General features: G+C 43.0%; 9 protein-coding genes across 9 annotated transcripts; 5 read left to right on the top strand and 4 right to left on the bottom strand.

The window, feature by feature from the left end:
* Window positions 1-3627: 3627 nt before the first annotated feature.
* Window positions 3628-7023, bottom strand: LOC142974802 (ecdysone oxidase-like). Its single transcript, XM_076117327.1, has 4 exons — window positions 6970-7023; window positions 5932-6055; window positions 5506-5639; window positions 3628-5183 (listed from the first exon to the last, which is right to left on the bottom strand). The coding sequence occupies exons 2-4, from the start codon at window positions 6047-6049 to the stop codon at window positions 3699-3701; spliced, it is 1737 nt and encodes a 578-aa protein (XP_075973442.1). The 5' UTR covers window positions 6050-6055; window positions 6970-7023; the 3' UTR covers window positions 3628-3698.
* A 15182-nt stretch (window positions 7024-22205) lies between these two features.
* LOC142974952 (ecdysone oxidase-like) lies at window positions 22206-25808 on the top strand. Its single transcript, XM_076117532.1, has 4 exons — window positions 22206-22336; window positions 22855-22975; window positions 23295-23428; window positions 23734-25808. The coding sequence occupies exons 2-4, from the start codon at window positions 22861-22863 to the stop codon at window positions 25246-25248; spliced, it is 1764 nt and encodes a 587-aa protein (XP_075973647.1). The 5' UTR covers window positions 22206-22336; window positions 22855-22860; the 3' UTR covers window positions 25249-25808.
* A 1680-nt stretch (window positions 25809-27488) lies between these two features.
* LOC142974621 (ecdysone oxidase-like) lies at window positions 27489-38229 on the top strand. The gene is made up of 4 exons (XM_076117065.1): window positions 27489-27611; window positions 27939-28060; window positions 36222-36352; window positions 36681-38229. Exons 2-4 carry the CDS (start codon window positions 27949-27951, stop codon window positions 38220-38222), a joined length of 1785 nt encoding a protein of 594 aa, XP_075973180.1. The 5' UTR covers window positions 27489-27611; window positions 27939-27948; the 3' UTR covers window positions 38223-38229.
* A 17720-nt stretch (window positions 38230-55949) lies between these two features.
* LOC142975007 (ecdysone oxidase-like) lies at window positions 55950-58790 on the top strand. The gene is made up of 4 exons (XM_076117617.1): window positions 55950-55970; window positions 56271-56395; window positions 56832-56965; window positions 57227-58790. The coding sequence occupies exons 2-4, from the start codon at window positions 56278-56280 to the stop codon at window positions 58745-58747; spliced, it is 1773 nt and encodes a 590-aa protein (XP_075973732.1). The 5' UTR covers window positions 55950-55970; window positions 56271-56277; the 3' UTR covers window positions 58748-58790.
* A 2596-nt stretch (window positions 58791-61386) lies between these two features.
* LOC142974984 (ecdysone oxidase-like) lies at window positions 61387-64773 on the bottom strand. The gene is made up of 4 exons (XM_076117584.1): window positions 64708-64773; window positions 64086-64208; window positions 63457-63587; window positions 61387-62997 (listed from the first exon to the last, which is right to left on the bottom strand). Exons 2-4 carry the CDS (start codon window positions 64195-64197, stop codon window positions 61435-61437), a joined length of 1806 nt encoding a protein of 601 aa, XP_075973699.1. The 5' UTR covers window positions 64198-64208; window positions 64708-64773; the 3' UTR covers window positions 61387-61434.
* Window positions 64774-66220: 1447 nt separating this feature from the next.
* LOC142974696 (ecdysone oxidase-like) lies at window positions 66221-69025 on the bottom strand. The gene is made up of 3 exons (XM_076117163.1): window positions 68898-69025; window positions 67990-68123; window positions 66221-67723 (listed from the first exon to the last, which is right to left on the bottom strand). The coding sequence occupies exons 1-3, from the start codon at window positions 69013-69015 to the stop codon at window positions 66230-66232; spliced, it is 1746 nt and encodes a 581-aa protein (XP_075973278.1). The 5' UTR covers window positions 69016-69025; the 3' UTR covers window positions 66221-66229.
* A 3268-nt stretch (window positions 69026-72293) lies between these two features.
* Window positions 72294-76570, top strand: LOC142975012 (ecdysone oxidase-like). Its single transcript, XM_076117634.1, has 4 exons — window positions 72294-72436; window positions 72707-72852; window positions 74458-74591; window positions 74975-76570. The coding sequence occupies exons 2-4, from the start codon at window positions 72741-72743 to the stop codon at window positions 76466-76468; spliced, it is 1740 nt and encodes a 579-aa protein (XP_075973749.1). The 5' UTR covers window positions 72294-72436; window positions 72707-72740; the 3' UTR covers window positions 76469-76570.
* Window positions 76571-78449: 1879 nt separating this feature from the next.
* Window positions 78450-81467, top strand: LOC142974867 (ecdysone oxidase-like). The gene is made up of 3 exons (XM_076117438.1): window positions 78450-78561; window positions 79379-79512; window positions 79970-81467. Exons 1-3 carry the CDS (start codon window positions 78450-78452, stop codon window positions 81461-81463), a joined length of 1740 nt encoding a protein of 579 aa, XP_075973553.1. The 3' UTR covers window positions 81464-81467.
* A 183-nt stretch (window positions 81468-81650) lies between these two features.
* Window positions 81651-84696, bottom strand: LOC142974571 (ecdysone oxidase-like). Its single transcript, XM_076116986.1, has 4 exons — window positions 84602-84696; window positions 84158-84276; window positions 83492-83625; window positions 81651-83260 (listed from the first exon to the last, which is right to left on the bottom strand). The coding sequence occupies exons 2-4, from the start codon at window positions 84267-84269 to the stop codon at window positions 81767-81769; spliced, it is 1740 nt and encodes a 579-aa protein (XP_075973101.1). The 5' UTR covers window positions 84270-84276; window positions 84602-84696; the 3' UTR covers window positions 81651-81766.
* Between the last annotated feature and the right edge of the window lie 57111 nt (window positions 84697-141807).

Genomic DNA, 141807 nt, shown 5'->3' with positions numbered 1-141807 from the left:
CAAGCCTTTTTGCTAAGTTGTGCGACTATATTTACGTATGACAATGTATTCTGTTGATGTAATTAGGTTATTTATTTCAAAATACGTGTTTATGTTTAATCTGTATTGAGGTACCTTTTGTTTGTTGTATATTTGGATACTATAAAAACTGGCCAAGTACGGGTTGGACTACCGCACCAAGGGTTCCGCATCATATTTTTTATAAACAGAAAAAAACTACTATTATTTGTTATGTATATTAATCGAACACTCGAACAATAATCTTACAATCTAAATCTTCATCAACCAAAAATTGAACATTTGTGGACGGACAAAAAAAAATCACCAATCGGCTAGTGGAATTCCAATAGCCGGCCGGGAACATGTTCCCGAGGCTAGCCACATTTCGTGGAATAGCCGCGACGCCGCACTGAAATGTGGAGCAAAGCCACCCGTCAATTCTCTGGACCAATTAAAACTTGTGACTGACGTGATGTTATACCTAACTACGAATGTGTTTTAAATTATGAGTGGGAATTTCGCTGAGTATTTGAGGATTGGCCACATTATTTTATCTATTTTTTTATCTGTGTTTTTTTAACAAATTTTGTTTTGAAGTTATTTGGAAATAATTAACACCAGCTGTCCTGTATAACGAGATGTATGGATGTGAATGTGTCAAAGGAAGTTTGTAAGGAGACTGGTAAGACTGCTTCCGTGGCGCAGCGGTTTAGGTCGCCAAGCCGATATCACTGCGTCGGGAGGTCGTGGGTTCGATTCCTTCACGGAATAATTATTTGTGCGATCCACAAAAAAAAGTATCGGGTCTGATTGTCTTTTAAAAAGTGAGAAACGGGAAATTAGACTGCCGAGTGGTTGGTACCTTAACCACACAAATGGTTGACAGTTCATACCCGAGGCCACTCACCAATGACTTTTTGAAGTTATGTGTGTATTAGAAACAGGATTATCACTTGTTTTAAAACATCGAGATGCAGCCTTGTATGCCTGAGAGTTCAGCCCGAAAGGGCTATTAGCTGATAAGTATATGAAACACACACTAATTATTCTTGCTTTGGTACTTTTAATACGCAAAAGATATATATTTTGTATTTCATTTATCATTGACTGTGGTCATAAGCCTTCCAAACACGACAAACACAAACTGCAGCTCTCAATCTCAAGGTGATAATCCATCCATTTACAAACCTCACCAAACTTCCTTAACCTCAACTTTCAAGAGACAATTCTCTCAAAGCTATACAAATAGCTTACTTAACCTAAACCGGGTATACTTAACCGGGTATATCCGGGTATTATATTTATTCATGGGTTACGTTAATCTTTCCTATGAGATGAGGCGAGCATGCATCATTTTGAGACCGGATAAACCGGCGTGGATGTGGTTAAGTTTATCCGGTTGGTTGGGGTGTCAGTTGTCGCTGAAATTTTTACTTATTTTATTAATTATATTATTTATACCTATCAGTTTTTCTATCAACTAAATGATGCATTTTTTTCAAAAATCATCGTTTTAATTGCAGAATTAGGGTGCGAATACGAGATACGCTGCGGGGATCGGTTAGTAAATAAATAATACGAAATTTATTTCTATCTTACGCTTTATAAACTAAACGGCTAATTTATGAATGCCGTGGCAGAAAAAATATCAGTTTTACGTTAGCGAAACCCCAAGGAAAGCCAACATACCTCCCATTTGTTAAAACTCGCTTTCACTGTGACCACACCTTTATGATACCTTAACAAAATAAGTTGATAAGTTGCTCGCGAAACCTAATATTGGCTAAAACACGCTGACGTCGTTACTACGCCATGAAATATTATGATGGCTTCAGCAACAAAAGGTCATTGACCGACAGGAATAAAGTAGTAGAAGTATTTTAATTTTTTTAACCCATTACTGTCCCACTGCTGGCCAAGGGTCTCCTCCCAAACGAGGGAGGGGTTAGGCCAAAGCCAAGGACTTAAGAGTCCACCACGCTGGTCAAGTGCGGGTTAGGGACTATGCATGCTCTCAAAAAATGCATTAAATAAATTTTAGGCATGCAGGGTTTTATTACGACCTTTTCCTTCACTGTGAAGTTAAGTTCGAAAAATCATTGGTGTGTTGCCTCGGGTTCAAACCGGCGAATACTTGCTAGGGAGGTGCTACCTTATACCACTCGGCTATCACTGCTTTCAAAATATCTAAAGAATATTATGCGTCAATCAATTGAGTTTCATTCCGTAGACCAATATGTGTAAAATGAGATTCATGCATGATCTCAAAGTGAAAGAGTAATGGAAGTCCCGTTGAGCCTTATTTGATGTTTTATGTGAATTTTATTCATTGAAATTAACTGGGAAAGGAAACTCTTTTGAAACAGGTGTTATGGAATGTACATTAACAATTTCGTAGGGTAGTTACGTAAGGGAGTATTGTTTAGATTTGATAGCTGTATACTAAAACTAATCTCAATTTTTAAGAAAATTTTAAACTTCTGTCGCTCCCTTAGATAGATTTAAAGATACTGAAAGTGAAAAAAAAGAATATGATTGAATTTTTCGGATTTTTTTTAATGCATATCTCATACGCGACTATGTCAATTTTTAAAGATTTATAAAATGATATGAAAGGCAGTGAAAATGACTTAAATAAAATTCTAATTTAAATATTAATGACGATACGATGGTCAGTTTCCATTTACAGGTACAGACGGCATGTAAGTGTAAAATGTGTAAAACACATTTTTAAATCGTTTACTTACATACATTGTAGAGTTCGTTTGTTTGTTTAGTTGAACGCGCTAATCTTAGGAACTATTGGTGCGAATTCAAAAAATATTTTATTGTTGGATTTATTTAAGAAGGCTATAGGCTATATAACATCACGCTACAACCAAAAAAGAGCAGAGTAACAGTAAAAAATGTTACAAAAACGCGAAAAATTTTGACTCATTCTCTCTTATGTTACGCAAGCGAAGTCGCGCGGGTCAGCTAGTTAGTATATATTCTTGTGCTGTTGACCCTACATCAGTCCCATCAGCCTGTTCCTATACCACGAAATTCCCGCGGTTTGGGACGTTAAGTGCTCGTTAGGCCGACCCTTAACGACCGTGGACATTATTGCCAGAGAAATGATTTGTTATACTGACCAAATTAAAATAAAACACAGTTATTTTGTGAAAGGGACGTTATTGAGTATTGTCATTACAACAAATTCTTGCTTTAATTTAAGATTTCAACATTTTGTGCGCAAATAAGGTAAACACATATCTAAGAGATTTCATCTTTTATATATATAGCGTATGTGGGGTAACTAGTTCTTCCGTCGCATATAATATAATAATGATTTTTTTGAACAACTGTCTTCTAAATATTTTGTAACCGGTTTCAAAAAAGAAAAGGTTCTGGCCTGACTTAAACGACTATAATTGTTTAAAATTTATTTCCGTTATATTTTGCTAATTAATTCATTTATAGGTCGAAATGCTCAATTACATGGTAATTATTTTACCAATTATAAATTAGTTAAAACGTCAAATAAAAAGGGTATTTTTCCAAACCAATCCCAACTCGCACTTGGCCAGCGTGGTAGATTCAAGGCGATTTGACCCTTGCCCAACATATTTAAAAAAAACAACAAAATCGTAACAAACAAATCTTTAATTTAATATTACAAACAAACCTCAAATCACATTTTGCTAAATTATTTACCATCACAGTTTATGCTCTTCCTTAATAAAATCAGCAGCTTTTTCACCAATCATGACTATAGTGGCCGCTGGAGGCGCTCTTACTATCGTGGGCATGACACTTCCATCAGCTACCCTCAAGCCTTTCACTCCATGGACCTCCAGCCGACCGTTTAACACTGTACCCATAGGACAAGAGCTGGTAAAATGACTAATACTCTGAGACACACACTTTGCATAACACTTCCAATACTCATCACTGTCATACTCTTGCTCCTTACAATACATAGGAATAGAATCAGTAACTTTAGCATTCACACTCTTATAATAACTTGTATTGATAACCCTATTCACATCTTTGATAGATTTTACCAAGCTATCCACATCTTCATCGCTAGAAAAATGTCCAGTGAAAATTACCGGAGAATCTTCGGGCTTGTTACTTCTCAATTCCACTTTTCCTCTAGATTTTGGGGCTATGTTTACTATTTGGTTGAAAACTCCAGTCTTGCCTTTGACATCTTTGTTCATTTTGTCACAAATCTCATGTTTGAAACGTAAAGCGTAGCTGCAGTATGTCGTCAGAGCCCTTTCTCCTACAACGAAATTCAACGTGCCATAGTCAGGATAATCTTGGCTTTTGTCAAACGCTATAAAACTCCTAAATGTAGTGGTAGGGAATTCATGAGGATTGTTCAAAGGTTTGTCGAACTTTTCAAAGTCATGCATTACTACGACACCTACATGATCTTGTAAGTTTTCCCCTACTGGCAGGTCTGATACGACTTCTATTCCTTTACTAGTCAGGTGGTCTTTCGGCCCAATGCCTGACAACATCAAAAGTTTAGGAGTATTGAAAACTCCAGCTGATACAATAACCTCTTTGATTGCTTTAAATTTAATATTCTTTCCATCTTCTGTGCGAGCTTCAACGCCGGTAGCTTTGCCACCTTCAATGATGACTTTAGTTACCATAGTCTTTTTCAAAAGAAACAAGTTGGGACGGTCTTTTACTGGAGTTAGGAAAGCCGTAGCCGAACTCTGCCTTTGTCCGTTTGATATCAATGTAAGATAGCTTGAGTAACCAAGTGGGTGCTCTGGATTAAAATCGACAACAGATTCATAGCCTAGTTCGTTGAAAGCTTGTAAATAATTATCTATACCGCTGTTTTCTTTAGTTACTCCCATGTAACCGTCAACGCCGTGGTATTTTCTGTTCGGTGAGTGTATAATTTCTGGTACTTCAAGTCGTTCGCTCTTCATGAAGTAAGGAAGAACATTTTCCCACTTCCACGTATCGTCTTTAGTTACTTCAGCCCAGTGGTTGTAGTCTTTGGGATAGCCCCTAGCGTAGCCGAAGTAGTTCAAGGAACTGGATCCTCCAAGCATTCTGCCGAGACTCATCTCGAAGAAAGGGTTTTGATGGCATTGTTCTGATTTGTGGTCGTCTACTGATGTGTAGTTCCAATCGTGGCGGGATCTTTTCATGAATATTAGGCCTCCAGGTAACTATAAAAGGTATTTCGATTAAAACCAGGCCAGTGCGACGCGTAATTTAGCAATAGTAGTGGTAATAGTTTGATATGCATAAAGGAGCTAGATAGTTTTCTACTAAAAGAGTAATTCTAAAGTTTTGACATTGCATTTTAGGAAGAATTGCTGATTACGTTTTTAAATTACTTAAGAAAAGACGAGGTTTTCAATTGGTTAAAATTTTTGAAGTTATAATCTTACTACGCATATTTGACTTTGACTTATATTTTATCCCGTAGAATATTGACGTTTCTTAAGTTATTAACTAGTCAACGACATTTTTACTTAAGACACTTACATCAGATTCAAAAGGAGCATCATCCCCGGCTTCGATTAGCAGAACTTTGGTCTTGGGATTCTCTGTCAGTCTGTTAGCCACCACACATCCCGCGGTGCCAGCTCCCACGATGATAAAGTCGAAACTATCACCGTCTGGAATTAGAAACTTAGTTATTTTAACCGTTCCTGCAATAGTTCATATACCATTTTTAAGATCCTACTGTTATTACAAATGTACTCGAATTTTAGGCTTTTGGTAAAATTTTCTAAGCCTAGAAACATCATTTTTTACTCATAACCGTTTAACAAATATGATTTGGTATATGTTTTTAAATTTCAGGCACGTGAGAACATTTTATTCGGGCTTTTAAAGTGTAATATCTATTCAACTACTTTTTTATTCAGGTTTTAAGTCCAGCCTAGAAGTGTTGGAGTTACAAGTTACCATTAATATTCGCTTGTTCTGGATACAGGTAGGCAGTAAACTGCATCAGAGACAGCATAGTGAAGGTTGGCTGAAGTGCCTGGATCCCAGCAAACGCTGCCACCGATTCCGAATACATTTTGAACTGGGAAGTTAAGGAATAGATATATTATAATAAATTATAATAAATTTAACCCATTACTGTCCCACTGCTGGGCAAGGGTCTCCTCCCGTAATGAGGGAGGGGTTAGGCCTTAAGTCCACCACGCTGGCCAAGTGCGGGTTGGGGACATTGCATGCCCTCAATAAATGTATTAAACAAATTTTTAGGCATGCAAGGTTTCCTCACGATGTTTTCCTTCACCGTTAGAGCATGTGATAATTATTTCTAATACACACATAACTTCGAAAAGTCATTGGTGTGTTGCCTCGGATTCGAACCTGCGACCACTGGCGTGGGAGGTGTCAACTTATACCACTCGGCTATCACTGCTCTATAGATATATTAGGTTGGGGAAAAAGTATTTATGCATTATAGTATGTATGAACTTGTAATAAAATCTCTTTGGCTTCAAGAATTACAAATGAGTACACGGTTCATTAGGTTTCTTGCAGTAAGCTCGTGAGGTACCCAGATATCGAGCTTTTTTCTGTAGAGAAAAGATTTTATTACAAGTTCATACATACTATAAGAACAGGAATATAAGCCCCTCGTTGTTTAAGCACTTCACAAAATTATTTTTTTATTATTCACAATAATAATATCATCAGCGTAGCCTTTCTTCCAACTATGTTGGAGTCGGCTTCCAGTCTCACCGGTTGCAGCTGGATTCTGATTACTGGTAACGACTCTCAAAGATCTTTGACAAATGACTTTCGGGACCCACAACTTGACATGTATTCCAAAACAAGGAGGAACTTAGAATGTTTAATACGGTCACCCATCCACAGAAAAAACCCCGGCTAGTGTAGCTTAACCGCAAAGATTGATCCGCGCGGCTGTTGTAACTTATTTTCTTAACTATTTATAAAAATAAACATATTTAAATTAATAATTACCTGTGAACACTACTTAACGTAAACAAATTACTTTAATAACTGCTTATTAAAATGATGAAACAAAACATATTTATATACCTCACAGAAATGTCAGTTTGTACGTAAACAAATTTCCCACGGTGTAATAATTTAGTTTTTTGTTAGACAATAACAACTAACGCACGAAAAACAGGCTGTATTATGCATATGCATACTAATATGAATGTATGAATGACTATGTCTGTCTGTCTGTCTGTTACTTTACACTTGAACCATTTTACTTATAATTCATCGTATGGTTGGTTGTCAATCTAGTGTCAAAGTAATTCAAATCGCTCAAAGGTGTTAGGCATTAGGCATTAACGACTGTTATAATTATTAATAACAACCGGGACTGATTTAATGAACCCTCCGAAGCACGAATACAAATGTGGCCACCCATCTATGAAATGTCCGCACTTATTATGCTTAACCCACTGATTGTTTACCGACGAGTAATTGTAACTAGCTATGAGCGCCAGAAATCATTACTTACAGATTTTGATAAAATGTAGAATGGGAAATACCTGAAAAATTGCTACTAAGACTACCATTTTCAGTAGCTGCTTTTAAGCTACTGAAATAGGGGATAAATTAGCTCTGTCGATGTAGATAAAATTTTCTATGTTATTAGGTACCCAATTAAGAGGAGCTCGTGGCTTAGTTTACAATAGCCGCACGGATCGATCTCTGAGGTTAAGTTACGCTTGCCGAGGTTGTTACGTGGATGGGTGACCATCTTATACATATCGAGTTCCTCCGTGTTTCGGAAGGCACGTTAAATTGTGGGTCCCGGCTGTCATTTTCGAAGATCTTTGACAGTCGTTAACAGTAGTCAGAAGCTTTATAGTCTGACAACCAGTCTTACCGAAGGGTATCGTGTTATCCCATGTAACTGGGTTGTGGAGGTCAGATAGGCAGTCGCTCCATGTAAAACACTGGTACTCAGCTGCATCCGGTGAGACTGGAAGCCGACTCCAACATATATTAGGTACCCAATTAAATCGACTAAAATCACATTTAGTAGGTACAGTCAAAAGGGCATTTTTACTTTGTCATGGTAACTTAACCTATACATTATTTAATTACAAATATGTTTAGGTTTAGTGATAAAATGGTTAAGTAGAACCAAGACTTTAATTAAAAAATATGACTTATGTGAAATTATACATTTACCAAATCTAAATACTAGTAAAAATATTTATATTTCTTGGTTGGTAAAGTTAACATGGCAAAGTAAAGATGCCGCAAGTGACGGTACCTACTTTAATTAGTCCAGCTGATTTGATTATTTAAAAAAGAGGAAAAGTCAGTATCAATAGTTTGTATACTTTGAAAAATTTAATCTATCTAAAAAAGTTAGTTAGAAACTATAAATAATAATAATTTTAAACTGCATTTTTTTTACGAATTTGCGTAAATTTCGTTTTTACCTATTTATATTATTGTGGTGATGTTATCTATTTATTTAATTTAAATATAATCGAGAAATAAATAAAAGCCATTTGCAGTGTGAAGGTTTTTTTGTGACTGTAATATTTTGGCCCGACAGGTTGCTAACTCCCAAAAGGATCGAATTGGAATGCAACCGAGTTAAGTTCGAGCGAATGTCAAATACTATAGCGTTAAGAAAAGCTTTCCTGTTTCACTCGAAATTAATGACATTAGCCTTTTTTTACCCACTACTGTCCAAATGCTGTGCAAAGGTCTCAACGAAGGACTGCCAGCGTGGTGGATTCAAGGCCTAAGAGTCCACACTGACTTTGCATTCAAGATTTCTGTTTGACTTGACCGACCTCAGCAGCAAAAGCCTGCGGGTCACTAACGTTCTAAATATACAACACAATAATTATTATGTCGTTGGATTATAGTAAATCAGTTGTTATATAACAAACATATATGGATAGGCAGAGACCAACGAGAAAGAACGCCACCTGGTATGATCCTTACAAATTTCCCTTGCCATATTCATATCCGTACATCTTGTCATACAGGACAATATAAATATTTTTGTATGAATATAAGTCCCGTAATCATCAGCCTAACCTTTTCTTCCAACTGTGTTGGATTCGGCTTCCAGTGTCACCAAATGCAGCTGGATACCAGTGTTTTACATGGAGCGATATCTATCTGACCTCCACAACCCACTCACCTGGGTAATAACGATACCCTTCGGTAAGAGTGGTGTCATACTTTCAAGCTTCTGACTACTGTTAACGACTGTCAAAAATATTTGAAGATGACAGCCGGGACCCACAATTTAACGTGCCTTCCGAAACATGGAGAAACTCAATATATAATATAAGATGGTCACCTATCCCCAGAACAAACTAGGCAAGTGTAGCTTAACCTTAGAGATCGATCCGCGCGGCTGTTGTTAACTAAGCCACGAGTTTAAGTCTCGTTATATAAAAATAAATTTAACCCATTAATGTCCCACTGCTGGGCAAGGGTCTCCCCCCGTAATGAGGGAGGGGTTAAGCCTTGAGTCCACCACGCTGGCCAAGTGCGGGTTGGGGACTTTGCATGCCCTCAATAAATGTATTTAACAAATTTTAGGCATGCAAGGTTTCCTCACGATGTTTTCCTTCACCGATAAAGCATGTGATAATTATTTCTAATACACACATAACTTCAAAAAGTCATTGCCTCATTGGTGTGTTGCCTCGGGTTCGAACCTGCGACCACTTGCGTGGGAGGTACCAACTTATACCACTCGGCTATCACCGCATGAATATAAGTAAGTAAGTAAGTACCCAAGTACAAATATATTATCTTGTATCCACGTATCTCAAGATTATTCCATACATCCTTGACAGTTTCTGCTTAGAGCATCGACGTACGAACTAATTGAGTAGCCGATGTAGGTCACAGGTTTCAGAGAACATTTCCTGAAGACAATGTACCGTCGTGTATGATGCTATACTGCAATCAGTATTGTTGTGACTCGAAGAGCCTTGTTACATTGGCTAATATTCTGAGGATATATTCTGGCAACTTGTTAGTCATTTCTGCGATGAATACAAAGATTAGCTGACCCGCGCTACTTCGCTTGCGTCACATAAGAGAGAATGGATCATTTTTTTCCCGTATTTGTAGCATTGTGCATACAAGTGTGGAATTCGAATATTTTTCAACCTAACGTTCGAAATACATTTGAAATAAAATAATTTATTGTTGCTATTTGTTATTAATTTAATTTGTGTTTAAACAAAAACTCACGAAAGCTGTACTCGTAAAGCATTTCGATAAAAATCTGAATATTATTATTTTTAAGTGTTATTCATAAACAACAACAAAAAAGCTAATTAAAACACATCTTCAAATAGACATTGTTTCGTTTGTAAAAATAATGTGATAATAAATAATAATGTAATGTTATATTAGGATTTAAGGATTAAAACCTAATAATATAAACATTAAACGGCTCCGTCTAGTTGCGCTCACATTCTGTAAACTATCCGTGGATTAAGCAAACCTTGGCGCGGTCATTCTATAGATGGGTGACCGCATTGTGGTATTTTAACTTGACGTCTCTTGACGTGCTTCGGAGGGCATGTCAAAAGTAGGTCTCGGTGGTCGTCAATTACGATAAAAGTCGTTAAGCCACGTCAAGAGGCCTTCGGGCGGCTTGAACAACTTTGACACTAGGTTGTCCACTAACCATACGATAAGAAGAAGCCCTTGATTTAAGTTCTTGATAGGTTTTTTTTTAAATAGCACCCATTACTTAATACCGCTTTATTTGGATGCTTCATGCTGAATTTCATTAGTTCAGTGGTTAACAAAGCCACGCAAATTAGCGAAAAGTAATAAATACGGATATTTCAAAGCGTATTTTCAGATTCCCTTATATCCTGTACAACGAAAGTTAAAAGTAAAAATCCCTACAGCCCAAAATCACTGAACTAAAAATTGAATACCACAAAATTTCCAGTCAAATCTGGATTTTTCAGCTCCATTTTACATCTGAAAAGTGTCCATTATGGCCTATTTTAAGCCTCATAAGCATTTTCCGCCTTTCGAAACCGCTGTATAAAGGCCCAACTGCACGGAACGAAAAAAGGCTCTTTTTAATGTCCACTGTTCAAAGAAGATAGGATAATGGGAACACGTTAATGTTGGAAAATGTCTACATTAGAAAGAGCTTTTTTCGGTTTAATAGTATTATTAGTTAGTTTTACTTTGGAGTCTAGATTTTTATGGACTTCTTTATTACAGTCCTTTTCCCAATTTTAATAAATTATTCGTTGAGGCTTTTGCACGCAATTTTATTCATCTTTCCCCAAAAATGGTTCAGTATTTCGTTTTCAGTTTTGAACGTCCCCGTGGCATAGTGGTAAAGGTAGCCAAGCCGCGTCGCGGGTTCGATTCCCACACGAGACAATTAATTATTTCTGTACATACCACAAATAGTTGTTTCAGGTCTTTGTATTCGTTGTTTGTATATTTGTTAAAGTCCCCGCGACACAAAAGTAATTCTTAGCCTGGGGGTAGTCTTTTCAAAAACATACAAGCATCATAATATTAGAAGAATATCCTTATAAAATTACTACTCCCATACACTTTTTGAAGTTATCTTTCGGAGACGCCATGCCACCTCGATATAGCAAGGGTAAGGGTAGGTGATGTGGCCACAATACCAGCACAAACAAAACCTATTAGTCAGTTTGTCTGTAGATATGAGTCGAGCTTCATCTGTTACTGTAGCATTCATTGCATTGAAGATAGAGATTGTACGTGAGCGAAGACAGTGTCATGTCTGTGTCAATCTGAAGTGGCAGGCAGCATTGCGATATTCGCCTTAGTGAATTGCTTACTAAACACGATTGGACGCTATTATATTGCTAGCTAGTCGAATAGCAGAGTCATCTCTGCTCGCAAACATATTAGTTTTTTTTATTAAAAAAACATCGCGATGAAACCTTGGATGCCTGAGAGGTCTTTAGAATAGCTCCTGAAAGCTAAAAATTGTTACACACATTTCTTGAGGCTGTACTAAAGTTCCCATCCCGCACTTGGCCAGCGTGGTGGACTCAAGTGGTTACCCCTCCCTCGTTCAGGAGGAGACCCTTGCCCAGTAGCGGGACATCAATGGGTTATAAAAGAAACTTTTAAAGTTATCATTGATATCCTAAATAATATTTATCAATACGTCATACATGTTGCCAAAGTTATCTTCATAATAAAGATTCTACGGTGCTTTATTGTACAATATTCCTTATTATATTACAATCTGAAACAAAACGTCTGGATAACGTTACACAAAAACACAGTTGACATTATTATGTCAAGTTAGCGAGAAAAGTTTGAGCATAATTTGTTGACAATTACATTGCCTGCTTACATTGTTTAAGTAATTTTAGTTGCAAAATAAACTACGTAATGTATTGTTTTTAGTCGTATGTTTCGCATAATTATTAATTATGTTACAGTGTGACTGTTTTGTTGACAATTTATATTTACTTACCGACGGCCCCAAAGAAAATATGTATGAATGAAGCATAGGAACGTTGTAGGAATCATACTAGCTAGAAGAGTCTCTGTACTCCTTTGGGAAACGTCGTGATCTTTTACGTTATAATTTATATGAAATTTTTACAACTAGACCGTAAGCAATTATTTGTGTATCACACAATACGCCAGATGGGGATAGGGCCTACTATGTAACGTAATAACCAACCATTAAAATAAAACCATTGTTACTACATCTTGACTGCAAAAGAGACTTTATTCCTCGACCGACTGCGCAGTCGGCCGTCAACCGTGCAGTTTTCGAAAGATGCATATTCTTTGCTAACTACACATACTTCTAACACAATAACCGAAATATTTCCTACACGACAAAGGTGTGAATTGTTTAGCGGAAACCCTTTTGTATTATATATTCAAGAACTCGGGATACAAGCTCCATTATCGCTTCTTACTTCTAAGCGACAATTTTTTGTGTACTACACAAATATTTGTGTTGGATGGGAATCGAACCTGCGCCGTAGTGTAGTACTGACGTGGAAAGTTTCAGTCATGATCACTACAACACTAAAAATAGAGACTTAAATCGTCAATCAACTGAGCAGTCCATTCTCAACCGTGCAGTCTAAAGATAGAGCTTAGTTTGCTTACTACACATATTCCTAACACAATGACCGAAATATTTCGTACACGACAAAGGTGTGAATTGTTTAGCGGAAACCCTTTTGTATTATGTACTTAAGAACTCGGGATACAGGCTCCATTGTCGCTTCTTATCGCTTGGCGACATTCAAGGAGGTTCGCTATGTATTTTCTTATAGGAAGGTACATATTTGGTGGATCTTACTACTTTTTGTATAAAGTCAACGTGTGTAAATAATCTATTTTGAGTTAGGAAAGAGTTTACAGTTTAGTATAATTTTAGTTTTTGGTACACAAAAATAACTCACACAATATTCTGTTTGTTTCAAGCATAATTACACTGTCTCTCTGGTTTACCTGGCAAAGCTCGTCCCCCCCCCCCCCCCTATAACTCCCGAATAGCAGGCTTAGCGTCATGTATGTCATGTTAGTAGCTAACAAAAAAAAATCGATCTTCTTTCTAGTATCCAAGTTTGTGTCATTATATTTTAGGAATTTTCAATTACTGTTAGATAATTTTGTCTTAAACCTATAAAGTTTGTAAACCCTCTCCTATCAGAAAACAATGATTGTTCAATTAAAAATCAAATTATCGTACAATGGCGTCTATTTCGAAGCTCGTGGGTAGTCGATACGAAATTGTCGCTTAAACGAATAGGTGTCGCACCTGCGCTCCGGTTAGATCTGTGGTTTAATGTGCTAGATACACTGGGGACTTTAAATAAATAGCCTAAAAATGTAGCAGAATATATTTCGCGATTGTTGGTGATGTTTCATTTAATGTCACCATGTGATAACGGTGTCAATTTCTTTTATCAATATTCCGTAACAATATAATTATACTTTACTAGCTTTTGCCCGCCACTTCGTCCTCATGGTTTGTGACTAAGGACAGAATTTTCATCCAAACTTTCATCCCCTATCAAATATCAACTAGAGCGTAGGGCATAAATTATAGGTCGTTACAGACGTGCTCATAATAAAAAAAAAGGAACGTGACAATGTGTAAGTGCAAGCAAGAGTTGACGCTAAAATGACGTGAAATACAGAAACCTAAAATACTGGCTATATAAACCCACCCTTTCAGAAATACAGGCCTTCTGAACAAGCGACATATTATCCAACGAAACTCTCAAAATAAATTAAACGCTAAATCACACAAGTACGAAACCAAAGTAAAATAATGTTTCTCTCACTACACCTCGTGCTTAAACTAAACAACTTAGCAATCCAAATATAACTTAAATGTATCCACAATTAATTATAAATTCAACCGCTTGCTTCTAACAATTTATAGCTATTGTTTTAGATTTAAGGTTTTAGTACACAGTTCTAGGTGACACTCATCACCGCACTCGTCATCATCGTCATCACCAGTTGCAGAAGTCTTCCTTCGGTAACGCCTGTTAAGTTTTATAAAAGAGAATGACTCATAAATTTCCCCGTTTTTATAACATATTTTACTGGTACTCTGCTACTTTTGGTCATAGCGTGATGTTATATAGCATTTAGCCTTCCTCAATAAATAGGCTATCCAACAGTAAAAAAAATACAATTCGCACCAGTAGTTTCTGAGATCAGCGCGTTCAACCAAACAATCAAATAAACAAACTACAATTTTATAATATTAGTCTATACTAATAAAATTGTTATTAATGTTTTGAAACTCTCGCGACTAGATCACATAATATTATAATGCAACGGGTCTTAAACGCGATTAAAAATTAAAGATTAAGACACCTTATTTGTTACTAGCTGTTACCCGCGACTTCGTCCGCCACCTTAATTTTCCTATTATGCGTCATTTTCCCGGGTTAAAAAGTAGCCTATGTCCTTTCTCGGGTATCAAAGTATCTCCATACCAAATTTCATGCGAATCGGTTCTGTAGTTTAGGCGTAATTGAGTAACAGACAGACAGACAGACAGACAGAGTTACTTTCGCATTTATAATATTAGTATGGATAGATTATTAGGTTATAATTCGTTAACGTATCTGTGTACTGCGAGCCCTAAACTGTAGATTTAGTGGGTACATTCTATATAATTGATAGTTTTCGTCGGTTTAAGATCTGTGATAATTTTCATAAGATTTATGAAGGGTTGGATTAAATATGATACTTTTGAGAGTTAGTTACGACGAGCGTTTTGTTTATTTATATTTATTTGAGTTATTTATTTAGATAGAAAGATGGAATTATTGGTGTAAACTGCATTGATTTATGGCAGTGCCCAGATGGTCTATTTTGTTAGAGTATCGATTTTTCTTTTATCATTTTGCATTTGGAATTGAAAAAATCTTTTTTTTGTCACGTAGTTTTTATGATGTATTAAGTGCCTGAGCTAGTGTAAGCGACTTCCAATGAGATTTAAGTTTTTCATCATAATTTAGATACATAATACTAAAATACACAACGGGTTATATGCGCGGTTAATATTTTAGAGATCAATTCCTTATTTACTGCCCGAAGCCCGATCTTCGATCTTAATACTCATCAATAAGATATCCGATTCTCAATAATAATTTCCTGGTTATTATAAAGTCAACAACAGTATGATTGCCTCATAACATATGGGGTCTATAATGTTTAAAACTATTTACATGGGTGCAACAAGCATCAAGTTAAATCCAACAGAAATTGGAAAACTTCAATAACAATTTGACAATGACTGCCTCCGTGGCGCAGTGGTTTAGGTCGCCACGCCGATACCACTGCGTCGGGAGGTCGTGGGTTCGTGGAACAATTATTAAAATTTGTGTGATTTACAAATAATTGTTTCGGGTCTGGTTGTACTTTGTGTCCGTTGTTTGTATGTTTGTATAAGTCCCCGTGACACAAGAGCAATTCTAAGTGCGGGAAATGTAAAAAAAAAAAATTGCTCAACTCGGGAATCGATCCAACAGACACGTGTAGTACAGACAGATTTACGATAACGTAACTAATTCACCAAACGTGGTTACAGAATAAATATTAGTCACATTTCGATGTTCAATTCGTATGCAACAGCAACATCCAATCAGAGCTATTTGTTTTTTTATCGGACATACATCGACGCACTTTGCGGTCGAAATTGTATATCGTAAAAAATATAGTTTGCCCGTTCTAAAATATGGAATTCAAAAATATCTTTGATATTGCTTATAGGCACCCATAGCCAGTTGCGCTCACCTGTCGGTAAACCAACGGTTAAGCAAAACTTAGCGCGGTGATTCCATAGATGGGTGAACGCATAGTGGTATTTGAACTCCTCGTCTCCGTGGTAAAAAGTCGGTCGCGGTTGTTGTCAGTGAAGATAACAGTCGTTATGACACGTCAAAAGCCTTCGAGCAGCTTGAACAACTTTGACAACAAATAAATAAACAAAAATATGATCGAAAATTAATAAGATACAGCTGAAAATCTGTGCTGTACCTAAAACAGCGTCCACTGAGCTGTACCTCGATTCTCTACCACTATCGACTACCGACAACCGGCTAGCTATCGAATTTTGACATTTAGAATGTACTGCCAAAATGTTTCCTACGACACCTGTCAGAGGCGCTGATCAGATTTTCATACATTTCTCGATGATACGTCGGTCGTCGGTAGTCGATAGTAATAGAGAATTGAGCTACTGTGACCCGTTGTTGCATATAATATGAAACGGCTAGTTACTTAGTTCATACTGTTCGATTTTTTTATGTGTAACAAAAAATATGGTTTAAATAATTATAATCAGCCCAGTCCAAATGCAATGTTTTTGCTACGATTATAAGTTAATTATTTTAATTACGGTAAAACCTTGAGGTCAATCAACTTTTGACTGACGGGTTTTGTTTTAGTGTATTTTGTTTATGTTTTTCTCAAAAACATCTGTCTCGTTTTTGTACAAGGTTTTTGAAAGATCGGTATCTATTGCAGTAAATGCAAATTGCTACTAATATTTGTATTATAAATGCAACAAGCTATAATATTATAATGCAACGGGTCTTATACGCGATTGAAAATTTGAAGGTTAGGATACCTTATTTGCTGCTCGACGTTTCGATCGAATTATTTTTCAATCGCGTATAAGACCCGTTGTATGTGTAATAGTCGCGAGAGTTTAAAAACGTTAAATGCAACAAGCTGTCTTTCAAACAGCTAAATATGAGCAAACATTTTATTTCCTTACTTTTTCAGAAAATTTGCCTCTAAGAAGCAAAAACGGATTCAAAAGTTTGACCATTAGTGCGGTTCTCTACAGTCGGTAGTATAAAACTGTAACGAGAGTTTGACATTTAAAATACTGCAAAAATAGTTCCCACGATGCTCGCTGGAGGCGCTGATCGGATTTCATACAAAATTTATACCTGGCCGGTAAATATTGCCCAAACAAACGTGCCGAAATGAATATGTGTGTAGCAAGCCTTACTGTTCGTTCTAAGTAGTGTAACTTAGGGTTGGGCCACATCTGGCAGCACGGAATCGCCTTTTTCCGTCGCCCTTTCTCTTTCTGTAGCTTAGAACTGCCATTTGCTAGCCCGAGACAGAAAGCATAATGTGATAGCACGCGGCGAAATCCTCGAGGCGATCAGCATCACGGACAAAATGCAATGGTCGGCAGGAAGACTCCGGAATGCGACAGTGCGCGTTCGCATGCCGCAGCATACTGCAGCACGTGGTAGCTGCCCGATGTGGTTCAACCCTTAGAGAGAAGTCGCTGATTTCAATGAGTTTCAAAGTATACTGTTTCAATAAATCGCAGTAGATTTTTACTTCCGTTTCTACATTGCTTCGTTAGGATTCCACAGTTCCTTACATTATGGCCGCCATTACAAATACAAATTGGGTACAGTCAGCAAGAAAAGATTAATGCAAACGCATAAAAATATTGCACAATTGGGAGTTTGCACACTGCTACTTATGTCTTATTATTTGCCACCTTGATCCTAATTCACAACACTTTCTTTTTAAAGTGTGCGTCGTTTTGACTGCCTCTCAATTTGCTTTATTTCAACAGTTCATGAAGGAATAAAAACTCATTTAAGAACAGTTTAAGATGAGTATATTTTTATCGCTTTTAAACACCCGTGAAATAATAATAAACATAACACGCGGTGTTTTAAAGTTTTTAATGTTGCCGACTGTACCTAAACTTCTTGAAAGGCAAAGCTAGTAAGATTTTTCTCTCGAAGACAATTTTAGTTGAAAATTTGCAGCGTATCATTTGTCTTGCCTTTCGTAGAGCGTCCGGTGTTCTATTATGATGTATGGACGTAGATGAGGCGAGGATAATGCATAGAGACTGTGGTATAATTTAAGCGCAGAAACTTCGCTTGATGCCATAATTTGAGAACAATATAAAGGTATGACAAGCTTTGTGGCGCAGTGGTTTAGGTCTCCACACCAATACCATTGCGTCGGAAGGTCGTGTGTTTGATTCCCACACCAAAAAAATATTTGCGCGATCCACAAATAATTGTTTCGCGTCTGGTTGTACTTTGTGTTTGTTGTTCGTATGTTTGTATGTTTGTAAAAGTCCCCGCGACACACGAGTAATTCTTATTACGCGAGTTGTTCTATTAAAAAAAAGATAAGAATTTATCTAGGTTTTGATTATTGAAAGCAAACGAGCTACGTGCCTGTTTCATTTTGGGGTTGAATTCAATATACATAGTTTCTGAAAAAAGAAGCATAATTATGTTTGAATGTGAACCTTCAATTATCTCCATGCCACATTTCATGAAAATTGGTTCAGTAACTAAGCATTCTAGGCATACCATTATACAGACAAACTCTTTTTCAAATATAAGTATGAATGTAATTATTCTCAAAAAAAAAAACAGAAAAAGTATTTAAAAAAATCTGGAAAACAAGTTGCATGATTTAACACTTGCTTTTATGCCAAATGCGACATGTGTAAAACATTAAATCAGACTCATACCATATATCAAAGAGTCCAAAAAACATTTGCATTTATTCCCAAATTAATTCTTCCCGAAATTCGGGAGCACATACATCAAAAATATTCCCCTTTTCACGTCAAATAACAATCAATTAAAAGCGGACGGTAGGAAATAAAATGTCGCTTCGATTTTGTGAACTGGCACGGTTTTGCGGGGTTGTTGCGAAAAGAATAAAGGGAAATTAATTATATATCACCTACCAGCCTAGCCTTTCTTCCAACTACATAGTAATATGTATTATGTTGGAGTCGGCTTCCAGTCTCACCGGATGCAGCTGGATAACAGTATTTTACATGCAGCGACGGCCTATTGGACCTCCACAACCTAGCTAAATACCTGGGTTATATAACACGATACCCTTCGGTAGGACTGGTTGTCAGACTTTCTAGCTTCTGACGACTCTTAACGACTGTCAAAGTACTTTAAAATGACAGCCGAAATGAAATAGATTGACAAAATCAGTATATTTTGGAACGGGTATTTTTTCTTGCGATAAACAATTTGTGAAATAATTTTAATATTTTTGACGCTAAATCTGAATTGATGCTGAAACAAAGAAAAATAATTAAATCACAGGCAAGTAACGTTCAATTGAAAATGAAATAAATGGAAAATATTTTTGTCTAATTTACTAGATTGCCATATTAACGATAAACAATACTTTACAATGAAATGAAGTCCATCGTGAATAAAAATCACTAGGAATTAGCAACGAAAATGCCTAAAATATACTCTACAACATACTCTACTAAAATCACTTTCTTATTCCATATAACTATGAATTTTCTCATCAGTTTCATAGCTTTCAGTATCAAACTGTCTCAACAGGGACCTGAAAATTTATCACTAAGTTGGTCAACAGCAATTTTTCTAAATTATCAACAAATTGGAAAAGTTTGGAGCTCGCGGCAACCCAATGTTATTTTTTCATGAAAAATTCTCCATCATTTTGGGCAGTTTATTTAATCGAGAGTGTTTTAGCCGAAGTAGTGCCGATTTATTCATATTATAATCAAATCAGTTCCATCTTTTCAAACTCAGATTTTTTTTTTCAAATTTGAATTCAAAAAATGATAACTTTAGCTAACACTGTCACCGGTAAAATAATACCGTAATAATTGCCGAAATTAATTACTTATCTAAGTTTCGACGGAAAGAACTAGAATAAATTATATTATAGGCGTGTATCAGCCAAGTAGGTATGTAATTTTATAAAGAACGAGTCGACTCACGCAACTTCTCTTGCGTCGCATGAGATAATGGGTCATAATTGTCCCCGTTTTTGTAACATTTTTCGTTGCTTCTTCGCTCCTAATGGCCGTATCGTGATGTTATATAGCCTAAAGCTTACCTGGATAAATGGTCTATTCAATTCGAACCAGTAGCTCTTGAGATTAGCGCGTTCAAACAAACAAACTCTTCAGCTTTATATATGTACTAGCTAACCCGCGCAGCTCCGCTCAGGCTTTCTTGTTTTTATTTAATACCGCGCAATTTCAAATTTATTCACCTTTTACACCTTCTCTGGACTTCCACAAATAATTTAAGACAGTTGGTAGTTTTTCCTCACTTGAAGAAGTCTCTTGGTAGTTTTTCCTCTCTTGAAGACGTCTCATGGTAGTTTTTCCTCTCATGAAGGCGTGATGAAGACGTCTCATGGTAGCTTTTCCTCTCATGAAGACGTCTCTTGGTAGATTTTCCTCACTTAAAGACGTCTCTTGGCAGGTTTTACATACAATTTTCAAACTACAAGACAATTACTCAAAATGTAACAGTACAACTTGATAGCGCGAGCATAGAACCAACCAATCATGTTAAATTCTTAGGTTTTACTGTAAACAACTATTGCAATTGGAAAGCCCATATAAATAATGTATGTACAAAAATAAATCCGTACTAATATTATAAATGCGAAAGTAAAGTAATAAGAGAGAATGGGTGAAATTTTTCCCCGTTTTTGTGACATTAATTACTGGTACTATGCTCGTTTTAGTCGTAGCGTGATGATATATAGCCTATGTCCTTTCTCGGGTATTAAAATATCTCCATACCAAATTTCATGCAAATTGGTTCAGTAGTTTAGGCGTGATTGAGTAGCAGACAGACAGACAGAGTAACTTTCGCATTTATAATATTAGTATGGATAATATCAAAATAGATATTAATTGTAGGTCAGGTTACATTCCAAATGAGTTACTCGATTAGCCAAAAAGTTAAGTCTTCTTTGCACCCACTGTATATAAAAAATATAAATTTTATTCTGTATTTCATATGATATATTCAAAAAAAAAAACCTGTTTTACATAACTAAACTGGTTAGGAATTCTAATATCACTTTATTCACAATGTTAATTGTATTTTTCAAGATTACCTTTAACTTTAAAATGTATTTTAAATAGAGGATAACTCTTTAATCGCGTTTAAGAAAATAAAGTTTATTTTTATGTTTCAAAAAACGATATCTATGTTATGTGTGTAAGCCAGTTTGTGACCACGCCCATAGCAGTATTAAAAATACATAGAAGGGCTCAATCATATCGTATAATAAGTAGTAAAAATGGAATTTAAAACGAGGACATTTGTTGTATTCGACAAAATAACATTAAATTAAATATAATGACAAACATTTTTTTTTATTCATGACGGTTCTTAATAACTATACAGATATAAATATATTTAGACAACTCCCCCACGTTTATTTGATTCCAAACTAAGCAAAGCTTGTGCTATATTGACAACCGGACTCTGAACAGATACTCGTGCTCATAAGATAGTTCATCTAGAGCACCCGTTCGAATAGCACATTGACGAAAAACACAAGCCTAGTCCACAAGTCCTAGTCTAGACGGACTTCCTCGTGGTCATCACACAAATACTTGTCCCGGATGGGATTCAAACCCGCCACACGCGGCGCCATAGTTATTGCGGGGAGATGACGACGTTAACCACTGCGCCAAACGTGCATATATCTCCTATTCAAACTCATTTTAATCGGTTCAGCCGTTAAAAAGTTTTCTATCAAGGCAGACGGACAAACGTATTTTTTCTTTTGAAAACTTCATAGACCGGTTCAATGTTGAATATTTAATGATATTAGGCTAAGTGTTGAAACGCGGGTGCTCGTTTAAAAGTAGTTTTATCTCAATTGTCACTCTATTTAGTTATTCTCGTGTATAAATATCACTTCATAACTAAATTCTTTTTTAGTTTTGGTGTTAACACAATATTAAGTAGACGGAGTAGAAGTTAGAGGTACTTATATAACAGCAATTTTAAATAAGGGTTGCAGACAGGCGTCGGGCCTATTAGTGAGTTATACATTATTTTGATTTTTTTGTCATTTAATCTAGAGCCCTTGTTTATTTTTCAATAGATGAGCCAAATTTGACGAGATTGTGCTTAATATTTTTTGAGTTTTAGGGGTAAAAATTGCCCTTCAAAAATTTCATGTAAATTAATTCATAAATAACAACACACGGTGCTTATTTAAGATAGGTGACCAATTGATAGTGGTTTGAAAAACATCTTCCTAGAAAAATTGGGAGACTCTTCTCACAAAAGTGTTTAAAGAGACAGCGTAGTGTTCGTTTTCATTATTGAATCCTTAGTTGAATACTGAAATGCTATTTGATTTTAAATGGTTTGCAGTCCAGTACATATAACCATATTATACGTAATATATTTAGTTTAATATGGTTATTAGGTTTAGTTTTGAGAGTTTTGCAATTATTTATTAACCGAGAAATTTCTCGATATCTACGCGATAATCGACAGTGGACTTTTCTAAAGTGAGTTTTTTCAGGATAACCTATATCATTGCTTTCAGTACAAGATGGACGCAGCTTCAGCTGTCGCTTCTATTACTTACGTGCAAAATGCGCTGACAGTCATGAATATGGCTTTGCACATCACAGGGTATATGTGGCTGCCAGGAGCTTGTGTTGAAGGTAAGTGACTCACTTGTGAGGATAATTTTAGGACGACTATGATGATGATGATGTCCTCAAGAAAAATAACTGACAATTCACCCACAATATCTGTTGAAAATAATACTGCGTATTCTCAGCCAAAAGATTAATCGTTTTATTACATTTTTGTGGTCCACCCACTAGTGAATGAAGTCTTTCTTAACGTTCTAGCTCCGGGCAATCTCTGAAAATTTTTTAAAAAGGAAATTTAGAAAATAATTTTTGTCCCACCTCGGGATTTTGTTACTATGTCTGTTTGATGTATACAGCCATCTTTTTAATATTAACTTCTCTTCAGATAAAGCTGAATATGACTACATAGTGATCGGCGGTGGGACATCAGGAGCAATAATAGCTCGGAGGCTTGCTGAGAACAAAAAACTTAGAATTCTGCTGATTGAGGCCGGCGGAGATCCTCCCTTGGAATCTGTTGTGAGTAAACCAAACAATATTACATGTTTTTATTTATAGAGCCAACTCTCGCACTAAGGATTGCTTTTGTGTCACGGGGATTTTTACAAACATACAGACAATAGATACAAAGTACAACTAGATCCGAAACTATTATTTGTGGAGGGCACAAATAATAATTGTTTCGTGTGGGAATTGAACCCACGACCTCCCAACGCAATGGTAGCGGCGTGGTGACCTTAACCATTGCGCCACGGAGGCAGTCAACATTCTACATTCAAGTGAATATAGCTCTTATACTAATATACTTACGGTTGATGTTACAGCTTCCCGGTCTATCTAGTTACGTCCACAAGTCTAAATTTGTTTATAACTTCACGTCAGAGGACGATGGTTACACCATGCAGTGTCATCAAGGCAATAACTTCTCATTGTCCTTGGGAAAAATGCTTGGAGGTACGAGTAGTTCTAACTACATGTCTTATGAAAGAGGTAACGAGATAGACTATAAACGATGGGCAAAAGCTGCGAAGGACTCTTCATGGCAATGGTCCAAGGTTCTCAAGTACCTTAAAAAGACAGAAAATTTAGAAGATGACGCCATTAAAAATTCTCGGTTTAGAAGGTTTCACGGTTATAAAGGCCCTTTGATCGTGACGAGGGAAAACCGATCTGAGATTAATGATTATCTCAATGCGTTCGCAGAAGTCGGTAACAGAGTAGTGCTGGACTTGACTGGGAATGTTACAATAGGGTATACGAAACCTTTGCATACTGTAGGAGCTTCGAAACGGCAAAGTACGGCAGCTGCTTTCCTAGCTCTACCAACACGAGAAGTAAAAAATCTAGACATTTTTAAACATACGGAAGTAACGAAGATTCTATTCAGAAATAAAACTGCTATTGGCGTTAAAGCAGTCACTAAGGATAAGAAAACTATAACACTTAAAGCGAAAAGAGAAGTCATTTTATGTGCTGGAGCTATCAATTCCCCGAAAATACTGATGTTGTCAGGCATAGGTCCGAAGAAACATCTTGAAAGTAAAAACGTTACTGTGTTGTCTGATTTACCAGTCGGTTCCAATTACCATGATCACGATGGAGTTATAGTTATTTATAGAATTAGTAAAATAGAAACAAGCTGCAAGCCTACGCGACCAAGAGATCTTCATACATTTCGTCACCCATTCTTGATTGGGTATGTGGCTATTAATAAATCTAGCACTTACCCAGACTACGTAACTACTAGTTACGTATATCCAAATGATAATGAAGGTAAAAATATTCTAAGGAGTTGTGCGTTCACCCTAGGTTTAGATTACGAAATCTGCGAAAATTTACAAAAAGAAACCAAAGGATACAAATTGTTATTTTCTTTTATCAAAACATCGCAGCCGGAGTCCCGAGGCAAACTGCTATTGAGGAGTACGAATCCAAAAGACCAGCCTATTATCATGCCTGGGACGTTGTCGAATAAATCTGACATCAAAAAGTACAGAGAGGCTGTAAAACACTTCATGAAAGTTGGAAAGTCGAAGTTCTTTAAAGAACAAGAAGCAAAAATGATAGATCCTTTGAGATCAAAATGTGGAAAATATGAGTACGGTAGTGACGAATACTGGGATTGCTATTCCTTATGTCTTATAAGACCAAGTGGTTTTGTCTGTGGGACTTGTGCTATGGGATCCGTGGTTGATGCGAAATTAAGGGTCAAAGGAGTAAAAGGTCTGCGGGTAGCTGATGCCAGTGTAATACCAACTATACCTGTATCAGGTACATCTGCACCAACTATGATGATAGGAGAGAAAGCTGTTGATTTGATTCGCGAAGATATGAAATGATTCATACTAATAAAAAACACGGGAATGCTATTAAAACGGACATAACGAACTATACTTATATTATTAAGAGAGTATGAGAATTTTGCACGTTTGTATGAAGGGGAATAATTTGATGATGCAAGACTTGCTTAAAAATTGTATCGCTGTGTAAAACCCGTACTTAAGTACCTGGTCATTAAAGCTTGCTAAACTCACTCGGTTTGACATAAGCCGGGCGGCTAAACCCAATAAGTGTAGATAAACCCGATCGGAAGAAGCTGACAAGTGAGTCGAGTCGGTTTTGTTGTTTGATAAATATTGCCGAACCGAATATGTGTGTGTAGCAAGCCTAACAAAATTTTATGTATTTTATTGTAATAACTATGTACCTACGTACAAAATATTTATAGCTAACCCGATCAAAGCCGCAAAGCAAAAAACCTATCACTGGATCACACAAATATTTATTTCAAATTGGATTGGACCAATGACACCTGTTGCAAAACCACTGACGTGGCGGCCACCTAAACTTATTTATTGGATTTTCAAATTATAAAAATAAATGTTATTTCAGAATGTGAGCCATTTGTATTCGTTTTTATATCACCTTTTTATGTTAAAGCTGCTTCTGGTGTAGTTGTAATTTGCCGTACCCAAGGAAAAAAAGAAATAATCGAATAATAAAATATTCTCTCTCTTATATTGAATTTATTTCTACTAAAAGCACTTCTTTCTTTTAATAATTAAGGTATTATTAATTTAAAAAATAAATACAGAAAAACATATTTAAGATTTAATTATAAAGCTTAGAACAGCAGCAGCAATATGTGGCTGAAAAAATACCAAAAATTCTAAGAATGATAATCAAAAATTTGTCTAGTTTTTGTCAAGTAGACATAAATTAGCTCTTTAGTAGCTAGGGGGCTGATTATTTTTTAACGAAATCTATTACATTATGGGAGGAGACCCTTGCCCAACGGTGGTACATAAATGGGTTAAATTTATATATTTACTAGCTGACCCGCGCAACTTCGCTTGCGTCCAATAAGAGAGAATGGGTGAAATTTTTCCCCGTTTTTGTAACATTCATTTCTGGTACTATGCTCTTTACGGTCGTAGCGTGATGATATATAGCCTATGTCCTTTCTCGGGTATCAAAATATCTCCATACCGAATTTCATGCGAATTGGTTCAGTAGTTTAGGCGTGATTGAGTAGCAGACAGACAGACAGACAGAGTTACTTTCGCATTTATAATATTAGTATCGATTGATGAAACTCAGGCATTTCGTACAGCTTCTGCCGCAGATCCACTAGGGAATATAAATCGCATCTCCCAAACTTTTCTACATTCAAATTGCTTGCAAATCTTCAGCTGGACAATGTTGGCACTCTTCCAGAAACGTTAAAACGCAATAACTCCAACCTGTTTCGTAGTCCGTGTCGCTGGCGTGCTGGATAGTAAAAACTTTACTAGAATTCATGCGCACGCCTACAGGTTTATTTACGGGAAACGCCTTACTTTGTTATGCATTTTAGGCCTTAATTTCTGAATGTAATTTATATTTCTTTCCCCTACTTAGTTGAGGTAGATGTCTACCTCTAATTTAATAAGAAACTTGACTGGCATTCAAATATTTTGGTACAGCTATGACCAATCAAGTTTAGACGAGGAGAGCAGGTGTAAAGCCATATAGAAAAATAGCAAATTCCATTATCTTTTGAAAAAACAACTTAGTTGACCTTAATTATACCTTTTTTAAAATTTTGTAATTACAGTGTGTAAATAAATTGTGTTTTAAATTCATTTCAACTTGAGATATTTTTTACGAACTTATAAAGTACAGATAAACAACACACATAATGCTTCAGCATGCAGGACCAGCGCCTCTCGCGGACGTCGTAGAAACTATTTTCGCAGTAAATTTTAAATGTCAATCTCTCGATACTCCACGGTTCCAATTGTACAGAATCGTGATACTGTAGCTCGATTCTTTACTACTATCGACTACCGACAACCGGCCTGTTATCGAGAAATTTTGTATGAAAATCTGATCAGCGCCTCTAACGGGCGTCGTATGAACTATTTTGGCAGTACATTCTAAATGTCAAACTCTCGATACTCGACCGTACAGATTATATAGAATTGCAGAACTGCGTTATTTGTTTTTTTATCGGTTATTTTAATTTAAACTTTTAAAATAATCCCCTGTATAACTATTAAAGATAAAACTATTTTACATTTGGAAAGTTATGAATAAAACATTTTTGTTAATCGCCAGACGTATTGTTTCAGTTGATAATACATTCATTTGACTAAGAGGTGTTTATCTTCATTTTCTATTAGAATAGTCTTTATCATCCAGTGCTAAATGGTTTTGTAAAGTAAGTTTAAATTTAAAATGGAGTCGTGATGACAAATTATCGTGGACGTTGATGTCTTCCGTGGTGGCGAATTTAAAAACGGTAGTTGACTACCAGTCAAAACAGCTATAGAATTTAAAAATATTGAAGTCAGTGTCTTATGTTGGTTGGTATTAAATGAGTGCCAAATGTTTTTGTTTACAATAATTACAATTTCAACATTATTTACAAAAAAAAAAATCCACAGCGGAACCATTTTGGATGAACCTTTTAAGAGTACAAATTTAATATTTTTTGTGTATGTATGTTGTACGTTAAACCTTCATTTCAAATTGCTGTTAATTTCAGTTCTTCAGCCATGGACGCGGCAGCCATTGTATCTCAGATCCAAGCGCAGCAGGATTCCTTCAAGGTCCTCACTATGATGATGCTGATAGACTACCTGTTCCCTAAACAACCGAAACTGAAGGGTAAAAACTGTTTATATAACACTAGCTGACTTTGTTTGCGTCACATAAGAGAGAATGGGTAAATTTTTTCCCCGTTTTATCATTTTTTACTGGGACTCTGCTCTTATTGGTCGTAGCGTGATGACATATAACCTGTAGCCTTCCTCGATAAATGGGCTATCTAACACTAAAAGAATTTTTCAAATCGGACCCGTAGTTCCTGAGATCAGCGCGTTTAAACAAACAAACAAACAAACTCTTCAGTTTTATAATATTAGTAAAGATACTACGTGTAGCTCTTGTATTGATTTTATGATATGATTGAATACTGGGTGGAGCAGTATTTTGCTGAAAGTAGTAGCATTATATGTTTTATGTTTGTCTTAATGCAAAATTGACTGAAAACTAGTCATTTGGTTACTTAACTCACAGATCGTTTACCGTGGGCACAATCGGCTATGAGCGCCTCATTTGTGCTATAGTAACCAAATAAGCAAACAGGCTCTGAACAGATACTCATGGACATGCAATATTACACAAATGTTTGTCCCAGGGGAATTCGAATTCACCACACGCGGCGCTACGGTTATTGCAGCAAGCAATACTCCTGCAGGACTAACCCCTGGTTTCTCAGTACATTTAGCGGTAGTTTATCTATTCAATAGCGTTTTTTTTGTATGAGTTTTAACACTATTGAATAGATAAACTGCCCATAAATGTACCTCAGAAACAGGGTGTAGGTAAAGTAAAATATATATATATGTACCTTTTTTTTAAAGGAAATAGTGTTAAAGTAATAAATATCGGTAGCTTTGGTGATAATTAGAGGTGTTCTACATTAATGAAATAACCACTTTCATATGGGCGTATAGGCTAAGAATCACCTTGAACCCTACGAAGGGACAAATTCTGTGCTAACTCTTATTCAATTTCTAACATCAATCAATACTAAACGGAACGTGGCAGTAAAAGTTGAAAGAACCTCATAAATAATAATGTGATCTACGTTCTACCGTTTGTCTTGTCGTCAGCTTTTTATTGCGATCCTACAGTGTAATGTGCGTCGAACCATAATTTCATTTGTATGGGACACTAGCTTAAACTGTGGCTTTGTCCTGGTACATCATTTTACATTTTTGAATTTGTATGACTGGAAAAGGGTTTTTTTGGCATAAAATTTCACCAGGAATCGTATTATAATTTCGAATAGTAAAAATAAATTGTCTAGTTATAAAATTTCACTTGCCCAAACAGTGAAGGAAAACATCGTTATGAAACCTTGCATGCCTAAAATTTGTTTAATCTACTATATAAAAATAAGTCGGGTTTTCCTTCCTGACGCTATAACTCCAGAACGCACGAACCGATTTCCACGGTTTTGGATTCGTTGGAAAGGTCTCGAGCTCCGCGAGGTTTATAGCAAAGAAAATTCAGGAAAAAATTCAACAGAAAGGCGAAAAAACAGAGAAAATCATTTCTCTGATACATAGCATGTACTACATACTAATATTTGTATCGTATTTCTTTTAATATTTTTATTTGACAGCTACTCATTGTAGATGGTGCCGGTGCGTGATATATTGTTTGACAGAGAATTTCATGTGAAAAAACGGTATTGTGTTCAAAAAAGTAAAAAATATAAGTTATTCGTTTCCTAACATTTTAATTGGAAACCAACAAATCAATTACGTGTATTGTGCAGATTTTTATTCGATTTCAACAGCAGGCATTTTGTCTTTAAGGTGGTAAGTTAAACTGTGTAAATTATGTGGATCGTGCATTTGAGGTTAAATTCACTACTCTGTCCATAGTCCAAAATGCCTAGAGGACGACGTGCGAACATCGGCCGCCGCACAAGACATGCAAGCCAGCAACAAGTGTATTCACAGAACTTAAGCGAAGTAAGACAAAATATAATAAGAGAAAATGCCCGATTAAGACAGCGCGTGAGCACACGAAGATCATTGGCATCATACAATCGCTTGGCATTCCAATATGATCCCACTGCGAACTACAGTAATGATGAAAATTTAGATATTGGACCAATGACGACTGTATGCCGATATTGTAATGCGTTAAAGTTTAAAAGAGAAACGGCTGGATTGTGTTGCGCAAGTGGAAAAGTCAAACTGGATCCATTACTTACACCACCACAGCCACTGAAACAATTGTTCGATGGAAGTGATCACGATTCCTACCATTTTCTTCAACACATCCTTGAATACAATAACTGCTTTCGCATGACTTCCTTTGGAGCTAATATCATTCGAGAAGGCGGCTTTATGCCGACTTGCAAGGTAAAAGATACAACACACAGAACCAATCACTCACACTAACAAAATGAATTGCAACAATAAAAACTACATATACACCAAACACTACACCATCACACGATCAGAAGTTACACCGTATTCTTCAACAAATGATTGTTTGCAATTACAGATACAAGGACAAATATATCATTTGCATGGTTCAATGGTGCCATCACCGGATGAGCCGCATCAATTTCTGCAAATATATTTTATTTCGTCGATGGTGGATCAGCTGAATGTGCGTTGCAATATACAGGGAACACAACAGTTAAAGAGACGAATTATAGAACAGTTGCAAGCATTTTTTCACGCTAATAACGCTGTGGTTAATATGTTCAAAACAGCATTGGAACAAATGCCATCGGATACGCACAAATTTGTCATAAGAGCGGATTGTACCCCAACAGGTGAACACGTGCGAAGATTCAATGCACCCACCGTTAATGATGTTGCTGCAATTATTGTTGGCGATCCAACTAAATCGCGAGACATTGTCGTTCAGCGAAGAAGCAATATCATGCATCGTGTAAACGAGACACATCGTTTGTACGATGCGTTACAATATCCAATCATTTATTGGCAAGGGCAAGACGGATACGACATCACGTTGAAGATGGTCGATCCAATTACAGGTAAAATATTCACACACTAATTATATTGCTATTATTGGTTTCTATTAACAATTCATTTAATTTTGCATTTTCAGGTGTATCAACGAATAAAAATCTAAGCGCAATGAATTACTATGCGTATCGTTTGATGATTCGTACACATGAGGAGAATGTCATTCTGAAGTGCCGTCGGCTATTCCAGCAATTCGCTGTCGACATGTATGTCAAAGTCGAGACCGAACGTTTAGCGTTCATCCGATACAATCAGGCAAAGCTACGATCTGAGGACTATATACACTTGCGTGATGCTATTCATTCAGATGGCGATGTTCAGAATGTTGGACGTCTGACGATTCTTCCATCATCATATATCGGAAGCCCACGCCACATGCACGAATACGCTTAAGACGCTATGACGTACGTGCGAAATTATGGAACTCCGGATTTGTTTATTACGTTCACTTGCAATCCGAAGTGGATGGAAATTGAACGTGAGATGGAACCGGGACAAAAACCGCAAGATCGCCATGACATAATCGCCAGAGTATTTCAGCAAAAACTCAAGGTTATGATGGATGTGCTTACTAAGTATCGAGTTTTTGGTGACACACGTTGTTATATGTACTCGGTGGAATGGCAGAAGCGTGGACTACCGCATGCTCATATCCTAATTTGGTTGCTGAACAAATTACATTCAAATGAAGTGGATGACATCATATCAGCTGAAATTCCTGATCCAGTCACTGATCCCCATCTACACGACATTGTGACGACGCAGATGGTGCATGGACCGTGCGGTGCTTTGAATCCATTATCGCCTTGCATGGCTGATGGAAAGTGCACAAAACGATATCCGCGACCGTTAGTTGCTGAAACAGTCACAGGGCACGATGGATATCCAGTTTATCGTCGGCGTTCAAAAGAAGATAATGGTCGAACTATTAAAGTCAAAGTTCAAAATCAAGAGATTGAGATCGGAAATGAATTCATTGTACCATATTGCCCGCTGCTATCACGAATTTTCGAAACACATGCAAACGTTGAGAGTTGTCATTCGGCCAAATCAATCAAATATTTGTGCAAGTACGTCACAAAAGGCAGCGACATGGCTGTGTTTGGTATTGCGTCGGAAAATGCGAATGACGAAATCAGCAACTTCCAAATGGGCAGATACGTCAGTACTAATGAAGCACTGTGGCGATTATTGTCATTTCAAATTCATGAAAGATATCCCACAGTTGTACATTTAGCAGTGCATTTGGAAAATGGCCAAAGAGTTTACTTCACTGAGGCTAATGCCGCACAACGAGCTGAGAGACCACCATCGACAACATTGACTAGCTTCTTTTCAATGTGTGAAACAGATCCATTCGCAGCGACGCTGATGTACGTTGAAATGCCCAAGTATTACACTTGGAATCAATCAACAAAGAAATTCCAACGTCGCAAACAAGGCACCCCAGTTCCAGATTGGCCACAGGTGTTTTCCTCTGATGCACTAGGTCGTATGTATACTGTTCATCCTAGAAATGATGAATGTTTTTATTTGCGACTGCTGTTGGTAAATGTACGTGGACCAAAATCATTTGCGCATTTGAAAACTGTGAATGGCCACCAATGCCAAACATATCGAGAAGCATGTCAACTATTGGGTTTGCTGGAGAACGATTCTCATTGGGATTTAACACTTGCCGATTCAGTTGTTTCATCAAATGCGTACCAAATACGAACGCTGTTCGCAATTATCATCACCACATGTTTTCCTTCACAACCAATGCAGTTATGGAACAAATACAAAGACGACATATGTGAAGATATCTTGCATCGTTTGCGCATTCAAACGAATAATCCTGACATGCAAATAACCGATGAAATCTACAATGAAGGATTGATTCTGATTGAGGATCAATGCTTGACTATTGCAAACAAGCTACTGATTGAAGTAGGAATGATTGCGCCAAATCGATCGATGCACGATGCATTCAACCAAGAATTAAATCGAGAGCTGCAATACAATGTTGATACATTTCAGGAATTTGTTCAAAATAATGTGCCGTTACTGAATGAACAGCAAAAACAAGTATACGAAACATTAATACAAGCGGTGGACAATAATACTGGTGGTCTATTCTTCCTGGACGCACCTGGAGGGACAGGGAAAACATTTGTCATTTCATTGATTTTGGCCACTATTCGATCAAGATGTGACATAGCTTTGGCGTTAGCATCATCTGGAATTGCGGCGACTCTTCTAGATGGCGGTCGTACTGCACATTCTGCGCTTAAGTTGCCACTCAATTTAAACACAATTGATACTCCAACATGCAATATTTCCCGATCCAGTGCAATGGCAAAATTGTTGATGCAATGCAAGCTCATTGTTTGGGATGAGTGCACAATGGCACATAAGAAATCACTTGAAGCACTTAACTTGACACTGAAGGATCTTCGGCGAAATAACAACATCTTTGGCGGCTTGATGATATTGTTGGCAGGCGATTTCAGGCAGACTTTGCCAGTAATTCCCCGTGGAACGCCTGCAGATGAATTGAATGCTTGCCTGAAGGCATCACCTTTATGGAATAACGTAAAAACATTATCGCTAACCATTAATATGAGAGTTCAACTTCAAAATGATCAAAGTGCTGCACAATTTTCCAAACAATTGTTAGCTGTTGGAAATGGAAAAGTCCCAGTTGATGCGACATCTGGATTAATTACTCTTACCAACGACTTTTGTCGATTTGTAGACTCTCAATTAGCTCTTATTGAAAATGTTTTTCCAAACATTAGTGAGAATTATCAGAATTATGCTTGGTTAAGTGAACGAGCAATTCTTGCCGCAAAGAATAATGATGTACACGCACTGAATTTCACCATTCAATCAAAAATAGCAGGCGATTTGGTGACATACAAATCCGTTGATTCTATAACAAATCTCGATGAAGTAGTAAATTATCCGACGGAGTTTTTGAACTCTCTGGAGTTACCAGGATTTCCACCACATAACTTGCAACTCAAAGTTGGTACAGTTATTATGATATTGCGTAATTTGAATCCACCGCGACTTTGCAACGGTACTCGACTTGCGGTAAAAAGACTTATGTCGAATTTGATTGAGGCAACCATCATTAACGGAAAGTACGCAGGTGAAAATGTATGTATTCCTCGAATACCAATGATTCCGACCGATCTTCCGTTTGACTTCAAACGATTACAATTTCCAGTTCGCCTTGCGTTCGCAATGACAATTAACAAGTCGCAAGGCCAATCGCTTAGTGTTTGCGGGATAAATTTAGAGAATCATTGTTTTTCACATGGACAGTTATACGTTGCGTGTTCACGAGTTGGTAAACCATCCGCTTTGTTTGTGTTAACGTCAGACCAAAAAACAAAAAATGTGGTTTACCAAAGAGCACTTCAATGAATCTTCGAATAATTTGCGGACACGTATAACGCTTCGATTCAGTATTTACTTTGGATTCACTTTCATATACTTAGAGAAGTTCAACTAAATGACACTTCATTTTTGTATTCAAAATGAATTCATTACTGTTGTGAAATGCAATATTTTTTTCCTTTTCAAATATAAAACATAAAAAAATGTTTCTTCATCTCTTAATCACAAAACGAAATGTTACATAAAACGAAGCCATTTGGTGGCGAAACGGAGTTCGCCGGGTTTGCTAGTGAATAAATAAATATCATTGGACAACTCACACACGGTCATTTATTTATTTATTTATTTACAGGTAACTCAACAGGTATAGTATACATAAAAATTGCAAACAGACAATAAAAAGATCGAAACTTATATAAAATACCCAATTACAGAGTTACCAAAATTTATACAATAGAAATTTAATTTAAATAACCTAATATAATACATAAAATAATAACATTAAATTAATACTATAGAAATTATAGATAAATAACATAATTAAATTACATATTAGAACGAAAAAAATATTGAGCTTCGTTAACAACAGCCGCGCCGATCAATCGTTACCATTAAAAATATTGTTATTGTCATTTCATTCCAAACTAAGCAGAGCTTGTACTATGGTAACCAAATAACTGATAAACATACTCATATACTTCTAAATACATACTTATATAGATACATTAACATCCAGGCTCAGAACGAATACTCGTGCTCATCACACAAAGATTTGTCCCGGGTGGGATTCGAACCCACCACACGCGGCGCTACGGTTGTTGCGGCGAGGTGACCGCTTAAACCACTGCGCCAAACGTGCAGTTAATACATTCATTGAGGGCATGCAAAGTCCCCAACCCGCACTTGGCCAACGTAGTGGTCGTTTGGAGTAGACCCTTGCCCAGCAATGGGACAGTGATTGGTTAAATTTATAACAATGCCTATGTGTTGTAAAAATATAAGTTAAGTTACCGGTATTTTGTTTGTTAAGACTCGTAATGATAGATAAAAGGTTTGAAATTGATTAAAATATATGGTAGATCAGATTCAGAAATACTCATGTAAATGATGAACTTTGTACGTAACAGACAGACAGACAAAATAACTTTGCAAATCATATACATCTATCAGGTTTTATAGACAACGTTGTCTGATATTCAGCTTTCAGCATTTGAAGACAATCTATAAAACCATAATAAACATCGAATCGAATGAACGGCAAACTAAACAACCGATTTACAAACATGAAACATGGTATGTCAAATGTAAGTTTGCCGGTGGTAAAACGATCATAGCCTAGTAGTAGATCTATATGCAGAGATAACCTTTGCCTTAAATTAAAGGTTTTGATTCGAACCTGGGGCCTTACACTCATGTCATGGTAAAGACGTATTAATATGTATTTATAGTGGTGTAGTTCTATGTAAATTTAGTTTTACCAATGTCGTAGGAGAATTATATAAACACCCAAATCATAGATCTAAGGTCAAATTGAGTTTGTGGATTACAAATTGCTTTAATACGAGTAGAAAAATGCCCATTAGTCCTCTATTACTCGATCTTGTACTGGCAGACCATATTTGGATAAGCATTGGTTCTATTGTAAAACTGAACTGGAAACTTTATGGTCACGTAATCGATTACGTTAGTGGTCATAACAATGTTTGGTTCTCAATAGGCGCTCTTTGTACAATAAATAAAATATTTTAAAATATCTTCAACTTTAACGGCGTTATCTAAAAAAAACTAATAAGAAATCCAATGGTAATGCTTATGAATAATTTCAGAACTAACTCAATTTTTTTTTTTCCTTTCCCCAGATAATGACGTATTCGATTTTCTGATAGTCGGGGGAGGTACAGCAGGCTGCGTTTTAGCCAACAGATTAATGAAGGCTAACTTCAGTGTGCTGGTGCTTGAAGCTGGTCCAATAAAGCCTTATGATGCTTTCGTAAGTAATATTAATTGTTTTTTAATGTTGAATCTATATGGAGATAGATTTCACATCGCATGGCTCCTGATAAATCTTCTCTACATTGAACACTTCCTCGTAAAGAAGGATCTCTTAATCTATCGAGCTTTTAAAAGAATTCATGTATTGTACTGTTGAATCATGATTTAGGAAATGTTTTTGATCATTTTTAGATTTTTCCTCGAAAATTCTCAGTGACAGTCCATAGTTTGTCTAGATACACTATGTAAGTAACACTCAACCTGACTTAGTTACAATATAAGACTGAGATAGAACTGTGGATAAAAAGTAATTCTTTTGATTTCAGCTACCTGGAGCCCTCATGTACATGCCTCACAGCAGGCTAGACTGGAATGATACAGTAGTTCCAGATCACTTCACTGGACGTTGTCATCGCTGCTTCGGCGCAGAACTTCCAAGCGGAAAGGTCCTAGGCGGTTCCAGTGCTATCAACTTCATGGTTACAGCAAGAGGAAACTATAGGGACTACCATCGATGGGCTGATGCGGCCAATGACCCCTCATGGGAGTACAAACACCTCATACATCTCTATAAAAGAAGTGAAAGGTTACTGGCTCCGGAAATAGCAAACTCTCCTCTTGGACAATGTCGAGGAATAGGCGGTAACCCACCAGATACAGGTGATGGCGGTCCAGGCAAAATTGGAATAGGAATCGACAATGCTACCAACATCCCTAACTACTTAAAGTCTTTTGAAGAAATGGGTAATGAAATAGTTCTCGATTTGAATGGCAAACATTCAACAGGTTATGCCAGAGCGTTATTCAGTATTGGTGAAGGGTTTCGACAAAGTACTGCGTACGGTTACCTCATACCGGCCGTCGGTCAAGATAATAAGACTAACCCAAAATTGTTCGTATCCACAAATTCTTTTGTGACGAAAATTGTTATAGATGAATGCAAACATGCAATAGGTGTGATGGTGGAAATAAATAATACGAAACCGATATTTTTGAGGGCAAGGAAAGAAGTGATACTTACTGCTGGGGCTATTAGATCACCACAACTTTTAATGGTATCAGGTATAGGACGGGAAAAATATCTTAGGGAGATGGGAATCAAACTAATCTGTGATTTACCCGTAGGAGAAAATTTCCAAGATCAAGTTGGTATCTCTTTCATCCATAAAACTAAAGAAAAGTCTTCTTCTGCTGGCACTGATCTTCAAAAACACCCAGCATCTGTTGTTGTTGGTTACAAATCTTTAGATTTGTGTGGAGAATACCCTGACTATGGTACCAATACATACATATATGACAAAGAAAAGGCTTTGCTTGAGTTCTGCAGTCAACCTTTTAACTTCCTATCAGATATTTGCAACAAGTTGTATCAAGAAGGTAAAGGTAGAGAAGTAGCTCATACAGTTCTGTACGGTCTGTATCCAAAATCACGAGGAAAACTTTACCTCAAATCAGCAAATCCAAAAGACGCACCCATTATCGATCCTTGCTGCTTTTCTGACAAAGATGATATGAAGAACACCGTCAAATATATTAAAGACTTTATTCCTATACTAAATACAACGTTTTTCAAGAATGTCGGGGCCATAATGGTGGATCCTGTAGGAGATAAATGTTGCGCAGAATATGGCACTGATGAGTATTGGGAATGCTATGCTTATTGTATGTCCAATAGCATGTGGAACTACTGCGGGACGTGTTCTCTAGGTGCTGTAGTAGACTCAAGGTTGAAAGTCTTCGGAGTACAAAATTTAAGGGTTGCTGATGCCAGTGTCATTCCACATCTGATTGCCGGTGGGAACTACCAGCCTACTATTGTTATAGCGGAGAAAGCTTCTGACATGATTATTGAGGATTGGAAGGAATAAAGACTTGAAGAATATTTTGTTTAATTTTTACCAGCTTCATTTGGGGAGAGAGAAAGAGAGACTAGACCCTAAAATACGATGGTGCTAACAGCAGTCTCTACCCATTCATATACCTTTTCACGTAAGGCGCTTAAAGCCAGTTCTTTATATAGGTATGCTTTTACATTACGTATAAGCTAAGCAGGTCCCCCTCTAGATGGTCGGACAACGTCGTGGAATGAGTAGAGCTGCTACGTATGAGAATTGTAAAAAGTTAGGGTATAGAGCCCCCTCAATGCCCCACTTTTTATAAGGCCTGTACTCTACAATGGGTATAAATATGCTCGATAGGTAAATTGATAGACGTTAAAAATCCTTTGGTATAGCTTAAAAATACGAAATATCAGGGCCATTTTTTCGTAAGTGAATATAGACTTGGCAACGACATAGCAATAGTTCAACAACAACGCAGTATTTCGTGCCACTTGAACAACTTATGTCGTTATAAAATACAAGAAAATACCTCTTGTATCTTTTAAAACATTTCTAAAGTTTATTTTATTTCCGTTGACTTCTCAGCACGTTTAATTTTGTAGATGGCATTTACCGTTGTTTATCGTCCAACTGCTGGAGACTTACAAACAAAAGATATGCCTCAGCGCGCTGCCCTTTGTAGGATGTAACGTTCAGAAAATTGCTATTTCTCTTATAAATAGATTTTAATTTTTACAGTTAACTAACTTTTGACCCTGCTTCACCCGCTTATGTAGCCGTTTTTAATAGTAGCTAATGTATTCATATATAATAGGATACGGGAGTCCAGGCGAACACACATTGTCTGTGTTAGCCTGCGACCACGACGAGTGCAACCTGCGCCGAAACGTTTAAACTTTTGCATTGCATGTTTATTCTATAATAGGGTACGGTAATTAATGCGAACGAATTTCACCTTGTAGGTAACTTATGAATTAATCCAAAAAAGGATAATCCAATAAATTCTACCCGGCACCAATATTAATTGTGTTTGGAGCCTGGTTGTAAATTTATCTATTAAAGTATTTAATTTGAAGTACATGTATAAGTGTGTTTGTCTGTTCTCCGGTTCCATAGTAAAACCTCTGCTAAGCTTGGAATCAGATGACCTTTGAGTTGTTCAATGATATTTACATAGGTACTATATGTCGTTCTAGTAAAAATGCTTGAATTCGATATTTTATGCTAAATCCCTACATTACACGTGAAGCAGAAGTTATCCTAAAAAAACCAAATATATTAAGTTACGCTATAAAAAGGTTTATTCAATAAGTTTTTAGTATGTAAGTTTTTGATAGCAAACTGATTAAATGTTTTATGAGTTCTCTGAGGTGAGTGTGAGTGAAGAAACGAATAAAAATACTTCAGATAACTGTTCCGTGTTACCTTAAATTACTTTATTGATAGTTCCCAATCCGCTTAACTTGTACAATCATAAATGTCTTGAATGATTTTATTTGAATGATGAATTAATTTTTACTAAGCGCCTTCTGCGCATCGATGTGCTATATTTAGACCCACTAAGTAAAATATTGCTATGTTATTTGGGATTTTACAAAAAGTACGTTAGAAGACTCAGATACAAAAATATACTCCGACAACTTAATACAGAGCAATGACTTTCACAATTTTGCGGTGTTGGTTGTAAAGGTTCGATATAGAAACGAGTGTCTTGTTGTAACAAACGTACAATGAATATTAGCTTACAAACTAAGTGCATACATATAGGAGAGAAAAAATGTGACACACACCACAGTTTATCTGGCGATTATAATAAATAATTCCCAAAATAAAGTGGCTATATCAAACAGGCTATAAATTCTAATGTTATAAATTCTTGTATACCTTCGCCAAATGAAAATCTTAAATTAGAACTAGGCTCTCCACTTTGCAGTTAAAACTAATGCTGTAGACAAATATTAATTAAGTTAGTGGCCTTAAAAAAATACCGATTGAAATGTTTCCAAGCCTATATAACCTAAAAAACTTGATGAAAATGACAAAGTTAATATCAATTATAAAGTCCGCAGGTGTTTAACACGACTCCTCCATAATCCTCAACGAGCTCATTCAAATGGAAATGCAAATTTAAGTAACTTTTTAAAAGGATTCCCGCCCACTACCTGAATACAGAAGGAAGGAGCCACACTCGTGCGATTTGATTTCGCTTAAACCTGCTTTAGTTTTTGAGCCGAAGGAAAAGCAACGCTGCTTTGTTAAAAAAACGAGTGAAGAGTAAAATGTGTTAAAACTATCCTAGGTACTAAACAAACTTTACTATTTCTAACTTTTAATGAAGTAGTAACTTATGCACTGGTGCAATTCTATCTAAATGTGTATGTGATTGCTATGCAGAACTTTCGAGTAAAAATTCCAGTTCGATTTAAAATATATTCCTGAGTCTTTATGTAAAGAAAAGAATGGACTTCTGAGTCTCGGAGAAAACGTTAAATCGTTGGTTACATTTGATATCTCATCGGTATTACTTGTTAGCCAGACCATCTGAAAAAAAGGTAGGAAATAGAAAAATTATCTCTGAATAATGTCACCCATGCTGATCATAAAGTGTAAGGAAACTAAAAGATAATTTTTGGAAATTCCCTCCCGAAGTGGGCGAAATTCCACGCAGGCAAAGCCTCGGGCGAACAGCTAGTCATTAACATTATATAATTACATACTTATAGGTAACAAAAACTAAATCAAAAATAAGTAAAGAGCGCTCAAATGCGAGCGCACCAGTGTGGAAATAGTATAAAGGTTCAATTTGAAAGCATAAAAGTATCCATTCAGTGTCACAGGTGCGTCCCCGCTGCAATCGCGTTCAAGAAAACCTTTTAAACTCAATGATGTTGTAACTCTTAGACGATGTAGAAGGTTTTGTTTTAAGTTTTATTTTAACAGAGTTGCATAAACATTTGTTTTACATGCACGAGGCGAGGGTTTAAGGCATACTGACAAAACAATATTGCAGGTAAGTGTGTATTAGAAATAATCTATTACATAATTAAGCAGTCATGGACTGTGTAACTAAAAAGACACAGGCAATGAATAACATAATTATAAAAATAAATTAATATGAATCTTATTTTCATGACATAACTAGCTTCTTCTCTATATTCAAATGATGTTAATAACGAGCTTGTAAGATGGGAAACTTTAGCCTTCAACTGCATAACTAAATTCACCTGTTTTAAATATCCCGGAGGTGCTTTACGAAATTGTGTTTGCATTTCATTAGAACACCCACTGAAATATTTAAAACTAACGCCCTCTACTTCATTCACGTGGAACTAAAAAGAGAGAGATCTAGCGTAGGTAAAAAAATACCAGTTTGTCAAACATTATAAAATTAGGATTTTGCAGTAAGAATAGTTAAGGAACTCTTACAGTTTTTCCATATCTATGTTGATCTATACAACATAGTTCATAAAATTTCATTATTAAAATACTATTATTTGGTATAAATCTACCTAGCTGCACGCTGGTATAGCGCAGACAGTAGTCTACCCATACATATTTTTTGTCACACAGGCAAAGATATAGACCGAAACGTATTTGTTTCATAATAAATTATTATCAAACACGTTATTAAATGACAGTTAAAATATTAAAGTGATCAAAAGTAAATCTTCTGCTTTATATTTTTTTTTAAACCTGTCACATAAAACGGAACAAAACACATACATAGCGGAGGTGTATTTTTTTATTAAAGTCTATACAAAACATCACACAGAAATCGGACAAACAAAATACGTAGTAGTACAAAAAACATATTCCAATAATAAAAGAAAGTAGCCAAAACAATGCCTTTAATATCGCAAAAATGAAATTGTAACCTTTTATTGTACAAACGCAAAAAATGAAACCATCAATGACATATGTCAAGCCCATTCGTTCGGCCATTCCTTTATTCATTCAACCATTCGTTCGCTGTCAAACTTGTCAAAAACTAAATACTGTATTAGTTCAATTTGTAAAAATATATTTTGTCAGTTAGACAAAAAGGGGTTTTCAATTTAAATAGAATAAGTTTAGTTTTGCAATAATAGACAAAGTTTTTGTTAAAACCTAATGACTATGCGTCGTATGTGTGTGTTACAACACATTTCTGCTTTTGTTGCGTATTTATTGAATAAAGTCTCCTTGCCGCTTCTGTCTGTCTGTTTGCGTTAAACTCGATTTCTACTGAACGGATTTTCAGGCGGTTTTTATTATTAAAACGTCATCACCAACATAGTCTTTCATCCAACTATGTTCGAATCGGCTTCCAGTCTCAAAGGATGTAGCTTAATATTAGTATTTTACACGGATTGCCTATTGAACTTTCACAAACCAGTCACCGGGTGCGGGGTTATAACATGATATCCCTCGGTAAGACTGGTTGTCAGAGTTTCAAGTTTCTGACTACTGGAAATGACTGTCAAAGGTCTTTGAAAATGACATCCGGAACCCACAAATTGACGTGCCTTCCGAAACACGGAGGAATTCGGTGTGTATAATATGGTCACCCATCACAACAGAACATCCTCGGCAAAAGTAGCTTAACCTCAGAGATGCATCCTTCCGGCTGACCAGCAACCATATGAGGCAAAAAACATCTATTAGCAAAAAAATCGTAAACTCATGAAATTCTTCAAAGAGATATAAATCAGTCAGAGATTAATCTTTACATAAATAAAGGATACAAAACATGGCAGTAAAATCTGACATAATCCAAGTTAAAGATCCGTCCTTTTAATCACATTTTCACCCTCTGTTAAAAGAGATTATCTTATATCCGGGGTTGCTCGAATAAATGCAGGCTATATATTTAACTAAGGGTCAATTCTTACTAGCGCATCGAAGCAGCAATTTGCGATTACTGTCTTAGTTGCCCGGTTTTTGAGATACATTTAGCGGTTAGTAAATCTATTCAAACTGTATTTTTTATATGAGCTTAAACGCTATTGAATACATAAACTTCCGCTAAATAAACCTCAGAAACCGGGGGATATTAACGTCGCCTAAATTCTGATTGCCTATATGTCCAGTCTTTTGGTTTTTTCTCTTGTAGATTGTTTTAAACTTTATTGAAAGTAATGAAATGAAGTTTTGATGATCATTGCTTAGTCGCACAAAGCACATACTCGCACACATTCGCACGCTTTATATTCTTATTCCGAGTAATTTGCGTTGAATCGGTGTATAGGCGTTTAATAAGCGTCGTTTGAAAATAGATCCGCGAATTGCGTCAAATACGTGCGAATTCCACTTATTTTTATTTCCGAAGAAATTAATGTACATTAACATTTATTTTAAATCTATGTTACTCATTGTGAATTCCCCCTAAGATTGTGGTGCAGTAGGATTATAGTAGACTTAGTTTGGAAGGCAACTACTATATGGGTAGATTATTTTGTTTTCGCTTTGTAACCTTATGTACCGAAAAGTGTAGTTAACGGAGTACAAAATAAACCCTCTTTTTATGGTCATATATCATTGGGGCGGGTCTATTGCCATACATCGTGCACGCTACCAAACTGCACGCTCCTATAAAATATATGGAGAATATTTTAACACAAATTATAAAAACCAATAGCATTTTGCAACCCTCACTTCATATCCTGAATAATACTGAGTACAATATAAACTCAGTGAAAACCGAGCTAGAGTAGGCGTTGAAACTCGCGCCTCAAGGAGACGACGCTTAACAGCCACATCAGTACTGAGACCTTTTAAAGCCTCTGAAATAACTTTATCTGACCGGGGATTCGAAACTGAGCCCTGGTAATCGCAAACACTATCGATATGCAACAGAGCTAACATTTTTTTACTCCCCCTTTTCAAAAATACTCCAAGTACTCAAATTTGTTTAAAACATTTGTTGAGGGCATTCAAAGTTCCCGCACATGGCCAGCGTGGCCTATCCCCTCGCTCGTTTGGGAGGAAACCCTTGTGTAGTACCTAATTAGTCAAAATGTGTGGGTAGTCAAGCATTCCTACGCGTTGTGTACTCACTAATGAGAGGCTTCATTGAGCTGATACCGGCTTGCGCTGACTCCACTTAATGATGTCTTACGTCATAGCTCTGATGCTGCAAAATTGTGTGAAATTCAACGTGTGTTTACCGCCTTTAGTAGAATAAGGTTTTACACGCAATTTGGTGGCATAATTTTCAAAATTGTTTTTGTTGTCTGGATAGTGCATAGGATCATGAGGTCTTGGGTTTGATTTCCAGGTAGGCCGATGTGTCAGGTTTTTCTAATTTATAAGAATAGTTCTTTACAGTAGCATGGAGTTTGGTAGCGCGCCCGCTATATGGTACAAGGTTTGCATCTGCGATTGTAAATGGCGAAACGTGGGCGTATTTTCATACACTACACCTTCGGCTCTCTGACTACACCTTCGGCTATACCAGGCTAGATAATAATATTATGAATGTAAGCATGATATTGGTTTCTACAATTACCTGAAGCGATCACCAATCACAAAACTGATTTCGACAACAATCGCTTAACCTCCAGAACAAGAGCTTACAACCTTTTAAACTGTAAAGCGATAAAACTTAACTTGTTTGTTATTTTTTCTTCGTTAAGTTGTTCCCGCAAAATGTCTTGTTTCACAGAAGATTACAAGCGTTGAAAATATGACCTTAACTTTGTTACAAGTGATTAAAGAAAGTATTCAGAAGGTCAGGTTTGTACAAAAATATGCAATAATGCTTAGAGAAAAGCACGAGTCTTTCTGTCATGTTATTATAGCTAAAACGTTGAACTGGATTTAATGATATAAATTGAGCAGAACCAGGTTTGTGCGATCTACTAGTTTTTTTTACCCATTACTGTCCCACTGCTAGGCAAGGGTCTGCTCCCAAACGAGGGAGGGGTCAGACCTTGAGTCCACCACGCTGGCCAAGTGCGGATTAGGGATTTTTCATTCCCTCAATAAATGTATTAAACAAATTTTAGGCATGCGTGGTTCCATCACGATGTTTTTCTTCACCGTTATAGCAAGGGATAAATGGTCTACTTGTTAAAAGAAACTAAAGGCGCGTGGGTCTTCTCTTTGAATACCATAATATAATAAAATAAATAAATATCATTGGACAACTCACACACGGTCATTTGATTCCAAAATAAGCAGAGCTTTGTACTTTTGTAACCAAATAACTGATTAACGTACTTATATATTTCTTAATACATACTTATATAGATAAATTGACATCCAGGCTCAGAACAAATACTCGTGCTCATCACACAAAGATTTGTCCCGGGTGGGATTCGAACCCACCACACGCGGCGCTACGGTAACCGCTTAAACCACTGCGCCAAACGTGCAGTTAAATTTAACGTACTTTAATGTACTCATACTTCTGATATCTCTGTGTTGTGATATAGTACAAGTTTATAGTTATTTTTTATCGAATCTCACAAACGTTAGGCTTCATTAAAAGGGCGATGGCAACAAATTGTATTTTTTGTCGTTTTGTACTATTATTACAATGTTATCGTAGACGTTTGATACAATTGCTGTGAAAGCTATTTACTTTGTACACGCATAGTAACTGGAAATTGTATTATGGATAAAACATGATTTTGGCTTTAACTCAAAAATTACAAGCCCATGATTCGGGATCTGATACCAATAAAAAACTGTTTCTTTACCGAATTCAGTCCATAAACCTTATTACTTAGTGAAAAATGCGTTGGCAGGATTGAAAAGTGTTTCGTTTTATCGGATATACTTTTACGGTTAAACCGCAATACTGATACACCTACCAAACCTCAGTAAATGGGCTATTTATAACTAAACTGACCGGTAGTTCCTGAGATTAGCGCATTCAAACAAACAAACAAACTAGAATAATATTAGTATAGATTTAAATTACTCTAAAGCAGAGCCGTAATGCTCTTTCATAAAAATACATCAATCTTAAAAAAACACATCTACAATTCGTATCAAAAGTCCAGTTTCTCTCTACGAAAATAAACACGACAATTACTTCTCCAACTCGAACTAATGTATAGTTTCCAGCTATTTCATTCCGCTAATAGTCTCGGTATTTACGCCCGTGCAATCTTATTAACAGACCTCTGCTTCTAGTTTGTTACACTGGACATTGAAACCGCTCTTAAATGATTAAATATACTTTTTTTTTGTTCTTGTGTCTCACTGCTGGGGCGTTTTTTGTTAGTTAGTTTTCTTGTTTATTAAATGCAAAGGGACTATGAAGAGTTCTATAATTTTCGATAACAGGGTCTTAGGTTTGATTTCTGTAATGGGCAAACGTTCGTAGAGTCTTTGTATTTGTTGGATTCAACAACAACCTTGTATATGACAATTGACCAATATTACTACATAGTATATCGGTCAAAAGGCATTTTCTAATAAAAAAACTAATTTTTCATCATTTATTTGACCAGAAATCTTATATGTATATGTATGTCGAGAGAGACTGCGTGAATTATTTGCCAGGCATGTTGTGCATTGTCAAAGAAAAGTTGGCAAAACACTAAGTAAGTATGCAAAAACTGATTGAAATGTAAGCAAATACAAAAATGCCTCACTGCCTTTATTCCCAGTATACATATTAAACTTATTAAAATAGAGAGGCGCCCGTAGCCAGTTGCGCTCACCGGTCGGTAAACGATCTGTGGGTTAAGCTAACCTTGGCGCGGTCATTCCACAGATGGGTGACCGCATAGTGGTATTTGAACTGGGCGTCTCCGTGCTTCGGAGGGTACGTTAAAGGTCGGTCCCGGTTGTTGTCAATCAAGATAACAGTCGTTAAGCCACGTCACAGGCCTTCGGGCGGCTTGAACAACTTTGACACTAGGTTGACCACTAACCATACGATAAGAAGAAGAAGACTTATTATAATTCACCATTCCATATAGTTTCATTCCAGTGTACGGGGTCAGAAAGATACCCAAAAAACAAGTGATGTGCGTTCGTCTCAAAAGTTATATTCAATTTGTAACGCCGACCCGACTCTTGTGAAGTTTTGACTGAAAATTAAAACTAGGTAACTTTGTTAAGGATTTTTAGAAATAAATAAAGTAGTAGTAGTGAAAAGCAGTGACAGTTGAGTGGTATAAATTGGTACCTCCCACGCAAGTGATTCGAACCGGAGGCTAGACACCGATGACTTTTCGAAGTTATGTTGTATTAGAAATAATTATCACTTGTGAAGGAAAACATAGTGATGCAACTTTACATGCCTGAGAGTTCTTTAGAACAGTTCTTGAAGGTATGCAAATTCCCCAACCCGCAATTGGCCAGCGTGGTGGACTCAAGGCCTAACCCCACCCTCATTACGGCATGATACTTGCCCAGCAGTGGGACATTAATGACTTTATTTATTTAAAGAACTGCGATAGTTGAATTATGTATATTTTTAAAACGTCGTCTGATGCGCTATAGAAGTCGTCATTAGACTTGGTTGACTTCGATAAGGTATGCTGAATTTTAATCATGAGCCAAAAAAATAGATCTTAGTATTTTTGTCATGAAATGCTAGTGATGATCCGGGGAGTGCCTCAGAGAGCACGTAAAGTAGGCCTGCCTAACCTCTTGCTTATCGGGTTATATACCTTCTCAGCGGGTTATGAGATATGGAATAGAAAATGTACCCGTGTATTGTGCACATACTTGAACACTGTAAGAAAATTCAAACTCTTGCAATTTTTTTTAACCCGTAACCAATATTCCTCTAGGAGGAACAATAAAATGATTACCTACATGTATGTACTGTACCTTCAATAACCTACAAATTACACACAGACTAGCAAGTAACAAACGGTACTAATAAACAATAGTAATCCCTTAGTTTATGGGTACAGGCCGTAAGTACGAACATAAAACAAATGGTATCAGCCTGTGTCGTAGCGTATGAACACGCAAGAAATAATATCTTCAGACATCCTAGTATATATCTACCTATCGTATGGCTAGTGGTCAACCTAGTGTCAAAGTTGTTCAAGCCGCCCGAAAGGCCTTTGACGTGACTTAACAACAACCGGTACCGAATTTTTACGAGCCCTCCTAAGCACGGAGACGCTCAGTTCAAATACCACTAGGCGGTCACCCATCTATAGAATGACCGCGCATAAGGTTGCTTAACCCACAGATCGTTTACGGATCGGTGAGCACAACTGGCTATGAGCGCCTCAGACATCTTAGTGGAATTAGTAAATAGAAAGGTCGGGAGAGAACGCCCTAGGTAGTATATCTCTCTAGTCCCGTTAAATTGTGTCGTGACAGGACAAGTGGCACTATTTGTCCTATTTGGCCCGTAGTGAGACAAGTGCCACTGATTTGGTGGCAATAGGCCCGGTGCAGAAAATCAAAGGACTAGTGGTCCCACTAGTCTCTAGACGTAGGCGACAATCCCACCAGTCCCACTGACTTATTATGGGACAACAGATACTTGGTATAGACGTCGCCAAACAACTTGAACATAATTTGCTGTATTAGAAAGTAAACAGAATGTAGACCCAGTGCAGTGGACACTTGGTTGGCTGTTATACCAGTCGGGTGGTCGAAGCTGAAACGCCCTCGCCTTTGCGCAAAACTATTATTCCTAAACTGACCTAAAAATCGTTCACTAAGATATAGCGAAATTGTTCAAGTTGTTTGGCGGCACCTATACTTTGGTAAGAAAGTAGACATTATACGAACTAATTTTGACCTGTAATAAAAATAATAATATGTTTACCATGTTTAACAGAGGTGGATACGCGCAATAAAATAGTGATGTCCTTTAAAATGTCAGTTACTTTGTAATCTTAACTGTCGTCCTGTATGACAACGTGTATTGATATGAATGAAATAAGGGAAGTTTGTAGAGATCGTAGCAACTGCCGTTCTTTGGTCTTTGTGTAATCTTAAGGTGAAAAGTATGTATGAATTAGGTAGGTAGTCGATATTGCTTTTCTTGTCACAATACTAGACACCAACTTCAGTGCCAAGATATAAATAAAAATATATGGGGAGGACGTATATTAGGAGAAGAGCGTCATAAAATTAATTTATGTTTATTATTTTAAGTCATAAATAGTGAATTTATTGCCAGATTGGAAAGAAGAAATATTGAATAACGATTAAAATCTTTTAACCAATCTTGCTTTACAGTTCATTACTTTTTTTAATAACAAATATTCGATCATTTGACGACCTTTTTAAGTAGTGAATTACAGACATGGCTCTTTTCCTATAGAACTATTCAGTTTTGATCTGTCTTTTAGAGATCTTTAACAATAACTGACTGCTTTGACTGCCTCCGTGGCGCAGTGGTTTAGGTCGCCACGCCGATACCACTGCAACGGGAGGTCGTGGGTTCGATTCCCACACGGGACAATTATTTGTGCGTTCCACAAATAATTGTTTCGGGTCTGGTTGTGCTTTGTGTCCGTTGTTTGTATGTTTGTAAAAGTCCCCGCGACACAAGAGCAATTCTTAGTGCGGGAGGTGTCTTTTTAAATAAAAATAAAAATAAATAAATAGAGCAAAACCCACAGAATTAATCAATAAAAATGCAATAAACATCAACACATCAAGAAAACACATTTTCAAGTATCTTTTTATTACTTTTTCAACACTTAAAATACGAAATATCTGTCAAATAAACTTTAATCTTTATGACTATAAAAATAAAGATCATTTTACAATGATAAATGGTGAAATAATCTAACTATTGTAAATCAAAAGCTTTTTATGTGACACTAAACAATTTTGTGGTAACGTTAAGTTTACACTACATTTGAGGATGTTATTCTAAATTGAATCTTTTGTTAGTTTTATAGAGTTGAATTTTCAATGTGTTTTTGGCAGTATATTTTTCATGAGATGAAGTTTTTTAGTGGGTACAAAGTGAAAGATTGTGTGACTTTATTCGTATTAAATTGGAGTTTAAGTAATATACTACCATTTTAATACATTTCTTTCGTTATTCTCATACATAATATTTTGTCACTGTATCTATCGGATAGGTTATCTCTAACACATATCTTACGAAACTGGCCCTTTATAACGATATCTCCTGAGTATACTGAGTCATCTAAGAAATTTAGGTATTTCATTATTTTTATATAAACGTACATAATAAAGTGTATTTTTTTTATAAAAGAATAAAAATTACACGAGTAACAATAACAAAAATCAAAACATTTTTTACCAAAGAAAGGAACACTTTGCCTTCAAATCGCTCTCCTGTAAAATTACTATAATTTCAGTTGACTCAATATACTAACGAGGTATTGATATGTCCTTTTATTTTATTAGAAAGTCCTCTGCAATAGGAATCAAGTTCATACTTTTGTTGTAATACAATGTGAAAGTCGATCTGTCCGTTACATTTTTGGCTAAGCAGATGTATTATTAACTGTTATAAAATAAAGTACGGAGATATGAGCTAGGGTTGGAACAGAAGCTATTTTTTTACCGACTTCCAAAACAGAAGGAGGTTCTCAATTCGACTGCATGTTTTTTTTAAGCCTATGTTTCCTTTTTCGTACAACAGTAAGTGACCTACTTTTATTTACATTTTTCTAGGATCAAATTTATTGATACCGGTATAAAAGCTAGATATTCTTTTCATATAAAAAATGTAGTACTGCGGTTCTGTAATTCATGAGGCAATCAATTTCACCAAATGAGATAGGATTCAGAATCCTTAAAGGCAGATTCTAGGAAAATCCTACGCCTCACGTGATGTATTGCGTTACAGTCAAAACGACTTATCTGCCAAAAGTGTTTTAACTGATATTTCATGAATGTTTAATGTATTTTTTTATACTTACATAATATGATGCTCTGGGTACCCGTTAGTTACGAAATTAGTAAGCTACAACCGGGGTTAGAAAGAGCAAGAGAATTGAGAATGTATTTTTCATGAAATGCAATGAATCAGTTTTGATAGGTGATTTAGTGATTACTTTCTTTTTAGGCTGATGTCGATGATATACGTGGGTCGAGAGTATACACTCAAACATACACGTAAATTTGTAAGTAACGCAATTCTGTACAAAATTGCTGCCGAAATAGTTCCTACGACGCCCGTCAGCGGCGCTGATCAGCTTTCATACAAAATTTTTCGATGACAGGTTATCGGTAGTCGATAGTAGTAAAAGATGGAGCTACAGAGGGGCTATGCCTTTCTCAGTCGACTACTAGTCACTATACTCGTAGTGTGCATTGTTTTCTCCCTTAGATTTAAGTAATTAACACGTTACGTCAAAGCAGCAATGTACTAATAGTGGCCATTAATTCGACGTACACTAGTTGTCAACTGAGACACGTGATAGGCACGCTGTAAACTACACAATGCGGTAGTTTTTTTATGTAATACGCAACGAAGACTTACGCCACTGACATCAGCGTAATAAAAATACAAAATACAAAAAATGTTACATTTATTTATTTAAGGAAAAGGAAGCCTTAATCAGAATCCCCTGAAAAGTACTTTGACTGCAACACAAATACAGACATTTTATTTACTAACACTTTTTGATCTTCACTCCGGTAGACACGTTCATACCATCAAATAGAAGCCTTTAATAGGTTAGTGAAAACCCAAGTAAAGCCTTTTGATGATCTATCAAAGGTCAAATGAAAATGTGATTGGACGTCTTCACAAAAGAACTTTTAAGTCATATGTAAATTGAAAATATCTTTGCTTTTGTGATTTTGAATTAAAGTCATCTAAAAGATTGGTTAGGTGCAGAAGAAAACAAGGCCCTTGTGGCTTAGTTAGGAACAGCCGGAAAACGCGGAGCGATCTCTGAGGTTAAGCTATGCTTGCGGAGTTGGTTCCGTGGATGGGTGGCTATCTAATACACAACGAGTTCTTGAGTTCTTCGAGTGTTTCTGAAGGCACTTTAAATTGTGGGTCCTGGCTATAATTTTCAAAGATGTAAATATCTTACAACAAAACAGCTTAAAATTCGTAAGAGATTATAAGACCCGTTAGCAATTTCGTATTATGTAATGAATCTTCCAAACGCCGCCGTAGACATTGAAATTTATAACGTCCAGGCGCCTCTTTGCAGAAAACGCGTCAAATAACTACAAAAAGGCAATCAAACAACTGAAATAGAGGAAATAAGGCATGATATCAATAAAGTGTTTGAATTACGTGATCGTTGTAACAAAGAAACAAAGATAACGAATAAAGTAAGGTATCAGCTACTAATCAGGCCGTAAGATAAGTTTAGTTGGATGAAACTTTGCTCAAGTTTCATCCCGTTTCATCCTTTCGAAACGTGATTAGGATGACAATTGATGATATTAAGCTTCTCGCTTATAATTTGGATACGTGAGGTCTCAGATAAAGGGTTTGTTTGATGTGTTTCTGTATATGTGCTTAGTAGAATTCTACGGTAATTTTTTTAAGTATTTGTGTAGGGAATCTAATTTAATGATATTGGTTTAAGATTCTCGATTTTTTTTTTCTGAGCGGTGTACGTCTCAGCATACGCGCTTACATATGTGCTATCTCAGTGCCTCCTAGAGCACGTAAAGCCGTCGCTCTTTCGCCTGCCCTCTCAATAGTCGTGGCGGCTAAGCCGTCCTACAAGGCTATGAGAGCAAAGTAATAGAGAGCGTACCTGTGTATCGTGCACACATTTGGACACTATAAACAAAGTCCTGCACAGTTGGCTTGTTTCGATGAAACTGGCCGCCGTAGTCGAATATCGGCCAGCAGAGCATTTAATCACACTACGTGCTAAAAGAACCTGGCATTATACTATTTGCCGTCAACTGAGAAGATGAAAAAGATGCTGGCTGTCCCCGATAGCTTCCCCATAGATCCACAGTACCTTGTATTGGCATCGATAAGTGGTAATATATGTTAATTCTGGGTTTATAAAAATATAAAAGTAGATTAAGTAAATAAAAAACACAGGAAAGACATAAAATATATTGTGTTAAAAGTAATATAAAAAATATCAGCGGTTGCTGGGTAGCAACCAAAAATTACAGTAACATATTAAAACAAAACCCGTTTAATATCCATACAGGGTTATATAGAAATTCTCGCCTACACAAATTCAGTTTACAGCAAACGTTTCTATTGTAACAAATGTTTGAAGATCCTCTATAATGACAGCTATTTCCTAAAAGAGTATCATGGAACCTTCCATTCACAAAAATACCTGTTTTCACCGTATATTTTAATTCACGCGATCCGTGTATTTGTTCTGATTCCAGTAAACACAATATCTACTGAAGCGTGTTTGTTTTATGTCACTAATTGTTTTGTTACCCTCCCTCTAATTTCGTCTTTTACAATTTCATCTATGTCTTTTTCATCTGCAAGCTAATTTACACCTTAATCTTCAAACGTAAAGTTGACATTCGCTTGTGTGATTTTGGTGGTTATGTTTTTTTTTGTCAATGACTCCAATTTGAAGGTTCTATTAATGCGTGCGTTAACTGTTCTGTATATTTTTAAAAGGACCTCTGAATTCGATTAATCTTTTGCTCCATATATGTGACGTTCTCACTTTGTAGGTATTTTAGAAAATTTCAAGCCAAATGGGTTTGGGCGAGCATTAAATGGCTTAGACCTTAATGAATCAGTTAATGCGTTTAAATTATCACTTTATGTTTCATTTTAAGGTTTCTTGGGAACGTTTTTTTAATTAATTAAATGAATTGCTTCTAACGAATGGCTTGGAAATCACATTGTGCAGAGATCTCGTTTAATTTATTTAGTTTTAATTCTATAAAAATAGGTAATATACTCGAAATTTGTTAGGTTTTCATTAATTGCCCAGTCATTTTTAACCGACAAAAAATAAAGAAAAGGACTTTCTCAAGTCGACCAGTTTTTTAAAGTATAGTCCGATTTTTCATATTAATGTTAAGTTAAATAAAATAATATAACGGAAGCATAATACTAAATTACTCTATTGCTCTATTGGACAAATGTTTAATTGGTTTGCAAAAAATATAAATGTCAAAGCAAAATACTGTTTGTTCGTTTGTCCCTTTATCACGTAAAAATGGCTTAGCTGATTTAATTGTAATTGTCGGGATTCGTTTACAACCCGGAAAACACATTGGGTCTTTTTTAAAAAATCGTCCAATTGGCGGCTGAAATAGCGAATCAAATATTTAAGACGAGTGGGGGAGTCATTTTGTCATTTTGATTAATAGTTATTTGTCCGCTATAAAGATACATTTTAATATTTAACGAGAACAAAACCGAGAATTTAATAAATTCCTTTCTTTTTAATAAATGATTTAGCCATGTCCTGTTGAACCCTTTTCAGGAGTGAAGGAGCCATTGTGTAATGTGAATAAAAGTAGGAAATAAAGCCAGAAACTTCAGCCGCTTAGGTATTGATGGTCTTCTTCTTGTCGTATGGTTGGTGGTCAACCTAGTGTCAAAGTTGTTCAAGCCGCCCGAAGGCCTTTGACGTGGCTTTACGACTGTTATCTTAATTGACAACAACCGGGGCCGACTTTTAACGTGCCCTCCGAAGCATGGAGAGGCCCAGTACAAATACCACTATGCGGTCACCAATTTATGGAGTGACCGCGCCAAGGTTTGCTTAACCAACAGATTGTTTACCGACCGGTGAGCGCAACTGGCTACGGGCGCCTCAAATTACTGATGCTAGTATGTGACTGCTGACTACGAGGTCTCGAGTTCGGATATCGGGTCGGGCTATTGGTCAAATAGCATTCTGCTAGATGAAGTGACAGCAAATGTATGAAGAAAAACCGTCATAATTTTATCTGGAAAAACTATCTGATAGTTTTTTCTGAGTGGTGTCTTGCGTGTGTGTGTATGTGTGTGTGTACGAATTGTATCGTAAATTTAATTGCCTAATAAAATAAACTATCACTAATAACAAATTTAATTATTTAGTACATTTGCGTCATAGATTTAAGTAGAGTAATTAATTAAAATCCTTACTTACTTGGGTAACTAATTTCAGGACCATACAGGTAGTTTCTTATAAATTATTGTATTACTTATTATTATTTGTAAATAAAGAGTCATTAGCATCTCGATTTTCTATAGTCGGACCTATCTAGTACTGTAACTTTGTCATTTTAAAATGTTATACTTGAAAAATAGATTGGTTCCTCTGGCAACCAGATGTGCTGTAGCACAATTCTCTACAGTTGGCACGGCCAAATATAGTCAGTTTGACGTTTAAAATGTACTACCCAATTAGTTCCTACGACACTCGCTAGAGGCGCTGATCAGGTTTTCGTACAAATTCCTCGATAGGTGGCCGGTTGTTGATGGTCGATAGTAGTAGAGAGTTGAGCTACTGATCGGTTTTCCCTGCAAAATGGCGGAATAGTTATATACATTATATGTTATATGAAAAAATAATCAATAGCACTAACGTTTGCTAGAACTACCCTAGCGGAGTCTAGTGTATTAGCATTTTTTGACACACCCTTTAAATTTTCGTTTCGTAAAATTTCCTTTAAACGTCACGCGTTCGTACTTGAATGGATTTTTATCAAAATTTATAAGGTAATAAACTATTATTCTGGTTTGTTAACACAATTAACAATGTCTTTAATGATTGAATAGGTATCTATTAAACTACTAGCAATTTTATTGCATTTGCCTTGTGCCGTCGAAAAAGGTAAGGCTTGTTATTTGTCGATCTTGTGTTTGCAGAGGACAGTTTGTCAGTACATCAATGTTGTACCAAGCTTGATAACTATATTCATAGGATAGGTGTTCAAATTCAAAGGCAATGAAATAGGGCCCCTTATCATCAGGTAAGATGGCACGCAGATTTTTTTTTTCCTGTCCAATCTGGACTGGGAAGCTACTACTAGGACAACTATTTGAAAGCCGTAAGCGGTACATTGTCTTTTTCAATGCTCACTTAGATTATAGTGATTAACACGTTACATCAAGGAGCTATGTACTTGAGATACTAAATATGCATGTTGATCTTGAACCCAGAAATCAAGTTTCACATCACGTAAGATCTCGTAAATCGTTATAAAAGGTTAATTAATCAAGTTGTAATTATATTTAATAGAGGAATGTACCAAAATTATTTGTCCCTGTAGCTTCAAGATGCTCATCAACGCGTCTTCGGCACAGTCGCTCATCACTCTCGTCCAAGCCGCTTTGAAGGTCCTCACAGTCCTGAACATCGCTTCCTACAAGTACCCTGAACAAACTTGTGTGTATGGTAAGTCATCCCATTTGTTTGTTACTCTTTTGTAGCTCGATTCTCTACTACTATCGACTACCGACAACCGACCTGTCATCGAGAAATTTTGTATGAAATACTGATCAGCGCCTCTGACGGGTGTCGTAGGAAACATTTTGGCAGTACATTCTAAATGTCAAAATTTCGGTAGCTAGCCGGTTGTCGGTAGTCAATAGTGGTACAGAATTGCATTAAAAACTTGACATCAAACATAGGTTTTCCTGATATCCGTACGAAAGAAGAGGGTAGGCACAACTATTGCAAAAAGCTTAAGGTAAACAATGGCTAAGCCTTCCAATGGAGCTGTCGTCTAAAGATTTTTAGGTCGGCAAATGTGATTGCCAAAACAGTTTCAGGATAACATTACGTATTCTTTCTTTAGAACAAATTTTGTAACCTTTCTTCTATTTCCCAGATGGCCGTTCTTTTGATTACGTGATCGTAGGAGCTGGGACCGCAGGATGTGTACTGGCTAATAGACTGGTCGAAGATAATGAGACTACGGTGCTGCTCATAGAAGCAGGAGACAGTCCTCAAGCTGAATCTGATGTGAGTATTTAAATCGAATTAACATTTTTTCTTCTTTCCTTATTCCTTTAATAAAATTTTGTTCAGTAGGTACTTATTCAATAATATAAAGAAACCCTCTCTCTTGACGGCCTGACCAGTTACCGAACTTATTTGAACATACAGAAATGTGCAAAGGACACTTCTTTCTGGTACAGCTACTTCAAGGACCTATTTGATTTCGAATAAGAATGCTATAATCAGATATTATATAGTGAGGTAAACTTATATATTCCTTTTTAGACCCCCGCGTTGATGCTGTACTTACAATCAAGTGCTGGATCATGGAATTACACGGTAACCGATCCCGCGTTATCACGCGAGTCTCACAAAGAAACGAAAGACGATTTAGCATTAGGCAGAACTCTTGGAGGAAGTAGTTCTTCAAGCTACCTAACTTATACTCCAGGCAGCAAAGAAGACTATAACGAATGGGCAAGAATGTTAAACGATACAACTTGGACTTGGGAAAATGTACTGCCATATTTGAAAAAGTCTCAAAGGCTTGAAGACGAGGACCTTGCTAAAACCGATGGTGAATTCTTCGGGCAGGATGGTAATATCGGTCTCACGGTACTCCGCGGTACTAGTTCTATAAAAACTGAACCGTATTTCAAAGCTTTCAGTCAAGCAGGGATCCCTAAAATAGCAAGCATGAACGGCAACACTACTCTTGGTTATTCCAACGCTATTTTCACGATCAGCAATAACCTTCGCCAGAGCAGTGCTGTGTCGTATCTCTTACCAGAGAGAAACAATCCTAATCTTTTCGTTTTGAAAAATACTATGGTTAAGAAGGTCATATTTGATGGATACAGAAGGGCGATAGGTGTTGAAGCAGTCACTTGTGACAAAAGATACATTGTCATTAAAGCGAGAAAAGAAGTGATACTATCAGCTGGTGTTGTCAATACGCCTAAAATTCTTATGCTGTCAGGAATCGGTCCAAGAGACCATTTATGTGACCTCAAAATCCACACAGTCGCTGATCTTCCAGTAGGCGAAGGCCTACAAGATAAATTAGGAGTAACCCTGGTATATAATATGACGAATAAAGTGATTCCTTACAGACCGTTTAATCCCTACAATTTCCCAGCAGTGGTACTATTGGGGCATGTGGCTGTAGATAATTCATCTGAAACAGCAGACTATCAATCAGTAAATTACATCAATTATCCAAAGTTACTCATCAACTATTGTACTTTTACATATTTTTACAATGATACTATTTGTAACAATACTATAAGTACAAGTGTGAACTCGCAAATGATGTTCACGTTAATTAACAAGCAGAAATTCAAATCTAGGGGAAGGATCCTTTTGAGAAGCAGGAATTACAGATATCCTCCATTAATTTATACTAATTATTACTCTGTAGAAGAAGATTTAGAAGACCACGCGAGACTTTGCCAACATTACTCCGAATTTGAGGATACAGAATCTTTTAAGACCTTAGGTGGTAAATTCAAAGACCCGAAATTGAAGGCTTGTGGCAAATACAATAGGAAAAGCATAACATACTGGAAATGTTACGTGCGAGCAATGATGACGTCACAGCATCAGTACAGTAGCACTTGTGCTATGGGGAAGGTCGTTGACCCCCGTTTGAAGGTGTATGGAGTAAAAAGGTTGAGAGTGGTTGATGCCAGTGTAATGCCTTTTTCTACTACTGGAGGTACTCTGGGTTCGACATTCATGATTGCTGAGAAAGCTGCTGATATGATTAAAGAGGATAATGAAGATGAAGATGGGTATTGTTATTAAAACTACAGCTATTGACTTAAGATGGTGTAATGACAAAAAGTAAATGATTTATAAAGATTTGAATTATATTGGCTAGTTTTATTATTTTGTTGTTTTACTGACTTGAAAGAGGTTTTAACAACAAGAGGTATACGATTAATATCTGCTTTTTTTAATAAAGGATAAACTATACAAACAAAAACTCACTTTAATTAGTATAATCATAATATTGTAGTATCGTAACAACGATTTTGGAATTCCTACTACCTTTCCTACTATTAAAAACAGACATACACCAAAACGATTAAAGTGTTCGCCCAATTTAAACCGAACTGAGTACCCACAGAGTTTTGCGAGTGAACTATTCAACTAAATCATACGAATAAATGGGAAACTAGGAAAAACTAACACGAAATTCACTGAACACTGAACCAAGTACTGTACGTAAAAGTTTGGGTGAATATTTGTATTTGGTCAATTCAAATTTCAGTTAGTCAAATTTAATAATATAGAAATTTTGCCACGTGTGTTATATTTATATAATTATAACCTTTTTTATAGCCATAGCCAGTTGCGCCGGTCGGTAAACAATCTGTGGGTTGAGCAAACCTTGGTGCGGTCATTTCATAGATGCGTTACCGCATTGTATTTACCGCATTTATTCTGTATTGGAATCTAGCCTCCGATATTCGTAAAGCTTTCTTCACTCATATTCGGTTCGGTACGTTCGGTTTGGTAATATTTTTTTAACAAACAACGAAACCGACTCGACTCACTAGTTCGGCTTGTGCCGATTGGGTTCATCTACAGAGAGGTATATTCCGTTGTAGCGGCTCGCTACATACAGCGACATCTACTGGGACCAACGCGCAACCAACCACCACGCGCAGTGTGACTGATGTCACAAGTCCTAGATCGCGCTATCGAAGTTTGCACTGCAACTGGTCGGAGGATCCTCCCTTTGTGTTGGAGGAACATGATCACCTCGTTCCTCCACACCGTTTTGCCGCCCGGCTAGGCAGACTAATGCCGAACGGTAAGTGTATGTTACTGTGTAGCCAGCCTAACGTGGCGATCACCTCGAATGCTACACAGTTTATGCGACATACTTATAATACTTACAATCAACATAGTATAATAATTTCCATTTCTGCGTTTTCCTCACAAATGTTATGAAATTAATAAATTATAATGAATATTCAAAATAACTTCACATCAATCACAAGTTTATTATAATGAATATTTGTATATACCAGGAGGAGTACCAAAAGTATAATTCTAATATAAATTATAAAATACCAATAGCACTTTATCCTACCTGGGAATCAAAACCGAAACTCTATGATCGGCAGTCGGATACACTATAGACGGAACAGAGGCAGTCTGGCTACAGAGCCAGGTTCAGTTTATCACCTCGCTGTCAATTAGCCACCTTAAAGCAGGTCAGACACTTTATAACGTTGACGAAGAAATTTAATTCTCCGCTAACTACTAGTTGACCTTTAGTTGATTAAACAATCTGTGGAGGAAGAGACACTATTACGATAGGAAGGAAGTTTCGCATTGACAATATAAATTAGACAGCTTGCAGCGTTGTCAAAGCAGTGAAAAGTAAAATGCAAATAACATTAATTTTCTTATAAATTCACTATTTTATTCAAATAGTATTAATGATATTGTCCTAGCCGGTATCTGGCTACGGCTGTCAGTCTCATTGAAACCATTCAACTGGGCAGGGCTTTGTTTATAGAGTCCAAATATGTGCACAATACACAGGTACACTCTCCATTCCCTCACTTTCATAGCCAGCCCTGTGGTACAGATAACCGATGCGCTCAGTGAGGAGTCAAGCGCAGGAACGATGACTTTACGTGCTCTCCGAGACACGTCTATCTACAACCTCAACTTTCTAATTCCGGGCAATTTCTGAGAAATTCTTTAAAAAAGCTCAAAACTTACTTGTTGGTATGTATACTACGAGTTTAATTCATGTTCTCTGTGACGGAGTGTTTCGTAGAATTCGTGGTACTTTTTATCATATTCGTATTTCGTGGTTTCACGGAAACATTTTGTGGCTGACTACGATTTTTGATCGTACCTTTCGTATGAAATGTGCGTATATATGCATTATTTCATTAAAATAAATGTTTTATTAATTCCAATATTCAATGATTGGTTGATTGGTATTTTATGATAAATAGTATAAATACATTTTGTGGTTTACTTTTCATTTACACACATATTTATTATATTTAAAATGAAATTTGCGGGAGCTGTGGTCGACAGCTCAAAGGCTAGGTGACATACAAATTACATTTTAAAGTTCTGTGTATAAAATACAGTTATCTCTTGCTTTAACTGTAAGATAAAGAGATAAAGATAATTATTTGTTAACACCGTGATGTGTAAATGCATGGTAGTCCACTGATGCTGCACAATGTGCCATGGTTACATTGCAATTTTATTTTAACTTTGTTCATCTGGATATAATACGTGTAAGTAAATAAAATAAACTTCTTCGATTCTTGACATTTTACCTTCAACAATTTCATCACAAGCTAGGACGTAATGCTTAAAAGTCATTTACTAGGTTTTTATTGACACCAAAAAACAATTTATAGTTGAATTGAAACAAAAAAAATAATAATAATCATTATTTATTTTCAATCGCTAATTATAAACACATCAAAACATTACGTGATTATCTTTTAATCTGGCATGTTTTTAATTTGATCGATACTGATCGGTTCATGTCTACTATTCATATACTCCACTCCAGCATCCTCCATGATAAGATCTGCAGCCTTCTCCCCTATCATCACGACAGTGTTATAAATATAAGCTGATACATGCACAGGTATGATACAAGCATCGGCTATTCGCAACCGTTGGACACCTTTAACCAACATTCTACTATCCACCACTGAACCCATAGAACAAGTGCCTGTATAAGATCTCAGACTGACCATCATACATAAAATATAACAACGCCAATATTCTTTGCTATCAGTTTCAAAAATATCACATCTAGGTTTTGTTAAGTCTATGAACCTTGCTTCTAGTTTCCTAAAAGCATTTGTGTCATTCACTTTCATGAAATGCATTATGTACTCCACAAGGTCGTCTATATCTCGGTCGTTGGAAAACGAACCCATAACTACTTTTGGAGGGTCTTTAGGGTCAGTACTTTGGATAGAAACTTGACCTCTAGAACGAGGGTAAAGGTTGGTCAAAAGATTCACAACCACTTGGTGGTTTTGTATTTCATCGTACAACTTATTACTCATTCCGTATGAATATTTGTACACGTAAGCGAAGAATTGTAGCATGAATCTCAAATCGTCAAATACGAGACCTGCTACGCTGTAATCTGGATGGTTCTTATGATTTTCATTCTCTTTCAAAGAAGCGTAACCAACAAATGCTCCTACTGGAAACTTACCAGGATCTTTTTCTTTCTTTACTATTCGTTTATTTATCTTAAAAGGTAAAGGAACGGCGTCTTGATTCTTGAGATATTTCCCTACGGGTAAATTACTTACAGACGTAATGTTAAATTTATCTAGCAGTTTCTTAGGTCCTATACCAGATAGGATCAAAAGCTGCGGTGATTTGAATACACCAGCCGAGATTATGATCTCTTTTCTAGCTTTCACCACTATAGTTTCACCTTTATCCGTAATCACTTCTACACCTACAGCATTTTTGTCGTCATCGAACATAATTCTTGTTGCCAAAGTATTCTTTGCTGTAGCTATATAACGACTTTCGGAAATATACTTCATGTAACTAGAACCGGCGCCTTGTCGGAAACCATCTTTGATAGTAAGTAAGGCTTTGGAATAACCAACTCTATGCCCATCTATATCATCAATGATGTCATGGCCAGCTTGATGGAACCCTTCCAGTATGTCATCTGTATTAGGTGATTCGTCTCGTGTCACTCCAATGTAACCTTTAGTACCATACTGATCCTTAAGTTCAGAGTTCCTTATTGCATTCACAGATACATTTTCAGATCTTTTAAAGTATGGAAGTACTTTTTCCCATGTCCAACTGTCGTCTTTTGCTTTGTGGTGCCATTGGTCGAAGCTACGTCTGGTTCCTCGGGAGTAGTACATATAGTTTAGTTCTGATGAGCCTCCCAACATCTTGCCTACACCTAGGTCTAGTTTCTGTCCTACTTGGCATTGGTAGGTGTATCCGTCTGGCGCCGAAGTGTAGTTATAATCAACATGTGAGTTCTTTAAATACGGGACTAGTCTTGGGAGCTGCAAAAAAGATATTTTTTAAACCAATATTTGAAACACCTAGTAGCCTATTTAGTAGCGCAATTCTCTACAGTCGGTACTGTCGAGTATCGATAGTTTGACATTTAAAATGTACAGCTACAATAGTTCTTACGGAGCCCAGTAGAGGCGCTAAAAATATTTTGAGTAAAATTTCTCGATAGCTAGCGGTTCGTCGATAGTCGATAGTAGAGAATCTACCTACAGTATAATTCGTTTAAAATGTCAAGAAAGAATCTTACTTGATTAAACAGATATTTTAAGAAGCTAACAATCGATGCAATATTTAGTTATAGTCAAGCAAGATCGATAGTTTTGGGTCGTTTTCAGACTTTAAGCCGCGATTTTGTTAAGCATCTATGAATTTGACTCACAAATTATTACTTACTATATTTCCCGATGAAACATACAAAACAAACAATGTTCTTAACGTATACTCACAGTGGTCTCATAAGGCGCATCAGCACCCGCTTCGATGACAAGTACATTGAACTCCTGCTGGGCAAGTCTGGTGGCTATCACGGCGCCAGATGTTCCTCCTCCGATTAATATGAAGTCAAATATATCGTCGGCTGTGGAAGACCATAATATTACTACTAATTTATATAATGAACTAGAGGCCGCCGCGACTTCGTCCGCGTGGAATCCCTTCCCATTTAAATCCTGATCCCTCGGGAACTAAAACCGGGACAAAAATAGTCTATATGTTATTCTGGGTCTTCAGTTTTTTAGCTTTCAGCAAATTTCACCGTAATCGATTGAGTAATATTTGCGTGAAACAGTAACAAACATCCATTCATACATACATACATACTCACAAACTTTCGCATTTATAATATTTGTAGGATTAAAAAAGGAATTCTCGAGTGCTGGTTAAGTTGCTGCCTTCGTGGCGAAGTGGTTAAGGTGCTTATCACTATTGCGTCGTGAGGTCGTGAGTTTGATTCCCACATGGAACAATTTATTTGTGTACAAATAGTTTTTCCATATTTGTATGTTTGCAAATGTACCCGCTACATAAATAAACTCTTAAATTGCTGTGTGTTTTGCAAAAAATACTAGGTACTTACGTCGAAGAATGATTGGCGGTGGAAACATATAGCCGGTCATTTCTAATACCATGATGATGAACAAGGCAATCTGGTTGCTCTGCAGCATTCCCACGACCGCTGCGGCGTTCATGCTTGAAGTTTCTAAGAGACAGAAGGAAGGCGAGAAATTGGTACTTAAAAAATGTAATTCTCTTGTAGACAAAGAGTGAATGGCTGTATAATATGACCAGTAAGTACTTCAATTCTCTAAAACTATCGACAAGCGGCTAACAGCCGAAAAAAATTGTATGACAATCGGTTCAGCGCCTCTTGCGGGCGTCATAGAAACTATTTTACCTGTAGATTTTAAATGTAAAACTCTCGATATTCCAAAGTACGGATTGTAAAGAATCGTGCTATAGGCGTGTTTTCACATATTATTAATTTACTCCCCCTTTCGACGCGTCAGCTTTAGACCAAAATGAATAAATAATATGATCTTAAATAATAAATTAACATTTATATACTTTATAAAAAGAGCATTTGAAAAATAAAGGAAGCCAATGCCAACATATTTATTGAACAAATCTACTTCGGAAACAAAATTTAAAGACACTATTTACAATAACGAAAAAGTAACAGAAATATTTCAAATACTTACAGTAGTTTCTTTTGACATGAACGAAGTAACAGTAAAGAAAACTTTTGACAGACTGGTGACGTGCCTTCAATGTTTAATGATTTTAATATAATCAACTATAAATTTTATCAAATACCTCATTTACGTACTAACGGAAATATATATAGAATCAAATAAAAAAAAATTTTATTGAGTTCAGCTACAGGTTGTGTAAGCATTTGGCAGGTATTTTAGCGCCACATATTGAAATAACATGTCTAGATAAGTCTGACAAGTTAAGGAATTAGAAATTGAAGAAAAATAAAATGACGTGATTTTTTTTTCTTAGTCCATCTGGTAGATAGTAAAAAAATATTATATACGTACTTATCGCAAAAAATGTCATAAAAACAATCGTATCCCTATTATAGCGAAGAAAACTCTAAGTGGACAGTGGCATTTCATTGCTTATATTTCTCGCCCATTAAAGACATGCTGCTATATCTTGGACAGACTCCAATTTAAAGAAATCTTTTAAATCTGACTAATCTTAGCCTAGCCTGATAACCAATTTGAAGTCTGAACTTCAATATTTTTGACTACTCCCATAATGATTTTTAAGAAAAAGAATGTATTTATTTTGAAACGTTTTGTAGTCAGTTTCTTCATAATTTCGACAATAATATAGAATCAGCCTGTAAATAATTTGAAAGACTTAGCTCTGACGCAAATGTAGGGTAATTAAAGATTCCTAAGTGGTAATTAAAGTAATAGCTTCTATTTGTATAAGAATTGATTAACGATTAAACAATAAAATATTTATTGGTCCTAAAGGCAACATTATTGCATGATAAAGAAACCTAGTTTGAGCCTAATTTTGAAATGGCAGGTGACAGGAGTCTAGTAGTTTATCTCAGTAAGTTGAGACCGTGTTAGATGTTTTTTTCAGAGTTCTGTACCTAAGAGGTAAAAACGGAACCCTATTATTAAGCCTCAACTGTCTGTCCGTTTGTCTGTCCATCTGTCACCAGGCTGTAAATCATGCCTAGGAGGGGCCCCCGTGGAATGGGCAACCGCGTGGCGTGCGACTTGCGGTGCTAAGTGCAAGCAGTAGTTTAGTAAACTTTAATTTCATTAATATCTATTCGGTACTTGCTGTTACTATTAGAGAAAGTAGCAAACATCGTTAGCATCATATTTTTTTTATGTTAAACATTTAGTAGCAGTCTTGGCTGCTCTCACCTATCGCCAATCCGCGATTCAAATCCCACAATCGTGACTAGTAGTTGGATTTTTCTAGTATTTATTTGGTTATAGAGCAGAAAACAAGGATTAGTTGCTTTATAGTCAGGCCAGCAGATGCATGGTTAGTTATAATGGCACTTATTATAAAAGAGAAACAATAAGGGTCTTTAGCTCCCAAATATACTCGCATTAATAGGGAATCAATTTAATCACCAACATAATAGTTTAAAACAAAAAACGGAATGGATTGCATAGATATTTAATTTTGGTATTTATAAACATATATTTCTTCCTCATAACAATAATCTTTAGAATACAATTATTTACATCTATTATCTTCTTTGATCATATCAGCAGCTTTTTCTCCAATCATAATTGTGGCTCCTAAAGTCCCACCAGCGGGAGTACTTGGCATCACACTGGCATCTGCAACCCTAAGTCTATTCACTCCATACACTTTCAAATGACTATCCACAACCTTTCCCATAGCACATGTACCGCTATAATTGTGTAAAGTAGTTCTCATATATCTGACATAACATTTCCAATAATCTGAACTGTATTTTTCAAAAAGATTACATTCCTTGATTTCTGGATCTTTAAATTGCCCTCCTAAGGCTTCAAATTGGTTAGTTTTTTCAATATTAACAAAATGTTGCACCGCCCTAGCATGTAGTTCTGCATTAACATTATCTTTACCAGTGATTACTTTTGGCTTGTCTTTGTAATTTCCACTTCTCAGTAGGATCTTCCCATTTGATGTAGGTTTCTGCAAACTGATTACTGAATACATCATTATAGAGTTCACATCTGTTTCTATCATTTGATCGCAGACTTCATTTGAGTATCCGTAAGTAAATGCGCAATACATCATCAAGTAAGAAGGGAAGTTTATAAAATTTACAGTATGATAGTCGGGGTAGCCTGATGTTTTGTTCAGAGATGCAAAACCGATTATTACTGAGGCGGGGTATTTGTGCGGATCCCATGGCCTGTATGGGGTTACTAAATTAGTCATATTGTAGATAACCACGGTCGATAAATGGTCGTGAAAGTTTTGGCCAACTGGTAGATCGGATATTGTTTCTATATTGTGCTCGTCTAAATGTTCTTTAGGCCCAATTCCAGAGAGCATCAGTATTTTTGGCGAATTGACTATACCAGCTGATAAAATTATTTCGACTCTTGATCTAATAGTGATATGTTTTCCATTGCACAGTTCAACTTCTACACCCACAGCATTCCTGTTGTCATCAAAAACTATTCTTTCAACAAAAGTGTTTCTTAAGATGTGGAGTTTAGGATTATTTTTCATTGGCGTCAGATACGAGTAAGCCGTGCTTTGACGAAGGCCGTTTGCTATCGTGTACATTGCATCAGCATAACCATGTGTCACATTACCATTAAAACTAGGAACTCTTAAATTACCAGCTTCCTCAAATATCTTAAAGACTTTTTCTCCTGTTTCAAAACGATATAAGCTTAAACCTATTTTGCCGTCTTTGCCATAGAATTCTCCTTTGTCTGCTTCTAAAATATCTTGGTCTAGAAGATTTTGACTCTTCTTGAAAAATAGTAGAACATTTTTCCAGTTCCAAGAAGGGTCTTTGAGGGTTTTTGCCCAACAGTCGTAGTCGTATCGATTCCCTACATTATATATCATGTAGCCTGCGGAGCTGGTGCCCCCGAGGACTCTCCCCAGAGCCATATCATCAATGGTATCTTTGTGATACTGACGGTATGTTTCATCATCCTCGACTGTGTAATTCCACGCGGCTTCACTCTCCTTTATGTATATGAGCAAACCGGGGACCTGTTGAAATGTTGAATTTTAAATAATGGAGACAGAAATCATGGTGATAAATAGCCAGAATTTTTTGAATTTAAGTCTATACATTCAAATAAGAGGGAACCTTTTGCTTTTTTATACAAATTACAAATGCATGTGTATTTTATAATACTCTTACACTCTGAAAATCATACTAATATTTATCGTTGTTTATTTAAGTACTATGCCACATTATTATGGTATGTATACTAAAGTGTACCAACAAACTTCTTCTTCAACCAATTACGTACGTCTGACTCGCTTTCAGGGTTTTCTCCAGACTCAATGAGCAGTACTGTAGCATCAGTGTCTTCTGCCAATCTGCTGGCAATTACACATCCTGCTGTACCACCACCAATTATTATGTAATCGAAAGTCATTTCATCTGGAATATAAAGAAAATTATTAAATTATAATTATGTACCAGAATTTTCGATTCATTCAAACAGCGTTGGTAGTTTTATGGGACATCTACTAAATAACTGTGTTATTAAGATGTTTAATAAATAAATAATTATTCAAAGATTCTGCAGCCTTTATGACATTATGCGACATTAAGTTTGTACTATCGGAAGATATAATCAGAGATCTATGAAATACGTCATACGCGTCATCATACGTGAGTCGTCGTTCAAAATTTTAGTAGCTTGAAATATGGAACTAATCTAGAAGGATCTTTTTTATTTTCAAAGCATTTTATCAAAGGTGAGTTCAGCCCAGTTTTTGTAACGTTCATTGTTGTTTCCCCCTTATGTTTGATATAAAAAATACATGTATAAATAAATTTAACCCACTGCTGGGCAAGGGTCTCCTCCCGTAATGAGGGAGGGGTTAGGCCTTGAGGCCACCACGCTGGCCAAGTGCGGGTTGGGGACATTACATGCCCTCAATGTATGCAATCATAAATTTAAAACTTTTCCATTGCATGCTTAATATTTAACAGGATACGGGAATTAGCTCGCCGAGTCAGCGAGTGCAGCTTGCGCCTAAACGTTAGGCGTTTTAAGGTAAAATGTCAGTTTGTAACGCAAACTGACATTTTACCTTAAAACGCCTAACGTATTCCCGTATCCTATTATACAGATGTACAAATAGACTTCAGAATGTCTAAATTTCTTTAAAATCTTTGCTAAAAAATAAATTATTGTGTCATACAAACCATGCACGCAGGTCTGCTCTGGATACAATTGCTTCGTAAAATACAAGAGTGACAGAACCTTTAGCGCTCCTCGAATAGTCGCTATATTTTGTACAGAAGAACTCGCATTTATCAACATGGTGGTGCTTACATTGATATACTGAAAGAAAGAAAAAACGTTGAATTTCGAACATAATAATTTATTGGGCTATATGAAATTAAGTTGCTTTATTGAGGCACGAAAAAACTTGGTCCCAATTGTTGTTAATAAATATAATTAAGCCTCACCAAAGGCTTTCTGGCTTGAACTAATTTGACATTTTAAAGACCTTTGGGGACTTTGCGTACCTTTAAAAACTGTTTTAAAGAACTCTCAGGCATGTAAGGTTGCATCATGATATCTTACTTCACCGTTAGAACAAGTGATAATTAGTTCTAATACACACATAACTTCGAAAAGTCAGTAGTGTGTAGCTTCGTTTCGAACCTGCAACCACTTGCATGTTTCGTGGCGCAGTGGTTTAGGTCGCCACGCCGCTACTATTGCATCTGGAGGTCGTGGGTTCGATTCCCACACGGAACAATTATTTGTGCCACCCATAAAGTAAATAATCGTTTCAGGTCTGGTTGTATTTTGTGCCCGTTTTTTGTATGTTTGTATAAGGTCCCCACAACACAAGAGCAGTTCTTAGAGTGGGAGTTGTCTTTTTATTTTTTAATAATATAATTAATGCTAGAAATAGCATGCTTGCTGTGATTCTAAGTGAGTCATCGGCATGACATTTTTTTTTGGTTATTCGCGGTCGGGACAATATACAAAACTGGCTATAAAAACTAGAACCATAAAATTGTTATTCAAATTAAAAAAGAATAAAAAAGAATATGATATAATAGACATTATATTTTATGTATATAAAGGAAGTAATTCACAAACCTCTTTATTCGTCACCACATCGAGTAATGAAATAAGAATGACTTATTTAAATTCTATTTATTTTTGTTTTATGTTGTCAACGCCGTAAAAGTGCAACACGTTTTAAAGCTTTCATATAGGATGATTCTTATTTAGCACTCTGTTTAATACAGCAACTGAGTAGAGATCTTCTATGCGCAGTGCACGGGTGCCAGAGTTATATTTATTTTGGTACTAGCTGACCCCCGCAACTTCGCTTGCGTCACATAAGAGAGAATCTATACTAATATTATAAAGCTGAAGAGTTTGTTCGTTTGATTGTTTGTTTGTTTGTTTGAACGCGCTAATCTCAGGAACTACTGGTCCGATTTGAAAAATTATTTCAGTGTTAGTTAGCCCATTTATCGAGGAAGGCTATAGGCTATATCACGCTACGGTCATTAGGAGCGGAGTAGCAACGAAAAATGTTACAAAAACGGAGAAAAATTTTGACCCATTCTCTTAGGTGACGCAAGCGAAGTTGCGCGGGTCAGCTAGTGGGTCATAATTTTCCCCGTTTTTGTAATTATTTTTACTTTTATTCTGCTCCTATTGGCCGTAGCGTGATTTTATATAGCTTATAGCCTTCCTCGATAAATGGGCTATCTGACATTGAAATAATTTTTCAAATCGGACCTGTAGTTACACAAACAAACAAACAAATTAGTATAGATTACACGAAATTATTAATATTCTTGCTAGATTTGGTATCGAAATAATTGAAATTTGAAATCACTTGACATGAAATAGTTGCGGCAGGTTTTGATTATCATTTTACATAAACATCACCCTGTAACTATTCTGTCAGTTACAAGATGTATATTTAATGGTTTACTGTCTACTCAAATAATTATTTTTAGCACACTAATTAAACCGTTTTACTGGTTTGGAAAAATACAAAATGTTAATACCTAAAAAAACTGCACGTCAATTAGGTTTAGATATTATTTGTTTATTTAAATGAATAAAGGTCACAGACCATTGACCCGAATCAGCTGTCTAATTATTTAGTTTATGTAAAATATCTTTAATATTATTATAGAATAGATTATTATGTATGTTTGTTACTATTTCACATAAAAACTACCGATGAACTGGTAAAAAATTACAAGAGTATTTTTTTTTAATAATAAACTAACTGTAGATAAAATCTATACCGAAAAAGCCAGTGAAAATATAACAGAATCACGGACAGACAGACTTTCTCATCTCATTAGTACGGATTAACTGGAATTTTTATTGTTCGGTAACTATAAACAACAACAAAATCATCTGCAAAGACTCAGTGACATTTCATCTTAAATATCAAAGGTAAAAAACATGTGGAATTATCATAGAAAAGTCATAAATATGGCCGGCAAATATATTTAAGAATTCTTTTCTGTATAAAAGTCTAGGTAATTTACCTAATTTTAATGACACTGTGATTAAGTGAAGTGCTACTAACATAGTGATGATATGCTTAATATATATGTCAGTTTGTAAGATATATATCAATGAGCCATTGTAGCTTGAAAATAAAATGATTTGTTATTATTATTATTCTTATGTATGTCTTTTGTATATCTCGGGACTATAGAGTCCCGGACATTTAGAAGGCATGCGTGGGGCCGAAGCCAACACGTAGAGGCCCATTTTAGACAACTTTAATCTTTCAAAAAATGTATGGTTATGTTGGTTATGGTTATTATTATAATTATTAATGAAACTTTTTTTTTTGAGCATATTTTTTTCTTTTGACGGTGAGGTGACGACGGGAACGACAGATGGATATGGAAGGATGGAAGGAATGGAATGGAAGGATGGATATGGGAAGACGGAACAAACAAGGGTACTGAAAATGCGTGGGAATGGCTTTTGCTCTGCTGCAGTAGTTAAGGGATAAGGGACTAGGCTAATAAAAAAACACAAAATTCCAACTTAGATAATAATTTAAAACAACATTTTTTTTGCCGATGTTTTGATAAAATCATTTCGGATTAATATAAAAATGATTTCAGTAGTTTTTTGTCAAATTACAACTTTTTTGCATTGCAGACTTCGTTGGTTTTATTTTTAATCTTTTTTTTTTTATTTTTAAATGATCTATGGTCCAAATTGTAGTGTGCACTTCATTCACGATTGTCAGATTCGATTACCGATCTTATAAGTTCATAATGTCAATTGCGTAGGAATGAAATGTTCTTACGGTGATGGAAAAAATCGTGATGCAACCTTGTACCATATTATACCAGTTCTGGAAGGTACGTAAAGTCTCCAATCCGCGGGTAGCGCGGTGGAATCAAGGCCTTACGTTTTCTTCATGCCGAGAGGAATTCTTAGCCCAGCAGAAGGACAGTAATGGGTTTATTTTATAAATTAAAAACACGTGACCTATTTTTTATTGAGAGAACTTTAAGATAAATAAATCAAGTAAAAATGCACGTGGATTTAAATCAATAAATTACAAGTTTTTTGTCTGATTGCATTTATAAATAGTGACTTTTGTTTGTTGTTTGAAAAGTGAGAGATCAGTTGAAATAAATGCATCGAACAGTATAGTTGTGAATAGATTATGAAGCTTAAGTTTTGAATACGTTAAGTGAAGTTCGGTGCCGATAATTGTAAGGTACTTATTAAAAAGTATTTTCAATTTAATTAGGTATTATTTTTATTAGCAGTGATAGCCGAGTGGTTTAAGTTGCAACTCCTACGCAAGTGGTTGAGGGTTCGTACAACACACCTTAAACTTTCGGTTAAGGAAATCTCAGTGACTTTCACAAGTTCCAAAATTTTATAGTATACCTTCGTGCCTCGGAGAACACGTAAAGTAAAGATTGTCCTTGTGTATTGTTCACTCAATTTGGACACTATAAATAAAGTAATCCATTTTTTTCAGCTTCTTTTCAAAGTGAAAGTCTTTTATCAAGACCATGGACTCCGCAGCGGTGGCAGGAGTTGTGCAGATGATGCAGTCAGCTTTCAAGCTGTTAGCGTTGATGCAATTCACTGCCTACCTGTGGCCACATCAGGCTATCGTTAATAGTAAGTATATTATATCACCAGTACCTCGATTCTCTACTACTATCAACTACCGACAACCGGCTAGCTATTGAAATTTTGAAATTTAGAATGTACTGCCAAAATGTTTCCCACGACACCAGTCAGAGGCGCTGATCAGATTTTCATACAAAATTTTTCGATGGCAGGTCGGTTGTCGATAGTCAATAGTAGTAGAGAATGGGTCATAATTTTCCCCGATTTTGTAACATTTTTTACTGGTACTCTGCTCTTACTTCGCGTAGCATGATGATATATAGCCTTTCTCGATAAATGAGCTATCTAATACTGAAAGAATTTTTCAAATCGGACCAGTAGTTCCTAAGATTAGCGCGTTCAAACAAACACACAAACAAACAAACTCTTCAGCTTTATAATATTAGTATAGATATAGATTCGGAGTAAATTAGCACTTTCCCCTGTTTTAAGGTCGATTAGTAGTACCTTTGGTTAATCCAAAATTATATGATAAATTTTCGCCCCCCGTTCTATTAAGGTGAAACCGCTAAACTTATGTTGAAAAAATTTAAAATCCCGGAATTAAGAAATTAGAAATATAGTGAAAATTTATTCGGGAGCGGAACGATGCGGGTCAATTGGCTTGCATATACTTTAGACTTTATCAGTTTCATAGAATACATCTTAAAAAGTAGAATAAAACCCCAAAATGTTTTAAAATGTATATAAATATTTTGATTCTGCACTTGACCTTTCACCGTTCGTGTTGAACTACCTGTCCACCGGTTTTTATAGCTGCTGTCATACATATACTTATATATGTAAATAAAATCACGCCTTTTATACCCGAAGGTTAAGGCAGAGTTGTATGAAGTACACCTACGTTTCCCCATTTACAATGTTATGCCATAATATAGGTGGCGAGTCTATTGTAAATTACTAGTTATTTTACCAAACTCCGTGCTACACTCCCTCTCTCTTCCATGCTATGAAGCCTATATGATAGTGGGGTCAGCCTTCCTGATCTTTCTCCTCCACTTCGCTTGGTCCAGGACAAAAACTCCGTGTTACTATTAATAATTATATGTGATTGGTATTTTTTTTACTTGCTTGCTTTGAAAAGACCAATTACTGATTGCCCGACCCATTAATCATTCTTGTAACTTTAAAATCAGAGTATTGAATTTCTAAGCTTACCAATGTTTTTGAGAAGATAGTTTCTCAAAAGATGACAAAATTATCTTATACTAAACAGACAATGGCTTGATTATGGCTACTGGGCGGGCAATATTTACCATGACCTTATACTTGGGCCTTTATTCATTCTCATCAGTATAACCATAGCCAGTTGCGCTCACCGGTCGTTAAACGATCTGAGGGTTAACCAACCGTCGGCGCGGTCATTCTGTAAATGGGTGACCGCATAGTGGTATTTGAACTGGGCGTCTCCGTGTTTGGGAGGGCACGAAAAAAGTCGGTCCCGGTTGTTGTCTACTAAAATAACAGTCGTTAAGCCATGTCAAAGGCCTTTCGGGCGGCTTAAACAACTTTGACACTAGGTTGACCACTAATTATAAGATAAAAAGTATTACGGTCATTGACCTTAGTATATTGTGTGTACTTGAATTTCAGATAGAGACAGCTTTGACTTCATCATCGTGGGAGCCGGTACAGCTGGTAGTGTGATCGCGAACAGACTGACTGAGAACCCCGCAGTCAATGTACTCCTTATTGAAGCTGGTGGTGACCCTCCACTAGAGTCTGATGTAAGTACATATTAAAATAATAATAATTGCTGCTGGGTAAAAGTCTCCCCCTGAAATTAGTCCATAACGCACTTGGCCAGCGTGGTGGACTCAAGACCTTGCAACTCCTTCATTACGAAGGAGACCTTGGCCACGTAGTGAGCAGTAATGTTTTAGAAAAAAATAATTATGACTTCCAAATTCTTGAAACAAATAAAGAATCTCACCGCAACTTTTAATTAGGACTGTTTACAAACTGAGTTAAAGCCTTACCTCATAACTTAAACATAACAACCTCTTTGTCCAGTGGTGATCGGTACAAACGTTAGGTTTAATGATCATGTATCATGTTGTTTAGGCTAGTCATAGCACACAAAACTTAAGAAGTTATTTTTCATTCACAGCTTCCTGGAGCACTTCTCTTCCTCCAAAAGTCTCAATACGACTGGAACTACACAGCGGAACACAATCCTATCTCAGAGAAATGCCATAAGCATCCATATCTTGAGATAACTCAAGGAAAAATGTTGGGAGGAACCAGTTCATTGAACTACTTTCAATACGCTCGAGGCTATCCCGTCGATTTTGATTCTTGGGCAGAAATAACAAGAGACGACACTTGGAAATGGGAAAATGTCCTTCCGTATTATACAAAAAGTGAAAAATGCGAATCAAATCCAATACTTAACTCAGCCGATAAGAAATACCACGGCACTGATGGATATTTAAAAGTGACTGAAGTAAACAACGGTGATGTATCGGAACACCTAAAAAGTTTCAATGAGCTTGGGCATGATATTGTAGTAGATCACAATCCTGAGCATCCCTTAGGATTCTCTAAGTTGCTTGTAACAATTTCTGATGGACAGAGGCAGAGCTCAGCAACTGCTTTCTTAGCCCCAATCAAAGAACGTCCAAACCTCAAAGTTTTGAAAGAAACTACAGTTAACAAAATAATAATCAAAGATGATAAAGCGACTGGTGTTGAAGCTGTTACAAAGGAAGGCAAAAATGTAGTATTTAATGCTAAGAAAGAAGTCATTGTATCAGCTGGTACATTTAATACTCCCAAATTGCTCATGTTGTCGGGCATAGGTCCTGAGGAACACTTGATAAGTAAAGGTATCAAGCCAGTAATAAATTTGCCGGTCGGTGAAAATCTCCAGGATCATTTAGCTGTTCTACTAGTACATAAACTTAACAAAATTAATTCACCACCATACCCAATCAATCCACGACTTTTCCCAGCAATTTCATTTAGAGGATTTGTTGCTTTAGACAAACAACAAGAATATCCTGATTATGAACTTGGTAACTTTGTAATCTACGACGATATTGTTTTCTTTTTCTGTTCTTTCTCTTACGGTTACAAGCACGAAATTTGCGATACGATTAACAAAAAAATTAGAGGCAAAATGATTGTTTTCAATCAGTTGATCAACGTAGCTCCTAACTCTAGGGGGAAGTTGCTTCTTCGGAGTACAAATCCGGCTGATGCACCTATTATTTTGACTGAACAGTATTCTGATTCACACGATATAGACAATTTAGTGAAATTCATCGCAGATTTGAATCCTGTTCTTAATACTACATACTATAAGGAAATAGATGCTGAATTCATTGATCCTATATATTCAAGCTGTAAAGAATTTGAAGGGGATAGGAAAGAATACTGGCGTTGCTATGTCAAGCGTATGTCGCATAGTTTGAATCACTTTACAAGTACTTGTCCTATGGGTACTGTTGTGAATGGAAGACTGAAGGTGCACGGTGTCAAAGGCTTGAGAGTAGCCGATGCCAGTGTCATGCCGACGATCACTCGCGCCAATCCTGCTGCAACTGTTGTGTTGATCGGTGAAAAGACTGCAGATTTTATTAAACAAGAACACAAGTTATAATTTAATTAGCGAATTAATGAAATCTCTTTATTCTTCACTGTGAGAAATATATAATACGTGTATGAAATAAAAAAAAGCTAGAATAAAGAAAAGAATTAGAAAAAAGAAAATTACAAAGGGCGACCTTATCGCAAAGTGGCAATTTCTTCTAGGCAACCATAAGATGAAGAGATATACAAATAAAATAAAAAAAAAAAATATAATTTAATAATAAGTAGTAAAGACATTTTTTCGGATTAATGTTACTGTGATCGATATAATTTTGGTTATTTTCTTTAAAGTCGACTGGATTTTAATAAATTAATTTTGTATGCAAAACTTGTTTAAATTATTACCTTTTCTAGTGTTGACCTCCCAAATTATGAATAAATAACATGAGTGTTTTTTATTTATAGAACAATTAATGTTCTTCTAGACTAACAAAATTAATCAAATTGTAGACTTTTTCTACTTTTTGGAGAGATAAACCATATTTTTCCATTTCAAACATTACTATACGTTAAATTCGCAACCAAATCAGAAAAACACTCAAAATAAATATAAAATTTTAACCTGCGTTATTTTTACTTGTATTATTATGTTTAACATAACAAATGCTAATAATATTATCATAACAAAATAATATCTCATCTTTTTGACAGTTTTAATAGATACAACAGTGCGAACAATATATTATTATATCTATTTTCTCACGATCTTCAAAGGCTTTATTTAAAAACCTTCCGATGCTATTTTTATATTTAAACCTTGGTTAATACTATGTTCTTCTCCCGACTTCGCCCACAAAAACGTATGCTATCTCGTATCTCAGTTGGCAACTATTTGAAAACCACTGTGCTATACATTGTTCTCTCCAAAATGGTGCTTCATTTCGCGATTAATACATATTATTTATTTATCGCTACGCTTGTACCATTGCGTTGAGAGGTCATCGTAATTGTTTCGGGTCTGGCTGTACTTTGTGTCCGTTGTTTGTATGTTTGTAAAAAAACTCCGCGATACAAGCAAATATTAGAGTACGAACTGTCTTTTTAAGAAAAAAACTAAATTTTGCGTGGTTCTATTTGTATTGAACAGACATACAAACGTTACGAACCTATATATGACAATATTTCATTCTATTTATTCCTTGGGAAACTTTTTATTACTTAGACTTTATAAACTAACGTCAAAATATATAAATATCCCAAAACAATGTTTTACAAAATAGATAGCAAAATAATTTTGTTAATACAACTTGGATAGCGGGTAATATTATATACTTAATTTTTATATGTTATTTTTTAAATATTGACAATGTTTTTTCGCTTTAATATTACAGAACGGCAATTTCACTACCAAGTTTCTTTTAAATTTTGCTCAGTGCCTAGCGTTTTAACTAACTTTGCGATTAGAATTAAATTAACAGTACCAAGTGTAGAAATACGGGCAACATAAAGGATTTCAATAAAAGAAAAAGTAAATTCTAATGACGTTTAATTATAAATAATTAAATAAATAAGCTTAACTCATTACCTAATGTCCCACTACCGAGCAAAAGTCTCCTCCCGAAATGAGTGGTTAGGCCTAGAGTCAACCACGCTGGGCAAGTGCGGGACTGGACTTAGCATGCCTTCAAGAACTATTCTAAAGAAATCTCAAGCATGAAATTTTGCATCATGATGGTTAGTAGCGCCGCGTGTGGTGAGTTCGAATACCACCCGGGACAAATCTTTGTGTGATGAGCACGAGTATTTGTTCTGAGCCTGGATGTTAATGTATCTACATAAGTATGTATTGAAAAGTATATAAGTATGTTTATCAGTTATTTGGTTACCACAGTACAATCTCTGCTAGTTTGGAATCAAATTACCGTGTGTGAGATGTACAATAATATTTATATTTATTAAGTATTTCTTCAAGCATAACTTCGACCACTTGGGAGGTGCAACTTAAACCATTCATAAAAATGATTTTATAAGACTGGTGTTTCAGTGACGTCATGAACTCGACGACAGTGTTGTCCCTTGGACAGCTGATGCAGTCAGCGTTCCAACTGATTGCGTTGATGCAGTTTACGGCTTACATGTGGCCTAGACAAGCCACAGTCAACGGTGAGTAATAACTTTATATATAACACGATACCGTTCGGTAAGACTGGTTGTCAGGCTTTAAAGCTTCTGACTACTGTTAACGACCGACGTCAATGATCTTTGAAAATGACTGCCGGGACCCACAATTTAACGTGCCTTCCGAAATACGGAGGATGTCGATATGTATAAGATGGTCACCCATCCACAGAAAAACCTCGGTAAGCGTGGCTTAACCTCAGAGATCGATCTGCGTGGTTGTTGTTAACAAAGCCACGAGAAGTAACGAGTAATAATGTCCAGAAATTCCTTACTTAGTGCTCCTCTACACTTCCTAAGAAATCTTTATAACAAGTTTCAACTTTCTGTGCTCAGTAGTTTCGGCTGTGCGTTGTCCATCAGTCACTCAGTAACGGAAGAGTTTTATATGTTAAGCCAATAATAATAACAATGTTAATCTATGTAGCTGGCAAAAGTTGATCAGTGCCTCGATTCTCTACTACTATCGACTACCGACAACCGAACTGTCATCGAGAAATTTTGTATGAAAATCTGATCAGCGCCTCTGACGGGTGTCGTAGGAAACATTTTGGCAGTACATTCTAAATGTCAAAATTTCGATAGCTAGCCGGTTGTCGGTAGTCGATAGTGATAGAGAATCAAGGTACAGTACTATTGACTTTCGACAACCGGCTAGCTGTCGTAAGATGTTGTATAAAAATCTGATCAGCGCCTCTAGCGGACGTCGTTGAAAATAAGTTAAGTCCACATTAAACTTGCAGCGATTATATTTGCCACCACTGGGTTCTAAATTTACATAAAAATAGTTATATTCTTTCAGATAGAGACAGCTTCGACTTCATCATCGTGGGAGCCGGTACAGCTGGTAGTGTGATCGCGAACAGACTGACTGAGAACCCCGCAGTCAATGTACTCCTTATTGAAGCTGGTGGTGACCCTCCACTAGAGTCTGATGTAAGTGCTACAATTTTTAATCTATTACTGTCCTACTGCAGGGCAAGGGTCTCCTCCCAAACGACGGGGAGGGGTAAGGCCTTGAGTCCACCACGCTGGCAAAGTGCGGGTTGAGGACTTTGCAAAGTGTTACAAATATAATTTATAAAATATGGAAAGAGCTTTTTGTTGCTTACTGACAATATTACATGTGACGGAGACTATCGCAGTTTTTATATAAAATAATAGTTAGCAAGCACAGCTGCACTCGCCTATATTTTGAATTTTTAGAAAAATATAACCTATCTCTTCGATAGCGATCCAGAGTTTTTTTTACTGCTTCATGAAGATTGAATTTTTAGCTCCAAAAGCTTAAGTGATTGACAGTCCCATAAATGCTAGGTTACTATTATTTTCTACAACTGAAATGTACCTAAGTCAGTTTCAATGTTTTAATCAATCTTTACCGTTATTACAGTTGCCAGGTGCCCTACTCTTTCTCCAAAAATCTCGTTACGACTGGAACTTTACGTCTGAAGACACCTACATCGCCGATCAGTGTCATCGCAAGCCTTACTTTGAAATGAGTCAAGGGAAAATGCTTGGAGGGACTAGCTCCTTAAACTATTTACAATACGCTCGAGGGTACCCCGTTGACTATGACTCCTGGGCTGAAATAACAAACGATGACACCTGGAAATGGAACAACGTCCTCCCAGCGTTCATCAAAAGCGAACGATTAGAAGTCCCAGAGATTTTAAACTCTGATGCTAAGAAATACCACGGTACGGATGGCTATTTAGGAATAACCCAAGAAAATAGTTCCGACATCACAGACTACTTGAACTGTTTTAAAGAAGTCGGACATAAGATTGTTACAGACTTCAATCCAGACAGTCCTTTGGGTTATTCTAAATTCCTTGTCACTATAGCAACTGGACAAAGACAAAGTGGTGCCTCTGCTTTCCTTACTCCTGCTAAAGACCGTTCTAATCTTCATGTTTTGAAAGACACTACAGTTACTAAAATAATCATCGAAAATAAAACAGCTAAGGGTGTTGAAGCACTAACAAGTAATGGTAAAACTATTATAATCAATGCTAAGAAAGAAGTGATAATATCAGCCGGTGTATTCAACACTCCAAAACTTCTAATGTTGTCTGGTATAGGTCCTAAAGAACATTTAAAAAGTAAAGGAATTGATGTCGTTTCAGATTTGCCAGTGGGTGAGAATCTACAAGACCATGTAGGTGTAGTAGTACTACATAAGTTAAAATCACAAGAATCTTCGACAGATCCTATTAACCCACATGAATTTCCGTCGATATCTTTCAAAGGATTCGTTGCTATTGACCGAAAACAACAGTATCCTGACTATGAGATTAATAACTTTATAGCAAGAGATAATGTAGTTTTACAATTTTGTTCGTTAGGTTACCCTTTTACTCAAGAAATTTGCGACACAGTGTATAAACAAAGCGACAGCAAAATGGCAATTTTCAATCAAATTATTAACTTATCTCCCAAATCTAGAGGTAAAGTGTTACTTCGTAGTTCCAATCCAGCAGATCCACCAATTATTAACACTAGCCAGTTCTCGGATTTACAAGATTTAGAAAACCTTGTCAGTTTTATTGATGATTTAACTCCTATTCTCAATACGACGTATTACAAGAAGATTGATGCTGAACTTATGGACCCAATTCCAGGCTGTTGCAAAGAATTTGTACGTGGGACCAAAGATTACTTGCGTTGTTATGCAAAGTGCTTGTCTTACAGCATGAATCACTTTACCAGTACATGTTCTATGGGAACTGTGGTAGATGGAAGACTAAAGGTGCTCGGAGTGAAAGGTCTGAGAGTAGCAGATGCTAGTGTGATGCCAAATATACCACGAGCTAATCCTGCAGCGACTGTATTTATGATTGGCGAAAAAATGGCTGACTTCGTCAAAAACGAATATGGTATATAATTAATAAAATAATGATAGTACTTGGCATTACAGAAACATTTACATTGTTTTTTTTGTTTAATTTTATAACCTCTGTAATCTTACACACAATATAAGCGAACAAAAATACCGATAAAGTAGCCCACAGCTTAAATTGAAAGTCAGTTCCAATTTAATAAAATATTTATATAAAGTGTAAACAACTTAACAATTTAATCTACAAAACATTCGAATAATTATTTTATTAATCTTGATAAGAGACTTAATAAAACAATCATTAAATAAATTTAAAGAAACAATTCTCAAAGCATGTTTATCCTTGTCTTAAAAATTATGTTCTTCTTTAATAAAATCAGCAGTTTTTTCACCGATCATTAAAACAGTTGCAGCAGGATTGGCCCGAGTGATCGTTGGCATAACACTGGCATCGGCTACCCTCAAGCCTTTGACGCCATGAACCTTCAGTCTCCCATCAAGCACCGTACCCATAGGACAAGTACTTGTGAAATGACTGATACTTGTCGAAACGCACTTTGCATAGCAGTGCCAGTACTCTGTACTTTGGTACTCAAACTCCTTACAACCAGAAGGAATAGGATCAACTAACTTAGCTCCAACACTTTTATAATAAGTAGAGTTTATAACAGGCGTCAAATCTTCGATAAACTTCACAAAGTTATCTATATCTTCCGGATTGGTATACAACCCAGTTTCAAGTATCGGGTCATCAGCTGGGTTGTTACTTCGCAGCATCACTTTGCCTCTAGATTTAGGTGCTAAATTGAATATCTGATTGAATACTGAAATTTTGCCTTTCCCTTCTTTATATAATGTATTACATAATTCGTGCTTGAATCGATATGCGAATGAACAGAAGAATAAAACGATGTCTTCCTCTACAATGTAATTAAGAACTCCGTAATCTGGATATTTCTGCTGTCGATCAAGAGCGATGAAGCCTCTGAACGTAATTGCAGGGAATAGGCGAAAATCTATCGGCGCTGGGTGGTAGTTATACTGATGCATACTGTGAAGTAATACAACACTAACGTGGTCTTGTAAGTTTTCCCCCACAGGTAGGTCAGAAACCACATCAATTCCTTTACTTGTTAAGTGATCTTTAGGACCAATGCCAGACAACATTAGAAGTTTTGGAGTATTCAAAGTACCGGCGGATACTATAACTTCTCTCTTTGCATTTATTTTCAATGTTTTTCCATCGTCGGTAATAGCTTCAACGCCTGTCGCTTTGTTATCTTTGATTATGATCTTAGTGACTGTTGTTTCTTTTAAAACATGTAAATTAGGACGGTCTTTAGCAGGACTTAAATAAGCAGTAGCGGTACTCTGCCTGTGGCCATCAGCCACGGTTGTTAATAAATTGGAATACCCTAAAGGATGTTCCGGGTTATAATCTAGGACAGTCTCAAAACCGACTTCTTTGAAAGCATCTAAATAATTAGTTGTATTACCGCTATTTTCTTTTGTTATTTTAATGTTTCCATCAGTTCCGTAGTATTGTATGTCTGGTGAGTTGAAGAGTTCGGGGACATCGACTTTTTCACTTTTGATGTAGTATGGTAGGACGTTTTTCCATTTCCAGGTGTTGTCTTTAACAATATCAGCCCAAGAGTTAAAGTCGGCCGGGTAGCCTCGAGCATAGGCCAGGAAGTTTAATGAACTGGTTCCTCCAAGCATTTTTCCTTGGGTGACCTGGAACGTTGGAGTCTGATGACATTGCCCTGATATGTGTTCGTCTTCTGACGTGTAGTTCCAGTCGTTATGGGATCTTTTTAAAAAGAGCAGTGGCCCAGGGAGCTGGAACAACAACAATACTGGCTTATATTTTGAAGGTAATACTAGGTTGAAGGTAAACACATGTTTACAAGAATCCAATAGAATTTATTTGTTCTGTATTTTTTTTTGTTTTTTACTTGACTGCACCAATAACTTTTGCCTATTTTCATCTGAAAAGTTTCTTTCTTAAGTAATATTAATTAGTAAATGTAGCAAAAATTGTTTAAATGAATGAATAATTGGTTTTCTTACATCAGACTCTAGCGGAGGGTCACCACCAGCTTCAATAAGGAGTACATTGAGTGCAGGGTTCTCAGTCAGTCTGTTCGCGATCACACTACCAGCTGTACCGGCTCCCACGATGATGAAGTCGAAGCTGTCTCCATCTGAAATAAAGTAAGGAGCTATTAGTCAGCAATTAGAGTGTTAAATAATAATCTTAGGAGTACTATATCAACTTAGTGACTAGCAGTTTGGAAGGCCAACTAATTGAAACCGAGTATCAATAGTTGATTTTTAGTGACATAAGCTCCCTAGTTTAATGAAAATGATATGACAACTAAACGTGAAATGTTTCCTGAAGTTTTTAGAATGTCAATGTCTATTAGATAGTGCAGAATATTGGGAGAGGCGACTAAATTGCGTTTTTATTATTTATCAGTCTAGCTCTTCTTTTAACTATGGAGTTGGCTTTCAGGCCGATGCAGCTGGATACCAGTATTAAACATGGAGCGACTGCATGTCGGGTTAAACCAGGATAACATTCGGTAAGACTGAACTTAATACAACTGCGCTAAAAGCACTATTCAAAAAAATCTACGTAATAATGAACTGAATATAAATTGTTGCTCTGATGTTTGTTGCTAAAATATTTCTGCTAGGAACAGTTCTTTATCAAAAAATATCTATTTAACTGACCGTTTACTACAGCTTGTCGTGGCCACATGTGGGCAGTGAGTTGCAGTAGCGAGATCAGCTGGAACGCTGACTGCATGCTCTGGACCAGCGAGAAGGCCACCGCCGAGTTCATGATGAACCTGGAATAAATAAAAATAAATAAATATAATAATAATGTCCCTGCCGATCCAGCGGTCAGTTCATTGAAAGTGACCAACGATGTAAGTCTTTTTTTATAGTGTCAAGTGTGTGCACAATACACGGGTACTCTCTATTCCCTTACTATCATAACCCGGTGGGACGGATAACCGCACCTACCAGTGAGAGGTCAGGCGCAGGACCGATGGCTTAACGTGCTCTACAAGGCACGGAGGTCTTTGATTCCAACTTCCTAAATACGGGCAATTTCTAAGAAATTGTTAAGAACATCGTAAAAGAACAGCTTAAGAAAGTCGTAAAACATACCTGGTTTTATTCCAACCTAAAATTACACCCCCTTACCTTCCCCAAACGCCAAAATAGAAATATAAATATATATATCAATAAGAACAATAATATCGATGCGTCTAACTAACTAAGACAAACAACAACCTACTGAACGTCAAATATATATTTTCTTATATATAAATATGACCAAAACAAGGCTGTTATAAAGAAAGAAAACCAAAAAATCGGCTCTTTAATGTACCTATTGTTACAATCATGTTTCAATGACAACAATGAATGAATAAAATTAATTATACGTTTAAAGCTATAAGATGTTACGGCAGATAAAAATGACAGATTGGATAATAATAAAAACCGGCCAAGTGCGAGTTGGAAAGAGACTGACAAAGGGTGGTTCCGTACCAAAAAAAGTAAAAAAACGTTTTCTGTATGAGGACCCTCCCTTAATATATTTTTTTAATTTTTTGTACTTGGTGTTATAGCGGCAACGGAAATACATCATTTGTGAATATTTCAGCCTTCTAGCTACCACGGTTTATGTGATACAGCCTGGAGACAGACAGACAGACAGACAGCGGCTTAGTAATAGGATCCCGTGTTAACCTTTGGGTACAGAACCCCAAAAACGAGTGTGACAATAAACAGAATTTTGGTTGAATAAAAACGTGATAGTGCTTTGGTTCAGTGGTTAAGGTGACCACTATTTCACCCTGTTACTTTGGTACTGTGGCGCAGTTGTTTAAAGGTGATGTAGTGGGTTTGATTCCTACACGGAACAATTCACAAATGTTACGACAGTACAATGAAAACTTTTAAAGTAATGATTTTTTTTATTTTAATGTTAATACAACATAATATTATTTAGTAATTGCGAACCTTAAGCATGTGACAATAATATTATGTGTTAATTGGTCTTGAAATAGTAATTAGAAAAAAAGTGTTTAAACAATGATTATTATGACGTTAGTAAGTATCAACAATACATACTTAGAATTAATTATATATAATTAAACTAAATGGGTTAATCAATCCTATTAATAGATAGTAGGTTTAACTAACTTAAAATGCAAAGAACCGCAGCCGCTGTTAAGACATGCGGCGGTATGTCAAGCCAAGTTCAAGGAATGGAACTGGCTCACCTAACGTTGCCAGATCGCCAAACCTAATAGCCGGACGGACCTGCCAGTTTGGCCGGACATTTGGTTAAAAAGCCGGACACCCTATATTATAGAGGATTTTGTCTTACGGTTCGGTAGTCGACTCGCCGACGCTCGGTCACGCTCGGCGGCAGTGCTCGCTTGTTTGCGAAATGTAAAGCCTAACAAAAGCCGGACAAGACGGACACCGTTTATTTTAGCCGGACATGCAATCAAAAAGCATAACTATGTCCGGCTTTATCCGGACGCCTGGTAACGCTAGGCTCACCAATGTTTACTTTAAGATCTCACATTTTCAATTACATCAATTGGGTAGTTGATTGGGTTAACGAAAAAATATTAAACTTGTATTCTTAAAAGGTTCGTACAAAATGCTTAGGCCGTGCAATTTTTTTCGCAAATAATTTTGAAATTAAGTATAATTATTGCCGACTGAAACATTTTATAAAATAAGACACTGTGACGTCACGATGTCATATTTCTGTACTAAAATGTGTTTTTGACATTTCATACAGAGAAGCTGATCAAATTGCTATAATATATTAACGGGGAAGGAAAACATCGTGATGAAATCTTGCATGCCTAACAATATTGTTAAATGCATTTCTTGTGGGGTGAGGGCATGCAAAGTTGGCTCGCCTCGCGTGCATAGGCTTGCATTAGTATGTATGTAGTTCTAACTTACAAACTTACCATGGCTGACGACAAATCCAGAAATAAAAATATTTAAAACTACAATAAGTATATTATATTATAGGTATCCATACTAATATTATAAATGGGAAAGTAACTCTGTCTGTCTGTTACTCAATAACGCCTAAACTACTAAACCAATTTACATGAAATTTGTGAGGGAGATATTTTAATACCCGAGGTAGGACATAGGCTACTTTTTACCCCGGGAAAATGACGCATTCCCATGGGAAAATTCTGGTGGCGGACGAAGTCGCGGGTAAAACCTAGTATGTAATATAGTTACAAATATTATTATTTAATTTTTTTTCGTTTGTTTTAGAATATTTTTTGTTTGATGTTCGATAACAAATCGGACTTCAACTCAACTTTGTTGTTTTCTCCAGCTATTTTAGGCAAAACATATAGCTGTACTAAATAAAAGTCTTATATAAAGAGTTTTATAAAATAAAAACGTTTAATATTATCTGATAACTTAATGTTATTTGATAACTTTGGCGTGAAAACAAAGGTGTGACTTTAATTTAAATAATTTGTATTTTTAAAAAAATAATATTGTCTTATTAAGTAACAAAATAATTTAAAAATATAACTTTATATTACTGTAATATATTCACTCTCTGGTGTTTAATAATTATGATATAATTGTCCGCGTTAAAAGTTGTGTATTTTTTAATATCTACTTTTTTTCGCTTACTGTCTGTATGTTTTCTGCAAACACTATTTTTGTAACAACTCCCGCACTAAGAATTGCTCTCGTATCGCGGACTTTGAACAAACATACAAACAACGGACACAAAGTACAACCAGACTCAAAACAACTATTTTTGTATCGGACAAATAATTGTTACGTGGTTGAATAACTGGTTCCGGACGCAATGGTAGCGGTGTGACCTAAACCACTGAGGCAGTCAGAATTACAGGCTAGATCTACCGTTTCGACTATTAAATTTGTGGATCCATTGATCGAACTGATGGAACAAATAATTGTTCCATGTCGTAATCAACCCCACGACTCGCACCACCACGGTAGTGGCGTGGCGACCTAAACCGCTGCGCCTTGCAGGCGGTCTAAATTGCGTTTGCGAGTATCAGCAATATCCCTGCTCTATTTATATAGGCATTAAACTATGATAAAAATATTACAAGCCCGAACTACTATGAATCAATATTCGTTATCGCAAGTAGTGCATCGAAAATAGCAGTTCCCAGTAAAAACTGTGTTGGAAAAGTCGTCGGAGCTAAAAGCATGTCGACAATTTTTTATGCTTTCATAGGTCTCACTTAAAACGCGTAGCACTTTAAATTTAATACTGAGAGTTTGTATGTATCTATATATGTGATGTTTGCATGTATATTTTGTATCTATGTATATGATCGAATTAAAATCAAACCATAATTTAGGTCAAATACATGTACTCCCGAGTCAGTAGTCCGACGACTTAGTAAAAGTCGCGGGAAGCCGATGGAAGCCGGCTGCACTAGACTGGACGTTGCAAACATTGTTGGGGAGGCCTATGTCCATCAGTAGATGCTGACATGATAATGAAATACAAACATCTATAAAAAAAAATGTTAATATACCGCGGTTTCGATTTTACAGTGGGGAAAATTGGGCCAATGAGATGATTTGACATGAAACTCCTCTTTTCAAACCACATAAGATTTTATAAAACAATTGTTCCAAAATGTATTGATTTGTAAGTTGCGGTAATATTGATGGCAGCTATTTAACTACTGTTTGAAAATCATAAGTGTCTACTAATGTATTTGATCTAATTGAATAAATAAATACTTTATCTATACTAATATTATAAAGCTGAAGAGTTTATTTGTTTGAACGCGCTAATCTCAGGAACTACTGGTCCGATTTGAAAAATTATTTCAGTGTTAGATAGCCCATTTATCGAAGAAGGCTATAGGCTATATATCATCATGCTATGACCAATAGGAGAAGAGTACCAGTAAAAAATAATACAAAAACGGGGAACAATTTGACCCATTCTCACTTATGTGACGCAAGCGAAGTTGCGCGGGTCAGCTAGTTTTTTATAGGAAAGTCACCGTATTTTCAATGAGATTTTGATAACATCCCTTGCTTAGTTGTTAGGTATCCAATTGTTTTATGTATCCTAAAAAGGTGCAATCTTCTTATTATAGTGAGGTACCTGGGTCAAATATGGCCAGCCGAAAAAAATGGCTACTTAAGTACCATTATTCCATACCCCATGCATATTTTACTTCAACCGACACTAAGCGACTAGCAGGACGCTGATAGGGTTGACAGGTACCATACGCCGTTTGGATACATGCGACACGCGTCACAATCTATGATCGCGTTACAATATTTCGTGTTTGAAATAATGGTATGTGGCCATAATTTTCGGCTGGCCATATTTGTCCTACGTACCTTATATGCTTGCTTGAAGCTACCCGCGAGATAAGACTAGTTTTTTTAAGCATGAGTTATCTTTATAATAAGAAAAATAAAATCATGTGAATGCTCCCGATGTATAACAATCTTATCGCCACATCTGTCTGTATCAAAATGTATAAATTCTCTGAAATATTCCCTATATAAAACTTGTCAACTGCGAATCGCTTCTCGTTTTATAACTCGTAGTTTAAAACTGAAGATTCGACTGAAAATTTATAGCCGATAATAAAACTGAGGGAATAAAATAATATCATTTTGACGTAAACAGTTCGGAATAGTTAGAGAGAGACGGAAATAGTAAGGGATGGAGCTTTGAAAACATGAAATAGAGAAAAATTTGTGGGAATAGCTGAAATGATTGTACTTATTTCTTTGTTTTCTATCACACCTCATGGCTAAGTATGTAACAACCGCTCGGATCGAACTTTCAGGTTAAGCTAAGCTTGTCGAGGTTGTTGTGTGGATGGGTGACCATTTTATAAAAAATATGTACCAAAATTAGTTGATTGTGTAAGTTTTGAGGGTTTCGGTTATATTAGTTTTTGTGAAGCAGTTTAATAGTGAAAGCGTTAAAGATAGACATAATGAATACGAGAGTATGTTAGTTACGCTTCAACGTCTACTAAACCACGGAACAGATATTCGCATTCAGCTCTCAAAAAAACATTTTTTTCTCTGAAGCTCCTCTGAAATGTATGAAAAATACTTTGTATGGCTTTGCTTTTTTCCATTTCCTAGTTCCTAGTTCTGGTATCGCAATATGTAAACTGATAGTTTGGAGCAAAAGAACTTCCATATATTTTTCAATTTCCTCCCTAGAGTTTGTTCCGCGAACAAAATTTTATCAAGTCGCTTTCAATCTGTTCAAAAGTTAACAGCATTTGATAGTGATATGTTTCAAGCCTATGTGTGGTAGTTTCGAGACACACAGGAACTCAATATGTACAAGATAGTCACCCATCCATAGCACAACTTCGGCAAGCGTGGCATAAATAAATATTTCTGAACAGCTCACACACGGTCATCTGATTCCAAACTAAGCAGAGCTTTTTTATGGTAACTAGACAACTGATAAATATACTTATATACTTCCATATACATATATAGATAAATTAACACCCAGGCTCAAGACAAATTCTCGTGCTCATCACACAAATATTTGTCCCGGGTGGGATTCAAACACGCGGCGCTGCGGTTATTGCGGCGAAGTGACCACTTAAACCAAACGTGCATTACAGTTTTTAACCTCAGAGAAGGCCGGCGGCAACGGGGAAGGCCCAAAGGGAGATGGCGGGACGACTTGGACGCGTTCCTGGAAGGTTGGCCAGAAGCAGCAAGCGACCGAGGGGACTGGAAGTCTAGGGGAGAGGCTTTTGCTCAGCAGTGGGATACAGAAATAGGCTAGATATAAAAAAAACCCTCAGAGATCGATCCGCGCGGCTGTTGTTAACTAAGCCACGGTAGCTAAACCACCAAAACAATAAATAATCCTAAGTTCAACGTTCAAACTGCTGTCCTTGACCGATTTATATCAAAGTTTGAGGCTTTAAGCAGCTCTTAAATTAGTTTTCGTGTAGTGGACAAAAGTGGTCTCCTAAAGATAACTCAGTGCTCAACGAGATGTTAAGGCTAAGTTGAGATAACCCTCACAAAATGTACGCCGGATAAAATTAAATTAAGTCTTGAACGTATATTTTTTATTTCGTTAAATTACTTACTTGATTTTCTAAATATTTTTTTACTAGAGGCCGTCCGCAACTTCGTCCGCGTGGAAACCCTTCACGCGTTAATCCCGATCCCTCGGGAACTCCGGGATAAAATGTAGCCTATGTGTTATTCTGAATCTTCAGCTACGTGTAAACAAAATTTCATCTATTTGCGTGAAAGAGTAACTAACATACATACATTCTCACAAACTTTCGCATTTATAATATTAGTAGGATTAGACTATTTTACTCAAAGATATAAGCAGAGGTGTATGAAATACATCCACGTTTCGCGTGGTAGACTCAAGGGCTAACCCCTCCCTCGTAACGAGAGGAGACTGTTGCCCAGCAGTGGGAACGGGTAAAATTTATACTTATTTATATATTCCACTAGCGTACCCGACAGACGTTGTCCTGTCTACACGTCTTTAATTTGAAAATTTTAATTTTTTTTTAAATAATCTAAGCCATTCTCAGATCCCCTTGAACACACACAAAAAATATCATCAAAATCGGTCCAGTCGTTTAAGAGAAGTTCAGTGACATACACACTTACAGAAGAATTATATATATAAAGATTAGCAGAACATTTTTGCAAATCAATTAGGACATAACGTGGTTAACACGTCACACATTTATAGATATATCATGATTGAGTATATATAATTATTGAACCAATTTCAGGGCTATTGAGTTAAACACAAAGCGGTAACTGCTTTAGAATCAATTTACCTATTACTGTGACGTCAATTAGTGCAGAACGCTAATTATCGTCGAGATTCAGATGAAGTCATTAACTGCAATATATTTATCAAATTATCGTGACAATAAGTTCGATTTCCAGGTAGGAAAAATGTTTTGATTGCCTCAGTGGCGCAGGGGTTAAAGTCCCCACGTCACTACCACTGCGAGGTCCATTGGTTGGATGAATAATTTTATTATTTGTGCGATCCACAAATAGTTGTACCGGGTCTGATTGTCCTGTGTGTCCGTTGTTTGTATGTTTGTAAAAGTCCCCGCGACACATTAGCAATTCTTAGTGCAAGAGTTGTCTAGTACATCATCACGATTAGATTCCTATTACACACTAGTATTTCAAAAGTATTAGGTCGGGAAAACAGTCTTTTCGCATTATAGTATGTATGAACTTGTAATAAAATCTCTTTGGCTTCAAGAATCACAAATGAGTACACGGTTCATTAGGTTTCTTTCGGTGAGCTCGTGAGGTACCCAAATATCGAGCTTTTTTGTGTAGAGAAAAGATTTTATTACAAGTTCATACATACTATAAATGCGGAAAAACTTTTCCCCGATCTAATATATTATTATGTATATGATTACATGTGATAATTAGAAGGTATAGGTATAGGTAACTTGCACAATAATGAGCTACAATTAGTGCATTGTGTTGAATCAAGCACATGAAATTATGTATGACGAGGCGGCCATAGCCATTTGCGCTCACTGGTCGGTAAACGATCTGTGGGCTAAGCAACACTTGGCGCGAAGCTAAAAAAAATATATATTATTAATATGATTTATTTAATTACTGAAAGTTAAGTACAATAACTACTTAGGAGTTTCGAAATTCAAAGGTAAAGATTCTTAAACGCGTTTTTCCAAATTAATAACAGTCTATAAATACATAATATACAATTTTGACTGCTTCCATGACACAATGGTTTAGGTCACCACGCCGCTGGGACCAAGGGTCTGTGTTCCATGGTTGTGGCCAGAAACCCGTGTGTGAGTCTTGGAAGACTGAGGTGGTGACTCAACACTATTGATGATATGTAAATCTATACTATCTATACTAATATTATAAAGCTGAAGAGTTGTTTGTTTGTTTGAACGCGCTAATCTCAGTAACTACTGGTCCGATTTGAAAAATTCTTTCAGTATTAGATAGCTCATTTATCGAGGAAGGCTATTGGCTATATATCATCACGCTACGACCAATAGGAGCATAGCACCAGTGAAATATGTTACAAAAACGGGAAAAATCATGGCTCTCTTATTTGACGCAAGCGAAGTTGCACGGGTCAGCTAGTGTAGTATAAAGTAGTGAAGATATGAGCGTTCTAAATAGCGGCGCCGGCGCAGTAAGCGTCGGTGTTTCGTTGTCGTGGCTGTTAGCCCGTGTGTGAGTCCTGGAGGACTGAGGTGGTAAAAATAAAAATAAATTTAACCCATTAATGTCCCACTGCTGGGCAAGGGTCTCCTCCCGTAATGAGGGAGGGGTTAGGCCTTGAGTCCGCCACGCTGGCCAAGTGCGGGTTGGGGACTTTGCATGCCCTCAATAAATGTATTAAACATATTTTTAGGCATGCAAGGTTTCCTCACGATGTTTTCCTTCACCGCTGGAGCATGTGATAACTATTTCTAATACACACATAACTTCGAAAAGTCATTGGTGTGTTGCCTCGGATTCGAACCTGCGACCACTTGCGTGGGAGGTGCCAACTTAAACCACTCGGCTATCACTGCTCTGATATGGTAACTCGACACTATTGATGATGGGTAAGTGTAGTATAAAGTAGTGAAAATATGGGCGTTCTAAATAGCGGCGGCGGCGGTCGCAGACGAACCAAATGCCGAAGTATGAGCACAATAATATTGAAACAAGGACGTTACTCATTCCTGTCTTAGAAATTATTGCAGTTTCTCACAATCATTATCATCGAAATATTCGAAAGGCATTAACAAAAGTTCAAAAGATTTGCCTTTTAAGACAACTCTATACCTACTACAAGTGATAGATGCTTGTTTGTGACGTCACTAGTGGTATAAGTGTAGTATAAAGTAGTGAAGATATGAGCGTTCTAAATAGCGGCGGCGGCGGTTGCACTAAGGGTCACCGCACACGCACCAAACGCACAATTTCGGCAGAGATTACAGTAAAAGTCATTGCATATGCGCAATAAGGATCGCTCCACACAAACCGGCCTGAAAATGAGAGTTCTAAATAGCGGCGGTGTTTGCAGCACGTAACGGTTCACGGTTGTAGCCGGTAACCCGTGTGTGGCGTCTTTTAGAAGATATCACCAATTATGCACGCTGCACCGAGAACAACGTCGAGGGCCGCCGACTCGCTGTGCTGACAAATATGGCGTCGTCGATCGACGCGACGAGGATGGGAGTCTACGACCGTGAGGCACGGCCGAGCACTCCTCGAGCTATCGAATCAAGAACCTCGGAACTCAGTGTTCTCGAGCCAACTCCGATTATGATCTGACGTGGCTGAGGGGACCACATGCATGTTATAAGGTAAGAAGTATTTACTTTGACTGTAATATAGTATTGCAGTAAAAAGTAAAAGGTATTAATAAGGAACGACATGAATGCCAAAACTCTCCACGAAACCTCGGCCGGCCCGGCCGCACCAGTCGACACGAGTTCACAAACAGACACGTGCACCGTCGTCGTGAACATCACCGCTGCCTCTCCAATGAGCTGGTTCGTGCGGGACTACATACGACTCACGGCGTCGGTCACAATCGAACGCATGAGAACACACCAACGATATCGCCATGTCCAACAGAATGCTCACCAAACAGAAAAACAAAAGTTGCACAACTGCGATGCGAGCTCAGGTTTTGACCCGACGACTGGAGACTCGATGCGATGCGTAAAAATAAATTAAAAGAATCTGCAATACGATGAAAGCTGAAAGTTTCTGTATCAACGCGGCTACGGGGCGGCGTTGTCAACTTGAGGATCTTTCTTATTGAAAACAAAACAAAAAAAATATTCCACACTTCCTGATAATAGATGTATGCAATTTTTTTTTTCTTTGTTCGTTTCAAGTGACAAAATACTATTGACTTTTGCAGAAGAGTGTCGCGTCGCCGAGGAGGTATGAGGAGCAGCGAACTGAGTTACAGACACTCTGTATAGCAACCGGTCTGAAAGAGCAATACGTCATGCTGTTAGCGCTCAACTCCGTCGTTCAAGCTCGCGGATTTGTATTTATCATAGACGATGATCATTTTCTGCTCCGCAAGTTTGAGATATTCTTATACGTGGCGGTTTCTCTTCTCATCAAAGGTGGCTGCGCTGGCGCCTGTGTCCGTAAAGGAACTAACGTCGCGCTGTACAGTCGCCGCAGTGTTTGATGAGCATTCTGTTTGGTGAGCATTCTGTTGGACATGGCGATATCGTTGGTGTGTTCTCATGCGTTCGATTGTGACCGACGCCGTGAGTCGTATGTAGTCCCGCACGAACCAGCTCATTGGAGAGGCAGCGGTGATGTTCACGACGACGGTGCACGTGTCTGTTTGTGAACTCGTATCGACTGGTGCGGCCGAGCCGGCCGAGGTTTCGTGGAGACTTTTGGCATTCATGTCGTTTCTTATAATACCTTTTACTTTTTACTTCATTCAATGCTACACGGTCAAAGTAAAATACTCCTTACCTTATAACATGCACGTGGTTTCCTCAACCGCGTCGGTGCGCTCCACAAAACTCGCCGAGCCGCCAGGCGTACTGGTGGTCGCCAGGTATTTCGCTATTGCGAGCAGCCTACGTGTCAGCACGACGCCGGTACGCCCGCAGTAGGCGCCGCCGGCGTGGCGAGGCCCGCGCCGTGATGAGGCCCGCGAGGCAGTACTCTACAGCTCGGGTTAGTCTCGCGAGTTGAAATCATTAGCGATGTCCAACCACACCGTCGCCACCACGCCTTGCCCGTCTAGCACTTCTCTGGTCAAGGCGCTTACCTGCGAGACTGCGTCAATGGTTGGTCGACCCTGGCAAAACCTGAAATGATGTTCGTTCGAGTCTGGTCCATGCTCCATCAAATATTCTGTGCGGCGGGCTATAAATAGGCGCTCATAAAGCTTACCCGTCTCATCGAGCAGAACAATAGGCCGGTACGCCGAAGGCGAATGAAGTCTATGAGGCTGCTGCCCATGGATCGAGCACCAGACCGTTTGGAGGAACTCCTCCCAAGCCATTCGCTTGGTATCCCTTATAGCCGATGTAAGGGTACTGCGGCACTCGACGTACGCGGCGAAGAGAACTGCCTCGCAGGCCTCATCACGGCGCGGGCCTCACTACAGCGGTGACGCCTACGGCGGGCGTACTGGCGTCGTGCTGTCACGTAGGCTGCTCGCAATAGCAAAATACCTGGCGACCACCAGAACGCCATTTCTTTTTTTCTTTTTCGTCAGGGAAACCCATCGGGGTCGCCTCCGCCGCCGGTCGGAGCGCAGCTAGTGGTGGGCGGAGTTCCCATCAGTTGGTAGGTCGATACAGTACCTAGGCATCGTCCTCGACAGAAGGTGGAACTTTCGGGAGCACTTCCTTCGCCTTGCACCCAAACTTGTTGGAGCTGCCGGGGCACTGGGAAGATTGCTTTCGAACCTGAGGGGGCCCTCGGGTGCATGGCGCCGGCTTTACACTAGCGTTGTGCGTTCGATGGTTCTTTACGGGGCGCCCATCTGGGTGGAGCCCTGAATCGCCGGAGCACTGCGTTCCTTCAGAGACCGCAACGAGTGATGGTGAACAGGGCCATACGTGACCGTCAGCTTTGGAGCGGCATGTGTCCTGGCCAGGACTCCCCCATTGGACTTCGAGGCTCGTGTCCTGTCGGTACGTTATCGCTGGGCGAGAGCAGAGAACGACCCAGAGACCGGATCACTGCCAACGGGAGCACTCGCACGGCGTGAGTGCCGTGACAAAATCCTCCGGCAGTGGTCTGAGCGGTTGGTACAGCCAAGCGCCGGTGTTTTGACCATCAGCGCTATCCGACTGGATCGGTGGGTCAACAGGCGACACGAGTCGATGACGCAGGTCCTCTCCGGGCACGGTGGCTTTGGGAGATACCTGTGCCGGGTCGGCAGGGAGTCGACGATGGCTTGCTATCACTGCGGCTGTCCGAGGACACGGCGGGATACACACTCGCCGTGTGCTCGGCGTGGTCGGGGCCGCGCGCGGCGCTTGTTGACGAATTGGAGCCGATCTATCTCTCTCGACCGTGTGGCAGGCCATGGTCGACAGTGGCGAGGCAAGAAGCGCCCTGGTCAACTTCTGTGAGCAGGTCAAGGATCAAGCGCAAGGAGGAAACGGAGCGGGTCAGGGAGCTCGATCCCATCGCTGACCCAATCCACCGACGCCGCGTCGGGCGCAGGCGGGCGGCGCACTTGCGCCACCTTTCTCTTTGACTGGAACCTCCGGGTGGTATAGCGATTATCCCGGCGCACGTCTTTGCGGAAGCGGTTGGACACTCGTCAGGTTTTTAGTGGGCTCTACGGCGGACCACATACCCTGTTTGCGCAGTCCCAGTGCGGCGAGGACCTAGCCGGTAGGTCGACCTTTTACAGCGACCCCGATGGGTTTCCCTGACGAAAAAGAAAAAAAGAATGCCTTCGGCGTACCGGCCTATTGTTCTGCTCGATGAGACGGGTAAGCTTTATGAGCGCCTATTTATAGCCCGCCGCACAGAATATTTGATGGAGCATGGACCAGACTCGAACGAACATCATTTCAGGTTTTGCCAGGGTCGACCAACCATTGACGCAGTCTCGCAGGTAAGCGCCTTGACCAGAGAAGTGCTAGACGGGCAAGGCGTGGTGGCGACGGTGTGGTTGGACATCGCTAATGATTTCAACTCGCGAGACTAACCCGAGCTGTAGAGTACTGCCTCGCGGGCCTCATCACGGCGCGGGCCTCGCCACGCCGGCGGCGCCTACTGCGGGCGTACCGGCGTCGTGCTGACACGTAGGCTGCTCGCAATAGCGAAATACCTGGCGACCACCAGTACGCCTGGCGGCTCGGCGAGTTTTGTGGAGCGCACCGACGCGGTTGAGGAAACCACGTGCATGTTATAAGGTAAGGAGTATTTTACTTTGACCGTGTAGCATTGAATGAAGTAAAAAGTAAAAGGTATTATAAGAAACGACATGAATGCCAAAAGTCTCCACGAAACCTCGGCCGGCTCGGCCGCACCAGTCGATACGAGTTCACAAACAGACACGTGCACCGTCGTCGTGAACATCACCGCTGCCTCTCCAATGAGCTGGTTCGTGCGGGACTACATACGACTCACGGCGTCGGTCACAATCGAACGCATGAGAACACACCAACGATATCGCCATGTCCAACAGAATGCTCACCAAACAGAAAAACAAAAGGTGCACAACTGCGATGCGAGCTCAGGTTTTGACCCGACGACTGGAGACTCGATGCGATGCGTATAAATAAATTAAAAGAATCTGCAATACGATGAAAGCTGAAAGTTTCTGTATCAACGCGGCTACGCGGAGGCGTTGTCAACTTGAGGATCTTTCTAATTGAAAACAAAACAAAAAAAATACTCCACTCTTCCTGATAATAGATGTATGCAATTTTTTTTTTCTTTGTTCGTTTCAAGTGACAAAATACTATTGACTTTTGCAGAAGAGTGTCGCGTCGCCGAGGAGGTATGAGGAGCAGCGAACTGAGTTAAAGACACTCTGTATAGCAACCGGTCTGTAAAGAGCAATACGTCATGCTGTTAGCGCTCAACTCCGTCGTTCAAGCTCGCGGATTTGTATTTATCATAGACGATGATCATTTTCTGCTCCGCAAGTTTTAGATATTCTTATACGTGGCGGTTTCTCTTCTCATCAAAGGTGGCTGCGCTGGCGCCTGTGTCCGTAAAGGAACTAACGTCGCGCTGTACAGTCGCCGCAGTGTTTGATGAGCATTCTGTTTGGTGAGCATTCTGTTGGACATGGCGATATCGTTGGTGTGTTCTCATGCGTTCGATTGTGACCGACGCCGTGAGTCGTATGTAGTCCCGCACGAACCAGCTCATTGGAGAGGCAGCGGTGATGTTCACGACGACGGTGCACGTGTCTGTTTGTGAACTCGTATCGACTGGTGCGGCCGAGCCGGCCGAGGTTTCGTGGAGACTTTTGGCATTCATGTCGTTTCTTATAATACCTTTTACTTTTTACTTCATTCAATGCTACACGGTCAAAGTAAAATACTCCTTACCTTATAACATGCACGTGGTTTCCTCAACCGCGTCGGTGCGCTCCACAAAACTCGCCGAGCCGCCAGGCGTACTGGTGGTCGCCAGGTATTTCGCTATTGCGAGCAGCCTACGTGTCAGCACGACGCCGGTACGCCCGCAGTAGGCGCCGCCGGCGTGGCGAGGCCCGCGCCGTGATGAGGCCCGCGAGGCAGTACTCTACAGCTCGGGTTAGTCTCGCGAGTTGAAATCATTAGCGATGTCCAACCACACCGTCGCCACCACGCCTTGCCCGTCTAGCACTTCTCTGGTCAAGGCGCTTACCTGCGAGACTGCGTCAATGGTTGGTCGACCCTGGCAAAACCTGAAATGATGTTCGTTCGAGTCTGGTCCATGCTCCATCAAATATTCTGTGCGGCGGGCTATAAATAGGCGCTCATAAAGCTTACCCGTCTCATCGAGCAGAACAATAGGCCGGTACGCCGAAGGCGAATGAAGTCTATGAGGCTGCTGCCCATGGATCGAGCACCAGACCGTTTGGAGGAACTCCTCCCAAGCCATTCGCTTGGTATCCCTTATAGCCGATGTAAGGGTACTGCGGCACTCGACGTACGCGGCGAAGAGAACTGCCTCGCAGGCCTCATCACGGCGCGGGCCTCACTACAGCGGTGACGCCTACGGCGGGCGTACTGGCGTCGTGCTGTCACGTAGGCTGCTCGCAATAGCAAAATACCTGGCGACCACCAGAACGCCATTTCTTTTTTTCTTTTTCGTCAGGGAAACCCATCGGGGTCGCCTCCGCCGCCGGTCGGAGCGCAGCTAGTGGTGGGCGGAGTTCCCATCAGTTGGTAGGTCGATACAGTACCTAGGCATCGTCCTCGACAGAAGGTGGAACTTTCGGGAGCACTTCCTTCGCCTTGCACCCAAACTTGTTGGAGCTGCCGGGGCACTGGGAAGATTGCTTTCGAACCTGAGGGGGCCCTCGGGTGCATGGCGCCGGCTTTACACTAGCGTTGTGCGTTCGATGGTTCTTTACGGGGCGCCCATCTGGGTGGAGCCCTGAATCGCCGGAGCACTGCGTTCCTTCAGAGACCGCAACGAGTGATGGTGAACAGGGCCATACGTGACCGTCAGCTTTGGAGCGGCATGTGTCCTGGCCAGGACTCCCCCATTGGACTTCGAGGCTCGTGTCCTGTCGGTACGTTATCGCTGGGCGAGAGCAGAGAACGACCCAGAGACCGGATCACTGCCAACGGGAGCACTCGCACGGCGTGAGTGCCGTGACAAAATCCTCCGGCAGTGGTCTGAGCGGTTGGTACAGCCAAGCGCCGGTGTTTTGACCATCAGCGCTATCCGACTGGATCGGTGGGTCAACAGGCGACACGAGTCGATGACGCAGGTCCTCTCCGGGCACGGTGGCTTTGGGAGATACCTGTGCCGGGTCGGCAGGGAGTCGACGATGGCTTGCTATCACTGCGGCTGTCCGAGGACACGGCGGGATACACACTCGCCGTGTGCTCGGCGTGGTCGGGGCCGCGCGCGGCGCTTGTTGACGAATTGGAGCCGATCTATCTCTCTCGACCGTGTGGCAGGCCATGGTCGACAGTGGCGAGGCAAGAAGCGCCCTGGTCAACTTCTGTGAGCAGGTCAAGGATCAAGCGCAAGGAGGAAACGGAGCGGGTCAGGGAGCTCGATCCCATCGCTGACCCAATCCACCGACGCCGCGTCGGGCGCAGGCGGGCGGCGCACTTGCGCCACCTTTCTCTTTGACTGGAACCTCCGGGTGGTATAGCGATTATCCCGGCGCACGTCTTTGCGGAAGCGGTTGGACACTCGTCAGGTTTTTAGTGGGCTCTACGGCGGACCACATACCCTGTTTGCGCAGTCCCAGTGCGGCGAGGACCTAGCCGGTAGGTCGACCTTTTACAGCGACCCCGATGGGTTTCCCTGACGAAAAAGAAAAAAAGAATGCCTTCGGCGTACCGGCCTATTGTTCTGCTCGATGAGACGGGTAAGCTTTATGAGCGCCTATTTATAGCCCGCCGCACAGAATATTTGATGGAGCATGGACCAGACTCGAACGAACATCATTTCAGGTTTTGCCAGGGTCGACCAACCATTGACGCAGTCTCGCAGGTAAGCGCCTTGACCAGAGAAGTGCTAGACGGGCAAGGCGTGGTGGCGACGGTGTGGTTGGACATCGCTAATGATTTCAACTCGCGAGACTAACCCGAGCTGTAGAGTACTGCCTCGCGGGCCTCATCACGGCGCGGGCCTCGCCACGCCGGCGGCGCCTACTGCGGGCGTACCGGCGTCGTGCTGACACGTAGGCTGCTCGCAATAGCGAAATACCTGGCGACCACCAGTACGCCTGGCGGCTCGGCGAGTTTTGTGGAGCGCACCGACGCGGTTGAGGAAACCACGTGCATGTTATAAGGTAAGGAGTATTTTACTTTGACCGTGTAGCATTGAATGAAGTAAAAAGTAAAAGGTATTATAAGAAACGACATGAATGCCAAAAGTCTCCACGAAACCTCGCTGCGCTCATAAAGCTTACCCGTCTCATCGAGCAGAACAATAGGCCGGTACGCCGAAGGCGAATGAAGTCTATGAGGCTGCTGCCCATGGATCGAGCACCAGACCGTTTGGAGGAACTCCTCCCAAGCCATTCGCTTGGTATCCCTTATAGCCGATGTAAGGGTACTGCGGCACTCGACGTACGCGGCGAAGAGAACTGCCTCGCAGGCCTCATCACGGCGCGGGCCTCACTACAGCGGTGACGCCTACGGCGGGCGTACTGGCGTCGTGCTGTCACGTAGGCTGCTCGCAATAGCAAAATACCTGGCGACCACCAGAACGCCATTTCTTTTTTTCTTTTTCGTCAGGGAAACCCATCGGGGTCGCCTCCGCCGCCGGTCGGAGCGCAGCTAGTGGTGGGCGGAGTTCCCATCAGTTGGTAGGTCGATACAGTACCTAGGCATCGTCCTCGACAGAAGGTGGAACTTTCGGGAGCACTTCCTTCGCCTTGCACCCAAACTTGTTGGAGCTGCCGGGGCACTGGGAAGATTGCTTTCGAACCTGAGGGGGCCCTCGGGTGCATGGCGCCGGCTTTACACTAGCGTTGTGCGTTCGATGGTTCTTTACGGGGCGCCCATCTGGGTGGAGCCCTGAATCGCCGGAGCACTGCGTTCCTTCAGAGACCGCAACGAGTGATGGTGAACAGGGCCATACGTGACCGTCAGCTTTGGAGCGGCATGTGTCCTGGCCAGGACTCCCCCATTGGACTTCGAGGCTCGTGTCCTGTCGGTACGTTATCGCTGGGCGAGAGCAGAGAACGACCCAGAGACCGGATCACTGCCAACGGGAGCACTCGCACGGCGTGAGTGCCGTGACAAAATCCTCCGGCAGTGGTCTGAGCGGTTGGTACAGCCAAGCGCCGGTGTTTTGACCATCAGCGCTATCCGACTGGATCGGTGGGTCAACAGGCGACACGAGTCGATGACGCAGGTCCTCTCCGGGCACGGTGGCTTTGGGAGATACCTGTGCCGGGTCGGCAGGGAGTCGACGATGGCTTGCTATCACTGCGGCTGTCCGAGGACACGGCGGGATACACACTCGCCGTGTGCTCGGCGTGGTCGGGGCCGCGCGCGGCGCTTGTTGACGAATTGGAGCCGATCTATCTCTCTCGACCGTGTGGCAGGCCATGGTCGACAGTGGCGAGGCAAGAAGCGCCCTGGTCAACTTCTGTGAGCAGGTCAAGGATCAAGCGCAAGGAGGAAACGGAGCGGGTCAGGGAGCTCGATCCCATCGCTGACCCAATCCACCGACGCCGCGTCGGGCGCAGGCGGGCGGCGCACTTGCGCCACCTTTCTCTTTGACTGGAACCTCCGGGTGGTATAGCGATTATCCCGGCGCACGTCTTTGCGGAAGCGGTTGGACACTCGTCAGGTTTTTAGTGGGCTCTACGGCGGACCACATACCCTGTTTGCGCAGTCCCAGTGCGGCGAGGACCTAGCCGGTAGGTCGACCTTTTACAGCGACCCCGATGGGTTTCCCTGACGAAAAAGAAAAAAAGAATGCCTTCGGCGTACCGGCCTATTGTTCTGCTCGATGAGACGGGTAAGCTTTATGAGCGCCTATTTATAGCCCGCCGCACAGAATATTTGATGGAGCATGGACCAGACTCGAACGAACATCATTTCAGGTTTTGCCAGGGTCGACCAACCATTGACGCAGTCTCGCAGGTAAGCGCCTTGACCAGAGAAGTGCTAGACGGGCAAGGCGTGGTGGCGACGGTGTGGTTGGACATCGCTAATGATTTCAACTCGCGAGACTAACCCGAGCTGTAGAGTACTGCCTCGCGGGCCTCATCACGGCGCGGGCCTCGCCACGCCGGCGGCGCCTACTGCGGGCGTACCGGCGTCGTGCTGACACGTAGGCTGCTCGCAATAGCGAAATACCTGGCGACCACCAGTACGCCTGGCGGCTCGGCGAGTTTTGTGGAGCGCACCGACGCGGTTGAGGAAACCACGTGCATGTTATAAGGTAAGGAGTATTTTACTTTGACCGTGTAGCATTGAATGAAGTAAAAAGTAAAAGGTATTATAAGAAACGACATGAATGCCAAAAGTCTCCACGAAACCTCGGCCGGCTCGGCCGCACCAGTCGATACGAGTTCACAAACAGACACGTGCACCGTCGTCGTGAACATCACCGCTGCCTCTCCAATGAGCTGGTTCGTGCGGGACTACATACGACTCACGGCGTCGGTCACAATCGAACGCATGAGAACACACCAACGATATCGCCATGTCCAACAGAATGCTCACCAAACAGAAAAACAAAAGGTGCACAACTGCGATGCGAGCTCAGGTTTTGACCCGACGACTGGAGACTCGATGCGATGCGTATAAATAAATTAAAAGAATCTGCAATACGATGAAAGCTGAAAGTTTCTGTATCAACGCGGCTACGCGGAGGCGTTGTCAACTTGAGGATCTTTCTAATTGAAAACAAAACAAAAAAAATACTCCACTCTTCCTGATAATAGATGTATGCAATTTTTTTTTTCTTTGTTCGTTTCAAGTGACAAAATACTATTGACTTTTGCAGAAGAGTGTCGCGTCGCCGAGGAGGTATGAGGAGCAGCGAACTGAGTTAAAGACACTCTGTATAGCAACCGGTCTGTAAAGAGCAATACGTCATGCTGTTAGCGCTCAACTCCGTCGTTCAAGCTCGCGGATTTGTATTTATCATAGACGATGATCATTTTCTGCTCCGCAAGTTTTAGATATTCTTATACGTGGCGGTTTCTCTTCTCATCAAAGGTGGCTGCGCTGGCGCCTGTGTCCGTAAAGGAACTAACGTCGCGCTGTACAGTCGCCGCAGTGTTTGATGAGCATTCTGTTTGGTGAGCATTCTGTTGGACATGGCGATATCGTTGGTGTGTTCTCATGCGTTCGATTGTGACCGACGCCGTGAGTCGTATGTAGTCCCGCACGAACCAGCTCATTGGAGAGGCAGCGGTGATGTTCACGACGACGGTGCACGTGTCTGTTTGTGAACTCGTATCGACTGGTGCGGCCGAGCCGGCCGAGGTTTCGTGGAGACTTTTGGCATTCATGTCGTTTCTTATAATACCTTTTACTTTTTACTTCATTCAATGCTACACGGTCAAAGTAAAATACTCCTTACCTTATAACATGCACGTGGTTTCCTCAACCGCGTCGGTGCGCTCCACAAAACTCGCCGAGCCGCCAGGCGTACTGGTGGTCGCCAGGTATTTCGCTATTGCGAGCAGCCTACGTGTCAGCACGACGCCGGTACGCCCGCAGTAGGCGCCGCCGGCGTGGCGAGGCCCGCGCCGTGATGAGGCCCGCGAGGCAGTACTCTACAGCTCGGGTTAGTCTCGCGAGTTGAAATCATTAGCGATGTCCAACCACACCGTCGCCACCACGCCTTGCCCGTCTAGCACTTCTCTGGTCAAGGCGCTTACCTGCGAGACTGCGTCAATGGTTGGTCGACCCTGGCAAAACCTGAAATGATGTTCGTTCGAGTCTGGTCCATGCTCCATCAAATATTCTGTGCGGCGGGCTATAAATAGGCGCTCATAAAGCTTACCCGTCTCATCGAGCAGAACAATAGGCCGGTACGCCGAAGGCATTCTTTTTTTCTTTTTCGTCAGGGAAACCCATCGGGGTCGCTGTAAAAGGTCGACCTACCGGCTAGGTCCTCGCCGCACTGGGACTGCGCAAACAGGGTATGTGGTCCGCCGTAGAGCCCACTAAAAACCTGACGAGTGTCCAACCGCTTCCGCAAAGACGTGCGCCGGGATAATCGCTATACCACCCGGAGGTTCCAGTCAAAGAGAAAGGTGGCGCAAGTGCGCCGCCCGCCTGCGCCCGACGCGGCGTCGGTGGATTGGGTCAGCGATGGGATCGAGCTCCCTGACCCGCTCCGTTTCCTCCTTGCGCTTGATCCTTGACCTGCTCACAGAAGTTGACCAGGGCGCTTCTTGCCTCGCCACTGTCGACCATGGCCTGCCACACGGTCGAGAGAGATAGATCGGCTCCAATTCGTCAACAAGCGCCGCGCGCGGCCCCGACCACGCCGAGCACACGGCGAGTGTGTATCCCGCCGTGTCCTCGGACAGCCGCAGTGATAGCAAGCCATCGTCGACTCCCTGCCGACCCGGCACAGGTATCTCCCAAAGCCACCGTGCCCGGAGAGGACCTGCGTCATCGACTCGTGTCGCCTGTTGACCCACCGATCCAGTCGGATAGCGCTGATGGTCAAAACACCGGCGCTTGGCTGTACCAACCGCTCAGACCACTGCCGGAGGATTTTGTCACGGCACTCACGCCGTGCGAGTGCTCCCGTTGGCAGTGATCCGGTCTCTGGGTCGTTCTCTGCTCTCGCCCAGCGATAACGTACCGACAGGACACGAGCCTCGAAGTCCAATGGGGGAGTCCTGGCCAGGACACATGCCGCTCCAAAGCTGACGGTCACGTATGGCCCTGTTCACCATCACTCGTTGCGGTCTCTGAAGGAACGCAGTGCTCCGGCGATTCAGGGCTCCACCCAGATGGGCGCCCCGTAAAGAACCATCGAACGCACAACGCTAGTGTAAAGCCGGCGCCATGCACCCGAGGGCCCCCTCAGGTTCGAAAGCAATCTTCCCAGTGCCCCGGCAGCTCCAACAAGTTTGGGTGCAAGGCGAAGGAAGTGCTCCCGAAAGTTCCACCTTCTGTCGAGGACGATGCCTAGGTACTGTATCGACCTACCAACTGATGGGAACTCCGCCCACCACTAGCTGCGCTCCGACCGGCGGCGGAGGCGACCCCGATGGGTTTCCCTGACGAAAAAGAAAAAAAGAAATGGCGTTCTGGTGGTCGCCAGGTATTTTGCTATTGCGAGCAGCCTACGTGACAGCACGACGCCAGTACGCCCGCCGTAGGCGTCACCGCTGTAGTGAGGCCCGCGCCGTGATGAGGCCTGCGAGGCAGTTCTCTTCGCCGCGTACGTCGAGTGCCGCAGTACCCTTACATCGGCTATAAGGGATACCAAGCGAATGGCTTGGGAGGAGTTCCTCCAAACGGTCTGGTGCTCGATCCATGGGCAGCAGCCTCATAGACTTCATTCGCCTTCGGCGTACCGGCCTATTGTTCTGCTCGATGAGACGGGTAAGCTTTATGAGCGCCTATTTATAGCCCGCCGCACAGAATATTTGATGGAGCATGGACCAGACTCGAACGAACATCATTTCAGGTTTTGCCAGGGTCGACCAACCATTGACGCAGTCTCGCAGGTAAGCGCCTTGACCAGAGAAGTGCTAGACGGGCAAGGCGTGGTGGCGACGGTGTGGTTGGACATCGCTAATGATTTCAACTCGCGAGACTAACCCGAGCTGTAGAGTACTGCCTCGCGGGCCTCATCACGGCGCGGGCCTCGCCACGCCGGCGGCGCCTACTGCGGGCGTACCGGCGTCGTGCTGACACGTAGGCTGCTCGCAATAGCGAAATACCTGGCGACCACCAGTACGCCTGGCGGCTCGGCGAGTTTTGTGGAGCGCACCGACGCGGTTGAGGAAACCACGTGCATGTTATAAGGTAAGGAGTATTTTACTTTGACCGTGTAGCATTGAATGAAGTAAAAAGTAAAAGGTATTATAAGAAACGACATGAATGCCAAAAGTCTCCACGAAACCTCGGCCGGCTCGGCCGCACCAGTCGATACGAGTTCACAAACAGACACGTGCACCGTCGTCGTGAACATCACCGCTGCCTCTCCAATGAGCTGGTTCGTGCGGGACTACATACGACTCACGGCGTCGGTCACAATCGAACGCATGAGAACACACCAACGATATCGCCATGTCCAACAGAATGCTCACCAAACAGAATGCTCATCAAACACTGCGGCGACTGTACAGCGCGACGTTAGTTCCTTTACGGACACAGGCGCCAGCGCAGCCACCTTTGATGAGAAGAGAAACCGCCACGTATAAGAATATCTAAAACTTGCGGAGCAGAAAATGATCATCGTCTATGATAAATACAAATCCGCGAGCTTGAACGACGGAGTTGAGCGCTAACAGCATGACGTATTGCTCTTTACAGACCGGTTGCTATACAGAGTGTCTTTAACTCAGTTCGCTGCTCCTCATACCTCCTCGGCGACGCGACACTCTTCTGCAAAAGTCAATAGTATTTTGTCACTTGAAACGAACAAAGAAAAAAAAAATTGCATACATCTATTATCAGGAAGAGTGGAGTATTTTTTTTGTTTTGTTTTCAATTAGAAAGATCCTCAAGTTGACAACGCCTCCGCGTAGCCGCGTTGATACAGAAACTTTCAGCTTTCATCGTATTGCAGATTCTTTTAATTTATTTATACGCATCGCATCGAGTCTCCAGTCGTCGGGTCAAAACCTGAGCTCGCATCGCAGTTGTGCACCTTTTGTTTTTCTGTTTGGTGAGCATTCTGTTGGACATGGCGATATCGTTGGTGTGTTCTCATGCGTTCGATTGTGACCGACGCCGTGAGTCGTATGTAGTCCCGCACGAACCAGCTCATTGGAGAGGCAGCGGTGATGTTCACGACGACGGTGCACGTGTCTATTTGTGAACTCGTATCGACTGGTGCGGCCGAGCCGGCCGAGGTTTCGTGGAGACTTTTGGCATTCATGTCGTTTCTTATAATACCTTTTACTTTTTACTTCATTCAATGCTACACGGTCAAAGTAAAATACTCCTTACCTTATAACATGCACGTGGTTTCCTCAACCGCGTCGGTGCGCTCCACAAAACTCGCCGAGCCGCCAGGCGTACTGGTGGTCGCCAGGTATTTCGCTATTGCGAGCAGCCTACGTGTCAGCACGACGCCGGTACGCCCGCAGTAGGCGCCGCCGGCGTGGCGAGGCCCGCGCCGTGATGAGGCCCGCGAGGCAGTACTCTACAGCTCGGGTTAGTCTCGCGAGTTGAAATCATTAGCGATGTCCAACCACACCGTCGCCACCACGCCTTGCCCGTCTAGCACTTCTCTGGTCAAGGCGCTTACCTGCGAGACTGCGTCAATGGTTGGTCGACCCTGGCAAAACCTGAAATGATGTTCGTTCGAGTCTGGTCCATGCTCCATCAAATATTCTGTGCGGCGGGCTATAAATAGGCGCTCATAAAGCTTACCCGTCTCATCGAGCAGAACAATAGGCCGGTACGCCGAAGGCATTCTTTTTTTCTTTTTCGTCAGGGAAACCCATCGGGGTCGCTGTAAAAGGTCGACCTACCGGCTAGGTCCTCGCCGCACTGGGACTGCGCAAACAGGGTATGTGGTCCGCCGTAGAGCCCACTAAAAACCTGACGAGTGTCCAACCGCTTCCGCAAAGACGTGCGCCGGGATAATCGCTATACCACCCGGAGGTTCCAGTCAAAGAGAAAGGTGGCGCAAGTGCGCCGCCCGCCTGCGCCCGACGCGGCGTCGGTGGATTGGGTCAGCGATGGGATCGAGCTCCCTGACCCGCTCCGTTTCCTCCTTGCGCTTGATCCTTGACCTGCTCACAGAAGTTGACCAGGGCGCTTCTTGCCTCGCCACTGTCGACCATGGCCTGCCACACGGTCGAGAGAGATAGATCGGCTCCAATTCGTCAACAAGCGCCGCGCGCGGCCCCGACCACGCCGAGCACACGGCGAGTGTGTATCCCGCCGTGTCCTCGGACAGCCGCAGTGATAGCAAGCCATCGTCGACTCCCTGCCGACCCGGCACAGGTATCTCCCAAAGCCACCGTGCCCGGAGAGGACCTGCGTCATCGACTCGTGTCGCCTGTTGACCCACCGATCCAGTCGGATAGCGCTGATGGTCAAAACACCGGCGCTTGGCTGTACCAACCGCTCAGACCACTGCCGGAGGATTTTGTCACGGCACTCACGCCGTGCGAGTGCTCCCGTTGGCAGTGATCCGGTCTCTGGGTCGTTCTCTGCTCTCGCCCAGCGATAACGTACCGACAGGACACGAGCCTCGAAGTCCAATGGGGGAGTCCTGGCCAGGACACATGCCGCTCCAAAGCTGACGGTCACGTATGGCCCTGTTCACCATCACTCGTTGCGGTCTCTGAAGGAACGCAGTGCTCCGGCGATTCAGGGCTCCACCCAGATGGGCGCCCCGTAAAGAACCATCGAACGCACAACGCTAGTGTAAAGCCGGCGCCATGCACCCGAGGGCCCCCTCAGGTTCGAAAGCAATCTTCCCAGTGCCCCGGCAGCTCCAACAAGTTTGGGTGCAAGGCGAAGGAAGTGCTCCCGAAAGTTCCACCTTCTGTCGAGGACGATGCCTAGGTACTGTATCGACCTACCAACTGATGGGAACTCCGCCCACCACTAGCTGCGCTCCGACCGGCGGCGGAGGCGACCCCGATGGGTTTCCCTGACGAAAAAGAAAAAAAGAAATGGCGTTCTGGTGGTCGCCAGGTATTTTGCTATTGCGAGCAGCCTACGTGACAGCACGACGCCAGTACGCCCGCCGTAGGCGTCACCGCTGTAGTGAGGCCCGCGCCGTGATGAGGCCTGCGAGGCAGTTCTCTTCGCCGCGTACGTCGAGTGCCGCAGTACCCTTACATCGGCTATAAGGGATACCAAGCGAATGGCTTGGGAGGAGTTCCTCCAAACGGTCTGGTGCTCGATCCATGGGCAGCAGCCTCATAGACTTCATTCGCCTTCGGCGTACCGGCCTATTGTTCTGCTCGATGAGACGGGTAAGCTTTATGAGCGCCTATTTATAGCCCGCCGCACAGAATATTTGATGGAGCATGGACCAGACTCGAACGAACATCATTTCAGGTTTTGCCAGGGTCGACCAACCATTGACGCAGTCTCACAGGTAAGCGCCTTGACCAGAGAAGTGCTAGACGGGCAAGGCGTGGTGGCGACGGTGTGGTTGGACATCGCTAATGATTTCAACTCGCGAGACTAACCCGAGCTGTAGAGTACTGCCTCGCGGGCCTCATCACGGCGCGGGCCTCGCCACGCCGGCGGCGCCTACTGCGGGCGTACCGGCGTCGTGCTGACACGTAGGCTGCTCGCAATAGCGAAATACCTGGCGACCACCAGTACGCCTGGCGGCTCGGCGAGTTTTGTGGAGCGCACCGACGCGGTTGAGGAAACCACGTGCATGTTATAAGGTAAGGAGTATTTTACTTTGACCGTGTAGCATTGAATGAAGTAAAAAGTAAAAGGTATTATAAGAAACGACATGAATGCCAAAAGTCTCCACGAAACCTCGGCCGGCTCGGCCGCACCAGTCGATACGAGTTCACAAACAGACACGTGCACCGTCGTCGTGAACATCACCGCTGCCTCTCCAATGAGCTGGTTCGTGCGGGACTACATACGACTCACGGCGTCGGTCACAATCGAACGCATGAGAACACACCAACGATATCGCCATGTCCAACAGAATGCTCACCAAACAGAATGCTCATCAAACACTGCGGCGACTGTACAGCGCGACGTTAGTTCCTTTACGGACACAGGCGCCAGCGCAGCCACCTTTGATGAGAAGAGAAACCGCCACGTATAAGAATATCTAAAACTTGCGGAGCAGAAAATGATCATCGTCTATGATAAATACAAATCCGCGAGCTTGAACGACGGAGTTGAGCGCTAACAGCATGACGTATTGCTCTTTACAGACCGGTTGCTATACAGAGTGTCTTTAACTCAGTTCGCTGCTCCTCATACCTCCTCGGCGACGCGACACTCTTCTGCAAAAGTCAATAGTATTTTGTCACTTGAAACGAACAAAGAAAAAAAAAATTGCATACATCTATTATCAGGAAGAGTGGAGTATTTTTTTTGTTTTGTTTTCAATTAGAAAGATCCTCAAGTTGACAACGCCTCCGCGTAGCCGCGTTGATACAGAAACTTTCAGCTTTCATCGTATTGCAGATTCTTTTAATTTATTTATACGCATCGCATCGAGTCTCCAGTCGTCGGGTCAAAACCTGAGCTCGCATCGCAGTTGTGCACCTTTTGTTTTTCTGTTTGGTGAGCATTCTGTTGGACATGGCGATATCGTTGGTGTGTTCTCATGCGTTCGATTGTGACCGACGCCGTGAGTCGTATGTAGTCCCGCACGAACCAGCTCATTGGAGAGGCAGCGGTGATGTTCACGACGACGGTGCACGTGTCTGTTTGTGAACTCGTATCGACTGGTGCGGCCGAGCCGGCCGAGGTTTCGTGGAGACTTTTGGCATTCATGTCGTTTCTTATAATACCTTTTACTTTTTACTTCATTCAATGCTACACGGTCAAAGTAAAATACTCCTTACCTTATAACATGCACGTGGTTTCCTCAACCGCGTCGGTGCGCTCCACAAAACTCGCCGAGCCGCCAGGCGTACTGGTGGTCGCCAGGTATTTCGCTATTGCGAGCAGCCTACGTGTCAGCACGACGCCGGTACGCCCGCAGTAGGCGCCGCCGGCGTGGCGAGGCCCGCGCCGTGATGAGGCCCGCGAGGCAGTACTCTACAGCTCGGGTTAGTCTCGCGAGTTGAAATCATTAGCGATGTCCAACCACACCGTCGCCACCACGCCTTGCCCGTCTAGCACTTCTCTGGTCAAGGCGCTTACCTGCGAGACTGCGTCAATGGTTGGTCGACCCTGGCAAAACCTGAAATGATGTTCGTTCGAGTCTGGTCCATGCTCCATCAAATATTCTGTGCGGCGGGCTATAAATAGGCGCTCATAAAGCTTACCCGTCTCATCGAGCAGAACAATAGGCCGGTACGCCGAAGGCATTCTTTTTTTCTTTTTCGTCAGGGAAACCCATCGGGGTCGCTGTAAAAGGTCGACCTACCGGCTAGGTCCTCGCCGCACTGGGACTGCGCAAACAGGGTATGTGGTCCGCCGTAGAGCCCACTAAAAACCTGACGAGTGTCCAACCGCTTCCGCAAAGACGTGCGCCGGGATAATCGCTATACCACCCGGAGGTTCCAGTCAAAGAGAAAGGTGGCGCAAGTGCGCCGCCCGCCTGCGCCCGACGCGGCGTCGGTGGATTGGGTCAGCGATGGGATCGAGCTCCCTGACCCGCTCCGTTTCCTCCTTGCGCTTGATCCTTGACCTGCTCACAGAAGTTGACCAGGGCGCTTCTTGCCTCGCCACTGTCGACCATGGCCTGCCACACGGTCGAGAGAGATAGATCGGCTCCAATTCGTCAACAAGCGCCGCGCGCGGCCCCGACCACGCCGAGCACACGGCGAGTGTGTATCCCGCCGTGTCCTCGGACAGCCGCAGTGATAGCAAGCCATCGTCGACTCCCTGCCGACCCGGCACAGGTATCTCCCAAAGCCACCGTGCCCGGAGAGGACCTGCGTCATCGACTCGTGTCGCCTGTTGACCCACCGATCCAGTCGGATAGCGCTGATGGTCAAAACACCGGCGCTTGGCTGTACCAACCGCTCAGACCACTGCCGGAGGATTTTGTCACGGCACTCACGCCGTGCGAGTGCTCCCGTTGGCAGTGATCCGGTCTCTGGGTCCTTCTCTGCTCTCGCCCAGCGATAACGTACCGACAGGACACGAGCCTCGAAGTCCAATGGGGGAGTCCTGGCCAGGACACATGCCGCTCCAAAGCTGACGGTCACGTATGGCCCTGTTCACCATCACTCGTTGCGGTCTCTGAAGGAACGCAGTGCTCCGGCGATTCAGGGCTCCACCCAGATGGGCGCCCCGTAAAGAACCATCGAACGCACAACGCTAGTGTAAAGCCGGCGCCATGCACCCGAGGGCCCCCTCAGGTTCGAAAGCAATCTTCCCAGTGCCCCGGCAGCTCCAACAAGTTTGGGTGCAAGGCGAAGGAAGTGCTCCCGAAAGTTCCACCTTCTGTCGAGGACGATGCCTAGGTACTGTATCGACCTACCAACTGATGGGAACTCCGCCCACCACTAGCTGCGCTCCGACCGGCGGCGGAGGCGACCCCGATGGGTTTCCCTGACGAAAAAGAAAAAAAGAAATGGCGTTCTGGTGGTCGCCAGGTATTTTGCTATTGCGAGCAGCCTACGTGACAGCACGACGCCAGTACGCCCGCCGTAGGCGTCACCGCTGTAGTGAGGCCCGCGCCGTGATGAGGCCTGCGAGGCAGTTCTCTTCGCCGCGTACGTCGAGTGCCGCAGTACCCTTACATCGGCTATAAGGGATACCAAGCGAATGGCTTGGGAGGAGTTCCTCCAAACGGTCTGGTGCTCGATCCATGGGCAGCAGCCTCATAGACTTCATTCGCCTTCGGCGTACCGGCCTATTGTTCTGCTCGATGAGACGGGTAAGCTTTATGAGCGCCTATTTATAGCCCGCCGCACAGAATATTTGATGGAGCATGGACCAGACTCGAACGAACATCATTTCAGGTTTTGCCAGGGTCGACCAACCATTGACGCAGTCTCGCAGGTAAGCGCCTTGACCAGAGAAGTGCTAGACGGGCAAGGCGTGGTGGCGACGGTGTGGTTGGACATCGCTAATGATTTCAACTCGCGAGACTAACCCGAGCTGTAGAGTACTGCCTCGCGGGCCTCATCACGGCGCGGGCCTCGCCACGCCGGCGGCGCCTACTGCGGGCGTACCGGCGTCGTGCTGACACGTAGGCTGCTCGCAATAGCGAAATACCTGGCGACCACCAGTACGCCTGGCGGCTCGGCGAGTTTTGTGGAGCGCACCGACGCGGTTGAGGAAACCACGTGCATGTTATAAGGTAAGGAGTATTTTACTTTGACCGTGTAGCATTGAATGAAGTAAAAAGTAAAAGGTATTATAAGAAACGACATGAATGCCAAAAGTCTCCACGAAACCTCGGCCGGCTCGGCCGCACCAGTCGATACGAGTTCACAAACAGACACGTGCACCGTCGCGTCGTCGTGAACATCACCGCTGCCTCTCCAATGAGCTGGTTCGTGCGGGACTACATACGACTCACGGCGTCGGTCACAATCGAACGCATGAGAACACACCAACGATATCGCCATGTCCAACAGAATGCTCACCAAACAGAATGCTCATCAAACACTGCGGCGACTGTACAGCGCGACGTTAGTTCCTTTACGGACACAGGCGCCAGCGCAGCCACCTTTGATGAGAAGAGAAACCGCCACGTATAAGAATATCTAAAACTTGCGGAGCAGAAAATGATCATCGTCTATGATAAATACAAATCCGCGAGCTTGAACGACGGAGTTGAGCGCTAACAGCATGACGTATTGCTCTTTACAGACCGGTTGCTATACAGAGTGTCTTTAACTCAGTTCGCTGCTCCTCATACCTCCTCGGCGACGCGACACTCTTCTGCAAAAGTCAATAGTATTTTGTCACTTGAAACGAACAAAGAAAAAAAAAATTGCATACATCTATTATCAGGAAGAGTGGAGTATTTTTTTTGTTTTGTTTTCAATTAGAAAGATCCTCAAGTTGACAACGCCTCCGCGTAGCCGCGTTGATACAGAAACTTTCAGCTTTCATCGTATTGCAGATTCTTTTAATTTATTTATACGCATCGCATCGAGTCTCCAGTCGTCGGGTCAAAACCTGAGCTCGCATCGCAGTTGTGCACCTTTTGTTTTTCTGTTTGGTGAGCATTCTGTTGGACATGGCGATATCGTTGGTGTGTTCTCATGCGTTCGATTGTGACCGACGCCGTGAGTCGTATGTAGTCCCGCACGAACCAGCTCATTGGAGAGGCAGCGGTGATGTTCACGACGACGGTGCACGTGTCTGTTTGTGAACTCGTATCGACTGGTGCGGCCGAGCCGGCCGAGGTTTCGTGGAGACTTTTGGCATTCATGTCGTTTCTTATAATACCTTTTACTTTTTACTTCATTCAATGCTACACGGTCAAAGTAAAATACTCCTTACCTTATAACATGCACGTGGTTTCCTCAACCGCGTCGGTGCGCTCCACAAAACTCGCCGAGCCGCCAGGCGTACTGGTGGTCGCCAGGTATTTCGCTATTGCGAGCAGCCTACGTGTCAGCACGACGCCGGTACGCCCGCAGTAGGCGCCGCCGGCGTGGCGAGGCCCGCGCCGTGATGAGGCCCGCGAGGCAGTACTCTACAGCTCGGGTTAGTCTCGCGAGTTGAAATCATTAGCGATGTCCAACCACACCGTCGCCACCACGCCTTGCCCGTCTAGCACTTCTCTGGTCAAGGCGCTTACCTGCGAGACTGCGTCAATGGTTGGTCGACCCTGGCAAAACCTGAAATGATGTTCGTTCGAGTCTGGTCCATGCTCCATCAAATATTCTGTGCGGCGGGCTATAAATAGGCGCTCATAAAGCTTACCCGTCTCATCGAGCAGAACAATAGGCCGGTACGCCGAAGGCGAATGAAGTCTATGAGGCTGCTGCCCATGGATCGAGCACCAGACCGTTTGGAGGAACTCCTCCCAAGCCATTCGCTTGGTATCCCTTATAGCCGATGTAAGGGTACTGCGGCACTCGACGTACGCGGCGAAGAGAACTGCCTCGCAGGCCTCATCACGGCGCGGGCCTCACTACAGCGGTGACGCCTACGGCGGGCGTACTGGCGTCGTGCTGTCACGTAGGCTGCTCGCAATAGCAAAATACCTGGCGACCACCAGAACGCCATTTCTTTTTTTCTTTTTCGTCAGGGAAACCCATCGGGGTCGCCTCCGCCGCCGGTCGGAGCGCAGCTAGTGGTGGGCGGAGTTCCCATCAGTTGGTAGGTCGATACAGTACCTAGGCATCGTCCTCGACAGAAGGTGGAACTTTCGGGAGCACTTCCTTCGCCTTGCACCCAAACTTGTTGGAGCTGCCGGGGCACTGGGAAGATTGCTTTCGAACCTGAGGGGGCCCTCGGGTGCATGGCGCCGGCTTTACACTAGCGTTGTGCGTTCGATGGTTCTTTACGGGGCGCCCATCTGGGTGGAGCCCTGAATCGCCGGAGCACTGCGTTCCTTCAGAGACCGCAACGAGTGATGGTGAACAGGGCCATACGTGACCGTCAGCTTTGGAGCGGCATGTGTCCTGGCCAGGACTCCCCCATTGGACTTCGAGGCTCGTGTCCTGTCGGTACGTTATCGCTGGGCGAGAGCAGAGAAGGACCCAGAGACCGGATCACTGCCAACGGGAGCACTCGCACGGCGTGAGTGCCGTGACAAAATCCTCCGGCAGTGGTCTGAGCGGTTGGTACAGCCAAGCGCCGGTGTTTTGACCATCAGCGCTATCCGACTGGATCGGTGGGTCAACAGGCGACACGAGTCGATGACGCAGGTCCTCTCCGGGCACGGTGGCTTTGGGAGATACCTGTGCCGGGTCGGCAGGGAGTCGACGATGGCTTGCTATCACTGCGGCTGTCCGAGGACACGGCGGGATACACACTCGCCGTGTGCTCGGCGTGGTCGGGGCCGCGCGCGGCGCTTGTTGACGAATTGGAGCCGATCTATCTCTCTCGACCGTGTGGCAGGCCATGGTCGACAGTGGCGAGGCAAGAAGCGCCCTGGTCAACTTCTGTGAGCAGGTCAAGGATCAAGCGCAAGGAGGAAACGGAGCGGGTCAGGGAGCTCGATCCCATCGCTGACCCAATCCACCGACGCCGCGTCGGGCGCAGGCGGGCGGCGCACTTGCGCCACCTTTCTCTTTGACTGGAACCTCCGGGTGGTATAGCGATTATCCCGGCGCACGTCTTTGCGGAAGCGGTTGGACACTCGTCAGGTTTTTAGTGGGCTCTACGGCGGACCACATACCCTGTTTGCGCAGTCCCAGTGCGGCGAGGACCTAGCCGGTAGGTCGACCTTTTACAGCGACCCCGATGGGTTTCCCTGACGAAAAAGAAAAAAAGAATGCCTTCGGCGTACCGGCCTATTGTTCTGCTCGATGAGACGGGTAAGCTTTATGAGCGCCTATTTATAGCCCGCCGCACAGAATATTTGATGGAGCATGGACCAGACTCGAACGAACATCATTTCAGGTTTTGCCAGGGTCGACCAACCATTGACGCAGTCTCGCAGGTAAGCGCCTTGACCAGAGAAGTGCTAGACGGGCAAGGCGTGGTGGCGACGGTGTGGTTGGACATCGCTAATGATTTCAACTCGCGAGACTAACCCGAGCTGTAGAGTACTGCCTCGCGGGCCTCATCACGGCGCGGGCCTCGCCACGCCGGCGGCGCCTACTGCGGGCGTACCGGCGTCGTGCTGACACGTAGGCTGCTCGCAATAGCGAAATACCTGGCGACCACCAGTACGCCTGGCGGCTCGGCGAGTTTTGTGGAGCGCACCGACGCGGTTGAGGAAACCACGTGCATGTTATAAGGTAAGGAGTATTTTACTTTGACCGTGTAGCATTGAATGAAGTAAAAAGTAAAAGGTATTATAAGAAACGACATGAATGCCAAAAGTCTCCACGAAACCTCGGCCGGCTCGGCCGCACCAGTCGATACGAGTTCACAAACAGACACGTGCACCGTCGTCGTGAACATCACCGCTGCCTCTCCAATGAGCTGGTTCGTGCGGGACTACATACGACTCACGGCGTCGGTCACAATCGAACGCATGAGAACACACCAACGATATCGCCATGTCCAACAGAATGCTCACCAAACAGAAAAACAAAAGGTGCACAACTGCGATGCGAGCTCAGGTTTTGACCCGACGACTGGAGACTCGATGCGATGCGTATAAATAAATTAAAAGAATCTGCAATACGATGAAAGCTGAAAGTTTCTGTATCAACGCGGCTACGCGGAGGCGTTGTCAACTTGAGGATCTTTCTAATTGAAAACAAAACAAAAAAAATACTCCACTCTTCCTGATAATAGATGTATGCAATTTTTTTTTTCTTTGTTCGTTTCAAGTGACAAAATACTATTGACTTTTGCAGAAGAGTGTCGCGTCGCCGAGGAGGTATGAGGAGCAGCGAACTGAGTTAAAGACACTCTGTATAGCAACCGGTCTGTAAAGAGCAATACGTCATGCTGTTAGCGCTCAACTCCGTCGTTCAAGCTCGCGGATTTGTATTTATCATAGACGATGATCATTTTCTGCTCCGCAAGTTTTAGATATTCTTATACGTGGCGGTTTCTCTTCTCATCAAAGGTGGCTGCGCTGGCGCCTGTGTCCGTAAAGGAACTAACGTCGCGCTGTACAGTCGCCGCAGTGTTTGATGAGCATTCTGTTTGGTGAGCATTCTGTTGGACATGGCGATATCGTTGGTGTGTTCTCATGCGTTCGATTGTGACCGACGCCGTGAGTCGTATGTAGTCCCGCACGAACCAGCTCATTGGAGAGGCAGCGGTGATGTTCACGACGACGCGACGGTGCACGTGTCTGTTTGTGAACTCGTATCGACTGGTGCGGCCGAGCCGGCCGAGGTTTCGTGGAGACTTTTGGCATTCATGTCGTTTCTTATAATACCTTTTACTTTTTACTTCATTCAATGCTACACGGTCAAAGTAAAATACTCCTTACCTTATAACATGCACGTGGTTTCCTCAACCGCGTCGGTGCGCTCCACAAAACTCGCCGAGCCGCCAGGCGTACTGGTGGTCGCCAGGTATTTCGCTATTGCGAGCAGCCTACGTGTCAGCACGACGCCGGTACGCCCGCAGTAGGCGCCGCCGGCGTGGCGAGGCCCGCGCCGTGATGAGGCCCGCGAGGCAGTACTCTACAGCTCGGGTTAGTCTCGCGAGTTGAAATCATTAGCGATGTCCAACCACACCGTCGCCACCACGCCTTGCCCGTCTAGCACTTCTCTGGTCAAGGCGCTTACCTGCGAGACTGCGTCAATGGTTGGTCGACCCTGGCAAAACCTGAAATGATGTTCGTTCGAGTCTGGTCCATGCTCCATCAAATATTCTGTGCGGCGGGCTATAAATAGGCGCTCATAAAGCTTACCCGTCTCATCGAGCAGAACAATAGGCCGGTACGCCGAAGGCGAATGAAGTCTATGAGGCTGCTGCCCATGGATCGAGCACCAGACCGTTTGGAGGAACTCCTCCCAAGCCATTCGCTTGGTATCCCTTATAGCCGATGTAAGGGTACTGCGGCACTCGACGTACGCGGCGAAGAGAACTGCCTCGCAGGCCTCATCACGGCGCGGGCCTCACTACAGCGGTGACGCCTACGGCGGGCGTACTGGCGTCGTGCTGTCACGTAGGCTGCTCGCAATAGCAAAATACCTGGCGACCACCAGAACGCCATTTCTTTTTTTCTTTTTCGTCAGGGAAACCCATCGGGGTCGCCTCCGCCGCCGGTCGGAGCGCAGCTAGTGGTGGGCGGAGTTCCCATCAGTTGGTAGGTCGATACAGTACCTAGGCATCGTCCTCGACAGAAGGTGGAACTTTCGGGAGCACTTCCTTCGCCTTGCACCCAAACTTGTTGGAGCTGCCGGGGCACTGGGAAGATTGCTTTCGAACCTGAGGGGGCCCTCGGGTGCATGGCGCCGGCTTTACACTAGCGTTGTGCGTTCGATGGTTCTTTACGGGGCGCCCATCTGGGTGGAGCCCTGAATCGCCGGAGCACTGCGTTCCTTCAGAGACCGCAACGAGTGATGGTGAACAGGGCCATACGTGACCGTCAGCTTTGGAGCGGCATGTGTCCTGGCCAGGACTCCCCCATTGGACTTCGAGGCTCGTGTCCTGTCGGTACGTTATCGCTGGGCGAGAGCAGAGAAGGACCCAGAGACCGGATCACTGCCAACGGGAGCACTCGCACGGCGTGAGTGCCGTGACAAAATCCTCCGGCAGTGGTCTGAGCGGTTGGTACAGCCAAGCGCCGGTGTTTTGACCATCAGCGCTATCCGACTGGATCGGTGGGTCAACAGGCGACACGAGTCGATGACGCAGGTCCTCTCCGGGCACGGTGGCTTTGGGAGATACCTGTGCCGGGTCGGCAGGGAGTCGACGATGGCTTGCTATCACTGCGGCTGTCCGAGGACACGGTGGGATACACACTCGCCGTGTGCTCGGCGTGGTCGGGGCCGCGCGCGGCGCTTGTTGACGAATTGGAGCCGATCTATCTCTCTCGACCGTGTGGCAGGCCATGGTCGACAGTGGCGAGGCAAGAAGCGCCCTGGTCAACTTCTGTGAGCAGGTCAAGGATCAAGCGCAAGGAGGAAACGGAGCGGGTCAGGGAGCTCGATCCCATCGCTGACCCAATCCACCGACGCCGCGTCGGGCGCAGGCGGGCGGCGCACTTGCGCCACCTTTCTCTTTGACTGGAACCTCCGGGTGGTATAGCGATTATCCCGGCGCACGTCTTTGCGGAAGCGGTTGGACACTCGTCAGGTTTTTAGTGGGCTCTACGGCGGACCACATACCCTGTTTGCGCAGTCCCAGTGCGGCGAGGACCTAGCCGGTAGGTCGACCTTTTACAGCGACCCCGATGGGTTTCCCTGACGAAAAAGAAAAAAAGAATGCCTTCGGCGTACCGGCCTATTGTTCTGCTCGATGAGACGGGTAAGCTTTATGAGCGCCTATTTATAGCCCGCCGCACAGAATATTTGATGGAGCATGGACCAGACTCGAACGAACATCATTTCAGGTTTTGCCAGGGTCGACCAACCATTGACGCAGTCTCGCAGGTAAGCGCCTTGACCAGAGAAGTGCTAGACGGGCAAGGCGTGGTGGCGACGGTGTGGTTGGACATCGCTAATGATTTCAACTCGCGAGACTAACCCGAGCTGTAGAGTACTGCCTCGCGGGCCTCATCACGGCGCGGGCCTCGCCACGCCGGCGGCGCCTACTGCGGGCGTACCGGCGTCGTGCTGACACGTAGGCTGCTCGCAATAGCGAAATACCTGGCGACCACCAGTACGCCTGGCGGCTCGGCGAGTTTTGTGGAGCGCACCGACGCGGTTGAGGAAACCACGTGCATGTTATAAGGTAAGGAGTATTTTACTTTGACCGTGTAGCATTGAATGAAGTAAAAAGTAAAAGGTATTATAAGAAACGACATGAATGCCAAAAGTCTCCACGAAACCTCGGCCGGCTCGGCCGCACCAGTCGATACGAGTTCACAAACAGACACGTGCACCGTCGTCGTGAACATCACCGCTGCCTCTCCAATGAGCTGGTTCGTGCGGGACTACATACGACTCACGGCGTCGGTCACAATCGAACGCATGAGAACACACCAACGATATCGCCATGTCCAACAGAATGCTCACCAAACAGAAAAACAAAAGGTGCACAACTGCGATGCGAGCTCAGGTTTTGACCCGACGACTGGAGACTCGATGCGATGCGTATAAATAAATTAAAAGAATCTGCAATACGATGAAAGCTGAAAGTTTCTGTATCAACGCGGCTACGCGGAGGCGTTGTCAACTTGAGGATCTTTCTAATTGAAAACAAAACAAAAAAAATACTCCACTCTTCCTGATAATAGATGTATGCAATTTTTTTTTTCTTTGTTCGTTTCAAGTGACAAAATACTATTGACTTTTGCAGAAGAGTGTCGCGTCGCCGAGGAGGTATGAGGAGCAGCGAACTGAGTTAAAGACACTCTGTATAGCAACCGGTCTGTAAAGAGCAATACGTCATGCTGTTAGCGCTCAACTCCGTCGTTCAAGCTCGCGGATTTGTATTTATCATAGACGATGATCATTTTCTGCTCCGCAAGTTTTAGATATTCTTATACGTGGCGGTTTCTCTTCTCATCAAAGGTGGCTGCGCTGGCGCCTGTGTCCGTAAAGGAACTAACGTCGCGCTGTACAGTCGCCGCAGTGTTTGATGAGCATTCTGTTTGGTGAGCATTCTGTTGGACATGGCGATATCGTTGGTGTGTTCTCATGCGTTCGATTGTGACCGACGCCGTGAGTCGTATGTAGTCCCGCACGAACCAGCTCATTGGAGAGGCAGCGGTGATGTTCACGACGACGGTGCACGTGTCTGTTTGTGAACTCGTATCGACTGGTGCGGCCGAGCCGGCCGAGGTTTCGTGGAGACTTTTGGCATTCATGTCGTTTCTTATAATACCTTTTACTTTTTACTTCATTCAATGCTACACGGTCAAAGTAAAATACTCCTTACCTTATAACATGCACGTGGTTTCCTCAACCGCGTCGGTGCGCTCCACAAAACTCGCCGAGCCGCCAGGCGTACTGGTGGTCGCCAGGTATTTCGCTATTGCGAGCAGCCTACGTGTCAGCACGACGCCGGTACGCCCGCAGTAGGCGCCGCCGGCGTGGCGAGGCCCGCGCCGTGATGAGGCCCGCGAGGCAGTACTCTACAGCTCGGGTTAGTCTCGCGAGTTGAAATCATTAGCGATGTCCAACCACACCGTCGCCACCACGCCTTGCCCGTCTAGCACTTCTCTGGTCAAGGCGCTTACCTGCGAGACTGCGTCAATGGTTGGTCGACCCTGGCAAAACCTGAAATGATGTTCGTTCGAGTCTGGTCCATGCTCCATCAAATATTCTGTGCGGCGGGCTATAAATAGGCGCTCATAAAGCTTACCCGTCTCATCGAGCAGAACAATAGGCCGGTACGCCGAAGGCGAATGAAGTCTATGAGGCTGCTGCCCATGGATCGAGCACCAGACCGTTTGGAGGAACTCCTCCCAAGCCATTCGCTTGGTATCCCTTATAGCCGATGTAAGGGTACTGCGGCACTCGACGTACGCGGCGAAGAGAACTGCCTCGCAGGCCTCATCACGGCGCGGGCCTCACTACAGCGGTGACGCCTACGGCGGGCGTACTGGCGTCGTGCTGTCACGTAGGCTGCTCGCAATAGCAAAATACCTGGCGACCACCAGAACGCCATTTCTTTTTTTCTTTTTCGTCAGGGAAACCCATCGGGGTCGCCTCCGCCGCCGGTCGGAGCGCAGCTAGTGGTGGGCGGAGTTCCCATCAGTTGGTAGGTCGATACAGTACCTAGGCATCGTCCTCGACAGAAGGTGGAACTTTCGGGAGCACTTCCTTCGCCTTGCACCCAAACTTGTTGGAGCTGCCGGGGCACTGGGAAGATTGCTTTCGAACCTGAGGGGGCCCTCGGGTGCATGGCGCCGGCTTTACACTAGCGTTGTGCGTTCGATGGTTCTTTACGGGGCGCCCATCTGGGTGGAGCCCTGAATCGCCGGAGCACTGCGTTCCTTCAGAGACCGCAACGAGTGATGGTGAACAGGGCCATACGTGACCGTCAGCTTTGGAGCGGCATGTGTCCTGGCCAGGACTCCCCCATTGGACTTCGAGGCTCGTGTCCTGTCGGTACGTTATCGCTGGGCGAGAGCAGAGAAGGACCCAGAGACCGGATCACTGCCAACGGGAGCACTCGCACGGCGTGAGTGCCGTGACAAAATCCTCCGGCAGTGGTCTGAGCGGTTGGTACAGCCAAGCGCCGGTGTTTTGACCATCAGCGCTATCCGACTGGATCGGTGGGTCAACAGGCGACACGAGTCGATGACGCAGGTCCTCTCCGGGCACGGTGGCTTTGGGAGATACCTGTGCCGGGTCGGCAGGGAGTCGACGATGGCTTGCTATCACTGCGGCTGTCCGAGGACACGGCGGGATACACACTCGCCGTGTGCTCGGCGTGGTCGGGGCCGCGCGCGGCGCTTGTTGACGAATTGGAGCCGATCTATCTCTCTCGACCGTGTGGCAGGCCATGGTCGACAGTGGCGAGGCAAGAAGCGCCCTGGTCAACTTCTGTGAGCAGGTCAAGGATCAAGCGCAAGGAGGAAACGGAGCGGGTCAGGGAGCTCGATCCCATCGCTGACCCAATCCACCGACGCCGCGTCGGGCGCAGGCGGGCGGCGCACTTGCGCCACCTTTCTCTTTGACTGGAACCTCCGGGTGGTATAGCGATTATCCCGGCGCACGTCTTTGCGGAAGCGGTTGGACACTCGTCAGGTTTTTAGTGGGCTCTACGGCGGACCACATACCCTGTTTGCGCAGTCCCAGTGCGGCGAGGACCTAGCCGGTAGGTCGACCTTTTACAGCGACCCCGATGGGTTTCCCTGACGAAAAAGAAAAAAAGAATGCCTTCGGCGTACCGGCCTATTGTTCTGCTCGATGAGACGGGTAAGCTTTATGAGCGCCTATTTATAGCCCGCCGCACAGAATATTTGATGGAGCATGGACCAGACTCGAACGAACATCATTTCAGGTTTTGCCAGGGTCGACCAACCATTGACGCAGTCTCGCAGGTAAGCGCCTTGACCAGAGAAGTGCTAGACGGGCAAGGCGTGGTGGCGACGGTGTGGTTGGACATCGCTAATGATTTCAACTCGCGAGACTAACCCGAGCTGTAGAGTACTGCCTCGCGGGCCTCATCACGGCGCGGGCCTCGCCACGCCGGCGGCGCCTACTGCGGGCGTACCGGCGTCGTGCTGACACGTAGGCTGCTCGCAATAGCGAAATACCTGGCGACCACCAGTACGCCTGGCGGCTCGGCGAGTTTTGTGGAGCGCACCGACGCGGTTGAGGAAACCACGTGCATGTTATAAGGTAAGGAGTATTTTACTTTGACCGTGTAGCATTGAATGAAGTAAAAAGTAAAAGGTATTATAAGAAACGACATGAATGCCAAAAGTCTCCACGAAACCTCGGCCGGCTCGGCCGCACCAGTCGATACGAGTTCACAAACAGACACGTGCACCGTCGTCGTGAACATCACCGCTGCCTCTCCAATGAGCTGGTTCGTGCGGGACTACATACGACTCACGGCGTCGGTCACAATCGAACGCATGAGAACACACCAACGATATCGCCATGTCCAACAGAATGCTCACCAAACAGAAAAACAAAAGGTGCACAACTGCGATGCGAGCTCAGGTTTTGACCCGACGACTGGAGACTCGATGCGATGCGTATAAATAAATTAAAAGAATCTGCAATACGATGAAAGCTGAAAGTTTCTGTATCAACGCGGCTACGCGGAGGCGTTGTCAACTTGAGGATCTTTCTAATTGAAAACAAAACAAAAAAAATACTCCACTCTTCCTGATAATAGATGTATGCAATTTTTTTTTTCTTTGTTCGTTTCAAGTGACAAAATACTATTGACTTTTGCAGAAGAGTGTCGCGTCGCCGAGGAGGTATGAGGAGCAGCGAACTGAGTTAAAGACACTCTGTATAGCAACCGGTCTGTAAAGAGCAATACGTCATGCTGTTAGCGCTCAACTCCGTCGTTCAAGCTCGCGGATTTGTATTTATCATAGACGATGATCATTTTCTGCTCCGCAAGTTTTAGATATTCTTATACGTGGCGGTTTCTCTTCTCATCAAAGGTGGCTGCGCTGGCGCCTGTGTCCGTAAAGGAACTAACGTCGCGCTGTACAGTCGCCGCAGTGTTTGATGAGCATTCTGTTTGGTGAGCATTCTGTTGGACATGGCGATATCGTTGGTGTGTTCTCATGCGTTCGATTGTGACCGACGCCGTGAGTCGTATGTAGTCCCGCACGAACCAGCTCATTGGAGAGGCAGCGGTGATGTTCACGACGACGGTGCACGTGTCTGTTTGTGAACTCGTATCGACTGGTGCGGCCGAGCCGGCCGAGGTTTCGTGGAGACTTTTGGCATTCATGTCGTTTCTTATAATACCTTTTACTTTTTACTTCATTCAATGCTACACGGTCAAAGTAAAATACTCCTTACCTTATAACATGCACGTGGTTTCCTCAACCGCGTCGGTGCGCTCCACAAAACTCGCCGAGCCGCCAGGCGTACTGGTGGTCGCCAGGTATTTCGCTATTGCGAGCAGCCTACGTGTCAGCACGACGCCGGTACGCCCGCAGTAGGCGCCGCCGGCGTGGCGAGGCCCGCGCCGTGATGAGGCCCGCGAGGCAGTACTCTACAGCTCGGGTTAGTCTCGCGAGTTGAAATCATTAGCGATGTCCAACCACACCGTCGCCACCACGCCTTGCCCGTCTAGCACTTCTCTGGTCAAGGCGCTTACCTGCGAGACTGCGTCAATGGTTGGTCGACCCTGGCAAAACCTGAAATGATGTTCGTTCGAGTCTGGTCCATGCTCCATCAAATATTCTGTGCGGCGGGCTATAAATAGGCGCTCATAAAGCTTACCCGTCTCATCGAGCAGAACAATAGGCCGGTACGCCGAAGGCGAATGAAGTCTATGAGGCTGCTGCCCATGGATCGAGCACCAGACCGTTTGGAGGAACTCCTCCCAAGCCATTCGCTTGGTATCCCTTATAGCCGATGTAAGGGTACTGCGGCACTCGACGTACGCGGCGAAGAGAACTGCCTCGCAGGCCTCATCACGGCGCGGGCCTCACTACAGCGGTGACGCCTACGGCGGGCGTACTGGCGTCGTGCTGTCACGTAGGCTGCTCGCAATAGCAAAATACCTGGCGACCACCAGAACGCCATTTCTTTTTTTCTTTTTCGTCAGGGAAACCCATCGGGGTCGCCTCCGCCGCCGGTCGGAGCGCAGCTAGTGGTGGGCGGAGTTCCCATCAGTTGGTAGGTCGATACAGTACCTAGGCATCGTCCTCGACAGAAGGTGGAACTTTCGGGAGCACTTCCTTCGCCTTGCACCCAAACTTGTTGGAGCTGCCGGGGCACTGGGAAGATTGCTTTCGAACCTGAGGGGGCCCTCGGGTGCATGGCGCCGGCTTTACACTAGCGTTGTGCGTTCGATGGTTCTTTACGGGGCGCCCATCTGGGTGGAGCCCTGAATCGCCGGAGCACTGCGTTCCTTCAGAGACCGCAACGAGTGATGGTGAACAGGGCCATACGTGACCGTCAGCTTTGGAGCGGCATGTGTCCTGGCCAGGACTCCCCCATTGGACTTCGAGGCTCGTGTCCTGTCGGTACGTTATCGCTGGGCGAGAGCAGAGAACGACCCAGAGACCGGATCACTGCCAACGGGAGCACTCGCACGGCGTGAGTGCCGTGACAAAATCCTCCGGCAGTGGTCTGAGCGGTTGGTACAGCCAAGCGCCGGTGTTTTGACCATCAGCGCTATCCGACTGGATCGGTGGGTCAACAGGCGACACGAGTCGATGACGCAGGTCCTCTCCGGGCACGGTGGCTTTGGGAGATACCTGTGCCGGGTCGGCAGGGAGTCGACGATGGCTTGCTATCACTGCGGCTGTCCGAGGACACGGCGGGATACACACTCGCCGTGTGCTCGGCGTGGTCGGGGCCGCGCGCGGCGCTTGTTGACGAATTGGAGCCGATCTATCTCTCTCGACCGTGTGGCAGGCCATGGTCGACAGTGGCGAGGCAAGAAGCGCCCTGGTCAACTTCTGTGAGCAGGTCAAGGATCAAGCGCAAGGAGGAAACGGAGCGGGTCAGGGAGCTCGATCCCATCGCTGACCCAATCCACCGACGCCGCGTCGGGCGCAGGCGGGCGGCGCACTTGCGCCACCTTTCTCTTTGACTGGAACCTCCGGGTGGTATAGCGATTATCCCGGCGCACGTCTTTGCGGAAGCGGTTGGACACTCGTCAGGTTTTTAGTGGGCTCTACGGCGGACCACATACCCTGTTTGCGCAGTCCCAGTGCGGCGAGGACCTAGCCGGTAGGTCGACCTTTTACAGCGACCCCGATGGGTTTCCCTGACGAAAAAGAAAAAAAGAATGCCTTCGGCGTACCGGCCTATTGTTCTGCTCGATGAGACGGGTAAGCTTTATGAGCGCCTATTTATAGCCCGCCGCACAGAATATTTGATGGAGCATGGACCAGACTCGAACGAACATCATTTCAGGTTTTGCCAGGGTCGACCAACCATTGACGCAGTCTCGCAGGTAAGCGCCTTGACCAGAGAAGTGCTAGACGGGCAAGGCGTGGTGGCGACGGTGTGGTTGGACATCGCTAATGATTTCAACTCGCGAGACTAACCCGAGCTGTAGAGTACTGCCTCGCGGGCCTCATCACGGCGCGGGCCTCGCCACGCCGGCGGCGCCTACTGCGGGCGTACCGGCGTCGTGCTGACACGTAGGCTGCTCGCAATAGCGAAATACCTGGCGACCACCAGTACGCCTGGCGGCTCGGCGAGTTTTGTGGAGCGCACCGACGCGGTTGAGGAAACCACGTGCATGTTATAAGGTAAGGAGTATTTTACTTTGACCGTGTAGCATTGAATGAAGTAAAAAGTAAAAGGTATTATAAGAAACGACATGAATGCCAAAAGTCTCCACGAAACCTCGGCCGGCTCGGCCGCACCAGTCGATACGAGTTCACAAACAGACACGTGCACCGTCGTCGTGAACATCACCGCTGCCTCTCCAATGAGCTGGTTCGTGCGGGACTACATACGACTCACGGCGTCGGTCACAATCGAACGCATGAGAACACACCAACGATATCGCCATGTCCAACAGAATGCTCACCAAACAGAAAAACAAAAGGTGCACAACTGCGATGCGAGCTCAGGTTTTGACCCGACGACTGGAGACTCGATGCGATGCGTATAAATAAATTAAAAGAATCTGCAATACGATGAAAGCTGAAAGTTTCTGTATCAACGCGGCTACGCGGAGGCGTTGTCAACTTGAGGATCTTTCTAATTGAAAACAAAACAAAAAAAATACTCCACTCTTCCTGATAATAGATGTATGCAATTTTTTTTTTCTTTGTTCGTTTCAAGTGACAAAATACTATTGACTTTTGCAGAAGAGTGTCGCGTCGCCGAGGAGGTATGAGGAGCAGCGAACTGAGTTAAAGACACTCTGTATAGCAACCGGTCTGTAAAGAGCAATACGTCATGCTGTTAGCGCTCAACTCCGTCGTTCAAGCTCGCGGATTTGTATTTATCATAGACGATGATCATTTTCTGCTCCGCAAGTTTTAGATATTCTTATACGTGGCGGTTTCTCTTCTCATCAAAGGTGGCTGCGCTGGCGCCTGTGTCCGTAAAGGAACTAACGTCGCGCTGTACAGTCGCCGCAGTGTTTGATGAGCATTCTGTTTGGTGAGCATTCTGTTGGACATGGCGATATCGTTGGTGTGTTCTCATGCGTTCGATTGTGACCGACGCCGTGAGTCGTATGTAGTCCCGCACGAACCAGCTCATTGGAGAGGCAGCGGTGATGTTCACGACGACGGTGCACGTGTCTGTTTGTGAACTCGTATCGACTGGTGCGGCCGAGCCGGCCGAGGTTTCGTGGAGACTTTTGGCATTCATGTCGTTTCTTATAATACCTTTTACTTTTTACTTCATTCAATGCTACACGGTCAAAGTAAAATACTCCTTACCTTATAACATGCACGTGGTTTCCTCAACCGCGTCGGTGCGCTCCACAAAACTCGCCGAGCCGCCAGGCGTACTGGTGGTCGCCAGGTATTTCGTTATTGCGAGCAGCCTACGTGTCAGCACGACGCCGGTACGCCCGCAGTAGGCGCCGCCGGCGTGGCGAGGCCCGCGCCGTGATGAGGCCCGCGAGGCAGTACTCTACAGCTCGGGTTAGTCTCGCGAGTTGAAATCATTAGCGATGTCCAACCACACCGTCGCCACCACGCCTTGCCCGTCTAGCACTTCTCTGGTCAAGGCGCTTACCTGCGAGACTGCGTCAATGGTTGGTCGACCCTGGCAAAACCTGAAATGATGTTCGTTCGAGTCTGGTCCATGCTCCATCAAATATTCTGTGCGGCGGGCTATAAATAGGCGCTCATAAAGCTTACCCGTCTCATCGAGCAGAACAATAGGCCGGTACGCCGAAGGCGAATGAAGTCTATGAGGCTGCTGCCCATGGATCGAGCACCAGACCGTTTGGAGGAACTCCTCCCAAGCCATTCGCTTGGTATCCCTTATAGCCGATGTAAGGGTACTGCGGCACTCGACGTACGCGGCGAAGAGAACTGCCTCGCAGGCCTCATCACGGCGCGGGCCTCACTACAGCGGTGACGCCTACGGCGGGCGTACTGGCGTCGTGCTGTCACGTAGGCTGCTCGCAATAGCAAAATACCTGGCGACCACCAGAACGCCATTTCTTTTTTTCTTTTTCGTCAGGGAAACCCATCGGGGTCGCCTCCGCCGCCGGTCGGAGCGCAGCTAGTGGTGGGCGGAGTTCCCATCAGTTGGTAGGTCGATACAGTACCTAGGCATCGTCCTCGACAGAAGGTGGAACTTTCGGGAGCACTTCCTTCGCCTTGCACCCAAACTTGTTGGAGCTGCCGGGGCACTGGGAAGATTGCTTTCGAACCTGAGGGGGCCCTCGGGTGCATGGCGCCGGCTTTACACTAGCGTTGTGCGTTCGATGGTTCTTTACGGGGCGCCCATCTGGGTGGAGCCCTGAATCGCCGGAGCACTGCGTTCCTTCAGAGACCGCAACGAGTGATGGTGAACAGGGCCATACGTGACCGTCAGCTTTGGAGCGGCATGTGTCCTGGCCAGGACTCCCCCATTGGACTTCGAGGCTCGTGTCCTGTCGGTACGTTATCGCTGGGCGAGAGCAGAGAAGGACCCAGAGACCGGATCACTGCCAACGGGAGCACTCGCACGGCGTGAGTGCCGTGACAAAATCCTCCGGCAGTGGTCTGAGCGGTTGGTACAGCCAAGCGCCGGTGTTTTGACCATCAGCGCTATCCGACTGGATCGGTGGGTCAACAGGCGACACGAGTCGATGACGCAGGTCCTCTCCGGGCACGGTGGCTTTGGGAGATACCTGTGCCGGGTCGGCAGGGAGTCGACGATGGCTTGCTATCACTGCGGCTGTCCGAGGACACGGCGGGATACACACTCGCCGTGTGCTCGGCGTGGTCGGGGCCGCGCGCGGCGCTTGTTGACGAATTGGAGCCGATCTATCTCTCTCGACCGTGTGGCAGGCCATGGTCGACAGTGGCGAGGCAAGAAGCGCCCTGGTCAACTTCTGTGAGCAGGTCAAGGATCAAGCGCAAGGAGGAAACGGAGCGGGTCAGGGAGCTCGATCCCATCGCTGACCCAATCCACCGACGCCGCGTCGGGCGCAGGCGGGCGGCGCACTTGCGCCACCTTTCTCTTTGACTGGAACCTCCGGGTGGTATAGCGATTATCCCGGCGCACGTCTTTGCGGAAGCGGTTGGACACTCGTCAGGTTTTTAGTGGGCTCTACGGCGGACCACATACCCTGTTTGCGCAGTCCCAGTGCGGCGAGGACCTAGCCGGTAGGTCGACCTTTTACAGCGACCCCGATGGGTTTCCCTGACGAAAAAGAAAAAAAGAATGCCTTCGGCGTACCGGCCTATTGTTCTGCTCGATGAGACGGGTAAGCTTTATGAGCGCCTATTTATAGCCCGCCGCACAGAATATTTGATGGAGCATGGACCAGACTCGAACGAACATCATTTCAGGTTTTGCCAGGGTCGACCAACCATTGACGCAGTCTCGCAGGTAAGCGCCTTGACCAGAGAAGTGCTAGACGGGCAAGGCGTGGTGGCGACGGTGTGGTTGGACATCGCTAATGATTTCAACTCGCGAGACTAACCCGAGCTGTAGAGTACTGCCTCGCGGGCCTCATCACGGCGCGGGCCTCGCCACGCCGGCGGCGCCTACTGCGGGCGCACCGGCGTCGTGCTGACACGTAGGCTGCTCGCAATAGCGAAATACCTGGCGACCACCAGTACGCCTGGCGGCTCGGCGAGTTTTGTGGAGCGCACCGACGCGGTTGAGGAAACCACGTGCATGTTATAAGGTAAGGAGTATTTTACTTTGACCGTGTAGCATTGAATGAAGTAAAAAGTAAAAGGTATTATAAGAAACGACATGAATGCCAAAAGTCTCCACGAAACCTCGGCCGGCTCGGCCGCACCAGTCGATACGAGTTCACAAACAGACACGTGCACCGTCGTCGTGAACATCACCGCTGCCTCTCCAATGAGCTGGTTCGTGCGGGACTACATACGACTCACGGCGTCGGTCACAATCGAACGCATGAGAACACACCAACGATATCGCCATGTCCAACAGAATGCTCACCAAACAGAATGCTCATCAAACACTGCGGCGACTGTACAGCGCGACGTTACTTCCTTTACGGACACAGGCGCCAGCGCAGCCACCTTTGATGAGAAGAGAAACCGCCACGTATAAGAATATCTAAAACTTGCGGAGCAGAAAATGATCATCGTCTATGATAAATACAAATCCGCGAGCTTGAACGACGGAGTTGAGCGCTAACAGCATGACGTATTGCTCTTTACAGACCGGTTGCTATACAGAGTGTTTGTGAACTCGTATCGACTGGTGCGGCCGAGCCGGCCGAGGTTTCGTGGAGACTTTTGGCATTCATGTCGTTTCTTATAATACCTTTTACTTTTTACTTCATTCAATGCTACACGGTCAAAGTAAAATACTCCTTACCTTATAACATGCACGTGGTTTCCTCAACCGCGTCGGTGCGCTCCACAAAACTCGCCGAGCCGCCAGGCGTACTGGTGGTCGCCAGGTATTTCGCTATTGCGAGCAGCCTACGTGTCAGCACGACGCCGGTACGCCCGCAGTAGGCGCCGCCGGCGTGGCGAGGCCCGCGCCGTGATGAGGCCCGCGAGGCAGTACTCTACAGCTCGGGTTAGTCTCGCGAGTTGAAATCATTAGCGATGTCCAACCACACCGTCGCCACCACGCCTTGCCCGTCTAGCACTTCTCTGGTCAAGGCGCTTACCTGCGAGACTGCGTCAATGGTTGGTCGACCCTGGCAAAACCTGAAATGATGTTCGTTCGAGTCTGGTCCATGCTCCATCAAATATTCTGTGCGGCGGGCTATAAATAGGCGCTCATAAAGCTTACCCGTCTCATCGAGCAGAACAATAGGCCGGTACGCCGAAGGCATTCTTTTTTTCTTTTTCGTCAGGGAAACCCATCGGGGTCGCTGTAAAAGGTCGACCTACCGGCTAGGTCCTCGCCGCACTGGGACTGCGCAAACAGGGTATGTGGTCCGCCGTAGAGCCTTATACGTGGCGGTTTCTCTTCTCATCAAAGGTGGCTGCGCTGGCGCCTGTGTCCGTAAAGGAACTAACGTCGCGCTGTACAGTCGCCGCAGTGTTTGATGAGCATTCTGTTTGGTGAGCATTCTGTTGGACATGGCGATATCGTTGGTGTGTTCTCATACGTTCGATTGTGACCGACGCCGTGAGTCGTATGTAGTCCCGCACGAACCAGCTCATTGGAGAGGCAGCGGTGATGTTCACGACGACGGTGCACGTGTCTGTTTGTGAACTCGTATCGACTGGTGCGGCCGAGCCGGCCGAGGTTTCGTGGAGACTTTTGGCATTCATGTCGTTTCTTATAATACCTTTTACTTTTTACTTCATTCAATGCTACACGGTCAAAGTAAAATACTCCTTACCTTATAACATGCACGTGGTTTCCTCAACCGCGTCGGTGCGCTCCACAAAACTCGCCGAGCCGCCAGGCGTACTGGTGGTCGCCAGGTATTTCGCTATTGCGAGCAGCCTACGTGTCAGCACGACGCCGGTACGCCCGCAGTAGGCGCCGCCGGCGTGGCGAGGCCCGCGAGGCAGTACTCTACAGCTCGGGTTAGTCTCGCGAGTTGAAATCATTAGCGATGTCCAACCACACCGTCGCCACCACGCCTTGCCCGTCTAGCACTTCTCTGGTCAAGGCGCTTACCTGCGAGACTGCGTCAATGGTTGGTCGACCCTGGCAAAACCTGAAATGATGTTCGTTCGAGTCTGGTCCATGCTCCATCAAATATTCTGTGCGGCGGGCTATAAATAGGCGCTCATAAAGCTTACCCGTCTCATCGAGCAGAACAATAGGCCGGTACGCCGAAGGCGAATGAAGTCTATGAGGCTGCTGCCCATGGATCGAGCACCAGACCGTTTGGAGGAACTCCTCCCAAGCCATTCGCTTGGTATCCCTTATAGCCGATGTAAGGGTACTGCGGCACTCGACGTACGCGGCGAAGAGAACTGCCTCGCAGGCCTCATCACGGCGCGGGCCTCACTACAGCGGTGACGCCTACGGCGGGCGTACTGGCGTCGTGCTGTCACGTAGGCTGCTCGCAATAGCAAAATACCTGGCGACCACCAGAACGCCATTTCTTTTTTTCTTTTTCGTCAGGGAAACCCATCGGGGTCGCCTCCGCCGCCGGTCGGAGCGCAGCTAGTGGTGGGCGGAGTTCCCATCAGTTGGTAGGTCGATACAGTACCTAGGCATCGTCCTCGACAGAAGGTGGAACTTTCGGGAGCACTTCCTTCGCCTTGCACCCAAACTTGTTGGAGCTGCCGGGGCACTGGGAAGATTGCTTTCGAACCTGAGGGGGCCCTCGGGTGCATGGCGCCGGCTTTACACTAGCGTTGTGCGTTCGATGGTTCTTTACGGGGCGCCCATCTGGGTGGAGCCCTGAATCGCCGGAGCACTGCGTTCCTTCAGAGACCGCAACGAGTGATGGTGAACAGGGCCATACGTGACCGTCAGCTTTGGAGCGGCATGTGTCCTGGCCAGGACTCCCCCATTGGACTTCGAGGCTCGTGTCCTGTCGGTACGTTATCGCTGGGCGAGAGCAGAGAAGGACCCAGAGACCGGATCACTGCCAACGGGAGCACTCGCACGGCGTGAGTGCCGTGACAAAATCCTCCGGCAGTGGTCTGAGCGGTTGGTACAGCCAAGCGCCGGTGTTTTGACCATCAGCGCTATCCGACTGGATCGGTGGGTCAACAGGCGACACGAGTCGATGACGCAGGTCCTCTCCGGGCACGGTGGCTTTGGGAGATACCTGTGCCGGGTCGGCAGGGAGTCGACGATGGCTTGCTATCACTGCGGCTGTCCGAGGACACGGCGGGATACACACTCGCCGTGTGCTCGGCGTGGTCGGGGCCGCGCGCGGCGCTTGTTGACGAATTGGAGCCGATCTATCTCTCTCGACCGTGTGGCAGGCCATGGTCGACAGTGGCGAGGCAAGAAGCGCCCTGGTCAACTTCTGTGAGCAGGTCAAGGATCAAGCGCAAGGAGGAAACGGAGCGGGTCAGGGAGCTCGATCCCATCGCTGACCCAATCCACCGACGCCGCGTCGGGCGCAGGCGGGCGGCGCACTTGCGCCACCTTTCTCTTTGACTGGAACCTCCGGGTGGTATAGCGATTATCCCGGCGCACGTCTTTGCGGAAGCGGTTGGACACTCGTCAGGTTTTTAGTGGGCTCTACGGCGGACCACATACCCTGTTTGCGCAGTCCCAGTGCGGCGAGGACCTAGCCGGTAGGTCGACCTTTTACAGCGACCCCGATGGGTTTCCCTGACGAAAAAGAAAAAAAGAATGCCTTCGGCGTACCGGCCTATTGTTCTGCTCGATGAGACGGGTAAGCTTTATGAGCGCCTATTTATAGCCCGCCGCACAGAATATTTGATGGAGCATGGACCAGACTCGAACGAACATCATTTCAGGTTTTGCCAGGGTCGACCAACCATTGACGCAGTCTCGCAGGTAAGCGCCTTGACCAGAGAAGTGCTAGACGGGCAAGGCGTGGTGGCGACGGTGTGGTTGGACATCGCTAATGATTTCAACTCGCGAGACTAACCCGAGCTGTAGAGTACTGCCTCGCGGGCCTCATCACGGCGCGGGCCTCGCCACGCCGGCGGCGCCTACTGCGGGCGTACCGGCGTCGTGCTGACACGTAGGCTGCTCGCAATAGCGAAATACCTGGCGACCACCAGTACGCCTGGCGGCTCGGCGAGTTTTGTGGAGCGCACCGACGCGGTTGAGGAAACCACGTGCATGTTATAAGGTAAGGAGTATTTTACTTTGACCGTGTAGCATTGAATGAAGTAAAAAGTAAAAGGTATTATAAGAAACGACATGAATGCCAAAAGTCTCCACGAAACCTCGGCCGGCTCGGCCGCACCAGTCGATACGAGTTCACAAACAGACACGTGCACCGTCGTCGTGAACATCACCGCTGCCTCTCCAATGAGCTGGTTCGTGCGGGACTACATACGACTCACGGCGTCGGTCACAATCGAACGCATGAGAACACACCAACGATATCGCCATGTCCAACAGAATGCTCACCAAACAGAAAAACAAAAGGTGCACAACTGCGATGCGAGCTCAGGTTTTGACCCGACGACTGGAGACTCGATGCGATGCGTATAAATAAATTAAAAGAATCTGCAATACGATGAAAGCTGAAAGTTTCTGTATCAACGCGGCTACGCGGAGGCGTTGTCAACTTGAGGATCTTTCTAATTGAAAACAAAACAAAAAAAATACTCCACTCTTCCTGATAATAGATGTATGCAATTTTTTTTTTCTTTGTTCGTTTCAAGTGACAAAATACTATTGACTTTTGCAGAAGAGTGTCGCGTCGCCGAGGAGGTATGAGGAGCAGCGAACTGAGTTAAAGACACTCTGTATAGCAACCGGTCTGTAAAGAGCAATACGTCATGCTGTTAGCGCTCAACTCCGTCGTTCAAGCTCGCGGATTTGTATTTATCATAGACGATGATCATTTTCTGCTCCGCAAGTTTTAGATATTCTTATACGTGGCGGTTTCTCTTCTCATCAAAGGTGGCTGCGCTGGCGCCTGTGTCCGTAAAGGAACTAACGTCGCGCTGTACAGTCGCCGCAGTGTTTGATGAGCATTCTGTTTGGTGAGCATTCTGTTGGACATGGCGATATCGTTGGTGTGTTCTCATGCGTTCGATTGTGACCGACGCCGTGAGTCGTATGTAGTCCCGCACGAACCAGCTCATTGGAGAGGCAGCGGTGATGTTCACGACGACGGTGCACGTGTCTGTTTGTGAACTCGTATCGACTGGTGCGGCCGAGCCGGCCGAGGTTTCGTGGAGACTTTTGGCATTCATGTCGTTTCTTATAATACCTTTTACTTTTTACTTCATTCAATGCTACACGGTCAAAGTAAAATACTCCTTACCTTATAACATGCACGTGGTTTCCTCAACCGCGTCGGTGCGCTCCACAAAACTCGCCGAGCCGCCAGGCGTACTGGTGGTCGCCAGGTATTTCGCTATTGCGAGCAGCCTACGTGTCAGCACGACGCCGGTACGCCCGCAGTAGGCGCCGCCGGCGTGGCGAGGCCCGCGCCGTGATGAGGCCCGCGAGGCAGTACTCTACAGCTCGGGTTAGTCTCGCGAGTTGAAATCATTAGCGATGTCCAACCACACCGTCGCCACCACGCCTTGCCCGTCTAGCACTTCTCTGGTCAAGGCGCTTACCTGCGAGACTGCGTCAATGGTTGGTCGACCCTGGCAAAACCTGAAATGATGTTCGTTCGAGTCTGGTCCATGCTCCATCAAATATTCTGTGCGGCGGGCTATAAATAGGCGCTCATAAAGCTTACCCGTCTCATCGAGCAGAACAATAGGCCGGTACGCCGAAGGCGAATGAAGTCTATGAGGCTGCTGCCCATGGATCGAGCACCAGACCGTTTGGAGGAACTCCTCCCAAGCCATTCGCTTGGTATCCCTTATAGCCGATGTAAGGGTACTGCGGCACTCGACGTACGCGGCGAAGAGAACTGCCTCGCAGGCCTCATCACGGCGCGGGCCTCACTACAGCGGTGACGCCTACGGCGGGCGTACTGGCGTCGTGCTGTCACGTAGGCTGCTCGCAATAGCAAAATACCTGGCGACCACCAGAACGCCATTTCTTTTTTTCTTTTTCGTCAGGGAAACCCATCGGGGTCGCCTCCGCCGCCGGTCGGAGCGCAGCTAGTGGTGGGCGGAGTTCCCATCAGTTGGTAGGTCGATACAGTACCTAGGCATCGTCCTCGACAGAAGGTGGAACTTTCGGGAGCACTTCCTTCGCCTTGCACCCAAACTTGTTGGAGCTGCCGGGGCACTGGGAAGATTGCTTTCGAACCTGAGGGGGCCCTCGGGTGCATGGCGCCGGCTTTACACTAGCGTTGTGCGTTCGATGGTTCTTTACGGGGCGCCCATCTGGGTGGAGCCCTGAATCGCCGGAGCACTGCGTTCCTTCAGAGACCGCAACGAGTGATGGTGAACAGGGCCATACGTGACCGTCAGCTTTGGAGCGGCATGTGTCCTGGCCAGGACTCCCCCATTGGACTTCGAGGCTCGTGTCCTGTCGGTACGTTATCGCTGGGCGAGAGCAGAGAACGACCCAGAGACCGGATCACTGCCAACGGGAGCACTCGCACGGCGTGAGTGCCGTGACAAAATCCTCCGGCAGTGGTCTGAGCGGTTGGTACAGCCAAGCGCCGGTGTTTTGACCATCAGCGCTATCCGACTGGATCGGTGGGTCAACAGGCGACACGAGTCGATGACGCAGGTCCTCTCCGGGCACGGTGGCTTTGGGAGATACCTGTGCCGGGTCGGCAGGGAGTCGACGATGGCTTGCTATCACTGCGGCTGTCCGAGGACACGGCGGGATACACACTCGCCGTGTGCTCGGCGTGGTCGGGGCCGCGCGCGGCGCTTGTTGACGAATTGGAGCCGATCTATCTCTCTCGACCGTGTGGCAGGCCATGGTCGACAGTGGCGAGGCAAGAAGCGCCCTGGTCAACTTCTGTGAGCAGGTCAAGGATCAAGCGCAAGGAGGAAACGGAGCGGGTCAGGGAGCTCGATCCCATCGCTGACCCAATCCACCGACGCCGCGTCGGGCGCAGGCGGGCGGCGCACTTGCGCCACCTTTCTCTTTGACTGGAACCTCCGGGTGGTATAGCGATTATCCCGGCGCACGTCTTTGCGGAAGCGGTTGGACACTCGTCAGGTTTTTAGTGGGCTCTACGGCGGACCACATACCCTGTTTGCGCAGTCCCAGTGCGGCGAGGACCTAGCCGGTAGGTCGACCTTTTACAGCGACCCCGATGGGTTTCCCTGACGAAAAAGAAAAAAAGAATGCCTTCGGCGTACCGGCCTATTGTTCTGCTCGATGAGACGGGTAAGCTTTATGAGCGCCTATTTATAGCCCGCCGCACAGAATATTTGATGGAGCATGGACCAGACTCGAACGAACATCATTTCAGGTTTTGCCAGGGTCGACCAACCATTGACGCAGTCTCGCAGGTAAGCGCCTTGACCAGAGAAGTGCTAGACGGGCAAGGCGTGGTGGCGACGGTGTGGTTGGACATCGCTAATGATTTCAACTCGCGAGACTAACCCGAGCTGTAGAGTACTGCCTCGCGGGCCTCATCACGGCGCGGGCCTCGCCACGCCGGCGGCGCCTACTGCGGGCGTACCGGCGTCGTGCTGACACGTAGGCTGCTCGCAATAGCGAAATACCTGGCGACCACCAGTACGCCTGGCGGCTCGGCGAGTTTTGTGGAGCGCACCGACGCGGTTGAGGAAACCACGTGCATGTTATAAGGTAAGGAGTATTTTACTTTGACCGTGTAGCATTGAATGAAGTAAAAAGTAAAAGGTATTATAAGAAACGACATGAATGCCAAAAGTCTCCACGAAACCTCGGCCGGCTCGGCCGCACCAGCCGATACGAGTTCACAAACAGACACGTGCACCGTCGTCGTGAACATCACCGCTGCCTCTCCAATGAGCTGGTTCGTGCGGGACTACATACGACTCACGGCGTCGGTCACAATCGAACGCATGAGAACACACCAACGATATCGCCATGTCCAACAGAATGCTCACCAAACAGAAAAACAAAAGGTGCACAACTGCGATGCGAGCTCAGGTTTTGACCCGACGACTGGAGACTCGATGCGATGCGTATAAATAAATTAAAAGAATCTGCAATACGATGAAAGCTGAAAGTTTCTGTATCAACGCGGCTACGCGGAGGCGTTGTCAACTTGAGGATCTTTCTAATTGAAAACAAAACAAAAAAAATACTCCACTCTTCCTGATAATAGATGTATGCAATTTTTTTTTTCTTTGTTCGTTTCAAGTGACAAAATACTATTGACTTTTGCAGAAGAGTGTCGCGTCGCCGAGGAGGTATGAGGAGCAGCGAACTGAGTTAAAGACACTCTGTATAGCAACCGGTCTGTAAAGAGCAATACGTCATGCTGTTAGCGCTCAACTCCGTCGTTCAAGCTCGCGGATTTGTATTTATCATAGACGATGATCATTTTCTGCTCCGCAAGTTTTAGATATTCTTATACGTGGCGGTTTCTCTTCTCATCAAAGGTGGCTGCGCTGGCGCCTGTGTCCGTAAAGGAACTAACGTCGCGCTGTACAGTCGCCGCAGTGTTTGATGAGCATTCTGTTTGGTGAGCATTCTGTTGGACATGGCGATATCGTTGGTGTGTTCTCATGCGTTCGATTGTGACCGACGCCGTGAGTCGTATGTAGTCCCGCACGAACCAGCTCATTGGAGAGGCAGCGGTGATGTTCACGACGACGGTGCACGTGTCTGTTTGTGAACTCGTATCGACTGGTGCGGCCGAGCCGGCCGAGGTTTCGTGGAGACTTTTGGCATTCATGTCGTTTCTTATAATACCTTTTACTTTTTACTTCATTCAATGCTACACGGTCAAAGTAAAATACTCCTTACCTTATAACATGCACGTGGTTTCCTCAACCGCGTCGGTGCGCTCCACAAAACTCGCCGAGCCGCCAGGCGTACTGGTGGTCGCCAGGTATTTCGCTATTGCGAGCAGCCTACGTGTCAGCACGACGCCGGTACGCCCGCAGTAGGCGCCGCCGGCGTGGCGAGGCCCGCGCCGTGATGAGGCCCGCGAGGCAGTACTCTACAGCTCGGGTTAGTCTCGCGAGTTGAAATCATTAGCGATGTCCAACCACACCGTCGCCACCACGCCTTGCCCGTCTAGCACTTCTCTGGTCAAGGCGCTTACCTGCGAGACTGCGTCAATGGTTGGTCGACCCTGGCAAAACCTGAAATGATGTTCGTTCGAGTCTGGTCCATGCTCCATCAAATATTCTGTGCGGCGGGCTATAAATAGGCGCTCATAAAGCTTACCCGTCTCATCGAGCAGAACAATAGGCCGGTACGCCGAAGGCGAATGAAGTCTATGAGGCTGCTGCCCATGGATCGAGCACCAGACCGTTTGGAGGAACTCCTCCCAAGCCATTCGCTTGGTATCCCTTATAGCCGATGTAAGGGTACTGCGGCACTCGACGTACGCGGCGAAGAGAACTGCCTCGCAGGCCTCATCACGGCGCGGGCCTCACTACAGCGGTGACGCCTACGGCGGGCGTACTGGCGTCGTGCTGTCACGTAGGCTGCTCGCAATAGCAAAATACCTGGCGACCACCAGAACGCCATTTCTTTTTTTCTTTTTCGTCAGGGAAACCCATCGGGGTCGCCTCCGCCGCCGGTCGGAGCGCAGCTAGTGGTGGGCGGAGTTCCCATCAGTTGGTAGGTCGATACAGTACCTAGGCATCGTCCTCGACAGAAGGTGGAACTTTCGGGAGCACTTCCTTCGCCTTGCACCCAAACTTGTTGGAGCTGCCGGGGCACTGGGAAGATTGCTTTCGAACCTGAGGGGGCCCTCGGGTGCATGGCGCCGGCTTTACACTAGCGTTGTGCGTTCGATGGTTCTTTACGGGGCGCCCATCTGGGTGGAGCCCTGAATCGCCGGAGCACTGCGTTCCTTCAGAGACCGCAACGAGTGATGGTGAACAGGGCCATACGTGACCGTCAGCTTTGGAGCGGCATGTGTCCTGGCCAGGACTCCCCCATTGGACTTCGAGGCTCGTGTCCTGTCGGTACGTTATCGCTGGGCGAGAGCAGAGAAGGACCCAGAGACCGGATCACTGCCAACGGGAGCACTCGCACGGCGTGAGTGCCGTGACAAAATCCTCCGGCAGTGGTCTGAGCGGTTGGTACAGCCAAGCGCCGGTGTTTTGACCATCAGCGCTATCCGACTGGATCGGTGGGTCAACAGGCGACACGAGTCGATGACGCAGGTCCTCTCCGGGCACGGTGGCTTTGGGAGATACCTGTGCCGGGTCGGCAGGGAGTCGACGATGGCTTGCTATCACTGCGG

The sequence above is a fragment of the Anticarsia gemmatalis genome, chromosome 8 (genome assembly GCF_050436995.1).
Source record: "Anticarsia gemmatalis isolate Benzon Research Colony breed Stoneville strain chromosome 8, ilAntGemm2 primary, whole genome shotgun sequence".
Classification (NCBI taxonomy): domain Eukaryota; kingdom Metazoa; phylum Arthropoda; class Insecta; order Lepidoptera; family Erebidae; genus Anticarsia; species Anticarsia gemmatalis.
This window is presented reverse-complemented; position numbering and strand designations above follow the sequence as displayed.

What these genes read in the sequence shown, in the direction of transcription:
- LOC142974802 (XM_076117327.1), bottom strand. Translation starts at nt 6,049, where the DNA reads ATGTATTCGGAATCGGTGGCAGCGTTTGCTGGGATCCAGGCACTTCAG. An exon ending in AGAACAAGCGAATATTAATG is followed by an intron (nt 5,640 to 5,931) that starts GTAACTTGTAAC and finishes TTCTAATTCCAG; the next exon opens with ACGGTGATAGTTTCGACTTT. An exon ending in ATGCTCCTTTTGAATCTGAT is followed by an intron (nt 5,184 to 5,505) that starts GTAAGTGTCTTA and finishes TACCTTTTATAG; the next exon opens with TTACCTGGAGGCCTAATATT.
- LOC142974952 (XM_076117532.1), top strand. Translation starts at nt 22,861, where the DNA reads ATGGACGCAGCTTCAGCTGTCGCTTCTATTACTTACGTGCAAAATGCG. An exon ending in GCCAGGAGCTTGTGTTGAAG is followed by an intron (nt 22,976 to 23,294) that starts GTAAGTGACTCA and finishes ACTTCTCTTCAG; the next exon opens with ATAAAGCTGAATATGACTAC. An exon ending in ATCCTCCCTTGGAATCTGTT is followed by an intron (nt 23,429 to 23,733) that starts GTGAGTAAACCA and finishes TTGATGTTACAG; the next exon opens with CTTCCCGGTCTATCTAGTTA.
- LOC142974621 (XM_076117065.1), top strand. Translation starts at nt 27,949, where the DNA reads ATGGACGCGGCAGCCATTGTATCTCAGATCCAAGCGCAGCAGGATTCC. An exon ending in TAAACAACCGAAACTGAAGG is followed by an intron (nt 28,061 to 36,221) that starts GTAAAAACTGTT and finishes TCCTTTCCCCAG; the next exon opens with ATAATGACGTATTCGATTTT. An exon ending in TAAAGCCTTATGATGCTTTC is followed by an intron (nt 36,353 to 36,680) that starts GTAAGTAATATT and finishes TTTTGATTTCAG; the next exon opens with CTACCTGGAGCCCTCATGTA.
- LOC142975007 (XM_076117617.1), top strand. Translation starts at nt 56,278, where the DNA reads ATGCTCATCAACGCGTCTTCGGCACAGTCGCTCATCACTCTCGTCCAA. An exon ending in TGAACAAACTTGTGTGTATG is followed by an intron (nt 56,396 to 56,831) that starts GTAAGTCATCCC and finishes TCTATTTCCCAG; the next exon opens with ATGGCCGTTCTTTTGATTAC. An exon ending in GTCCTCAAGCTGAATCTGAT is followed by an intron (nt 56,966 to 57,226) that starts GTGAGTATTTAA and finishes ATTCCTTTTTAG; the next exon opens with ACCCCCGCGTTGATGCTGTA.
- LOC142974984 (XM_076117584.1), bottom strand. Translation starts at nt 64,197, where the DNA reads ATGAACGCCGCAGCGGTCGTGGGAATGCTGCAGAGCAACCAGATTGCC. An exon ending in ACCGCCAATCATTCTTCGAC is followed by an intron (nt 63,588 to 64,085) that starts GTAAGTACCTAG and finishes GGTCTTCCACAG; the next exon opens with CCGACGATATATTTGACTTC. An exon ending in ATGCGCCTTATGAGACCACT is followed by an intron (nt 62,998 to 63,456) that starts GTGAGTATACGT and finishes TCTTTTTTGCAG; the next exon opens with CTCCCAAGACTAGTCCCGTA.
- LOC142974696 (XM_076117163.1), bottom strand. Translation starts at nt 69,015, where the DNA reads ATGTTGATAAATGCGAGTTCTTCTGTACAAAATATAGCGACTATTCGA. An exon ending in AGAGCAGACCTGCGTGCATG is followed by an intron (nt 68,124 to 68,897) that starts GTTTGTATGACA and finishes TTTATATTCCAG; the next exon opens with ATGAAATGACTTTCGATTAC. An exon ending in ACCCTGAAAGCGAGTCAGAC is followed by an intron (nt 67,724 to 67,989) that starts GTACGTAATTGG and finishes ACATTTCAACAG; the next exon opens with GTCCCCGGTTTGCTCATATA.
- LOC142975012 (XM_076117634.1), top strand. Translation starts at nt 72,741, where the DNA reads ATGGACTCCGCAGCGGTGGCAGGAGTTGTGCAGATGATGCAGTCAGCT. An exon ending in ACATCAGGCTATCGTTAATA is followed by an intron (nt 72,853 to 74,457) that starts GTAAGTATATTA and finishes CTTGAATTTCAG; the next exon opens with ATAGAGACAGCTTTGACTTC. An exon ending in ACCCTCCACTAGAGTCTGAT is followed by an intron (nt 74,592 to 74,974) that starts GTAAGTACATAT and finishes TTTCATTCACAG; the next exon opens with CTTCCTGGAGCACTTCTCTT.
- LOC142974867 (XM_076117438.1), top strand. Translation starts at nt 78,450, where the DNA reads ATGAACTCGACGACAGTGTTGTCCCTTGGACAGCTGATGCAGTCAGCG. An exon ending in TAGACAAGCCACAGTCAACG is followed by an intron (nt 78,562 to 79,378) that starts GTGAGTAATAAC and finishes ATATTCTTTCAG; the next exon opens with ATAGAGACAGCTTCGACTTC. An exon ending in ACCCTCCACTAGAGTCTGAT is followed by an intron (nt 79,513 to 79,969) that starts GTAAGTGCTACA and finishes CCGTTATTACAG; the next exon opens with TTGCCAGGTGCCCTACTCTT.
- LOC142974571 (XM_076116986.1), bottom strand. Translation starts at nt 84,269, where the DNA reads ATGAACTCGGCGGTGGCCTTCTCGCTGGTCCAGAGCATGCAGTCAGCG. An exon ending in ACGACAAGCTGTAGTAAACG is followed by an intron (nt 83,626 to 84,157) that starts GTCAGTTAAATA and finishes ACTTTATTTCAG; the next exon opens with ATGGAGACAGCTTCGACTTC. An exon ending in ACCCTCCGCTAGAGTCTGAT is followed by an intron (nt 83,261 to 83,491) that starts GTAAGAAAACCA and finishes TTGTTGTTCCAG; the next exon opens with CTCCCTGGGCCACTGCTCTT.